The sequence below is a fragment of the Melospiza melodia genome, chromosome 1 (assembly GCF_035770615.1).
Source record: "Melospiza melodia melodia isolate bMelMel2 chromosome 1, bMelMel2.pri, whole genome shotgun sequence".
NCBI lineage: Eukaryota > Metazoa > Chordata > Aves > Passeriformes > Passerellidae > Melospiza > Melospiza melodia.
In genome coordinates this window covers 172,703,088-172,839,338 of record NC_086194.1, presented here as the reverse complement: position 1 = coordinate 172,839,338, position 136,251 = coordinate 172,703,088, and the positions used below count along the sequence as shown (strand labels likewise).

At 50.0% G+C, this 136,251-nt stretch overlaps 20 protein-coding genes and 19 pseudogenes across 20 annotated transcripts; 25 read left to right on the top strand and 14 right to left on the bottom strand.

The window, feature by feature from the left end:
• Positions 1–5,506: 5,506 nt before the first annotated feature.
• LOC134431033 (feather keratin B-4-like) lies at positions 5,507–6,619 on the bottom strand. Its single transcript, XM_063178985.1, has 2 exons — positions 6,495–6,619; positions 5,507–6,315 (listed from the first exon to the last, which is right to left on the bottom strand). Exons 1-2 carry the CDS (start codon positions 6,617–6,619, stop codon positions 5,958–5,960), a joined length of 483 nt encoding a protein of 160 aa, XP_063035055.1. The 3' UTR covers positions 5,507–5,957.
• A 3,696-nt stretch (positions 6,620–10,315) lies between these two features.
• Positions 10,316–12,131, bottom strand: LOC134417356 (feather keratin 2-like). Its single transcript, XM_063154550.1, has 3 exons — positions 12,116–12,131; positions 10,860–10,967; positions 10,316–10,674 (listed from the first exon to the last, which is right to left on the bottom strand). The coding sequence occupies exons 1-3, from the start codon at positions 12,129–12,131 to the stop codon at positions 10,316–10,318; spliced, it is 483 nt and encodes a 160-aa protein (XP_063010620.1).
• Positions 12,132–12,739: 608 nt separating this feature from the next.
• On the top strand, positions 12,740–13,416 carry LOC134431028 (feather keratin B-4-like; annotated as a pseudogene).
• A 2,908-nt stretch (positions 13,417–16,324) lies between these two features.
• Positions 16,325–17,388, bottom strand: LOC134417298 (feather keratin B-4-like; annotated as a pseudogene).
• A 516-nt stretch (positions 17,389–17,904) lies between these two features.
• On the top strand, positions 17,905–19,422 carry LOC134417242 (feather keratin B-4-like; annotated as a pseudogene).
• Positions 19,423–22,325: 2,903 nt separating this feature from the next.
• LOC134431022 (feather beta keratin-like) lies at positions 22,326–22,658 on the bottom strand. Its single transcript, XM_063178957.1, has one exon. It carries the CDS (start codon positions 22,635–22,637, stop codon positions 22,326–22,328), a length of 312 nt encoding a protein of 103 aa, XP_063035027.1. The 5' UTR covers positions 22,638–22,658.
• A 3,027-nt stretch (positions 22,659–25,685) lies between these two features.
• Positions 25,686–26,344, bottom strand: LOC134431018 (feather beta keratin-like). Its single transcript, XM_063178947.1, has 2 exons — positions 26,224–26,344; positions 25,686–26,047 (listed from the first exon to the last, which is right to left on the bottom strand). Exons 1-2 carry the CDS (start codon positions 26,342–26,344, stop codon positions 25,686–25,688), a joined length of 483 nt encoding a protein of 160 aa, XP_063035017.1.
• A 2,186-nt stretch (positions 26,345–28,530) lies between these two features.
• On the top strand, positions 28,531–28,863 carry LOC134431010 (feather beta keratin-like). Its single transcript, XM_063178935.1, has one exon. The coding sequence runs from the start codon at positions 28,552–28,554 to the stop codon at positions 28,861–28,863; it is 312 nt and encodes a 103-aa protein (XP_063035005.1). The 5' UTR covers positions 28,531–28,551.
• Positions 28,864–31,590: 2,727 nt separating this feature from the next.
• LOC134430999 (feather beta keratin-like) lies at positions 31,591–32,223 on the top strand (annotated as a pseudogene).
• A 3,574-nt stretch (positions 32,224–35,797) lies between these two features.
• Positions 35,798–36,436, bottom strand: LOC134430991 (feather beta keratin-like; annotated as a pseudogene).
• Positions 36,437–38,284: 1,848 nt separating this feature from the next.
• LOC134417185 (feather beta keratin-like) lies at positions 38,285–38,956 on the top strand (annotated as a pseudogene).
• Positions 38,957–41,455: 2,499 nt separating this feature from the next.
• Positions 41,456–42,313, bottom strand: LOC134430982 (feather beta keratin-like). Its single transcript, XM_063178902.1, has 2 exons — positions 42,195–42,313; positions 41,456–42,016 (listed from the first exon to the last, which is right to left on the bottom strand). The coding sequence occupies exons 1-2, from the start codon at positions 42,311–42,313 to the stop codon at positions 41,626–41,628; spliced, it is 510 nt and encodes a 169-aa protein (XP_063034972.1). The 3' UTR covers positions 41,456–41,625.
• A 2,465-nt stretch (positions 42,314–44,778) lies between these two features.
• LOC134417135 (beta-keratin-related protein-like) lies at positions 44,779–45,862 on the bottom strand. Its single transcript, XM_063154028.1, is given in 4 exon segments — positions 44,779–45,202; positions 45,395–45,488; positions 45,491–45,549; positions 45,843–45,862. Coding segments are annotated over 4 exon segments (597 nt in total).
• Positions 45,863–48,306: 2,444 nt separating this feature from the next.
• Positions 48,307–49,024, top strand: LOC134430971 (beta-keratin-related protein-like). The gene is given in 3 exon segments (XM_063178890.1): positions 48,307–48,334; positions 48,337–48,435; positions 48,609–49,024. Coding segments are annotated over 3 exon segments (543 nt in total).
• A 3,178-nt stretch (positions 49,025–52,202) lies between these two features.
• Positions 52,203–52,903, bottom strand: LOC134430966 (feather keratin B-4-like; annotated as a pseudogene).
• Positions 52,904–53,121: 218 nt separating this feature from the next.
• Positions 53,122–56,136, top strand: LOC134417081 (uncharacterized). The gene is given in 6 exon segments (XM_063153902.1): positions 53,122–53,130; positions 53,350–53,442; positions 54,298–54,356; positions 55,485–55,554; positions 55,556–55,568; positions 55,760–56,136. Coding segments are annotated over 6 exon segments (621 nt in total).
• A 4,256-nt stretch (positions 56,137–60,392) lies between these two features.
• Positions 60,393–61,066, bottom strand: LOC134430955 (feather beta keratin-like; annotated as a pseudogene).
• A 3,263-nt stretch (positions 61,067–64,329) lies between these two features.
• Positions 64,330–65,315, top strand: LOC134430950 (feather beta keratin-like; annotated as a pseudogene).
• Positions 65,316–68,381: 3,066 nt separating this feature from the next.
• LOC134430941 (feather beta keratin-like) lies at positions 68,382–69,066 on the bottom strand (annotated as a pseudogene).
• A 1,564-nt stretch (positions 69,067–70,630) lies between these two features.
• On the top strand, positions 70,631–71,303 carry LOC134430933 (feather beta keratin-like; annotated as a pseudogene).
• Positions 71,304–74,282: 2,979 nt separating this feature from the next.
• Positions 74,283–74,597, bottom strand: LOC134430915 (feather beta keratin-like). Its single transcript, XM_063178810.1, has one exon. The coding sequence runs from the start codon at positions 74,595–74,597 to the stop codon at positions 74,283–74,285; it is 315 nt and encodes a 104-aa protein (XP_063034880.1).
• Positions 74,598–76,929: 2,332 nt separating this feature from the next.
• On the top strand, positions 76,930–77,603 carry LOC134430909 (feather beta keratin-like). The gene is made up of 2 exons (XM_063178798.1): positions 76,930–77,053; positions 77,245–77,603. Exons 1-2 carry the CDS (start codon positions 76,930–76,932, stop codon positions 77,601–77,603), a joined length of 483 nt encoding a protein of 160 aa, XP_063034868.1.
• Positions 77,604–80,834: 3,231 nt separating this feature from the next.
• LOC134430924 (feather beta keratin-like) lies at positions 80,835–81,408 on the bottom strand. The gene is made up of 2 exons (XM_063178821.1): positions 81,369–81,408; positions 80,835–81,199 (listed from the first exon to the last, which is right to left on the bottom strand). The coding sequence occupies exon 2, from the start codon at positions 81,165–81,167 to the stop codon at positions 80,835–80,837; it is 333 nt and encodes a 110-aa protein (XP_063034891.1). The 5' UTR covers positions 81,168–81,199; positions 81,369–81,408.
• Positions 81,222–85,425, top strand: LOC134417024 (feather beta keratin-like). Its single transcript, XM_063153764.1, has 3 exons — positions 81,222–81,234; positions 84,755–84,854; positions 85,047–85,425. The coding sequence occupies exons 1-3, from the start codon at positions 81,222–81,224 to the stop codon at positions 85,423–85,425; spliced, it is 492 nt and encodes a 163-aa protein (XP_063009834.1).
• A 2,976-nt stretch (positions 85,426–88,401) lies between these two features.
• On the bottom strand, positions 88,402–88,755 carry LOC134430898 (feather beta keratin-like). Its single transcript, XM_063178787.1, has one exon. The coding sequence runs from the start codon at positions 88,732–88,734 to the stop codon at positions 88,402–88,404; it is 333 nt and encodes a 110-aa protein (XP_063034857.1). The 5' UTR covers positions 88,735–88,755.
• A 1,860-nt stretch (positions 88,756–90,615) lies between these two features.
• Positions 90,616–91,448, top strand: LOC134430887 (feather beta keratin-like; annotated as a pseudogene).
• A 2,481-nt stretch (positions 91,449–93,929) lies between these two features.
• Positions 93,930–94,590, top strand: LOC134430878 (feather beta keratin-like; annotated as a pseudogene).
• A 1,888-nt stretch (positions 94,591–96,478) lies between these two features.
• Positions 96,479–97,088, top strand: LOC134430871 (feather beta keratin-like; annotated as a pseudogene).
• Positions 97,089–99,530: 2,442 nt separating this feature from the next.
• On the top strand, positions 99,531–100,181 carry LOC134430864 (feather beta keratin-like; annotated as a pseudogene).
• Positions 100,182–102,798: 2,617 nt separating this feature from the next.
• LOC134416956 (feather beta keratin-like) lies at positions 102,799–103,440 on the top strand. The gene is made up of 2 exons (XM_063153632.1): positions 102,799–102,908; positions 103,095–103,440. Exons 1-2 carry the CDS (start codon positions 102,799–102,801, stop codon positions 103,438–103,440), a joined length of 456 nt encoding a protein of 151 aa, XP_063009702.1.
• Positions 103,441–106,240: 2,800 nt separating this feature from the next.
• Positions 106,241–109,569, top strand: LOC134430855 (feather beta keratin-like). Its single transcript, XM_063178734.1, has 2 exons — positions 106,241–106,503; positions 109,491–109,569. Exons 1-2 carry the CDS (start codon positions 106,241–106,243, stop codon positions 109,567–109,569), a joined length of 342 nt encoding a protein of 113 aa, XP_063034804.1.
• A 2,851-nt stretch (positions 109,570–112,420) lies between these two features.
• LOC134416840 (feather beta keratin-like) lies at positions 112,421–113,105 on the top strand (annotated as a pseudogene).
• Positions 113,106–115,534: 2,429 nt separating this feature from the next.
• Positions 115,535–116,343, top strand: LOC134430846 (feather beta keratin-like). Its single transcript, XM_063178724.1, has 2 exons — positions 115,535–115,655; positions 115,846–116,343. The coding sequence occupies exons 1-2, from the start codon at positions 115,535–115,537 to the stop codon at positions 116,178–116,180; spliced, it is 456 nt and encodes a 151-aa protein (XP_063034794.1). The 3' UTR covers positions 116,181–116,343.
• Positions 116,344–118,781: 2,438 nt separating this feature from the next.
• LOC134430837 (feather beta keratin-like) lies at positions 118,782–119,434 on the top strand. Its single transcript, XM_063178712.1, has 2 exons — positions 118,782–118,902; positions 119,097–119,434. Exons 1-2 carry the CDS (start codon positions 118,782–118,784, stop codon positions 119,432–119,434), a joined length of 459 nt encoding a protein of 152 aa, XP_063034782.1.
• A 2,393-nt stretch (positions 119,435–121,827) lies between these two features.
• LOC134430827 (feather beta keratin-like) lies at positions 121,828–122,380 on the top strand (annotated as a pseudogene).
• Positions 122,381–125,970: 3,590 nt separating this feature from the next.
• Positions 125,971–126,601, top strand: LOC134430816 (feather beta keratin-like). The gene is made up of 2 exons (XM_063178694.1): positions 125,971–126,091; positions 126,267–126,601. Exons 1-2 carry the CDS (start codon positions 125,971–125,973, stop codon positions 126,599–126,601), a joined length of 456 nt encoding a protein of 151 aa, XP_063034764.1.
• Positions 126,602–129,241: 2,640 nt separating this feature from the next.
• LOC134430805 (feather beta keratin-like) lies at positions 129,242–129,791 on the top strand (annotated as a pseudogene).
• A 2,464-nt stretch (positions 129,792–132,255) lies between these two features.
• LOC134416733 (feather beta keratin-like) lies at positions 132,256–132,883 on the top strand. The gene is made up of 2 exons (XM_063153483.1): positions 132,256–132,380; positions 132,526–132,883. Exons 1-2 carry the CDS (start codon positions 132,256–132,258, stop codon positions 132,881–132,883), a joined length of 483 nt encoding a protein of 160 aa, XP_063009553.1.
• Positions 132,884–135,357: 2,474 nt separating this feature from the next.
• On the top strand, positions 135,358–135,987 carry LOC134416628 (feather beta keratin-like; annotated as a pseudogene).
• Positions 135,988–136,251: the final 264 nt, after the last annotated feature.

Here is a 136,251-nt window from a genome sequence, read left to right as displayed (position 1 = left end):
AATAAAATCCAATCCCATTTATTCCACAGCCCAAATCTTGGAGTGCTGATGTTTTAATCCCATTTTTTAACACGCTGCTCCCTCTGTGTTCCCCCTGGCCTGTTGAAATTCCAACATTAGAGAATGAAGCTGGAGAACAGGACTCCTTCAGGATGGAAAGCATTTTTTGGGATGATTTTTTTTCCCCCCATGTCGGTGATTTTGCTTTCCTGGCTCTCCAGGAAATAAATATTTTTATATTTATGAATGAATTCATCTTTTATGAATTTAGAAACTATTCACATACGCCCAAATAGTTTCTAAATTAATAAAAAATGAATTCATTCAAAAATATAAAAATACAAAAAATATATTTTATAGATATAATTTATAATATATTATATAGAAATATATCATATTATAATAATATAATATAATATAATATAATATAATATAATATAATATAATATAATATAATATAATATAATATAATATAATATAATATAATATAATATAATATAATATAATATAATATAATATAATATAATATAATATAATATATATATTATAATACATTATATTATATTATATTATATTATATTATATTATATTATATTATATTATATTATATTATATTATATTATATTATATTATATTATATTATATTATATTATATTATATTATATAACAAAAGGAAATATTATATAATAAATATTAAATATTTATTATATTATATATAATACAAAATTATATTTTACTCGATATATTATATAAAATAAATTATAAATTTTAAAATATTCATTCATAAAAATCTTCATCTCTGTTTTCTTGGCTTCTCCAAAAGGTGTCCTTGTCCTTCTCCTGAATTTAGAAATGACTCACATACACCTAAATAGTTTCTAAATTAATAAAAAATTAATTCATTCATAAATATAAAAATATATTTTATATATATAACATATAATATATTATATTAGAAATAAATATAATATATTGTATTTATTGTATTGTTTATATTATATTATATTATATTATATTATATTATATTAGATTAGATTAGATTAGATTAGATTAGATTAGATATAAATTTATATTTTGTTTTACAAATTATATAAAATAAAATATAAATTTTAAAATATTCATTCATAAAAAAATCTTCATCTCTGTTTGTTTGGCTTCTCCAAAATGTGTCCTTGTCCTTGTCCTTCCCTTTTTCTTGGGAAATTGGGAAATGTTGTTGTTGTCCCACCTGGGAGCCGCAGGAATTCACAAAGTCCTCTTGAGTAACAGCGGATTTTGGGAGTGGAAAATATAATTTCAGTCCTGGAGAAATTAATAATATTGTATTATAAATCCAATTTCAGCCCGCACCTGAGCCCTCTCCTGGTTCCTGAGCAATCCTGCCAGGGAATAACAAAACCCGGGAGGGGAGGAGGGCTCGGAGCCTGGCCTGGTGCGCACGGGCCCAGGGAGGCCCGGGCAGAAACCCCAAAAATTCCCTCTAAAGTTTGGCCCTGCTGAGGTGAACGGGTTGGGCTCCTAAATCCTCATGGAATGGTTTGGGTTGGGAAGGACCCTGAAATCCAGCTGGTTCCGTGCCCTGATTCTCCCAATGCCTTTGTGTGGGCGGCTTTTCTCCAGAGCGGTGAATTCCAAGGCCGCGGGGTTTGCTTTGGGCGGAGCCGTCGCTCCAGAGGCTTTTCCAGGCTGGAGGGACTTGGGCTCCCTTCCCGGGGTCAGGAATAACGGGGTGCTGGCACTGGGGTCCTGCAGGGAAGGGATGGGGCCGATGGATTTGCTTCCTTTGCTTCCCGTGGAAAGTTTGATTTGGCTGAAATCTTTGGGACAGGACGAGGGGAATGGCTTGGAGTGACGGAGGGAATTTGGGATATTGGGAATGAATTCCTCCCTGTGAGGGTGGTGAGGGGCTGGAATGGAATTCCCCGAGAAGCTGTGGCTGTCCCTGGAGCCCTGGATGTGTCCAAGGCCAGTTTGGAGCAACCTGGGATGGTGGAGCGAGGTTGGAAGGAGATGAGCTTGGAGGTCTTTTCCAACCCAAAGCGTTCCATGATTCCATTTCCAATTGTGGCAGCAGCGTTTCTCCGAGGGCTCCTGTTGAGCTCGGCACCTTCTTGAAGGAATTTAATTTAATTCTGATTTATGGGAATTTCAATTAGCAGAGGGAGGAGAATCTAAGGGTCATCTCCTGTTGAGGAATGACGATGCCAAACTTCCTCTTAACCAAAATATTGCCGCTGTTCTTGCCGGAATTATGGAATAATTAACGGAATTATTTTGGTTGGAATAATAATGGAATTATTTTGGTTGGAAAAGACCTCCAAGGTCACAAATCCCAACCGTTAACAGCACAGAGCCGTCCTTTCAGCTGGAAAGGTCAGCGCGGGTTTTCAGGTGATATTTAAGGTGAGCAAACAAACAGAAGAGATTTGGTTGGAAACCCAGGGCAAGGATCCTTTTCCCGATCCTCCAGGATCCCAGGCGGCCCCGAAAGGACGGATCTGTCCCGATGTGGTGCTTTGAGGGATTCCTGGGAGATCTTTAAAATCACTCTGCAGCGGCTCGGATCATCCCTCGTGGTTTCAGGCCGTCCCAAAGGCGTTTTTAGCTGCGTCCCAAAAGTCTGGTGGAGCGAGGGCTCCTGGCCGGCTCCCGATGGATCGGGAATTTCTCTCCGTGCCTGGTGGGTTTTGCACGTGATGAGTCTTGATGAGCTTCGTTAGCTCCGGAGCAGCTAACGAGCAACCAGGATGGCAGGCTTGGAGCAAGTCATGGAATCCTGGAATGATGGAATGATGGAATGATGGAATGATGCTTGGAGCAACCTGGGATGGTAGAAGTTGTCCCTGCCCAGGCAAAAACGTTGGAATTAAAGATCTTGAAGGTCCTTTCCCACCCAAACCCTTCTGGAATTCCCTGACCTCCAGATTGTCCCAAATTTTCCATCAGGGTGGGGACAGGGAGGGCAGGAGGTGACAACGCCCAAAACTGGTGGTCCAAGGACCCTGAGGATTGTGAATTGTGACATGGAATTGGTGCAGAGCTGAGGGGTCTGAGGCACCCAGGACATTTGTTTTGGGAAATTTCAGAATTTGTTCTTTTTATCAACATTTTTGGCAGCATTTTGACTTTGGATCATTGTCCATCCCTCTTTCCCGCAATTTACATTTTTTTGTTTTCTGCCATTTTCCCCCTCTTTTTGTTAAAATTTATTCCTTTCCCTTTCTCCCTCTCTGTTTGTGGGCTCATTGCTCAATCTTAATAATTTCATTAGGTGGAGTTTACTTACCAGGTGTTTTCTATTTTTTTGGCAGCCTTTCTCCCCCAGAAGGCCTTTGCCTGGTGGTTTGGTTTTGGCATTTATTCTGATTTATCCTGGTGGGGCTTTATGGATTTACTTAAAACAGGAGATTTTTGGAGTTTTTTTTAACCTTTATGGGGTTATTTTTCCTTCCCCATCTGCTTGCAAGGGTCTGTTGATGGATTTATCAATTGCAGCTGGTTTTGAGGGTTATTATTATTATTATTATTATTATTATTATTATTATTATTATTATTATTATTATTATTATTATTATTATTATTATTATTATTATTATTATTATTATTATTATTATTATTATTATTATGATGTTGAAAATCAGGGGTCCTGATTCCATAGGACATGGAAAAGATGAGCAGCACTTTCACCTCCACACCAGAGTGTCATGAAATTAATTTTTCTGGTTGATTAAACACTCACTGTGAAAGGCACCAAAAAAAGCTGGATTAATATAAATTACATTTTATTATATTTTGTTGATATAGGGTTTGATGGGAAGGTCCACTCTACTAATTAAATTATATTCTAAAATTTTGGGGTTGGGAAAAACCTCCAAGGTTGTCAACTTAGGTGAGATGTAAAAGGGAATATAGAATTAATTTATAATTATTTATGTGGATAATGAAATAGTGGGATTTTATCAGGGGGTTATCATTGTCTTATCACTGGTTTATTGTTCTTATCAATGAAGTGACTCATTAGGATTGGCCACAATTAGAAGAGGGACTGAGCCATAGGTTGCAGATGGCAAAATTCGATATTTATATTTGTATAAATATATAAATGTATTTAAATTTATTGTAAGGATTATATTTATATTTATATTTATAATTATATTTATATTTATTTATTTTATTTTAGTTTAGTTTTAGTTTTAGTTTTGGTTTGTTTTTTTTTTTTTTTTTTATTGTAAGGAATTGAAATCTTGAAATCAGCTTCCAAAGGGGCATAAAATCGTGGAATTGTTGAGATTGGAAAGGAAAAGCCCTCTGAGAGTGAGTCCTGCTCTTCCCCCAGCCGTGCCAAAGCCACTCCAAACCATGTCCCCGAGTGCCATTCCCACATGGATGTTGGTCCCTCTCAGGGATGGGGAATTCCGGGAAGGAGTTTTTCAATATTTGCTTTCCAAACCAAATATTTCTAATTCTATGGGGAATTGTTTATAAACCAACCCATCCTGGCCTTGAATGCTTCCAGGGATTGAAGTGAGGCCCGGGATGGTTTTTGTGGCCATTCCTTGGCCTTGGCTTTGACGCAGGACACGGGAGATGCCTTGGACAATGAGGGAAGTTTTCCCTGTGTGAAAGGGACCAGAGCTTGTTTGGTTGGTTCCTTACAGGTTATGGAATGGATATTGGACTATAATTCCATTTTATAACCCCAAAAGCCCATTCTTTATTCACATAACTCGTTTTTTTGCACTTTTACAGACTCCAATTGGTTGGTAATTTCTTGCCAATTACTTTACTGGTTAGTAATAAATTGTTATTCTGTATTGATTGGTCACTCAAACGCCCTTTGTGTGCATACAGGAAAAGTTGTTTGTGAGAGATAATTATCATTTTTCTATCTAACATTGTAAAAACAGTTTGTACAGGTGTAAGTTGTTTTCTTCAAGCAGGAATAGATTGTTTTGTTAACAAACTGTTCATACAAGGATTGCTCCCACGTGGGGAATTTCAAAGTGCTAACTTGACAAGGCCAGCCACTGATTGTAGGAGAGCAGGCTTGATTTTATGAGGCCTTTCTTTATAATTTTTTGTATAATTATTTTTTATAATTTTTAAAAATAATTTTTAATATAATTTTTCTACCTTACTGCAACAAATAGGGACATTGAAGTCAGTGCTGAATCCATGGAAGGGAATAACACATTTTTCCCACTTCTTTTTTCTCCTCCTCCTTTCTCCCCTGCCTCCAGAATTCCTTTCTGTTTCTCCTTATGGAGTGGTGTTAGGGAAGGAGGTTGGTCAAAAAGGAAGGAAAAAAAATTAAACCAGGCTGAAATATTGGGCTGAGATATTTCCCTGAATAAGCCTTGGCATCTTGGAGGGTCATTTCTTCTGGGATGAGTGGAAAAAGGGTGAACACCAAACCTGAGGCCTGTTGGAGCTGATGGAAAATTGAAACTTGGATGGAGGCTGTGAGTGGTCGGAAGAAGCTTGGTAGAAGAAAGAAAAAGGAATCATGATGCAAGAAAACTTTATTGAGGCAAAAAAACAACAAGTAAAAAGCAGGAGAAATAAATAAAATGGAGCTGGTCTGAGGTGGAACAGGACAAACATCAGCACAGATCCTTTCATTGCAGCAGGCCTGGCCGGAGCATCAGGGATTTCCTGTCCCACAGTGGCAGCAGCCAGGCAGAGGTGCCCGAGGGTCTCTGGCTTGGGAGAAGGGGTTTGTCCAGAGGGGAATGGACAGAGCAGAAGGGTCCTTGGCGAGCAGGGAGCAGGAGAAGAGCAGGAGACAGATGGGCCACGTTTGGGGACAGCTGGCCTGCTGCCTTGGTTGGTGCCCGCAGAGCAGGAGCTGGAAGTGCTGAGTCCGTTTGAGAATCTGGTCCCAGGGATGTGTCCTCAATGCCTGAGATGAGTTCCATGGAGTGGGTGGTTGGTGTCAGGGGTGGTGCTGAGGGCCCTTAGCAGATGTTGCCATAGCCCCTTCTGCCATAGCAGCCCAGGCCTCCCAGCCCATAGCCAAATCCACGGCCATAGCCAAGGCCGTAGCCAAAGCCACCAAATCCGCCAGAGATGGGCTGTCCCTGCACACTGAGCTCAGTGCCCACGGCAGCCGAGGAGGTGGATCCGACGGCGGTGCTCTGGGGGAAGGAGGTCATGATGGGTCCTGGCAGGGTGACCAGCACAGGAGAAGGCTGGATAACAACTCGGGAATCCTGGCATTGCAGGGCACAGGGCTCGTTGCAGCTGTTGGCCAGCGGGGTGGGTCCGCAGGGTTGGCAGATGTTGTAGCAGGCCATGGGTGTGGTGTGGAGGGTCCTGGAAGAGAGAGAGGGGTGAGGCCGGGTGGGGATGCAGCAGGGTATGGGAGTGTGGAGGCTGCTGTGGGGCTGTGGGGAGGTGTGAGAGGTGCTGGGGCTGGGGCTGAGCGTGCTGGAAGAGAGGGGTGAGAGGTGCAGGAGCAGGAGGGTCAGGGGATTCAGGGTATTGAGACTCACCTGGTTGTCTGCAGGAGCAGGAGGAGAAGGCTTGAGGAGAAGTGTGTGAGGGAGAGAGGCTCTGGGCTGGCTTTTATGCTGATCCTGGATGGGTGGGACAGCCTTGTGCCATGGCCTTGGGGCATTTTTGAGGCAGCAGTTCTTTCGTTACTAGTGATTAATGAGGTGGGGAATGTTTTCCCTCCCACAATTTTGCAGTTCCGTGTCCAGCTCTTGTTGCTGTGTACATTTGACCTTGGCAGGAACATTAATAATTTGGTATTTGGGTGGATGTGATTGTTCAATGTGTTTCAGCGAGGGCTTAATAAGCAACCAGGGCCCCGAAGATCTGCGATGTCATCAGTGAGATCATTTTGTGGCACTTGTGTGCTGTGGTTTGGGGGTGCCTTGTGAAGACTGGGACTCTGTTCTGTGCCGCTGGATGTCCATCTGTCATTGCGTCCATCCAGGAATGCTGAGGGAGCTTTGAGGAGCTCCTGGGCAGGTCACTCTGGAACAGCTTGGCAAGGTCCTGGTGCCTGGAAGTTCCTTGTGATGGATGAAAGAGATTTCCTGGCCTTGTGTCTTGAGTGAGATCGAGAGACAATCTGGAAAACGAGAGCACAGTCAGGCTGAGATGTTCCAATGTTTGCTTCCATTTGTATTTTTCAAATTTACAAGACAGCATTCACTGTCATTTAAAGTGCATTCCTTGACCTGGTTTAGAAATCCAGTAAACAAACAACAAACCTGATCCCTTTTTGCCAGGGCTGTGACCTCGATTCTCTCATTCCTCATTCAAGCCACGAGGTTTCATAACTTTTGTTCTATAAATGTTAACATCGTGTCCCTCTGAGCAAAACCTACTAATTACTAACAGACAACCAGTGTGGTCCTTCCCCTCCCCTCTCCTGGTTCCGGCGTGTCTTTGTCAATTATGTGATTCCACGTCCCTCTCTTGAGGCCATGCCCACCTGACCTTGGTGACAGCTTTTAATTAATTGCAAATTACAGTGACCAAATCCTGCTGCTGATGGTTCTTGCCTGGGCAGGCCGAAGACGTGACCAGGGTTTTGGAGAGCTGTGGTGTCATCATTTAGGTCATCCCGTGGCCCTGGTGTGCTGTGGCTTTGTGGGTGTGTTGTAAAGAGTTGTCCCCAGTTTCTCTCAGCCTTGTCAGGCCGGGCTGAGCTTTGCAGCTGTTCCAAGTATCTGGTGCTGTGTCGGGATCTCTGGTTTATCAGAGTGACCCCAAGAAAAGTTCGAAAGTCTCTTTTCCCAGCTTGGCGCTTGAAGAAGGAGTCAGGGCTCTTCGGTTCTCGGTCTCAAGGTTGTTTATTGTATCTTATTGATAAAAAATTTTCTCCTGCCCTGCCAAGGTCTGCCCAAGAGGGTAGTTCCAGGCACTCTGCCTACCCCTGAGGTGGTGTTATGTCTTTATGTTATGCCTTTATACTAAAAACTCCATATACAATATTTACAATTACTTTCCAATACCTATCACCTATGTTAGACAGTGAGCTCCTACTCTAAACCAATCTCTAAGTGCCAACATCACAGCAGAAGATGGAGGCCAAGAAGAAGAAGAAGGAGAAAGGCTGGACATGCCCAGTTCCCTCCATCCTGCCTCCTGAACCCTCATACCAGAAACCCCAAAATCTACTTTTTCACTCCCTGATAACTTCACTATCATTCTACTGAAACTCTTGTGGATTGCTGGTCTTCATATAAGGTTGGTAATTTGCTCCACAGGTCATAATCAAAACCAAAGGTGTTTTGGGCTCCCTGCCAGGGCTTCTGAGCCCCCTGGCAGGGGTCCTGGCCATCCTGGGCTGCCAGAGGAACGTTCTGGGTTCCCACAGTGATGCCCCTTCCATCACATTCCCTCTTTCTCTGCATTTCCCCAGTCTGGAAACTCTGACATTAAACCTTGTCTTTGATGTTGGTTGTGCTCTTCCATTGCCCCTCTTGATTTCAGAGTTTTGATATCCAGGGCATTTTGGGTCCCAACTTGGGCTGAGGTGTGAGGACACTTCTCTGGTCAGTATCTGGTGGTCAGAATGAGGTTTTGGAGTTTGCCCAGGGTTGTTGGAGGCGAGCTCAGTGGCCTGAGAAGGCTCTGAAGGGCATGGCCCTGAGGCTTGTGGTTAGTGTCCCAAAGTCCAGATGGCAGCAAATCCCCAGGATCCAAAAATTGGATCCTTTTTGGCCAACACTGAAAACCTGAGTGGTCCTGGGCATCTGCTGGAGCTCAGCAAGGACAGGAGCCAAGCCCTGATTCTTGGTGAGGGGAGTCATCCCAAATGGGATAAAAGGTCCGAGTCTCAGTTGGAACAATTGTTTTCTTCTCCAGAAAAGCCTTTGTGGTTGTGGTGGAGGAGAAATGGACCAGGAGATGTCCCTGTAGCATTTTGGGAGCAGGGACCTCAAGTGTCCAGGATCTGGAATGCTGACCAAGCAGGGAGAGGTGACTTTTGCTGTCTGTTTATCACTGATGGGGTCACATGTGAAGGGTTGTGGGCAGTCCTGGCCACCCCAGTGTGAAAATGAAGTCAATTTAGTGAATCAAAACCATTTCAGAGCCAGAAATGCTCTAAAGGAGGATTTTTCCTAGAGGAGAGGCTGAGAGCTGAGACTCCCAGCCATCCGTGTGTGCAAATCTCTGAGGGCAGAGGATGAAGCTGAGGGAGCTCTGCTGTTCTCTGCAGGGCACACGTGGAGGACAAGAGGGAAACGGGAAAAGAGAAAACATGTGTCACAGACATCTTTTATGAAAAATCCTTTCCTGAGGATTTTTCCTCATGAGAAGCTGGGAGGCCTCAGGAACAAAATGTAAACAATGGTTATCTGCTGCTGTAGAATGCAACAGGTGGATCTGTGATTGGTCCATGTTGGATGTTTCTAATTAATGGCCAATCACAGTCAGCTGGCTCAGACAGAAAGTCCGAGACACAAACCTTTGTTATTATTCTTTCTTTTTCTATTCTTAGCCAGCCTTCTGATGAAATCCTTTCTTCTATTCTTTCAGTATAGTTTTAATATAATATATATAATAAAAAAATAAATCAAGCCTTCTGAAACATGGAGTCAGATCCTCATCTCTTCCATCATCCTAAGACCCCTGTGAACACTGTCACAAACATGGAATTCTGTGGGAAAAGCACGGGTTTTTCAGTGCGAGGTTGGTCACGGAGGGGAAGAGGAGGTGGAGACGGCTGGGAAATCAAAACATGAACTGTCCATGGTGCTGGGAAACTCTGCTCCCGCTGGGCCTGCGTGAGCTGCAGGGAATGAAGCGCTTGCACTCCAGAGCTCCTGCCCAAGTGAAAAATTTTATGAGTGTTTGTTCAGAGGGCTTGGGGGTCCTGCTGGGAAGAGAGTTTGTGTGCTGGCAGAAAGAAAGTTTGGCAGAAGAGCATTAATGTGTCAAAGCCTTTGGTATAGAAAGTGTTTAGATTGTAAAATATTTTGAAGGTTCCCCCTTTCCCTGCTTCTTGTGCAGGTCTTGTTTGTTACTGGAGGCGATGGCTCTGTTAAATATTGCTGACGTATTTCCTAGAGAAAAATCTTGTGCCCCTTTTCCTGTCACCAAAGTCCTGCTGAACCCTGGCACTGTGCTGGGTGAGGGTGTGAGACCACTGGGATTCAAAAAGGAAGAGGAGACATCTCAGGTTTTGCTGCAGAAAAACTTTATTGAGGCAAAAGAACAAAGAGACAAGAAAATGAAATGGAAGGGATCCAGAGTGAGCTGCAAGCAGGGCAACCATCAGCCGAGGTGCTTTGCTTGCAGGAGCTGTGGCCAGACCCAGAGCTGGTGGTGTCAGGGGTGGTGCTGAGGGCCCTTAGCAGATGTTGCCATAGCCCCTTCTGCCATAGCAGCCCAGGCCTCCCAGCCCATAGCCAAATCCACGGCCATAGCCAAGGCCGTAGCCAAAGCCACCAAATCCGCCAGAGATGGGCTGTCCCTGCACACTGAGCTCAGTGCCCACGGCAGCCGAGGAGGTGGATCCGACGGCGGTGTTCTGGGGGAAGGAGGTCATGATGGGTCCTGGCAGGGTGACCAGCACGGGAGAAGGCTGGATAACAACTCGGGAATCCTGGCATTGCAGGGCACAGGGCTCGTTGCAGCTGTTGGCCAGCGGGGTGGGTCCGCAGGGACTGCAGCGGTTGTAGCAGGCCATGGGTGTGATGTGGAGGGTGTCTGAAAAAGCAGGAGGTAATGCAGGGTGGGGGTGAGGGTTGCAGGGGGCAGTGATGGAGTGTGGAAGCTGTTGTGGGGCTGTGGGGAGGCATGAAGGCTGCAGAGGCTGGGGCTGAGCGTGCTGGAAGGGAGGGGCCAGGGATGCAGGAGGCAGGAGGGTCAGGGGATTGAGGCTCACCTGGTTCTTGGAAGAAGCAGGAGCAGATGGAGTCTGGAGAAGTGTGTGAGGGAGAGAGGCTCTTGGATGGCTTTTATGCTGGTCCTGGATGGGTGGGACAGCCTTGTCCCATGGCCTTGGGGCAATTTTGAGGCATCAGGTCTTGGCTGGCCCAGCCTGGTGAGTCATGAGGTGGGGAGTGTTTTCCTTCATGCAGTTCTGCAATTCCATGTCCTGCTCTCGAGGCCATGTCTATCTGACCTTGGAGGCAGCTTTTTGTCAGGAGTTGGTATTTGGGAGGATTTGATTGTTCAGTGTTTGTCAAGGAAGGCTGAATAAACAACCACAGCCCTGGAGATTTGCAATGTCATCACTGAGGCCATTTTGTGGTGTAACTCGCGTGCTGTGGTTTGTTTGTGCCTTGTGAAGACTGGGACTCTGTTCTGTGCATCTGGGTTTCCATCAGTCATTGTGTTGCAGCCAGCAATGCTGAGGGAGCTGCTGAGGAACTCCTGGGGACGTCACTCTGCAAAATCTTGGAAGATCCCAATGCCTGGGAGTGTTTCCTGATGGATGATAGAGAGCTCCTGGCCTTGTGTCTTCAGTGGGGTCAAGGGAGAGGATCTGGGAAACGTGAGGCTGTTCAGGCTGGATTTGTCACAGTGTTATGGTCCATTTGGCTTTCCTAATTTCAAACAACAACCTAATCTGTCATTTAAAATGTATTTCTTGACCTCTGTCAGAAATTTAAGAAATGAACAACAAACGGGGCCCATCCCTTTGTTCCCAGGCTGCTCTGTGACATCCATTTATTCCGCATTCAAGCCGTAAGGTTTCACAATTTATATCCTCTGAGTCTTGGTATTATGTTCCTCTTAGCAAATAACCATTAATTACTAACAGATGGTCAACAACCTCCTCTTTCCTTCTCTGCCATCATTTGGGCATTTCTTTGTGGAAATCTTACATTCCGTGTCCTTCTTTTAAGGCTGTGTCCATCTCACCTTGGCAGCAGCCTTTCAGTGAGCCTTTCAGAGATGAAATTTGGGTGTTGTGGGTGCAGAATGAAGGCGTGACCAGAGTTTTGGAGAACTGAGGCCACATTGCAGCTCTGGCTTGCCGTGGTCTGTGGGTGTGCTGTGGGAAGTTCCCCCAGCCTCTCTCAGCCCTGACAAGCTGCTCTGGTCTTTGCTGCTGTTCCAAGTACCTGGTGTTGCCCCTTCCACCCCATTCCCTCTCTCCACGCAATTTCCCCATCTGTCAAACCCTGACTGGAGACATTACCTTTATCATCAGTCATGCTCTGAGGGTGTCTTGCTGTCCCTCTTGTCTGGGAGTTTTACAGGAATGGAAGGATTTGATATTCAGGGGTTTTGTGACCATTACCTGACTGATTGTGGAGGAGCAAGATCAGTCTCTGAACAATGTCTGATTGACAGAAAGAGAGTTTGGAAATTGTACTGGGTTTTTTGGAAGCGACTACTGCACAAACCTCAACAACCCGGGCAAGTCCAGGCGTCCAGTGTGGGGGCCGGAGAAGGATCTGAATGGCAGGCCACAGAAGGTTGAGGTCTGGGATTTCCTTTAAAACGGACAGAAACTGAGAGAGCTGGGAGTTCTTTCAGGCAGGAGGCCAGAATGCAAATGGGACATGTTCCCAACATGCCATGGAATGACCTCGGATGACACCCGAGTTCTCCTCAGCTTTGGCTGAACCTTCTACGTGCCCTGACACGCGCCACCAACAGCCACACACTGGTCTCTAATTGTGGCAGTTCAGAGGAGCCGCCAAGGTCAGATGGACAGAGCCCCAAGGGAAGGACGTGAAACTGCAGAACTCCAGGAAGGAGAACACTCCCCACCTCAGGACTCACCAGGCTGGACCAGGCAAGAGCTGCTGCCTCAAAAATGCCCCAAGGCCATGGGACAAGGCTGTCCCGCCCCTCCAGGACCAGCATAAAAGCCGGCCCAGGGTCTCTCTCCCTCACACACTTCTCCAGACTCCATCTGCTCCTGCTTCTTCCAAGAACCAGGTAAGCCTCAAGCCCCTGACCCTCCTCCTGCTTCTCCCCTGGCCCCTCTCGCAGGAGTGCAGCACACTCTGCCCCAGCAGCCCTCACACCTCCCCACAACAGCCCCACAACAGCCTCCACACTCCATCACTCCTCGGGCATCCCCACACTCCTCTACCCTGCCTCACCCTCCTCTCTCTTCCAGGCACCCTCCACACCACACCCATGGCCTGCAACAGCCTCTGCAGTCCCTGCGGACCCACCCCGCTGGCCAACAGCTGCAACGAGCCCTGTGCCCTGCAATGCCAGGATTCCCGAGTTGTTATCCAGCCTTCTCCTGTGCTGGTCACCCTGCCAGGACCCATCATGACCTCCTTCCCCCAGAACACCGCCGTCGGATCCACCTCCTCGGCTGCCGTGGGCACTGAGCTCAGTGTGCAGGGACAGCCCATCTCTGGCGGATTTGGTGGCTTTGGTGGCCTTGGCTACGGCCTTGGCTATGGCCGTGGATTTGGCTATGGGCTGGGAGGCCTGGGCTGCTATGGCAGAAGGGGCTATGGCAACATCTGCTAAGGGCCCTCAGCACCACCCCTGACACCAACCACCCACTCCCTGGAACACATTTCAGGCATTGAGGACACTTTTCTGTGCCACAGCTCTAAAATCGGCTCAGCAATTTCAATTCCAGTGATGCCTTAAGGTGTCTCCTGCTCTCAGGGCACCAAGCAAGGCAGTAGCCAAGGGGCCAGCCTTGGCTGCCTGCAAATATGGTCCATCTGCATCCTCCTCATCTCCCACTCTCTTCCAGCTCTATCCTGTCTCTTCTTCTGCAAATCCGTTTTCCGAGGCTGGGGACCACTGGGAACCTTCACCATGCGGCTGCTTCTTCTAAGGAGCAGGAAGGCCTTGATGGTCTGGCCAAACCTACTGTAATCCACGGACCTTGGCTGATGGTCGCCCTATTTGTCCCTCAGACCAGCTCCTTTCTACTGGCTGCTCATGACCTCTCTCTCTTCTTTTGCCTCAATAAAATTCTCTTGCCTTGCAAACTGAGACGTCTCCTCGAAATTCTTTCTGCAAAGGAGTGCCAACAACACTTGGCGCAAATCCGTGTCTCCACAAGTCATTTGTGGAGGATGAAAATTGCACCAGCAACTCTCTTGGAATTGGTTCTGCACTTCCACGACCCACTGGGACACACTGACACCCTTTGTGTCCATCACAGAGAAGGATTTCACTTGCTTAATCACAGCGTGGATACACCAATGCAGGTCTATCCTTGATTATGGCACAAGCCCCTCATGGATGCTGAGTTCATTTTGGCTGGGCATCAGTTGCTCCAGACCCTCATCACCTGCCAGCCCCATTTACACATACGCTCAAGCCGCTTCATGTTTTCCTTATTTTCAGGTCCCAGAGTTGAACACACAACTCCAGTCTACCCCAACCAGGGCCGAGGGGCAGAATTCCCCCCCTCACCTTCTGCCCATGACGTGGACATGAGCCCAGGACTCCAGGGAGTTTCTGGTCAGCTCATTCACACGGTGGGGCAGGTCCAGTTCTTCATCCACCAACACCCCAAGGCTTTCTCCTCTGGGCTGCTCTCAATCCACTCATTGTCCAGTCTACAGCCTTGTTTGGAATTGCTCCAAACCACATACAGGACCTTGCACTTGGCCTTGTTCTGCTTCGTGAAACTGACAATATCCTACATTCCCAACCTGTTCCAGTCCCTCTGAATGCCATCCATTCCCTCCAGACAACCAACCCCACTACTCAGCTTGGAGTGCTCCCTGCTTTTCTGATCATCCCCCTAAATTCCAGTATCCTGATTTCTGACAATGATTCAAAATTATAACAATCACAACATGAGTCTGTGTGGGTCACCACTCACCCCTGTTCTCCTCACAGGGACGTGGAGCCATTGACCACAACTCTCTGAGTGAGACCGTCCCGCCCTTTCCTTCTCCACCAAATGGTCCAACATCCACATCTCTCCAGCACAGAGACAAGGATGTTTTCTGGCACAGGAACAAAGGACTTGCACAAGTCCAGGTGCAGGATACTGGCACCTCTTCCCTCATCCACCAATTTTGGGGTGAATACCAAATCAACAAAGCTGCTGACAAGGCCAGATGGGCACGACCTCGAGAGGAGGACATGGAATTGCAGAGCTGTGAGAAGCAAAGCATTCCCAACCTCGTGACTCACCAGGCTGTGCCAGGCAAGAGCAGCTGGCCTCAAAAATGCCCCAATGTCATCGGCAATGGCTGGCCCAAACTTCCAGCCATGGATCATCCTTGAGGCCATGCCCTGGGTATCCCTCACCTGACACTTGTCTTCCTTGTTCCCAGTAACCCAGAGATTTACAGAGCTCTCCGAAATCATCAGAGCAGAGCAGGGGCAGATTCTGCTGCACCTGGCCTGGAGCAATCCCAACCATGCTGGATAAAGGCTGGGTGATGAGGGGATTGAACCCAAGGAGGAGCACTTGGGGTGCTAGTGGATGAGGTATTGGACATGCCTGGCCATGTGAACGCACCGAACAGAAACCCCTCTGTGTCCTGGGCTCATCCCCAGAGCGTGGGCAGCAGGTGAGGGGGGGATTCTGCTCCTCTGCTCCACTCTGGTGAGACTGGAGATGGGAGTTCAGATCTGGGACGTGGAAACGAGGAAGACATGGACGTGCTCAGCCAGAGCTGCAGAATGTCCTGGAAGACAAAGTCAGGAGGGAGCAACTGGTGTCCAGAAAAATTGCACACAGCACCCACGAGGGGCATGTGCCAGAGGCAGGGATAGCCCTGCATTGGTGTGTCCAGGTTTGAGTTTCAAACTAGCTGAAGGGTTCATGTGATAGTACACTGGAAATGCAAATTGTGTCAGTGAGTACTGGAACTGTAGAAATAACACCTAAGAGTGATCTTAGTGCACTTTTTCACCCACCCCAGGGGCCTCTACAAGCCTGGCTTAGGGCTGAGTGAGCCTGGAAGAAGCTTGGGAGAAGAAAGAAGGAGTCATCTGAGGTATTGATGCAAGAAATCTTTATTGAGGTAGCAGAGTGAAAACTCAGGAGCAGCCAGTGGAAGGGAACTGGTCTGAGGTGCAAGCAGGCCGAGCATCAGCCAAGGCCCCTTCCTTTGGCAAGGCCTGGCCAGAGCACCGAGGCCTTCCTGGCCTGCAATGGCAGCAGCCCAGCAGAGGTGCCCGATGGTCTCTGGCTTGGGAGAAGGGGTTTGTCCAGAGGGGAATGGACAGAGCAGAAGGGTCCTTGGCGAGCAGGGAGCAGGAGAAGAGCTGGAGGCAGATGGGCCATGTTTGGGGGCAGCCCAGGCTGTGCCCTTGGCTGCTGCCTTGCTTGGTGCCCTGAGAGCAGGAGATGGAAGTGCTGAGTCCGTTTGAGAATCTTGTCCCAGAGATGTGTCCTCAGTGCCTGAGATGAGTACCAGGGAGTGGAGGGAGTCAGGGGTGGTGCTGAGGGCCCTTAGCAGATGTTGCCATAGCCCCTTCTGCCATAGCAGCCCAGGCCTCCCAGCCCATAGCCAAACCCACGGCCATAGCCAAGGCCATAGCCAAAGCCACCAAAGCCACCAAATCCGCCAGAGATGGGCTGTCCCTGCACACTGAGCTCAGTGCCCACGGCAGCTGAGGAGGTGGATCCAACGGCGGTGCTCTGGGGGAAGGAGGTCATGATGGGTCCTGGCAGGGTGACCAGCACAGGAGAAGGCTGGATAACAACTCGGGAATCCTGGCATTGCAGGGCACAGGGCTCGTTGCAGCTGTTGGCCAGCGGGGTGGGTCCGCAGGGACTGCAGAGGCTGTTGCAGGCCATGGGTGTGGTGTGGAGGGTGCCTGGAAGAGAGGGAGGGGAGGAAGGGGAGGGATGAGAGTTGCAAGGGGCAGTGATGGAGTGTGGAGGCTGTAGTGGGGCTGTGGGGAGGCGTGAGGGCTGCCAAGGCTGGGGCTGAGGGTGCTAGAAGAGAGGACCAAAGGGGGGAGAGGCAGGAGGGTCAGGGGCTCGAGACTCACCTGGTTCTTGGAAGAAGCAGGAGCGGATGGAGTCTGGAGAAGTGTGTGAGGGAGAGAGACCCTGGGCCGGCTTTTATGCTGGTCCTGGATGGGCGGGACAGCCTTGTCCCATGGCCTTGGGGCAATTTTGAGGCAGCAGCTCTTGCCTGGCCCAGCCTGGTGAGTCCTGAGGTGGGGAGTGTTCTCCTTCCTGGAGTTCTGCAGTTTCACGTCCTTCCCTTGGGGCTCTGTCCATCTGACCTTGGCGGCTCCTCTGAACTGCCACAATTAGAGACCAGTGTGTGGCTGTTGGTGCCGCGTGTCAGGGCATGTAGAAGGTTCAGCCAAAGCTGAGGAGAACTCGGGTGTCATCCGTGGTCATTCCATGGCATGTTGGGAACATGTCCCATTTGCATTCTTGCCTCCTGCCTGAAAGAACTCCCGGATCTCTCAGCTTCTGCCTGTTTTAAGGACATGCCAAGCCTCAACCTTCTGTGGTCTGCCATTCAGATCCTTCTCAGGCCCCCACACCTGACCCATGGACTTGCCCTGGATTGTTGAGGATCGTACAATACTCGCCTCCAAAAACCCTGGACAATTTCCAAACTCTCTTTCTGACAATCAGACAATGTCCAGTGAAGTGATCTTGCTCCTCCACACTCAGCCCAAGTAAAGATCTCAAAACCCCTGAATATCAAATCCTTCCATCCCTGTAAAACTTCCAGACAAGAGGGACAGCAAGACACCCTCAGAGCATGACTGATGGTGAAGGTGAAGTCTCCAGTCAGGCTTTGACAGCTGGGGAAATTGCGTGGAGAGAGGGAATGGGGTGGAAGGGGCAGCACCGGGTACTTGGAACAGCAGCAAAGACCAGAGCAGCTTGTCAGGGCTGAGAGAGGTTGGGTGAACTTCCCACAACACACCCACAGACCACGGCAAGCCAGAGCTGCAGGGTAGCCTCAGTTCTCCAAAGCATTGGTCGTGTCTTCATCCTGCACCCACAACACTCCAATTTCATTTCCAAAAGGCTCACTGAAAGGCTGCTGCCAAGGCGAGATGGACACGGCCTCAAGAGAAGGATGTGAAAATGTGAGAATTCCTCAAAGAAATGCCCAAATAATGGCAGAGAAGGAAAGAGGAGGTGGTTGACCATCTGTTAGTAATTAATGGTTATTTGCTAAGAGGAACATAATACCAAGACTCAGAGGATATAAATTGTGAAACCTTATGGCTTGAATGCGGAATAAATGAATTGACGTCACAGAGATGGCTGGGAACAAAGGGATGGGCCCCGTTTGTTGTTTATTTCTTAAATTTCTGACCGAGGTAAAAAAAAAAATTGAAATGACAGATTAGTTTGTTGCTTAAATTTAGGAAATCCAACTGGACCATAACACTGTGACAAATACAGACAGAATACCTTCACATTTCCCAGCTCCGCTCCCTTGACCCCACTGAAGACACAAGGCCAGGAGCTCACTGTCATCCATCAGGAAACACTCCCAGGCATTGGGATCTTCCAAGATTTTGCAGAGTGACGTCCCCAGGAGTTCGTCAGCAGCTCCTTAAGCATTCCTGGCTGCAACACAATGACTGATGGAAACCCAGATGCACAGAACAGAGTCCCAGTCTTCACAAGGCACCCACAAACCACAGCACACGAGTTACACCACAAAATGGCCTCACTGATGACATTGCAAGTCTCCAGGGTTTTGGTTGTTTATTCAGCCTTCCTTGACAAACACTGAACAATCTAATCTCCCAAATACCAACTCCTGACAGAAAGCTGCCTCCAAGGTCAGATGGACATGGCCTCGAGAGCAGGACATGGATTTGCACAATTGCATGAAGGAAAACACTCCCCACCTCATGACTCACAAGGTTGGGCCAGGCAAGAGCTGCTGCCTCAAAATTGCCCCAAGGCCACGGGACAAGGTTGTCCCGCCCCTCCAAGACCAACATAAAAGCCGGCCCAGAGCCTCTCTCCCTCACACACTTCTCCAGATTCCATCTACTCCTGCTTCTTCCAAGAACCAGGTGAGCCTCAATCCCCTGACCCTCCTGCTCCTGCACACCTGACTCCTCTCTTCCAGCACGCTCAGCACCACCCCCAGCAGCCCTCACACCTCCCCACAGCCCCACAACAGCCTCCATGCTCTATCACTGCCCCTTGCACCCCACATTCCTGCCCTTCCTCACCCCCTTTCTCTTCCAGGCACCCTCCACACCACACCCATGGCCTGCAACAGCCTCTGCAGTCCCTGCGGACCCACCCCGCTGGCCAACAGCTGCAACGAGCCCTGTGCCCTGCAATGCCAGGATTCCCGAGTTGTTATCCAGCCTTCTCCCGTGCTGGTCACCCTGCCAGGACCCATCATGACCTCCTTCCCCCAGAACACCGCCGTCGGATCCACCTCCTCGGCTGCCGTGGGCACCGAGCTCAGTGTGCAGGGACAGCCCATCTCTGGTGGATTTGGTGGTTTTGGCTACGGCCTTGGCTATGGCCGTGGATCTGGCTACGGGCTGGGAGGCCTGGGCTGCTATGGCAGGAGGGGCTATGGCAACATCTGCTAAGGGCCCTCAGCACCACCCCTGACTCCCTCCACTCCATGGAACTCATCTCAGGCATTGAGGACACATCCCTGGGACAAGATTCTCACACGCGCTCAGCACTTCCAGCTCCTGCTCTCAGGGCACCAAGAAAGGCAGCAGCCAAGGGGCAAGCTTGCTCTGCCCCCAAACATGGCCCATCTGCCTCCTGCTCTTCTCCTGCTCCCTGCTCGCCAAAGACCCTTCTGCTCTGTCCATTCCCCTCTGGACAAACCCCTTCTCCCAAGCCAGAGACCATCAGGCACCTCTGCTGGGCTGCTGCCATTGCAGGGCAGGAAGGCCTCGGTGCTCTGGCCAGGCCTTGCCAAAGGAAGGGGCCTTGGCTGATGCTCGGCCTGCTTGCACCTCAGACCAGTTCCCTTCCACTGGCTGCTCCTGAGTTTTCACTCTGCTACCTCAATAAAGATTTCTTGCATCAATACCTCAGATGACTCCTTCTTTCTTCTCCCAAGCTTCTTCCAGGCTCACTCAGCACTAAGCCAGGCTTGTAGAGGCCCCTGGGGTGGGTGAAAAAGTGCACCAAGATCACTCTTAGGTGTTATTTCTGCATTTCCATTACTCACTGACATATTTTGCTCTTCCGTTGCATTATCTCATGAAACTTTCAGCTATTGAAACACAAACCTGGACACACCACTGCAGGTCTATCCCTGCCTCTGGCACATGCCCCTCGTGGGTGCTGTGTGCAATTTTTCTAGACACCAGTTGCTCCAGCCTGTCATTGTCTCCCAGGGCAATCTCCAGCTCTGGCTGAGCACGTCCATGTCTTCCTCATTTCCAGGTCCCAGATCTGATCTCCCATCTCCAGTCTCACCAGAGTGGAGCAGAGGAGCAGAATCCCCCCCTCACCTGCTGCCCACACTCTGGGGATGAGCCCAGGACACAGAGGGGTTTCTGTTTGGTGCGTTCACATGGCCAGGCATGTCCAATACCTCATCCACCATCACCCCAAGTGCTCCTCCTTGGGTTCAATCCCCTCATCACCCAGCCTTTATCCAGCATGGTTGGGATTGCTCCAGGCCAGGTGCAGCAGATTCTGCCCCTGCTCTGCGCTGATGATTTTGGAGAGCTCTGTAAATCTCTGGGTTACTGGGAACAAGGAAGACAAGTGTCAGGTGAGGGATACCCAGGGCATGGCCTCAAGGATGATCCATGGCTGGAAGTTTGGGCCAGCCATTGCCGATGACATTGGGGCATTTTTGAGGCCGGCTGCTCTTGCCGGGCACAGCCTGGTGAGTCATGAGATTGGGAACACTTTGCTTCCCAGACCTCTGCAGTTCCATGGTCCTCCTCTCAAGGCCGTGCCCATCTGGCCTTGTCAGCAGCTTTGATGATTTGGTATTCACTCCAAAATTGGTGGATGAGGGAAGAGGTGCCAGTATCCTGCACCTGGACTTGTGCAAGTCCTTTGTTCCTGTGCCAGACAACATCCTTGTTTCTGTGCTGGAGAGATGTGGATGTTGGTTGGACCATTTGGTGGAGAAGGAAAGGGCGGGACGGTCTCACTCAGAGAGTTGTGGTCAATGGCTCCATGACCCTGTGAGGAGAACAGGGATGAGTGGTGACCCACAGAGATTCATGTTGGGATTGTTATAATTTTGAATCATTGTCAGAAATCAGGGCCCTGGGATTTAGTGGGATGATCAGGAAAAGCAAGGACCACTCCAAACTGAGTAGTGGGTTTGGGTGTCTGGAGGGAATGGATGGCATTCAGAGGGACTGGAACAGGTTGGGAATGTAGGATATTGTCAGTTTCACGAAGCAGAACAAGGCCAAGTGCAAGGTCCTGTATGTGGTTTGGAGCAATTCCAAACAAGGCTGTAGACTGGACAATGAGTGGATTGAGAGCAGCCCAGAGGAGAAAGCCTTGGGGTGTTGGTGGATGAAGAAGTGCCCCTGCCCCACCATGTGAATGAGCTGAACAGAAACTCCCTGGAGTCCTGGGCTCATGTCCACGTCATGGGCAGAAGGTGAGGGGGGGAATTCTGCTCCTCGTCCCTGGTTGGGGTAGACTGGAGTTGTGTGTTCAACTGTGGGACCTGAAAATAAGGAAAACATGAAGCGGCTTGAGCGTATGTGTAAATGGGGCTGGAAGGTGATGAGGGTCTGGAACAACTGATGTCCAGCCAAAATGAACTCAGCACCCATGAGGGGCTTGTGCCATAATCAAGGATAGACCTGCATTGGTGTATCCACGCTGTGATTAAGCAAGTGAAATCCTTCTCTGTGATGGACACAAAGGGTGTCAGTGTGTCCCAGTGGGTTGTGGAAGTGCAGAACCAATTCCAAGAGAGTTGCTGGTGCAATTTTCATCCTCCACAAATGACTTGTGGAGACATGGATTTGCGCCAAGTGTCGTTGGCACTCCTTTGCAGAAAGAATTTCGAGGAGACTTCTCAGGTTGCAAGGCAAGAGAATTTTATTGAGGCAAAAGAATAGTGACAAGTCAGGAGCAGCCAGTAGAAGGGAGGAGATCTGAGGGACAAGTTGGGCGACCATCAGCCAAGTCCTTTTATTTCCACAGGTGTGTCCAGAGCATCAAAACCTTCCGGCTCAGCAGGCAAAGCAGCTGGATGGTGAAGGTTCCCCATGGTGTCCAGCTTGGGAGAAGGGATTTGCAGAAGAGGAGGCAGGATACAGCTGAAAGGAAGTGGGAGATGAGCAGGAGGCAGATTGGCCATGTTTACATGCAGTCCAGGCTGGCCCCTTGGCTGCTGCCTTGCCCTGAGAGCAGGTGATGCCTTAAGGCATCACTGGAAAGAGAATTGCTGAGCCCATTTGAGAGGCTTGGCCTGAGATGCATCCTCAATGCCTGAGATGAGTTCCAGGGAGTGGCTGGTTGGTGTCAGGGGTGGTGCTGAGGGCCCTTAGCAGATGTTGCCATAGCCCCTTCTGCCATAGCAGCCCAGGCCTCCCAGCCCGTAGCCAAGGCCAAAGCCAAATCCCCCAGAGATGGGCTGTCCCTGGGCATTGAGCTCAGTGCCCAGAGCAGCGGAGGAGGTGGATCCGACGGCGGTGTTCTGGGGGAAGGAGGTCATGATGGGTCCTGGCAGGGTGACCATCACAGGGGAAGGGTTGATGATGATGCGGGAATCCTGGCATTGCCGGGCACAGGGCTCGTTGCAGCTGTTGGCCAGCGGGGTGGGTCCGCAGGGTTGGCAGATGTTGTAGCAGGCCATGGGTGTGGTGTGGAGGGTGCCTGGAAGAGAGAGAGGGATGAGGCAGGGCAGGTGTGTGGGAGTTGAGGGGCTTTGGTGCAGGATGGTGAGGGAGTGTGGAGGCTGTAGTGGGGCTGTGGGAAGGCGTGAGGGCTGCTGAGGCTGGGACTGAGCATGTTGGAAGAGAAGGGCCAGGGGTGCAGAAGCAGGAGGGTTAGAGGAATGAGGCTCACCTGGTTGTCTTCGGGAGCAGAAGGATACAGAAGTTTTTGAGGTAGAGAGGCTCTGGGCTGACTTTTATGCAGGTTCTGGATGGGCAGGACAGCTTTGTCCCATGGCCTTGGGGATTTTGGAGGCAGCAGTCCTTGCCTGGCCTTGCCTAGCATGAGGCCATGAGGTGGGGAGTGTTTTCCTTTGTGATGTTCTGCAATTCCATGTCCTGCTTATGAGTCTGTGTCCATCTGATCTAGGCAGCAGTTTTCATGGGTTGGTATTTGGCAGAATTTCACTGTCAGATGTGTGTCAGGGAGGGCTGAATAAACAACCAGAGCCCTGGAGCTTTGCAATGTCATCAGTGAGGTCACTTCTGGCCCTTGGCTGCTGTGGTTTTTGGGTGCCTTGTGAATACTGGTTGTCTGTTCTGTGCCGCTGCATGTCCATCAGTCACTGTGTTCCACCCAGGAATGCTGAGGGAGCTGCTGGTGTCCTGGGGAATGTCACTCTGGAACAGCTTGGAAATATCCCGGTGCCTGAGTTCTCTTCCTGATGGATGACAGAGAGCTCCTGGCCTTGTGTCTTGAATGGGATCACAAGATCAGGTAAATGTGAAGCCGTTGAGGCTGAACATGTTCCATTTTTATGATCCACTTGGATTCCTCAAATTCTAATTCCAACACACTCTTATTTATATGTGAAATGAATTCCTTGACCTCATTCACAAATCCAATAACAAACAACAAACAAGGCCCGATCCCTTTGTTCCTAGGCTGCTCTGTGGTGTCAGTTCCCTCATTCCACATTCAGACCTTCAGGTTTCATAATGATTTATATCCTGTAAATCATAATATTGAATTCCTCTAAAGCAAACCCCAGTAATTGCTACCTGATGGTCAGTGTGCTCTCCTTTCCCTTTCTGTCATGATCTGGGTGTGCCTTTATGGAATTCCACCATTCCACATCCTTCTCTTGAGGCCATGTCCTTCTGACCTTCAGGGCAGCTTTTGAGTGTGAGTGTTTCGTGTGTGAGGGTTGGTGGCATTTGGGAGGGTTTGCTCTCAAGGTGAGTGTCAGGGAGGGCTGAAAAAACAACCAGAACTTGGGAGAGGTGCAGTTGTCATCGGCAAGGTCACCCTGTGGCACGGGCGTGCTGGGCTTTGTGGGTGTGTTGTGAAGAGGAGCCCCATTCCCTCCCAGCCCTGTCTGGCTGCTCTGGGATTGGCAGCTGTGCTGGAAGTGCTGCCCCTTCCCTCACATTCCATCCCTTCCCACCTTGATCCCACGTCGCTAAGCCTGACACTAGGCCTGACCATTGCTGTTCTCTGTGCTCTGTGGGTGTCTTGGTGCTGCTCTTGCCTTTAAGGTTTTGGCATCCAGGGCCTTTGGGGACTTTGCTGGGGCTGAGTGCAAAGGGTGAAGCTTCTGGTGATTGTCGGAAAGAAGATTTGGAGGTGAGCATTGCCTGATCTTTGAAAACCGTGCAAGGCCAGGTTGTGTCAGTGTCCAGCAAGGTAGCCTGAGAACAATCTGAAGAACTGGGCCCAGACTCCTGTCCTGAAATCCAGATAGTACCAAGGCCCAGGAGTTGGATCCTTTTGGCCAGCACTGAAAACCTGAGTGGTCCTGGGCATCTGCTGCAGCTCAGCAAGGGCATCTGCCCAGGGCTGTTTCTTGGCAGGAATGAGGATGTCATCCCAGGTAGGAAGAAATATTTGGGTATCAGCTGGAACAATGGCTTTCTTTTCCAAAAAGCCTTGGGGAGTTGTGGGTGAGAAGAAGTGGAGCTGGAGTTGTCCCTGTTCCCTTGTGGGTAGAGGGAACCCAAGGTTCCAGGAATGCTATGGAAAAGTGTCGGGATGAGGCAGCGAGAGGTGACTGTTGGTGTTTGCTCCGCACTGGTGAGGTCCCATGGGAGGTGTTGGGGGCAGTTCTGGGCTCACCAGTGAGATGAGCTCAGGGCCACCCAGATCCAAATGGGCCTGAAAGATGATTCCTAGATAAGGAACGGAGAGAGCCAGGACTGCCAGGAGACAAGGATGGACAGGGGTGTGCCATCATTGTGCGCAAATCCCTGATGGTGTGGGATGAAGGCACAGGAGCCCAGCTGTTCTCAGCACTGCACACGTGAGGGGCAAGAGACCAAGGGTACAAGGGAAAGGTGATGTAATCCCTTTGCCAAAGTATCCAAGAATCTTTAATTGTGTGGATGATCAGAGACTGGAAGAGGTGGTGGAGTCGTGGTCTTGGGAGAGCCAAATCTGACCTGTCCATGGTTCTGGAATGTTCTCCTCTTGGTCTTGCTTGAGCAGGTCAGTTGAAGCATTTGGACTCCAGAGCTCCTGCCCAAGTGGTTGGTGTTTTTTGTCTCATTGCTGGAAGGCTTCAGGGTCATGGCCAGGAAAATAGTTTGTCAAGTGTGTGCTGGCATGGAGAGACTTTTCCATTTTTGTACCGAGGAGAGAATTGATGTGTCCAAGACTTTGGTGTAGCAGTTTACAGGGTGTGTGACGTGTTCTGGAAGCTGAGCCCTCCTGGGATTCCTATCCCTATTAGTTATTTTGATAACTAATTTGTTATCATTTGTTTTGAGATATACGTAAGCAAAAGTGTTGTTGCCTTGATCCACACTCTCCCAGTGGCTTGTTCAGCTCCAGAATGTGGTGGGTGAGAATATAAGACCATTGGAATAAAAAAAATTAGGAGGCATGCAAGGTTTAAACTTTATTGATGCGGAAGAATGAATAGGTAGGAGAGAGAAGTGGAAATAATCTGTTGCGAGGTGAGAGTACTGTGACCATCAGCTGAAGTGCTTTGCTTGCAGGAGCTGTTGCCAGAACCAAGAGCTGGTGGTCCTTAGCAGATGTAGCCGCCCCTTCTGCCATAGCAGCCCAGGCCTCCCAGCCCATAGCCAAATCCACGGCCATAGCCAAGGCCAAAGCCACCAAAGCCACCAAATCCGCCAGAGATGGGCTGTCCCTGCACACTGAGCTCAGTGCCCACGGCAGCCGAGGAGGTGGATCCGACGGCGGTGCTCTGGGGGAAGGAGGTCATGATGGGTCCTGGCAGGGTGACCAGCACAGGGGAAGGGTCGATGATGACGCGGGAATCCTGGCATTGCAGGGCACAGGGCTCGTTGCAGCTGTTGGCCAGCGGGGTGGGTCCGCAGGGACTGCAGAGGCTGTAGCAGGCCATGGGTGTGGTGTGGAGGGTGCCTGGAAGAGAGAGGGTGAGGCAGGGCAGGGGTGTGGGGGGGTGTAAGAAGCATTGATTCTGAGGGTAAGGGAGTGTGGAGGCTGTAGTGGGGCTGTGGGGAGGTGTGAGAGCTGCTGAGGCTGAAGGGAGGGGTGAGAGGTGCAGGAGCAGGAGGGTCAGGGGCTTGAGGCTCACCTGGTTTTCAGCAGGAGCAGGAGGAGAAGGTGTGAGGAGACGGGAGTGAGGGAGAGAGGCTCTGGGCTGGCTTTTATGCTGGTCCTGGAGGGGCGGGACAGCCTTGTCCCATGGCCTTGGGGCATTTTTGAGGCAGCAGCTCTTGGCTGCCCCAGCTCATCATGAGGTCATGAGGTGGGGAATGGTTTCATTCATGTCATTCTGCAATTCCATGTCATGCTCTTGAGGCTTGTTCCATCAGACCTTGGCGGCAGCTTTCATGACTTGGTGTTTGGGCAGATTTGATTTTTCCATGTGTGTCAGGAAAGCGTGAATAAACAACCAGAGCCCATGCAAGGTGCAATTTCATCAGTAATGTAATTTTGTAGTGCTCATGTGCTGTGGTTTGTGGGTGCCCTGTGAAGACTGGGACTCTGTTCTGTGCCACTGGATGTCCATCAGTTGTGTCACACAGGAATGCTGAGGGAGCTGCTGATGTTTTGGGAAGGTCACTCTGCAATAACTTTTAAAGGTCTCAGTGCTTGGGTGAAAGAGATCTCATGGCCTTTTGTTTTGAATGGGATCAACACAGAGGATCTGGAAAACGAGAGTCTGTTCAGACTGAATTTGTTTCAGTGTTCTGGTTTGTTTGGATTTCTTAAATATGTACAACAGCTTACACTATTTTATAAAGTGCATTTCTACACCTCATTCAGAAATCCCGTGTTGAGGAACAAACCTGGTCCAATCAGTTTCCTGGTGCAGCAGGTCTGTGATGTCAATTTCCACATTGTGCATTGAAGCTGTCAGATTTCCTTACTTTGAACCTGTAATATTAATTTTGTGTTTCTGTTAGCAAAAGGCAGTAAATACTTGAGGAGGATCAGCAAGGTCCTCTTCTCTCCTATGTTATGGAGGGGGTGCGTAGTTTTGGAGTTTTGCTATTCCATGTCATCCTCTTGAGACCTTGTCTATTTGACCTTGGAGGAACAATTAAATGCAAATATTAGATGTTAAGGTGGTGTTAATAATGTGAGCCAGGGAGGGCTGAAATCATGACCAGTGCTTTGGAGAGGTGGAGTATCATCAGTTAAGTCACTGCATGTTATTGCGTGCTGTAGTTTTTTGTGGTGCTTTGAAGAGGAGCCCAGACCTTCTAACACCACATGGTCAGGTTGATTTTGGGTTTGCAGGAGCACTGCTTTTGCAGGGCTGCTCCTTCCACCGCATTGTCTCCCTCTTCACCATGTTGCCGTCTCTCCATGCCTTTCTACACAACTGGTATTTCCTGCTGGATATGGGAAAGCAATCCCTGGGGTATAGGGAGGCCTCTCATGCTGCTCAAACTTTCGTGTTTGTTCATCTGTAAAGCTCGTCTCACCAGGGCCCAGCAAGGTCACACTGTGGGGTCACAGTGCTGGGTTCTGGGTCCTTCTTCCTGTTAAGGAAATGTTGAGAAGGATAAGGAGAACAAGACACATGAGGAGAACAATTCCTCATCCATTGATTAATCTATCCTTTTGGCCATGTACAGTTTGCTGCAAAAATCTCCAGCAGTTGCCAGGAAAGGATTAGGAAAAGAAACACAAGCAGGTTGAGGGCTGTGTCCATCCTTTCACCCACCATTTTTGGGGCTCCACAGTGGATCAAGAATCTCAATGTGGCTGTCCAAGAGCAGTGCAGGGAGATCATGACAATGACGTAACTGGAGCACCATTAAAATGAAAAACTGAGAGAGCTGGGAGTTCTTTCAGGCAGGAGACAAGGATGCACATGGGACATATTGTCAATATGCCATGAAATTACTTCAAGTGATGAATTCCCAGTTCTGCGAAGATTTGGCTGCATCTTTTGCATGTCCTGATACACTCTGTCACCAATGAGATAATGGTCACTAATTCTTTCCATGAAGAGTTGCCGACAAGGTCAAATGGAAACTGCCCCAATGGAGGGCATGGAGTTGAAGAGTTGCAGGAAAGAAAACACTCCCCACCTCATGACTCACCAGGCTGGCCCAGGCAAGACTGCTGCTTTCAAAATGCCCCAAGGCCATGGGACAAGGCTGTCCCGCCCCTCCACGACCAGCATATAAGCAGGTCCAGAGCCTCTCTCCCTCACACACGTCCCCTCACATCTTCTCCTCCTGCAACTGCTGACAACCAGGTGAGCCTCAAGCCCCTGACCCTCCTGCTCCTGCACTTCTCACTTCTCTCTTCAGCCTCAGCAGCCCTCACGCCTCCCCACAGCCCCACTACAGCCTCCACACTCCCTTACCCTCAGAATCAATGCTTCTCACACCCCCTCATCCCTGCCTCACCCCCTCTCTCTTCCAGGCACCCTCCACACCACACCCATGGCCTGCAACAGCCTCTGCAGTCCCTGCGGACCCACCCCGCTGGCCAACAGCTGCAACGAGCCCTGTGCCCTGCAATGCCAGGATTCCCGCGTCATCATCAACCCTTCCCCTGTGCTGGTCACCCTGCCAGGACCCATCATGACCTCCTTCCCCCAGAACACCGCCGTCGGATCCACCTCCTCCGCTGCTCTGGGCACTGAGCTCAATGCCCAGGGACAGCCCATCTCTGGCGGATTTGGCTTTGGCCTTGGCTACGGCCTGGGAGGCCTGGGCTGCTATGGCAGAAGGGGCTATGGCAACATCTGCTAAGGGCCCTCAGCACCACCCCTGACACCACCAGCTCTGGGCTCTGGCCACAGCTCCTGAAGACAAAGCACTTCAGCTGATGGCAGCCCCACTCACGCCTCACAACAGATTATTTCCACTTCTTTTCCTTGACTTTTCATTCTTTTGCACCAATAAAGTTTTTCTTCAAACCTGCAACGTCTCCGTATTTTATTGCATTCCAATGGTCTTACATCCTCACCCACCACATTCTAGAGCTCAACAGGCTCTTAAGGGTACCTGGAACATGTCAACAACATCTTCCTAACATGTATAAAATAAATAAAAAAGGAAGTCTGGCAGAGGAAGCATAGGAAGGGACACCTTCCAGAACATGTCAAATGCCCTGCAAACTGCTACACCAAAGTCTTGGACACATCAATTCTCTCTGTGGTAGAGAGATGGAAAAGTCACTCCATGCCAGTGCACACTTGACAAACTCTCTTCCTGGCCATGCCCCAGAAGCCTTTGAGCAAAGAGAGAAACAACATCAATCTCATGGGCAGGAACTCAGGAGTGCAAGTGCTTCAACTGCCCTGCTCAAGCAAGACCAAGAGGAGAACATTCCAGAACCATGGACAGTTCAAATTGGATCTCCAATGATTGAGACTCCATCGCCTCTTCCAATCTTTGATCATCCTCATAATGAAAGATTCTTCTCTTCTTTGTTCATGGAATTCCATCTCATTTCCCTTGTACCCTTGGTCTCTTGCCCCTCACGTGTGCAGTGCTGAGAACAGCTGGGATCCTGTGCCCTCATCCCACACCATCAGGGATTTGCGCACACTGATGGCACACCCCTGTCCATCCTTGTCTCCTGGCAGTCCTGGCTCTCTCCGTTCCTTATCTAGGAATCATCTTTCAGGCCCATTTGGATCTGGGTGGCCCTGAGCTCATCTCACTGGGGAGCCCAGAACTGCCCCCAACACCTCACACGGGATCTCACCAGTGCTGAGCAAACTCCAACAGTCACCTCTCGCTGCCTCACCCCAACATTTTTCCATAGCATTCCTGGAACCTTGGGTTCCCTCTACCCACAAGGGAACAGGGACAACTCCAGCTCCACTTCTTCTCACCCACAACCCCAAAGGCTTTTTGGAAAAGAAAGCCATTGTTCCAGCTGATACGCACACATTCCTTCCGACCTGGGATGACATCCTCATTCCTGCCAAGAAACAGCCCTGGGCAGATGCCCTTGCTGAGCTGCAGCAGATGCCCAGGACCACTCAGGTTTTCAGTGCTGGCCAAAAGGATCCAACTCCTGGGCCTTGATGCTATCTGGATTTTAGGACAGGAATCTGGGCCCAGTTCTTCAGATCGTTCTCAGGCCACTGACACAGCCTGGATGTGTCTGATTGTCGAGGATCAGGCATTTCTCTCCTCCAACAACCCTGAGCAACCTCCAACTTCTCTTTCCGACCATCAAACTGGCTTCACCCCTTTGCACTCAGCCCCAGCAAAGTCCCCAGAAGCCCTGGATGCCAAAACCTTAAAGGCAAGAGCGGCACCAAGACACCCACCGAGCACAGAGAACAGCAAAGGTCAGGCCTAGTGTCAGGCTTAGCTAGGTGGGATCAAGGTGGGAAGGGATGGAATGTGAGGGAAGGGGCAGCACTTCCAGCACAGCTGCCAATCCCAGAGCAGCCAGACAGGGCTGGGAGGGAATGGGGCTCCTCTTCACAACACACCCACAAAGCCCAGCACGCCCGTGCCACAGGGTGACCTTGCCGATGACAACTGCACCTCTCCCAAGTTCTGGTTGTTTATTCAGCCCTCCCTGACACTCACCTTGAGAGCAAACCCTCCCAAATGCCACCAACCCTCACACACGAAACACTCACACTCAAAAGCTGCCCTGAAGGTCAGAAGGACACAGCCTCAAGAGAAGGATGTGGAATGGTGGAATTCCATAAAGGCACACCCAGATCATGACAGAGAGGGAAAGGAGAGCACACTGACCATCAGGTAGCAATTACTGGGGTTTGCTTTAGAGGAACACAATATTATGATTTACAGGATATAAATCATTATGAAACCTGAAGGTCTGAATGTGGAATGAGGGAACTGACACCACAGAGCAGCCTAGGAACAAAGGGATCGGGCCTTGTTTGTTGTTTGTTATTGGATTTGTGAGTGAGGTCAAAAATTCACTTTACACATAAGAGTGTGTTGGAAATAGAATTTGAGGAATCCAAGTGGATCATAAAAATGGAACATGTTCAGCCTCAACGGCTTCACATTTACCTGATCTTGTGATCCCATTCAAGACACAAGGCCAAGAGCTCTCTGTCATCCATCAGAAATTACTCCCATGCACTGGGATCTTTCCAAGCTGTTCCAGAGTGACATTCCCAGAAAAACAGAAGTTTCCTCAGCATTCCTGGGTGCAACTCAATGACTGATGGACATCCAGCGGCACAGAACAGAGTCCCAGTATTCACAAGGCTTCCACAAACCACAATACCCAAGGGCCAAAAGTGACCTCACTGATGACTTTGCAAATCTCCATGGCTGTGGTTGTTTATTCAGTCCTCCCTGACACACATCTGAGAGTGAAATTCTGCCAAATACCAACCCATGAACACTGCCGCCAACATCAGATGGATACAGACTCAAGAACAGGACAGGAATTGCAGAACATCACAAAGGAAAATACTCCCCACCTCATGACATCATGCCAGGTGGGGTGAGGCAAGAGCTGCTGCCTCAAAAATGCCCCAGGGCCATGGGACAAGGCTGTCCCACCCATCCAGGAGCAGCATAAAAGCCGGCCCAGAGCCTCTCTCCCTCACACACTTCTCCTGACACCTTCTCCTACTGCAGACAACAGGGTGAGCCTCAATCCCCTGACACTTCTTCTCCTGCACCCCTGGCCTCTCTCTTCCAGCACATTCAGCCCCAACCTCAGCAGTCCTCACGCCTCCCCACAGCCCCACTACAGCCTCCACACTCCCTCACCCTGCTGCCTGACTGTTCCTCATAGCTCCATGCCTCTACCCTGCCTCTCTTCCAGGCACCCTCCACACAACACCCATGGCCTGCTACAACCGCTGCAGTCCCTGCGGACCCACCCCGCTGGCCAACAGCTGCAACGAGCCCTGTGCCCTGCAATGCCAGGATTCCCGCGTCATCATCAACCCTTCCCCTGTGCTGGTCACCCTGCCAGGACCCATCATGACCTCCTTCCCCCAGAACACCGCCGTCGGATCCACCTCCTCCGCCGCTCTGGGCACTGAGCTCAATGCCCAGGGACAGCCCATCTCTGGCGGATTTGGCTTTGGCCTTGGCTACGGCCTGGGAGGCCTGGGCTGCTATGGCAGAAGGGGCTATGGCTCCATCTGCTAAGGGCCCTCAGCACCACCCCTGACACCAAACATCCACTCAGGCATTGAGGAGTCCTCTCTGTACCAAGGCTCTCAAATGGGCTCAGTGATTCCAGTTCCTGTGATGCCTTAAGGAATCACCTGCCTTCAGGTCACCAAGCAAGCCTGTAGCCAAGGGGCCAGCCTGGGCTACCTGCAAACATGACCCATCTGCCTCCTGGTCTTCTCCTGCTCCCTGCTCTGCATTGTCCCTTCACCTCTGTCCTGTGACTTCTGCTACAATCCACTTCTCCCAAGCCAGAGACCATCGGGCACCTCTGGTGTCCTGCTCCCAATGCAGGGCAGCGGGGCCTTGATGCTGTGGCCAAATGTCCAAGCAAAGCTGCTTTGCTGATGGTCACCCTGGTCACAGCCGAGCCCAGCTCCATTGTACTGGCTACTTCTGAGTTTTTTCTCTTTGTCCTCAATACAGTTTTGTTGCATTATAACCTCACATGGCTCTTTCTTTTTTCTCCCAGAACTCCTCCAGTCTCACTCAGTGCTAAGGCAAGTTTGTGCTGGGAATTGGCATGGATGAAAAAGTGCACCAAGGCCTGTCTTAGGAAATATTGCTCCAGTTTCACTAGCCCCAGCACACTTTGGTCTTCCATTGCACCACACAAATCCCTCACTTGCCTGAGATCAGGCCTGGATGCTCTAGCGCAGGTCTTTGCCTGACACAAACCTCTGACACAAACCCCTCGTAGTCTCTGTTAACTTTTAATTCCAGCGCCTCATCATCTCCAAGGCTCATCTACAGATCTGTTTCAGCAGGTCCTTTTCTTCCTTCTCGTGGCTGGATGGCCCTTCCTGGCAAATCATGAGCTGAGGATTCCTTCCCTTTCCCCACATCCACAGCATCATGTCCTTCTCCTGAGGTCGTGTCAATCTGACCTTGGTGGTAACTTTTAAGTGCAAGTTTTAGAAAACATATTCTGGTATTTATGGCTCATTTCAGGGTGGGCCCAAGATGTAACCAAAGCTTTGGAGAAGTAGGGTGTAAGTTGGTCACCTCATGGTATTTCTGTTGTTTGTGTATGAGTGGGGAGGAGTTGCCCCCACTCTCTGTCAGGCTGATCTGCATTTTGCATTTTTTTGCATTTTGCATATTTCAGGGTGGGCCCAAGATGTAACCAAAGCTTTGGAGAAGTAGGGTGTAAGTTGGTCACCCCATGGTATTTCTGTCGTTTGTGTATGTGTGGGGAGGAGTTGCCCCCACTCTCTGTCAGGCTGATCTGCATTTTACAGTAGGAGGTGTTACGCCTTCAATCACATCCCCTCCCTCCATGCTTTTCTCCCAGCTGGCAATTGCTGACATTGAACCACCTTTTTCCTGTGCTTTGTGTGTATCTTGGTGCCCCTCTTGTTTGTACAGTTTTGATATCCAGGGTCTTTTGGGTCATTCCTTGGGCTAAGGACTGAGGTCACTGTGAGAATTCAGGACATCCCTCTGGCTCTCCTGGATTGCCAGAACCCCTGCCAAGGGGCTCAGAGTCCTGGCACAGAGCCCAAGACACCTGTGATGGATAATGACCCATGGGAAAAGTTACCAACCTGATATGAAGATCTTCAAGCCACAAAAGTCTAAGTAGAATAATAATTAGTTCAGTGAAAAATGGATTTTTTGGAGTTTTTAAAATAAGGGTTCAGGGGACAAGATGGAGGAATCTGGGTGTGTCCAGCCTTTCTTCTTCTTGGCCTCCATCTTCTGCTGTGATGTTGGCAATTTTAGATTAGTTTAGAGTAGAAGCTCACTGTCTAACATAGGTGATAAGTATTGGAAAGTTATGGTAAAAAATGTACACGTAATTTTTCGTATAAAAAGATACCACCACCCCGGACGGTGGCCAGTGCGTCTGTCTGTCCTGCTGAGCAGACCTTGGCAGGCCAGGAGAAAGAATTTTATAGATAAGAAACAATAAACAGCCTTGAGACCAAGAACTGAAGGGTTCTGACTCCTTCTTCAACAGCGGGGCTGGGAAAAGAGACTTTCTAACACATCTCGGGATCACTCTGACTTACAAAAGCCCCGAGAGGTCACTTCTCTGGGCAATGTCTGGTTGTCAGAGAAAGGATTGAATACTTGCCCTGGGTTATTGGAGGGAAGCATTGCATAATCCTTGACAATACCCCAGGCACATCCAGATTGTGTCAATGGTGGCCTGAGAAGGCTCTGAAGGGCTGGGTCCAGAGGCTTGTGGTCAATGTCCCAAATCCAGATGGCAGCAAATCCACGGTGCTGTGGCCCGGGAGTTGGATCTTTTTGGCCAACACTGAAAACCTGAGTGGTCCTGGGCATCTGCTGGAGTTCAGCAGGGGCATCTACCCAGGGCTGTTTGTTGGTAGGAGTCATCCCAGGTAGGAAGTAATGTCTCGGAGTCACTTGGAACAATGGTTTTCTTTTCTTGTGGTTGTGGTTGAGAAGAAATGGATCACAGGGTGTCCCTGGGTGGGAAAAGGAACCCCAAGGTTCAAGGGAAGAAGTGGAAAAGGTGTTGTAATGAGGCAGGGGGAGGTGACTCTTGCTGTCTCCTGAAAGCTGGTGGCATCCCATGTGAGATGTTATGAGCAGTCCTGGGCTCTCCAGTGGGAAAATGAAATACATTAAATGAACCTAAATCATTTCAGGGCCAGCAATCTCTAAAGGGGCAGGGGGAAATTTCCTGGAGCAGAGGCTGAGAGAGCTGAGACTCCCAGGGGACAAGGATTGACAGGATGTGCCATCAGTGTGTGCAAATCCCTGATGGTGGGGGATGAAGATATAGGGGAGCCTGGCTGTTCTCAGCAGTGCACACATGCAGGGCAAGAGAGCAAGGGCACAGGTGAAAAAAAAAATGGAATTCCATGAGCAAAGATGCCAAGAATCTTTCATTATGAGAATGATCAGAGATTGGAAGAGGCGGTGGACTTGCGGTCTTGGGAGATCCGAATCAGACCTGTCCATGGTTGTGGAAATGTTCTCCCGTTGGTCTTGCTTGAGCAGGGCAGTTGTACCACTTGCACTCCAGAGCTCCTGCCCAAGGGGTTGATGTTTTTTTCTCTCTTGGCTGGTAGGCTTCATGGTCATGCCCAGGAAGAGTTTGTCAAGCGTGCATGGGCATGTAGAAACTTTTCCATTCTTGTGCCAAGGAGACAATTGGTGTGTCAAAGACTTTGGTGTAGCAGCTGCAGGACATGTGGCATCTTCTGTAAGATATCCCTTCCTGTGCTTCCTTTGCCTATTAGTTATAACTAATTTGTTATTAATTGTTTTAAGATAGATGTAAGCAGAAGTGTTGTTGCTCTGTTGAACAAATTCCCAGTGGCTTGTCCAGCTCTAGAATGTGGTGGGTGAGGATTTGAGACCATTGTAACACAAAAAAAATAAGGAGGCATGCCAGGTTTAAAGTAGGAAAATTTTATTGATGTGAAAGAATGAAGAATGAAGAGACAGGAAAGAGAAGTGGAAATAATCTGTTGTGAGGTGAGAACACCGTGACCATCAGCCAAGGTGCTTTGCTTGCAGGAGCTGTTGCCAGAGGCCAGAGCTGGTGGTGTCAGGGGTGGTGCTGAGGCCCTTAGCAGATGTTGCCATAGCCCCTCCTGCCATAGCAGCCCAGGCCTCCCAGCCCGTAGCCAAGGCCGTAGCCAAAGCCACCAAAGCCACCAAATCCGCCAGAGATGGGCTGTCCCTGCACACTGAGCTCAGTGCCCACGGCAGCCGAGGAGGTGGATCCGACGGCGGTGTTCTGGGGGAAGGAGGTCATGATGGGTCCTGGCAGGGTGACCAGCACAGGGGAAGGGTTGATGATGACGCGGGAATCCTGGCATTGCAGGGCACAGGGCTCGTTGCAGCTGTTGGCCAGCGGGGTGGGTCCGCAGGGGCTGCAGCGGTTGTAGCAGGCCATGGGTGTGGTGTGGAGGGTGCCTGGAAGAGAGAGGGGTGAGGCAGGGCAGGGGTGTGGGGGTGTGAGGGGTGATGGGGTTTGGCGTCTGTTGTAGGGCTGTGGGGAGGCATGAGGGCTGCTGAGACTGGGGAGTTCTGAAAGAGAGAGGCAAGGGTGGCAGAGGCAAGATGGTCAGGGGCATGAGGCTCACCTGGTTTTCAGCAGGAGGAGAAGGCTTGAGGAGAAGTGTGTGAGGGTGAGAGGCTCTGGGCCGGCTTTTATGCTGGTTCTGAAGGGGCGGGACAACCTTGTCCCATGGCCTTGGGGCATTTTTGTGGCAGCAGCTCTTGGCTGTCCCGGCCTGGTGAGTCATGAGGTGAGGAGTGTTTTCCTTTATGCAATTCTGCAATTCCATGTCCTGCTCTTGAGTGTGTGTCCATCTGACCTTGGCGGCAGCTTTAGGGTTAGTGTTGGTATTTGGGTAAATCTCATTCTTCCATGTGTCTAAGGAGGGCTGAATAAACAAGCAGAGCCCTGGAGATTTGCAATGTCATCAGTGAGGTCATTTTGTGGCATTCGTGTGCTGTGGTTTGTGGGTGCCTTGTGAAGACTGGGACTCTGTTCTGTGCCACTGGATGTCCATCAGTCATTGTGCTGCACCCAGGAGTGCTGAGGGAGCTGCTGATGTCCTGGGAAGGTCACTCTGCAATAACTCGGCAGGATTCCAGTGCAGTTGAGAGCTTCCTAATGAATGAAAGAGAGCTCTTGGCCTTTTGTCTTGAATGGGATCAAGGGAGAGGATCCGGCAAAGCCGAAGCTGTTCAGGCTGAACTTGTTCCATTTGGATTTCTGCAATCCACACAACAGCATACACTGTCATTTAGAGCATATTCCTTGACCTCATTCATGAATCCAATAAACAAACAACAACCCCGTGTTTGCCCAGGCTGGGCTGTGATGTCAATTCTCCTATTCCGCATTCAAGCCACAAGGTTTCATAACTTAAAACCTCCAAGTCTTAATATTTTTTTCCTGTTTGTAACAGCTAATTGTTACTAATGGATGATCAGTGAGGTCTTCCTCCCTCCTATGTCATGGTGCTGGTGTTCCTACGTGGAATTCTGTGATTCCAAGCCATTTTCTTGAGGCCTGACTTTGATAGCAATATTTAAATGCAAGTATTAGAGGTTAAATGCTGGTGTTGATGGCCTTGTCAGGGCAAGGTGAAGACGTGACCAAAGCCGCCTCATCAGTGAGGTTGCCCCAGGGCTCTCATGCTCTGTGGTTTGGGGGTGCATTGTGAAGATGGGCCCCAAACCATCACAGCTCTGTCAGGCTGGTCTGGGCTTTGCAGGAGCGCTGCTTGTGAGGGTCTGTTCCTTTCATCCCATTGTTTCCATCCCCACCATGTTGCCGTCTCTCCAGGTGTTGTATACCAGACCATCCCAGCTGTGGATGGGGAAGCAATCCTGTTGTTTAGGGAGGATCCCATTCTGCCCTAAGTCTTCTTTTAGTCCATCCATAGTGCTTGTCTCATCTGGGCTCAGCAAGGTCACCCTGTGGTGTCACAGTGCTGGGCTCTACCCGACACATGGAAAGGGAAAATGGTGAAGGGTAAGGAGAGCAAGACATGAGGAGAACAATTCCTCAACCATTGATTAATCAACCCTTTGGCCAACTATCTTTTGCTGCAAAAAATTCCACCAGTTCCCAAGACAGGATTAGGAAAATAAATAAAAGCAAATTGAGGGCAGTGTCCATCTTTCCACCCACCACTTCAGGAACTACACAGTAGAACAAGAACTTGGACGTGGTTGACCAAGAGCAACTCAGGGAGACCAAGACAATGATGGACCTGGAGCAGCCTTAAAATGAGATGAAACTAGGGACCTGGAATTTCAGGCAGGAGACAAAATGCAAATGGGAGATGTTGCCAGTAGGCCATGGCAAAACCTAGTTAAATCCCCAGTTCTCCAAAGCTTTTGTTGAGTCCTCTGCATGTCCTGACACTTGCTATCAACAAGATATTGGTTGTTAATTCTCTCAACTAAGAGGTTATGCCAAGGTCAGATGGACACAGCCCCAAGGGAAAGAACACAGAATTGCAGAGTTGCAGGAAAGACACTCCCCAACTCATGACTCACCAGGCAGGGCCAGCCAAGAGCTGCTGCCTCAAAAATGCCCCAAGGCCATGGGACAAGTCTGTCCCGCCCCTCCAGAACCAGCATAAAAGCCAGCCCAGAGCCTCTCTCCCTCACACACTTCTCCTGACACCTTCTCCTGTGCAGACTACAAGGTGAGTCTCAAAACCCCTGACCCTCCTGCTCCTGCACCCCTGGCCCTTCTCTTCCAGCACATTCAGCCCCAGCCTCAGCAGCTCTCACACCTCCCCACAGCCCCACAACAGCCTCCACACTCCCTTACTCTCCTGCATCCCTGCTCCTCACATCCCCAGTTCTCCCCCTGCCTCACCCCTCTCTTCCAGGCACCCTCCACACCACACCCATGGCCTGCAACAGCCTCTGCCGTCCCTGCGGACCCACCCCGCTGGCCAACAGCTGCAACGAGCCCTGTGCCCTGCAATGCCAGGATTCCCGCGTCATCATCGACCCTTCCCCTGTGCTGGTCACCCTGCCAGGACCCATCATGACCTCCTTCCCCCAGAACACCGCCGTCGGATCCACCTCCTCGGCTGCCGTGGGCACTGAGCTCAGTGTGCAGGGACAGCCCATCTCTGGCGGATTTGGTGGCTTTGGTGGCTTTGGTGGCTTTGGCTATGGCCGTGGATTTGGCTATGGCCTGGGAGGCCTGGGCTGCTATGGCAGAAGGGGCTATGGCAACATCTGCTAAGGGCCTCAGCACCAGCCCTGACACCAACCACCCACTCCCTGGAACTCATCTCAGGCATTGAGGACTCCTCTCTGGGTCATGGGCCCTCCTTTCAAAGGGCCTCAGAACTTTCAGCTCCTGCTCTCAGGGCACCAAGCAAGGCAGAAGCCAGGAACGCAGCCCAGGCTGCCTGCAAACATGGCCCATCTGCCTCCCCCTCTTCTCCTCTCCCTGCTCTTTCCTTTCTGCTCTCCCCTTTGGCTCTGTCCAGTCCCCTCTGTTTCAAACACTTTCTTCTAGGTTAGAGACTTCCGGCCCCTCTGGTGAGCTGCTCCCACTGTGGGCAGGAAGTCCTTGATGCTCTGGCCAAATGTGCTGCAAGCAAAGCACCTTGGCTGTTGGTCACCCTGATTGTACCTCAGCCCAATTCCCTTCCACTGGCTCCTCCTGCTTTTTCACTGTTTTGTCTAAATAAAATTTTTCTTGCACCAGAATTTCAGGTGTCTGTTTTCTCTATGGATTCATGATAAACTGGATGTAAAACTCTTTCCCTTGTGCCGTGCCACAGGAGAGCAGGAATCCGGAGTCCAAATGTCTTCTGGAAAAGTTTAGGTTGGCTATTAAGGAATCTTCCTTCATGGAGAGGGTTTTCATTGGTGTCACAGACTGCCCAGGGTAACTGTGGAGTTGCAGAGATTGAATATCCCTGGAGATGTGTCACTTGGGGACACAGGTTAATGGTGGCTTTGGTAGGGAAGAGGGAATGGTTGGCCTTTGTGTTTAAAATTTAGCTCTTCTGCAACAGAAATATTTTTAAGATGGTATCGTTTAGCGGTGGATTTTGTAGCCCAGCTTTAAGAGTTGTACTCAATGTCAAGAGGCTTTTCCATCAGAACTGACTCCATGGGTGTGGGTGGCAGCTGTGCGAGGGAGCAGAGGCCAAAGGGGAGAGGCAGCACAGGAGGGGTGAGCCAGACCTTTGGGGTCTTGAGTTGTGGCAAGTGCTGAGGGGTGAGGCCAGTTCTCTTGGAGGATTTCCCTTGAGGAAATGGTGCTTGGCTGAGCTGTGTGTCTGCCCTGTGCCAGTGACTCAGCCTGGGCATGAGGAGAGAGCTGTGCCTGCTGTTGAACACAACCCTTTTGTGATGTCAAAGTCTTTTGTTATCAAAGTCTCGGGGAAGACTTTGATATGCCTTCCCCTTCCATGCTCCCAGAGCAACTGAGCAAATCCAGGCTGCCCGAGAGGGCAGTGAGTGGCCTGAGAGTGGCTGTGGGGCCAGAGGCTGGAGATCAGTGGCCTAAAATGCAAATCCAAGCAAGTCTCAAGGGAAGTAGGTCCAGAATTTTATCCATGAGGCCAACCCTGTTCATCCTCCTCGAGAAAGGTCTGGCCAGTGGGATTGTTGTCCCCTCAGCAAGCAGGCAGGTGCTGGAGTGGCTGAGGCACCACTTGGTTGTGCCACCGGTCAGAGGGAACTGGAGACTGAGGGTTAAAGGCATCTCCTGAAGTTCAGGAGAGAAAAATGTGAAGTTCTGCATCTGGGCACAAATGGCAATGGGCCCCAGGTCATGCTGGGGGCTGAGAGGCTCAGTAGGAGCTTTTCAGAACAAAGGGACCACAAAATCCGAATCCTTCCTTTTCCTGGAAAAGACATCACCAGAATCCAGGATAGATTTCAGGCAATTCTTGCCCTGAAGTTGGGAGAGGTGGCCTTTCCTCTCTTTAGAGCACTGGCGGGGTGGTGTGGGCAGTTCTGAGCTGTCCAGCGAAAGAAGCACAAGGGCTTAGTGAAACAAGACCAGATCAGAACGACCAAGACACTGAAAGGGCAGGAGAATCATTCCTAGAGGGCAGAGAGAGCTGGGACTCTCAGGAGGCAAGGCAGGTAGGGCAGGGACGGCAGGGAATGAAGTCGAGGGAGCCTAGTGTTTTCAACAATGCACCCAGGAGAAGGAAAGGAGGGAAGGGAAGAAAACAGATGGAATTCCCTGGGGAAAGAAGGCAAGAATTTTTGAGTGTGAGAGTGGTCTCGGAGAGGAAAAGCTGATGGAATCTCTGCTGGGAGAACCAAACTGAGCTGGCCAAGGTCCTGGAAATGCTGTTCTTGCTGGCTTTCATTCAGGAGAGGGAAATGAGGCACCTGTATTCCAGAGTTCATGCCCAAGTGGGTGATGTGGTTCCTCCTGTTTGCTGGGTGGGTGCAAGAGTCCCGATGGGGAAGAGAGTATTTCACGTGTGTGCTGGCACAGAGAGATTGTACAAGAGCCATGAGCAGGAGAGCATGGATGTGTCAAAACATTTGGGGCAGTGGGTCCTAGGCTTGTGTCACGTTCTGGAAGGTTTGTCCTTCTCCCCTCCTTCCAGTGTCTGTCTTGGTTATTGCTGGTGGTGACATCTTACCTAAGAGAGATGTTCTTGTTCTGCTTCTTTTCCATCCATGCCAACGGCCTGTCTGGCATTATATTTGGTGAGGGTATGAAGCCATTGGAATTCAAAAAGATGAGGAGCCATCTCAGGCTTTGATGCAGGAAAACTTTATTGAGGGAAAAAATGAAGACAGGAGAAAGAACTAGAAGGATTATAGTGTGAGATGCAAGTAGGGCAACGATCAGCTGAGGTGATTTGCTTGCAGAAACTGTTGCCAGAGCCCCAGGCACATTGTGGATGTCAGGGGTGGTTCTGAGGTCCCTTAGCAGTTGTAGCCATAGCCCCTGCTGCCATAGCAGCCCAGGCCATAGCCATAGCCCTGCCCATAGCCGAATTCACAGCCATAGCCAAATCCACGGCCATAGCCAAGGCCGTAGCCAAAGCCACCAAATCCGCCAGAGATGGGCTGTCCCTGCACACTGAGCTCAGTGCCCAGAGCAGCCGAGGAGGTGGATCCGACGGCGGTGTTCTGGGGGAAGGAGGTCATGATGGGTCCTGGCAGGGTGACCAGCACAGGGGAAGGGTCGATGATGACGCGGGAATCCTGGCATTGCAGGGCACAGGGCTCGTTGCAGCTGTTGGCCAGCGGGGTGGGTCCGCAGGGACTGCAGCGGTTGTAGCAGGCCATGGGTGTGGTGTGGAGGGTGCCTGGAAGAGAAGAGGGTGAGGCAGGGCAGGGGTGTGGGGATGTGGGGGGTCATGATGCAGGAGGGTGAGGGAGTGCGGAGGCTGTTGTGGAGTGGTGTGAGGACGGCTGAGGCTGGGGCTGAGGGCGCCACCAGAGAGGGGCCAGGGGTGCAGGAGCAGGAGCGTCAGGGGTTTGAGACTCACCTGGTTGTCGGCAGGAGCAGGAGGTGTGAGGAGAAGTGTGTGAGGGAGAGAGGCTCTGGGCTGGCTTTTATGCTGGTCCTGGAGGGGCAGGACAGCCTTGTGCCATGGCCTTGGGGCATTTTGGTGGCATCAGGTCTTGGCTGGCCCAGCCTGGTGAGTCATGAGTTGGGGAGTGTTTTCCTTCATGCCATTCTGCAATTCCATGTCCTGATCTTGATGCTGTGTCCCTCTTACCTTGGTGGTAGCTTTAATAAATTAATATTTGGGAAGATTTGATTGTTCCATGTGTGTCAGGGAGGGGTGAATGCACAACCCAAGACCTAAAGATCCACAATGTCATCAGTGATGTAATTTTGTGGCGTTTTGTGCTGTGGTTTGCGGGTGCCTTGTGAAGTCTGGGACTCTGTTCCATGACACTGGATGTCCATCAGTCATTGTGTTGCACCCAGGAATGCTGAGGGAGCTGCTGATGTCCTGGGGCGGTCACTCTGCAATGGTTTGGCAAGATCCCAATGCCTGCAAGCCTTTCAGGATGGATGAAAGAGAACTCATGGTCTTTTGTCTTGAATGGGATCAAGAGAGTGGACATTTAAACTGAAAGGCTGTTCAGGCTGCTGAACATATTCCAGTATTATGATTCATTTGGATTTCCCTAATTCACAATACAATGTCTTCTGCCATTTAAACTGTATTCCTTGACCTTGTTATGAAATTCACTAAGGAAACAACAAACTGGGCTTGATCCCTTTTTTCCCAGGCCATTTGTGACATCAATTATCTTATTCCGCATTCAGGCCACAAGTTTCATAGCTCATGACCTGTAATTGTTAACATTGTGTTCCTGTAAGCAAATAATTACTAATGAACAGTCAGTGAGCTCCTCTGTCCTTCCCTGACAAGGTGGGTGCGTGTCTTTGTGGAATTGTGCAATTCCATATCCTGCTCCTGAGGCCCTGTCCACCTGTGGCAAGTAACTTTTAATTACAAATACTAAGAGGTCAAATTTTTCTGTTGGTGGTTCATGTCAAGGAGGGCTGAAGACGTGACCCAAGCTTTGGAGAGGTGGGGTGTCATCACTGTGGTCACCCCACTGCCCTTGCGTGTTGTACTTTGTGGGCGCCTCCTGAAAAATTACCCCAAATTTTTCACAGTTCTGATAGACTGAACTGGGATTGGCAGCTCTCCCAGGGAGGAGGTGTTGCACCTTCCATTGCCTTCCATCCCTCCAGTTGGCAGAGGCTGACCTCAGACCTCACCTTTCAATTTGGACATGCTCAGTGGGTGCTTGGGGGACAGTCTAGCCTCAGAGGTTTTGATATTTTTGGTCGTCCCTTGAGCTGAGTGCCAAAGGCTGAGGCCACTTGTGATTGTTGGTAGGAGGATTTGGAGGTTGACCAGGGTTGTCAGAGACAAGCATTGCACGATCCTCAACCGCACAGGCAAGTCCCAGTGGTCTCAGTGCCCAGGGTAGTGGACTAAGAAAAGTATGAAAGTCTGAGGCTTGTGGTCATTGTCCCAAAGTCCAGATGGTAGCAAGTCCCAAGTGCTGAACCCTGGGCCAACACTGAAAACTTGATTAGTTCTGGACATCAGGGCTTCAGCAAGGCGTTGTGCGCAATTCTTTTCTCCCCAGTGTGAAAATGAAGTCAAATTAGTGAATTATTGAATAGTGACCAGTTCAGAACCACTGAGATTCCACAGGGGTTGGTGGATCATTCCAGGATGAGAAACTGGGAGAGCTGGGACTCCCAGGGGATGAGGGGGGACTGGGGGGTGTCATCAAGGTGCACAAATCACTGATGGCAGAGAATGAAGGTGAGGGAACCTGACTGTTCTCAGTAGTGCACACATGCAGGACAAGAGAGCGAGGGCAAAGGGAAAACAGATGGAATTCCCTGTACAAAGAAAGCAAGAATTTCTCATTTTGAGGATGGTCATAGAGCGGAAATGGTGTTGGACTGCTGGCCCTGGGAGATCCAATAGTGAACTGTCCATGGTGCTGGGAATCCTGCTCCTGTTGGTCTTGATGAAACAGGGAAATTGAAGCTCTTGCACTCCAGATTTCCTGCCCAAGTGGAGGATTTTGGGTCTCTTATTGCTGGAAGGGTTCAAGAGTACTGCTGGGGAAGAGAGTTTGCCAGGTGTGTGCTGACACAGAGCGACTTGACCAGAGGTGTAGCCAGGAGAACATGGATGTGTTCAAGGCATTGGTCTATCAAGTGACGGGTTTGTGTCATGATCTGGAAGATGTCCCCTCCTGTGCTTCCTATGCCAGATGTTTTTATTAGTTGTTTTGACGTAGTTGTGAGGGAAGGTGTTATTGCACATAGCTCAAAGGCCTGTTGAGGCATAGAATGTACTTGGTAAGGATGTGGGACCACTGGAATTACAGAAGAACATGAAGCGTATCAGGCTTTGATGCAATAAGTCTTTATTAAGGCACAAGAATGAAGAGATGGGAGAAAGGAGAAGACGGGATCCGGTGTGAGTTGAAAGTAGGACAAACACCAGCTGAGGTGCTTTGCTTGCAGGAGCTGTTGCCAGAGGCCAGAGCTGGTGGTGTCAGGGGTGGTGCCAAGGTCCCTTAGTAGTTGTAGCCATAGCCCCTTCTGCCATAGCAGCCAAGGCCGTAGCCATAGCCCTGCCCATAGCCGAATCCACAGCCATAGCCAAATCCACGGCCATAGCCAAGGCCGTAGCCAAACCCACGGCCATAGCCAAGGCCGTAGCCAAAGCCACCAAAGCCACCAAAGCCCCCAGAGATGGGCTGTCCCTGGGCATCGAGCTCAGTGCCCACGGCAGCGGAGGAGGTGGATCCGACGGCGGTGTTCTGGGGGAAGGAGGTCATGATGGGTCCTGGCAGGGTGACCATCACAGGGGAAGGGTTGATGATGACGCGGGAATCCTGGCATTGCAGGGCACAGGGCTCGTTGCAGCTGTTGGCCAGCGGGGTGGGTCCGCAGGGACTGCAGCGGTCGTAGCAGGCCATGGGTGTGGTGTGGAGGGTCCTGGAAGAGAGGGGGATGAGGCAGGGTCATGGAGATTTGGGGGTTGTGATGGGTGATATGGGAGGGTGAGAGAGTGTGGAGGCTGTTGTGGGGCTGTGGGGAGGCGTGAGGGCTGCTGAGGCTGGGGCTGAGTGTGTTGGAAGAGAGGGCCCAAGGGAGCAGGAGCAGGAGGGTCAGGGTTTTGAGACTCACCTTGCTGTCTGGACTGGCGAAGGAGAAGGTGTCAGGAGAAGTGTGTGAGGGAGTGAGGCTCTGGGCCGGCTTTTATGCAGGTCCTGGAGGGGCAGGACAGCCTTGTTCCATGGCCTTGGGGCAATTTTGAGGCAGCAGCTCTTGCCTGGCCCAGCCTGGTGAGTCATGTGGTGGGGAGTGTTTTCCTTTCTGCAATTCTGTGTTCTTCCCTTGAGGCTGTGTCCATCTGACCTTGGCAGAACATCTTAATTGTGAGCTTTGTTGACCATCACCTAGTTCTTTATGGTGTGTGTTAGGACATGTAAAATACTCAGCCAAATCTTAGGGTAATTGGGGTGTTGTCAGTACGGTCATTCCATGACATATTGGTGACATTCGCAATTTGCATTCTTGTCTCCTGCCTGAAAGAACTCCCAATTTTATCACCTTGTCCTCATTTGGAGGATACCCCTGTCCTGTCATTGTCATGGTGTCCCTGCAGCACTCTCAGTCAACCATGTCCATGTCCTTGTTCCACCAGGGATCCCTACCAGTGTTGGGGACCAGGACAGTCCACTCCCTGAACTTTCCAAAGCTCAGGCACATGGATTCCAAGAGCGGATTAATAAAGGATGCGGAACTGTGCTTCTCATGTGTCCTGTTCTCCTTGTCCTTCAGCATTTTTCCTTTCCACCGTCACAGATGAGATGAGCGCTATGGATCAACCAACTCAAGACTATGGGGTGTGGGAACTCAGCACATGCCTCCGGATGTCCAGAGTTGCCAAAGACCCCGTCAGGGGGCTCAGAGACCCCTAGCATTCTGCCCAAAACACCTGGTGGCTTGATTTTGGTCCTTCCAATGATTGCCAGCTTGGCGTGGAGATGTGAAAGCCACACAGGTTTCAATGGTGTAAAAACAAGGTGTTCACAGTGTGAAAATGTAGGTTTTAAGATTTTGAGAATATAGGGGTTATGGAGACAAGACAGAAGAATCAAGGCGTGTCTATCCTTCTTCTTTCTTCTTTTTGTTCTTCATTTTCTGCTGTGATGTAAGCGCTTGGAGATTAGTTTAGAATAGAAGTGCACTGTCTAACATAGGTGATAAGTATTGGGAATTAAAAGTAAATATGATATACGTAATTTGTAGTATAAAAAGATGACACTGCCTCGAGGGCAGGCAGAGTGCCTGTATCTGCCTTGCTGAGCAGATCTCGGCTGGGCAAAAAGAAAATTTTGTAGATAAGAAGTAATAAACAACCTGAAGACCGAAAAAAGCGAAGAGTCCAGACTCATTCTTCAAAAGCGCGGGCTGCCTCAAAACCATCCCACGCATTTCGAGACAGAGACAGACAGCCTACCCGAGAATGGGGAGCATGGGAGGCCACCCTATATCGCAGGGATTGATTTCCCACCTCCAGCAGGAAACACTGGGAATGTTGGCAACATGGTGGGAATGGAGAGAACATCACGGAAAGGGCAGTTCCTCACAAGCAGAGCTCCTGCAAAGCCAGACAATCCTGACAGAGCTGTGATGACTCGGGGCCCCATGATACAATGACTGGCAGTGTTTAAGGGTCCCCAGGATGAGGAAAGAGATGAGAATTTTGACTCCATGTTTCAGAAGGCTGATTTATTATTTTATGATATATACTACATTAAAAGGAAATTATATATTAGACAACACTAAAGAAAAAGAGAAAGAAGACCTCAGAAAGCTAGAAAGGAATGAATAATAAAATCTTGTGTCTGACCAGAGTCCCGACACAGCCGGACCTGTGATTGGCCATTAATTAAAAACATGTCACATGCTGGGCAAACAATTCTCCAAATCACATTCCAAAGTAGAAAAACATGGAGAAGCTGAAGGTTCCCAGCTTCTCAGGAGAAAAGATCTGAGCAAAAGGATTTTTCAGAAAATATGTCTGTGACAACAATGCACCCAAAAACCAAGACACACCAGTGCCATGGGGTGACCTCACTGATGACACCTCGTCTGTCTAAGGCTTTGGACATGTCTCCAGCCCACCATGACATCAACACCTGCCTTTAACCTCTAAGGCACTTAAAATCTGCCGCCAAGGTCAGGTGGACATGGCTTCAAAAGAAGGACATGGAGCTGCACAATTCCACAAAGGAATGCCCGCACCATGACATAGGAGGGAAGACGACTGTGCTGACCAACCACCAGTAATTACTGGGTTGTGCTAGCAGGAACAGATTATTAAGATTAAAAGGATGTGAGATATGAAAAGTGATGGGATGAATGCGGATTAAAGGCAAGAACATCACAGGCCAGCCTGGGAAAAAAAAGGATTAGGCTGAGTTGTTTAATGGATTTCTTAATGAGGTCAAGGAATATGCTTTAAATGACAGAGTACAATGTCAAGTGAAGATGAGAAGTCCAAATGGACCATGACACCAGAACAAGTTCAACCAGACCAGCCTCTACTTTTCCAGATGTTTTCTCTTGATTCAGTTCAAGACACAAGGCCATGAGATCTCTTTAATCTGTAGGAACACTCATAATTCACGATAATATTTCCATGTTATTGCAGAGTGACCTCCCCAGGACGTCAGCAGCTCCCTCAGCATTCCTGGGAGAAGCACAATGACTGATGGACATCCAGTGGCACAGAAAAGAGTCCCAGTCTTCACAAGCACCAAAAAACCACAAAGCATGAGTGCCACAAAATGACATCACTGATGATATCTCAACTCTGCTGGGCTCTGGTTGTTTATTCAGCCCTTCCTGACACACACGGAAAAATCAAATCCACCCAAATACCATGTCTCACTTCAAAGAGGCCGTCAAGGTCAGAGACTCACAAGGACACAGACTCAAGAACCAATCATGACACTGCTAAATTCTATGAATGAAAATACAACTCATGACTCATCAGGCTGGGCCAGTCAAGAGCGGCAGCCAAAAAAATGCCCCAGGGCCATGGGACAAGGCTGTCCCGCCCCTCCAGAACCAGCATAAAAGCCGGCCCAGAGCCTCTCTCCCTCACACACTTCTCCTGACACCTTCTCCACCTGCTCCTGCTGACAACCAGGTGAGTCTCAAGACTCTGACCCTCCTGCTCCTCCCTCCCTTGGCCTCTCTCTTCCAGCATGCTCAGCCCCAGCCTCAGCAGCCCTCACACCTCCCCACAGCCCCAAAACAGCCTCCAAATTCCCTCACCTTCCTCCAGCATCGCCCCTGCCCTGCCTCACCCCTCCCTCTCTTCCAGGCACCCTCCACACCACACCCATGGCCTGCAACAGCCTCTGCACTCCCTGCGGACCCACCCCGCTGGCCAACAGCTGCAACGAGCCCTGTGCCCTGCAATGCCAGGATTCCCGCGTCATCATCAACCCTTCCCCTGTGCTGGTCACCCTGCCAGGACCCATCATGACCTCCTTCCCCCAGAACACCGCCGTTGGATCCACCTCCTCAGCTGCTCTGGGCACTGAGCTCAATGCCCAGGGACAGCCCATCTCTGGCGGATTTGGTGGCTTTGGTGGCTTTGGCGGCTTTGGTGGCTTTGGCTACGGCCTTGGCTATGGCCGTGGGTTTGGCTATGGGCTGGGCTATGGCTGTGGGTATGGCTACAGCCTGGGAGGCCTGGGCTGCTATGGCAGAAGGGGCTATGGCTACAACTGCTAAGTTCTCTCAGCACCACTCCTGACACCAACCACCCACTCCTTGGAACACACCCCAGGTGTTGCAGATGCCTTGCTGGGCCAAATCTGTCAACTGGCTCAGCACTTCCAGCTTTTGCCCTCAGGGCACCAAGTAGGGCAGCAGCCAAGGGCCCAGCCCAAGCTGCCTGCAAACGTGGCCCATCTGCCTCCTGCTCTTCTCTCACTCCCTCTCAGCCCTGTCCAGCTCCCTCTGCTGCAAATCCCTTCTCCCAAGCCAGAGACCATTGGGAATCTTCACCATCAGATTGCTTCTACTCTGGAGCAGGAAGGCCTCGATGCTCTGACTGAACCACCAGAAATCAAAGGAGTTCAGCTGATGGTCACCCTCCTTGCATCTCAGACCAGCTCCCTTCCTCTTGCCATTCATGATCTCTCACTCTGCTTTTGCCTTAATAAAATTCTTTTGCATTGCAGCATTGTTATGTCTCCTTTTCCTTCATGGGCACACACTGGCACAGTTTGCTGTTCCCTTGGATACCACAAACCCTTCACTTGCATAATCCTATGCCTGGATACACTAAGGCAGATCTATCCCTACCTCTGACACAAGCTTCTCCTGGGCCACGTTTTCACATGGCTACACAGCTGTTGGTCCACTTCCTTGCTATATCTTTAGCTCTGATGCAGATCAACGATACTCTGTAGCCATAATATTTTCTGAAAAAACCTTTCCTTAGGATTTTTTCTCCTCGGAAGCTGGGAGGCCTCAGGAACAAAATGTAAACAATGGCTATCTCCTGCTGTGGAATGCAACAGGTGGATCTGTGATTGGTCTCATAGAGTTGTTTCTAATTAATGGCCAATCACAGTCAGCTGGCTAGGACTCTCTGTTTGAGACACAAGCCTTTGTTATTTATTTCTTCCTTTTGTATTCTTAGCTAGCCTTCTGATGAAATTCTTTCTTCTATTCTTTTAGTATAGTTTTAATATAGTATTTATCATAAAATAATAAATCAAGCCTTCTGAAACATGGAGTCAGATCCTTGTCTCTTCCCTCATCCTTGGACCCCTGTGAACACTGTCACAATACCCCAATGGTAAATTTTACCCTTGAGGCTCCAGAGCTGAGCACAGAACTCCAGTCTCACCAGAGCTGAGCAGAGGGTCAGAATTCTCTCCTCACCTGCTGCCCACACTGTGACAATGAGCCCATGGCATGGGCAGTTTCTCTTTGTCATGTTCACATGGCCAGGGCATGTCCAATTCTTCATCCACCAACATCCCAAGTCCTTCTCCTCAAGGATCTCAGTATGGATCCAATATCCATTACCGAGATTGCTCCAACTCAGACTTAGGATGCTGCACTTCATCCTGTTCACCTTCATGACAATCACACCACCCCAGCCTGTCAAGAGCTCTCTGGATGCCATCCCTTCCCTCCAGACAATCAACCACACTGCTCACTTTGATGTCATTCCCATTCTTGCTGAGGGGACACTCAATCCCCTGCGCCTGACAAAGATGGGAAGTGGTAATGGTCCCAATACGAGCCTCTGTAGGTCACCACTCATCCCTGTTCCCCTCACAGACATGGAGCTGCTGACCACAACTGTGAGTGACACCATCCTGTCCATTTTCCACCCCACAGTTGATGTTCCAGCTGTCAACTCCACATCCCTCCAGGTCAGAGATAAGGATGTTGTTCGCCACAGGAAGAAAGGTTTTGCACAAGTCCATGTACATGATATCAGTTGCTCTTCCGTCATTCACCAGTTCTGGAACTCCATCAAACTTTTCAGGAAGAATTTGCCCTTCATGAAAATGGGAGCAGCAACAGGGGTGGGGTGAGCCAGGCCTTTGGGGCCTGAGATGTGGCAAGAGCCCAGAGCTGAGGCCACTTCACTTGGAGGATTTCCCTTGAGGAAATGGTGCTTGGCTGAGCTCTGTGTCTGCACTGTGCCAGTGACTCAGCCTGGGCATGAGGAGAGAGCTGTGGCTGCTGTTGAACACAACCCTTTTGTGAAGCCTTCAAGACTCCTTCCCATTCTACACTCTGACAGCAGCTGAGCAGGTCCAGGTTCCCTGAGGGCGCAGTGAGTGGCCTGAGAGTGGCTGAGGGGCTGAGGCCAGAGGTGTCTGGTCAGTGGCCAAAAGTGCAAATGGAGATGAATCCCCAGTACTGCAGCCCAGGAGTTGGACTCTGTTCAACATCCTAAACAATGAGCTGGGCAGTGTTGTCCCCTCAGACACGTAGCAATCTCAGAAATGGGTAATAGATAGATAATGAGTTGATTGAGAGAATGCCCAAGGAGGACTTGGGGTGTCGGTGGATGAAGAATTGGACATGCCCTGGCCATGTGCATTCACAGACCAAAACTCCTCCATGTCCTGGGCTCATCATCACAGCATGGGCAGCAGGTGAGGGGAGATTCTGACCCCTCTGCTCTGCTCTTCAGAGGCTGGAGATGTGTGTTCAACTCTGGGAACCTGAGGATACGAAAGATACGGGCCTGCTGAAGCAGAGCTGTAGATGACCCTGGAAGATGATGAGGGTCTGGAGCAACTGGTGCCCAGCTAAAGTGAAAACAAGACTCATACATGGTTTCTATTAGAGACAGGGGTAGACCTGCATTAGTGTATGCAGGCCTGGGATCAAGCAAGGAAAGTCTGGAATGCACCAGAAAGGCAAAGTGTGCCTGTGTGTGCCAGTGAAGGAAAGGAGACATCTGAGGCTGTAATGCAAGAGAACTTTATTGAGCTAAAAGAACAGTGGAAGGTTGTGAGCATCCACTGGGAAAGGGAAGGGCAAGTAGGGGGTGCAAGGAGGGTGACCATCAGCCAAGATCCTTGGCTTTCAGTTTTGGCTAGAGCACCAAGGCCCTCCTACCCCACAGTGGGAGCAGCCCAATGGAGTGCCAGTGCCTGACGGTCTCTGGCTTGGGAGAAGGGTTTGTCTGGAGGGGACTGGACAGAGCTGAAGGGGAGATGTAGAGCAGGGAGTGGGAGAAGAGCAGGTGGCAGATGGGCCATGTTTGCAGGCAGCCCGGGCTGGGCCCTTGGTTGGTGTCTTGCTTGGTGCCCTGAGAGCAGGATCTAGAAGTTCTGAGCCAGCTGACAACCTTTGCCTAGAGATGCATTTCAGTACCTGGGGAGTGTCCCAGGGACTGGTTGGTTGGTGTCAGGGGTGGTGCTGAGGTCCCTTAGCAGTTGTAGCCATAGCCCCTTCTGCCATAGCAGCCCAGGCCTCCCAGGCCATAGCCATACCCACAGCCATAGCCCTGCCCGTAGCCAAATCCACGGCCATAGCCAAGGCCGTAGCCAAAGCCACCAAAGCCACCAAATCCGCCAGAGATGGGCTGTCCCTGCACACTGAGCTCAGTGCCCACGGCAGCCGAGGAGGTGGATCCGACGGCGGTGTTCTGGGGGAAGGAGGTCATGATGGGTCCTGGCAGGGTGACCATCACAGGGGAAGGGTTGATGATGACGCGGGAATCCTGGCATTGCAGGGCACAGGGCTCGTTGCAGCTGTTGGCCAGCGGGGTGGGTCCGCAGGGACTGCAGCGGTTGTAGCAGGCCATGGGTGTGGTGTGGAGGGTGCCTGGAAGAGAGGAGGAGTAAAGCACGGCAGGGGTGTGGGGATGCAAGGGGCAGTGAAGGAGTGTGGAGGCTGCTGTGGGGCTGTGGGGAGGTGTGAGGGCTGTTGAGGATGGGACTGAGTGTGCTGGAAGAGAAGGGCAGAGGTGGAGGAGCAGGAGGGTCAGGGGCTTGAAACTTACCTGGTTTTCAGCAGGGGCAGGAGGAGAAGGCGTCAGGAGGAGTGTGTGAGGGAGAGAGGCTCTGGGCCGGCTTTTATGCTGGTTCTGGAGGTGTGGGACAGCCTTGTCCCATGGCCTTGGGGCATTTTTGAGGCAGCAGCTCTTGGCTGGCCCAGCCTGGTGTGTCATGAGGTGGGGAGTGTTTTCCATTCTGCAATTCTGCAGTGTCATATCCTGCCCTTGAGTCTGTGTCCATTTGACCTTGGAGGCAGCTTTAGAGTAAGAGCTGATCTTTGGGTAGATTTGATTGTTAGATACACGTCTGTGAAGGCTGAATAAACAAGCAGAGAGCAGCAGAGGTGCAATGCCATCAGTGGGCCTTGTGTGTTGTGGTTTGTGGGTGCCTTGTGAAGACTGGGATTCTTTTCTGTGCCACTGAATGTCCATCAGTCATTGTGTTTCTCCCAGGAATGCTGAGGGAGCTGCTGATGTCCTGGGAAGGTCACTCTGCAATAACATGGAAATGTCCCAGTGCCTGAGAGTTCCTCCTGATGGATGAAAGTGTGGTCTTGCTCTTGTGTCTTGAATTGAGATTGAGATTGAGATTGAGATTGAGATTGAGATTGAGATTGAGATTGAGATTGAGATTGAGATTGAGATTGAGATTGAGATTGAGATTGAGAGAGTATCTTGGAAAGTAGAGGCTGTTCAGGCTGCACTTGTTCTCATGTTATTGTCCATTTAGATTTCTAAAATTTACCCACATGCCACTCTATCATTTAAAGTGTATTTCTTGATCTCGTTGAGAATTCCAATAACCAACACCAAATACAGGCCCATCTCTTTTTTCCCAGCCTGGTGTGTGCTATTAATTTGTTTATTCTGTGTTCAGCCAAAGAGTTTCATAACTTATATCCTGTAAATGTAATGTTTTGTTCCTATTAGCAAAAAGGACTAATTACTAATGGACAGTTAGTGAGTTGCTCCTTCCTTCTCTGTCATGGTGCTGGCGTTCCTTTGTGTGATTCTGCCATTCCGCATCCTTCTCTTCAGGCCGTGTCCATCTGACCTTGGTGGCGGCTTTCAAGTGTGAGTATTAGAGGTTAAATGTTGGTCTTGATGGGTTATGTCAGGATGGATTGAAGATGTGACCAAAGCTTTGTGGAGATGCCATGTCATCAGTGAGGTAACCCCACAGCACTGGTGTGCTGTGTTTTGTGCGCGTGTGGTGAAGAGGGACCTCATTTCCTCGTGGAGCTTCTCATAGAATTCACGGAATTCACAGAACTCACAGAATTACTGGGTTGGAAGAGACCTTCAAGATCATCTAGTCCAAGTCATGCTCTAACACCTCAACTAAACCATGGCACCGAGTGCCTCATCCAGTCTTGTTTTAAATACATCCAGGAATGGTGACTCCACCACCTCCCCCGGCAGACCATTCCAGTACTTTATTGCTCTTTCAGTGAAAACTTTTTGCTATTATCTGACCTATATTTTCCTTGATGCAGCTTGAGACTGTGTCCTCTCATTCTGTTAGAACCTGGTGACAGAGACCAACCCTCATCTGGCTACAAACACCCTTCAGGAAGTTGTAGAGTGATAAGGTCACCTCTGAGTCTCCATTTCTCCAGGCTAAACAACCCCAGCTCCCCTTTTTAGGCTGCACTAATCTTTGCAGTTTTTCTGGAGGGGAGCATCTGCACCTTTGATCATGTTCTTTTCCTCCCTATCTTGGCTGCATCTCTCCTGGCTTGTCTACATTCATGGCCTTTGCCATTGGAGATGGGAAAGCAATCCGTATGACTTGGGGAGGTGTCCTGTGCTCCTCACAGTCTGGTGTGGGTTCATCTGTAGCTCTTGTCTCAGCTGGGCCCAGCAAGGTCACAATGTGGGGTCCCATTGTTGGGCTCTGCCTGACACATGGAAAGGAAACCTCGTGGAGGAGGAGGAGAAGAAGCACGAGGGGAACAATTAGTCATCTACTCATTAGTCAACCCTTCAAACCTATATGTCTGCAGTGTAAAGATAAGGATGTTCTGTGGGACTGGTTTAAGGGCCCAATAGAATTCCAGGAACTTGACACTGGTTGCCATTTCCTTGTCAAAAATAGCATTCGACCTTGTGATCCTGCTGGAGCATAAATGGATTGTGAGGTGGCCATGGATCCTCTGATGTAAAAAGCTCCAGCAATTACTGGGAGAGAATTAGGAAATATGTAATAACAAAAGTAATACAAGAAAGGTGAGGAAGATGAGGAAGTCAACTGCCTTGTCGTGCACTACTGATGAGCTGCCGAGTACAACAAGGACATGGATATGGTTGACCAAGAGCAGTGCCAGGAGACCAATGGGACTGGAGTGCCCTTAAAACAAGAAATTGACAGAGCTGAAGGATCTTTCAAACAGGAGCAAAGAAGGCAAATGGGACATGATGTCATTATTCCATGGCGTGTCCTCATCAATGACACATCAGTTGGCCTAAGGGTTGTTTGAATCTTCTACATGTCCTGAAAGGCAGCGGCAACAAGAAAATGGTCACTAATTCTTGAAATTAAAAGCTGCCGACAAGGTCAGATGGACACAGCCTGAGGGTCAGAACATGGAATTGCAGAATTGCAAGAAGGAAAACACTCTACAACTCATGACTCACCAAACTGGGCCAGGCAAGAGCTGCTGCCTCAAAATTGCCCCAAGGCCATGGGACAAGGCTGTCCCGCCCACCCAGGACCAGCATAAAAGCCGGCCCAGACCCTCTCTCCCTCACACACTTCTCCTCAAGCCTTCTACTCCTGTTCCTGCAGACAACCAGGTGAGTCTCAATCCCCTGACCCTCCTGCTCCTGCACCCCTGGCCCCTCTCTTCCAGCATGCTCAGCCCCAGCCTCTGCAACCCTCACACCTCCCCACAGCCCCACAACAACCTGCGTACTCCCTTGTCCTCTTCCATAACTGTCCCTCGCACTCTGACACCTCCACCGTGCCTCATCCCTCTCTCTTTCAGGCACCCTCCACACCACACCCATGGCCTGCTACAACCGCTGCACTCCCTGCGGACCCACCCCGCTGGCCAACAGCTGCAACGAGCCCTGTGCCCTGCAATGCCAGGATTCCCGCGTCATCATTAACCCTTCCCCTGTGCTGGTCACCCTGCCAGGACCCATCATGACCTCCTTCCCCCAGAACACCGCCGTCGGATCCACCTCCTCTGCTGCTCTGGGCACTGAGCTCAGTGTGCAGGGACAGCCCATCTCTGGGGGATTTGGTGGCTTTGGTGGCTTTGGCTATGGCCTTGGCTATGGCCGTGGATTCGGCTATGGGCAGGGCTATGGCTATGGCCTGGGCTGCTATGGCAGAAGGGGCTATGGCTACAACTGCTAAGGGACCTCAGCACCACCCCTGACACCAACCACCCACTCCCTGGAACACACCCCAGGCATTTAGGGTGCCTTTCTGTGCTAAGGCTTTCAAATGTGCTCAGCACACCCAGCTTCTTCTCTCAGGGCACCAAGCAAGGCAGCAGGCCACACGGCCTGCAAACGTGGCCCATCTGCCTCCTGCTCTTCTCCCACTCCCTGTTCTGCATGGACCCTTTGGCTCTGTCCTGTGCCCTCTGGACAAACCCCTTCTCCCAAGCCAGAGACCATTTGGCACCTCCACCATTGTGCTTCTCCCATTGTGAAGCCGGAAGTCCTTGATGCTCTGGCCAAACCTCCGAGCCAAGGGGCCTTGGTTGGTGGTTGCTCTTCTTATACCTCAGCCATGCCTCTTCCACTTACTGCTCAGGGCTTTTACTCTTCTTTATGCCTCAATAAAATTCTTTTGCATTGTACATTGTGAATTGTCCTCTTCCTTCATGGGCACACGCTGCCACACTTTGCTCTTCTCTTGGATCCCACCAACCCTTCACTTCCTTGATCCCAGGCCTGGATACACGAATGCAGGTCTATCCCTGCCTCTGATAGAAGATGTGTATGGATCTTGTTTCCACCTGGGCTGGACACCAGTTGCTCCAGACCCTCATCATCTTCCAGGGTCACCTACAGCTCTGCTTGAGCATGTCCATGTCTTCCGAGTACACATTTCCAGTCTCAGAAGAGCAGAGGGAGAGAATTCCCCTCTCACTGCTGCTCATGGTGTGGGGATGAGCCCAGGACATGGGGAGCTCCTGGTCTGTGAGTGTTCATGGCCAGGGCATGTTCAATTCTTCATGTTCAGTTCCTCCTGATGGATGAAAGTGTGCTCTTGCTCTTGTGTCTTGAATGGAATAGAGAGAGGATCTTGGAAAGTAGAGGCTGTTCAGGCTGCATTTGTTCCCATGTTATTGTCCATTTAGATTTCTAAAATTTACCCAACAAGCCACTCTATCATTTAAAGTGTATTTCTTGATCTCATTGTGAAATCCAATAGCCAACAACAAATGCAGGCCCATCCCTTTTCTCCAAGGTGTGTGTAATGTCAATTCATTTATTCTGCATTCAAGCCAAAGAGTTTCATAACTTATATACTGTAAATGTAATATTGTGCTCGTATTGGCAAAAAGGAGTAATTACCAATGGACAGTTAGTGAGTTGCTCTCTCCTTCTCTGTCCTTCCTTCCTATCCCAGGTCCTTCTCCTCTGGGCTGCTCTCAACTCTCTGCATTATCCAGTCTACAGCCATGTTTGGCATTGCTCCAAACCAAGTGCAACTTGGCCACATTCAGCTTCACGAAACTGACAACATCCCACTGCCCCAACCTGTTCCAGCCCCTCTGGATACCATCCCTCCCCTCCAGACAACCAACTGCACTTCTCAGCTTATTCTGGCCACTGATTTTGCTGAACATCCCACTCAATCCCACCGTCCATGTCCCTGACAAAGATGGGAAATAATACTGCTCCCAATAGGTGTAAGAGCTTAAATGAGAGATGTGGGACTCCGGGTGGCTCTTCAAAATGCAGTTTATTACATCTAAGATGTTACAGCACTCTAAAGTCACGAGTGACAGAGCTTGTGCCTACAGCTGTCAGGTCCAGCTGCAAGCAAGCCTAAAGACCTTTTAGTTTTAGTTACAATGAATTATATACTTTTCTTTGCTGAACATCTTAATACAGTAGAACCAATCTATACCTTAACTTATATCTATAGCCTAACTACTATAATTACTATATTCATGTTTATTCTCTAATCACTTAAAGTTAGTACATTACAATTTAAGCTAAAAGTTTTTTTACAGTTTTCTTGCAGTAAAAATTCTGAGACTTTTTTTCTACTTGCAACATTTGCTAACTTGTTTGCTTGTGCTATCTTTCTGCTTGGTAAAAACATCTTTTTGTTTAAAGTGAGTTTATCCTTTGCTCTAAGTCAAAAAACCCCCTTCTAACACACCCTTTGCCTCCTTAGTTATCCAGTAAAACTAGTTCAACAATTCTTTTCTTCTATATCAAAACTTGCTTCCATCTCTATTCCTTCATCAAACTCTACATTTAAAAATCTTTTTGCTAAGCATACATATCTGTGAGACTTTCTTGTCAAACATTCATCCTTCCCAACAAACAGGAGCTTCTGCCTGTCACCAGTCATCCCCTTTCTCCACACACATGGAGCCACAACAGCTTCACTTAGACTGTCCCCTTTGAGTTAGACCATCCCATCCATTCCTTATCCACCACATGGTCCAACCACAATTCCCCATCTTTCCAGAGTGAATGTGCAGATGCTTTCTAGCACAGGAACAAATGCTGTGCCCAAGTCTAGGAATGTGATATTGTTCCCTCTCCCCTCATCCAACAAGGCTGGAACCAATCCCAGCTCATTAAAAGATGCCACTTTTTAATGGACTACCAATGGACACCTTTAATCTGCCTGTCAAGGTCAGACAGACACATCCCCAATAGCTAGACATGATACAGGAAAGCTGAGGGGAACAAACCACTCCCCACATCACGATTTGACAGAGAAGCTGCCTGAAAAAATGCCCCAATGTCATGGCCAATGGCTGTCCCAAACCTTCAGCCCCAGATCATCTTTGAGGTCATACCCTGGATGTTATCCAACAGTCTTGTCTTCCTTATTCCCAGTAAACCAGAGATAAACACAGTTCTCTAGTGTGAGCAAAGAAGAGGAGAGGGGCAGAATATCCCTTACCTGAAATGCAGCTGATGCCTCAGGTTTCAGTATTTATATTTTTCAGATTCTGTACTGCTTTAGTGTGCACTTTGGAGCTTCATACAAGGGGATGGCAAGCTCTTCACAGAGTAGGGAGACAAAACAATTCCTTCTCTAGCTGGGGACCAAGGACAACTGTTCCAAATCTCAGCCTCAAGAGCATAAACAATGGTGGACTGAAGAGACAAAAACAAGAAGGATGGGATTTCATAAGCTAAAGCTGTAATTGGACAATAAACTCCAAAATGCAAATGGACCAGAACATATAAAATTGTGAGACCCTGTGACCAATCATCTATTTATATTTGTGACTATTTTGGGTTTATCTTGGGTGTAGCCCTGTTTGGGCTCTTGTGCTTCCCAAGGTGTATCCATTAAAGCCTTCTAATAAATACCTACTTTATTTTTTATCTTCTCTGTTCTAGGTCAGCCTTCACAAGGCATCAATCCCAAACATGCAGGATAGAAGATGGGTGATATGGGGGTTGAGAGCAGCCCAAAAGAGGAGGACTGTGGGTGTTGGATGAAGAATTGGATGTGCCCCAGCCATGTGCACTCATTGACCAGAAACTCCTCCTGTGTTCTGGGGTCATCCCCACAGCTTGGGAAGCACAAGAGATTGGGGGAATCTCACCCTCTGCTCTCCTGTAGTAAAATCAGAATTCTGTGTTGAACTCTGAGCCCACAAAGACAAGGAAGACGTGGACCTGCTTGAGTGCATGGAGGCCTGGAAGAGGATGAGAGTCAGCCAGGTTGGTGTCCAGCCAAAGGGACACAGAACCTGGAGGATGATGAGGAGCTTGTGCCAGAGGCAGGGATAGATCTGCATTAGCGTATCCAAGCCTGTGATCCAGTAGATGAAGGTTTGATGGAATGCACTGGAAAAGGGAAGTGTGCCAATGGGTAGAGAATTGGGGAAGTAACACGTGAAGGAGATCTTGGAGCACATTTTCACCCACCCCAGTGGTCTCCACAACCCTGGTACAGCACTGAGAAGGGATTGGAAGCATCTTGGGAGAAAAAAGAAGACGGACTCATTTGAAGTTATGATGCAGGAAAACTTTATTGAGGTAGAAGAGTAAAAACTCAGGAGCAGCCAGAGGAAGGGAGCTGGTCTGCGGTGCAAGCAGAGCAACCATCAGCCGAGCTGCTTTGCTTGCAGGAGGTTGTGCCAAACTTTCTGCCTTACAGAGGGAGCAGCCAGGCAGAGGTGGCCAATGGTCCCTGGCTTTGGAGAAGGGGTGTGCAGCAGAGGAGACAGCACAAAGGGGTGATGCAGAGTAGGGAATGGAGGAAGAGCAGGAGGCAGATGAGCCATGTTTGCAGGGAGCCTGAGCTGGCCATTGGCTTCTGCCTGGTTGGTGCCCTGAGAGCAGGAGCTGGAATTGCTGAGCCCCTTTGAGAGGAGGGCCCAGAGATGCATCTTCAATGCCTGAGATGAGTTCCAGGGAGTGGGTGGTTGGTGTCAGGGGTGATGATGAGGGCCCTTAGCAGATGTTGCCATAGCCCCTTCTGCCATAGCAGCCCAGGCCTCCCAGCCCATAGCCAAATCCACGGCCATAGCCAAAGCCACCAAAGCCACCAAATCCGCCAGAGATGGGCTGTCCCTGCACACTGAGCTCAGTGCCCAGAGCAGCGGAGGAGGTGGATCCAACGGCGGTGTTCTGGGGGAAGGAGGTCATGATGGGTCCTGGCAGGGTGACCAGCACAGGGGAAGGGTCGATGATGACGCGGGAATCCTGGCATTGCAGGGCACAGGGCTCGTTGCAGCTGTTGGCCAGCGGGGTGGGTCCGCAGGGACTGCAGCGGTTGTAGCAGGCCATGGGTGTGGTGTGGAGGGTGCCTGGAAGAGAGAAGGGTGAGGCAGGGCAGGGGTGTGGGGATGCGAGGTGTGGTGACGCAGAACCGTGAGGGAGAGTGTGGAGGCTGTTGTGGGGCTGTGGGGAGGCGTGAGGGCAGCCGAGGCTGGGGCTGAGTGTGCTGGAAGGGAGAGGGGAGAGGTGCAGGAGCAGGAGAGTAGGGGGATTGAGTCTCACCTGGTTGTCAGCAGGAGCAGGAGGAGAAGGTGTGAGGAGAAGTGTGTGAGGGAGAGAGGCTCTGTGCTCGTATTTATGCTGCTCCTGGAGGGGCGGGACAGGCTTGTCCCATGGCCTTGGGGCATTCACCAGCCAATCAGTCTTGCCCAGCCTGGTGAGTCATGAGTTGGGGAGTCTTTTCATTCCCACAACACTTCAGTGTCATATCCAACTCTTGAGGCCATGTCCATCTGACCTTGTCGGCAGCTTTAGGAGATGGCATTTGGGTGGATTTGATTATTAGATGTGGGTCAGGAAGGGCTGAAGAAACAACCAGAGCCCAGCAGAAATGCGATGTCATCAGTGAGGTCATTTTGTGGCACTCGTGTCCTGTGGTTTGTGGGTGCCTTGTGAAGACTGGGACTCTGTTCTGTGCCGCTGGATGTCCATCAGTCATTGTGCTGCACCCAGGAATGCTGAGGGAGCTGCTGATGCCCTGGGAAGGTCACTGAGCAATATCCTGGAAAGGTTCTGGTGCCTGGGAGCTCCTCCTGATTTCTGAAATAGAGTTTGTTCTCTTGTGTCTTCTATGTGAGCAAGAGGGAGAATCTGGAAAATGAGAGGCTGCTTAGGGTGAACGTGTTTCATTGTTATGGTCTATTTGGATTTCTGAAATTTACTCAACCATGTACACTGTCTAAATTAAAGTGTATTCCTTGGCCGCATTAAGAAATCCCCTAAATTAAAACAAACCAGGCTTGATCCCTTTCTTCCCAAACTGATCTGTGACATCAATTCACTTATTCCGCATTCAAGCCACAAGGTGTCATAACTTATAATCATTAGTCCTAATGTTTTGTTCCTCTAAGCAAAACCCAACAATTAGTAATGGACACCCGGCAAGCTCCTCTTTCCTTCTTTGCATGGTTTAGTTGTTCCTCTGTGGAATTGTGCAATTTCATGTTCTGCTCCTGAGGCCATCGCCACCTGACCTTGGTGATACTTTCTAGCTGCGAGAATTAGAGACCATGGTGTTGGTTTTGATGTTGCATGCCAGGACACGTAGAAGATTCAAGCAAAGCTTACAAGCACTGGGGTGTCGTCAGTGAGGTCATTCCATGGAATATTGACAGTGAGTCCTATTTGCATTCTTGCCTCCTGCCTGGCAGATCTCCCAGCTCTCTCAGCTTCTCCTCATCTCAAGGATCCCCAACTCCCATCAGTGTCATGGTGGCCCTCCACTGCTCTTTGTCAACCATGGTTGTGTCCATGTAGCCTCACCTGTGTTGGGGACCAGGATGTTCAACTCCCTCAATATGCTTTATTACTGTTCCTCATCCTGTCCTGGAAACTGCTGAAGATTTTTTTTACAATAAAGAGTAGATGATGACCTCAAGATCCATCTATGCTCCACCAGGAACAGAAGGTCCTTCCCTGATAGAATGCTTTGGGTGCCAAGGGAAGGGCAGCTGGTATCATCCTGAACTTCTGTCAGGGCTTTATCACTGTCCCACATAACATCTTTATCTCTGAACTGCAGACACGTGGGTTTCAAATGAGGTCTAATGAATGGATGAGGAACAGACAGAGAGTGATGATCAGTGGCTCTCTGTACAGGTAGAGGCCAGAGATGAAGCCTCCAGGCCTCTGCCTTGCACAGTCATTTTGGTGATTTTGAATATTTTACCAAGGAAGTGAACAGTGTGATTGAGACCACCCCCAGCACGTTTGCAGGTGCCACAAAGCTGAGTGTTACAGCTGACACAAGAACATGGAGTGATCCCATCAGGAAGGACACTGGGAATGTTGAAAACATAAGAACGTCTTGTGGTTCAACCGCTCCAAGTTCAAGGTCCTGCGCATGGGCTGGGACAGTCCCAGACATGAACACAGCTTTGGAGAGGGAATCCTTGAGAGCACTTCCACCAGAGAATGATCTGAGGGTTCTGGTGGACCAAAATCTTAAAAAAAACCAGCAAAATGAATTTTCAGCTCAGGCCACCAGACATTTCCTGGGCTGCACAGAGAGAAGTGTGGCCAGCAGGAATGGTTGGGGCTTAATTGGAGACGTGAGAATGTCATTATTGTCACCAATAGGTAAGAAAATATGCACAAAAAGAGGGACACCAATAGAGACCAAAATGTTCAAGAGATCACCATGCATCATTGCAGCAAAAGAACTTCTGGAAGAGGGTTTCTAGAAGATTGATAATTTCTGTTTCTTCAGAGATAAAGATATCTGATTTAGGGTGATGAGTTGAGCTTCACAGTGGAAGAAAGACATGGACTTAGTGAGGCAAGAAGAGTTCAGGAACAGCAAGAGATTCGGGGGACCAAAGAATCCTTGTGATTAGAAATGGGAGACACACAAGTTTATTTTTGTGAGAAGGGAAGAATGGACAAAGGAGATGTTGTGAGTGTTCCATGGAATGACCTCAATCATAACACCCCAATTCTTGTAGGCTTTGTTGTCATGTTCTACGTGCCTGATACCAACCAATAATACCATATTCCAATACCAATACTTCGGCCTCTACCCCACAAAATTAAAAACTGCCGCAAAGGTCAAATGGACGCAGCCTGTAGAGAAGGACACAGAATCACAGAATTCCACAAAGACACACCAGCACCATGACAGGAGGAAATAGGATCACAATGACCATCCAGTAGCAATTAGTGTTTGTTCCTAACAGGAACACAACATTACATCTGACAGGATATAAGTTATGAAACCATAGGACTTGAATGTAGAATAAACAAATTCACACCACAGAGCAGCCTGGGCAAAACCTGGTCTAGCATCATTGGTTGCTTGTTTATTTGGTTTCTTAAAGAGGTAAAGAAATACACTTTAAAAGACAGAGTATATTTCCAGGTAAAGTTGAGAAATCCAAATGGACCACAGCATTGGAAAAAATTCAACTTAGGAAGCTTTTAATTTCCAGATCTTTCTCTTGATTGTACACAAAAAAAAACATGCTTGGGGTCCCTTTCATCCATCAAGAAGAGCTCCCAGGCACTGGGACCTTTCCAAGCTCTTGCAGAGTGACCTCCCCAGGACATCAGCAGCTCCCTCAGCATTCCTGAGTGCAACACAATGACTGATGGACATCCAGTGGCAGAGAACAGAGTCCCAGTCTTCACAAGGCATCTGCAAACCACAGGACGTGTGCCACAAAATGACCTCACTGATGACATGGCATTTCTGCTGGGATCTGGTTGTTTATTCAGCCCTCCCTGACTCACATGGAGCAATCAAAATGGCCCAAATACAAATGCAATGAAGTTACTGCCAAGGTCAGATGGAAATGGTTTCAAGACCAGGACATGAAATTGCAAAACTACATGAAGGAAAACACTCCCCAGCTCATGACTCCCCAAGCTGAGCCAGACAAGAGCTACCTGCAAAATGCCCCAAGGCCATGGGACAAGGCTGTCCCGCCCCTTCAGGACCAGCATAAAAGCCAGCCCAGAACCTCTCACACTCACACACTTCTTCTGACACCTTCTCCCCCTGCTGAAAACCAGGTGAGCCTCACTCCCCTGACCCTCCTGCTCTGGCACCCTTGAACCCTCTCTTCCAGCACACTCTGCCCCATCCTTGGCAGCCCTCACGCCTCCCCACAGCCCCACAACAGCCTCCACACTCCCTCACCCTCCTGAATCACTGTCCCTTGCATCCCCACAACCCCTGCCATGCCTCCCCCCCTCACTCTTCCAGGCACCCTCCACACAACACCCATGGCCTGCTACAACCGCTGCAGTCCCTGCGGACCCACCCCGCTGGCCAACAGCTGCAACGAGCCCTGTGCCCTGCAATGCCAGGATTCCCGCGTCATCATCAACCCTTCCCCTGTGCTGGTCACCCTGCCAGGACCCATCATGACCTCCTTCCCCCAGAGCACCGCCGTTGGATCCACCTCCTCGGCTGCCGTGGGCACTGAGCTCAGTGTGCAGGGACAGCCCATCTCTGGGGGCTTTGGTGGCTTTGGTGGCTTTGGCTACGGCCTTGGCTATGGCCGTGGATTTGGCTATGGGCTGGGTGGCCTGGGCTGCTATGGCAGGAGGGGCTATGGCAACATCTGCTAAGGGACCAGCTGGGCTGCCTGCAAACATGGCCCATCTGCCTCCTGTTCTCCCACTCCCTGCTCTTCATTGGTCCTTTGGCTCTGTCCAGTTCCCTCTACTGCAAACCCCTTCTCCCAAGCCAGACATCAGTGGGCTCCTCTGGTGGGCTCCTCCCACTGTGGGGCAGAATGATCTTGGTGCTCTGGGAAAACCTCCTGAGGGCAAAGGACCTTGACTGATGGTCACCCTACTTGCACCTCCGCCTGTTCCTTTCTACTGGATGCTCAAGACCTTTTATTCTTCTACCTCAATAAAGTTTTCCTGCAGCATAACCTCATATGAATCCTCCTTCATTCTTCCCCCAAGATTTTTCCAGTCTCAGCAATATGTCAGGGTTTTAGGGATCATCTGGGTTAGAAATTGTAACAAGAGATCTTTTAGGATTTATTTCCCTGCTTCAACCACCCACTGGCATGCTCTGCTCTTCCACTGCATCCCACAAACCCTTCTGTTTCTAGAAACACAGTCCTGGATACGCTAATGCAGGTCTATCCCTGCTGCTGGCACAAGCTCCTCTGGGTGGTGCTTCCTTTGGGTGGACACCAGTTGCTCCAGCCCCTCATCATCTCCTCAGCCCAGTAAGAGATCTGCTCAAGCAGGTCCATATCTTTCTTATCATGGCTATGCATCCTTGCAGCAAAAGAACTTCCAGAAAAGCGTTTCTAGCAGACTGACACTTCCTGTCTCCACACTGATAAGGATACGGATAAGGATCCCTGATTTGGGGTGATGTGCTGGGCTTTACAGTAGAAGAAAGACACAGACTTAAAGAAACAAGAACAGTGCAGGAACAGCAAGAGCTTGAAGGGACCAAAGAATTCTTGTTGTGATTAGAAATGGGAGACGTGCAAGGATGAGTTCTTGTAGGGGTCCTACAGTTGAACAAAGAACTCCAGTCTCCCCAGAGATGAGTAGAGGCAATGACTCCCCTGCTCATCTGCTGCCCACACTGTGGGGATGAGCACAGGACACAACGGATTTGTGGTCTGTGAGTGCACATGGTCAGGGCATGTCCAGTTTTTCATCCACCAACACCTCAAATTCTTCCCTTTTGGGACTGGTCTCAATCCCAGATCACCCATCCTTTATCCTGCATGTTTGGGACTGCTCCAATCCAGGTGCAGCAGATTCTGCCCCTCTGCTCTGGTGATATTGGGGAACTCTTAATCTATGGGTCACTGGGAACAAGGAAGACAAGATTCTGGTTTAGAGGATCCAGGGCACAGCCTTGAGGATGATCCGTGGCTGGAGGTTTGGGACGGCCTTGGCCGGTTATCCCAGGGCATTTTTTCAGGCAGCAGCTTTTGCCTGGCACAGCCTGGTAAATCATATGGTCGGAGGGTTTTTCTTCCCACAGCTCTGCATTGTCATGTCCTGCTCTTGAGGCCGTGTCCATCTGACCTTGGCGGCAGATTTGATGAGTTGGATTTGGTTCCAGCATTGCTGGATGAGGGAAGAGGGATCAATAACATGTAACTGGACCTGTGCATAGTATTTCCTCCTTTGCTAAAAATCATCCTTGTCTCTAAGCTGGAGAGATGTGGATGTTGGTTGGAACATTGGGTTAAGAAGGAAATGGGTGAGATGGCTGCACTGGAAGAGTTATGAAAGAGTCAATGGCTCCATGTGTGTGTGGAGAACAGGGATGAGTGGTGATCCTCAGAGACTCGTGTTCAACCATTCTCACTTCCCATTGTGTCAGGGACATGGACAGTGCAATTGTGTGTCCCATCAGCAAAAAATGTGAATAACAGCAGGATGAGTGGTATACTTGATTGTCTGGAAGGAGGGGATGGCATCCAGAGCGTTCCAGACAGTCTGGAGATATGGGCTGGTGTGAAGCTCGTGAAGGTCAGCAGGGCCAAGAGGAAGGTCCTGCACCTGGATTGGATTGATCTCAGCAATGGATGTTGGATGGGTAATGAGTTAATTAACAGCACCCCTGAGGAGAAGGACTTACACACTTACACACCCATATATATAAACTAAATTACTCTGAAATTCTAAAAATAACTGCAAACTAATAAAAAATTAAAAACTTTTATTTCAATAATAAAACAAACCAAACAAACCCCACACACTAAAAAACCACCACCATATAATCAAGTACCAACAAAAAAACAACCATACACGTTTTACTAATAATTCTTTATATATTATAAGACTGAATTTAAAAAATAACCATATAATACCTCAAGCAGCAAATAATACAAACCACTAAAAAAAACAAAACAAACCAACTTACTAAACTCAAAAGTATTCAACTAACCCTAAGCTTTACTGAAAAAAAACCCTAAAGGTCTACCACTACAATAATGAATAAATAATAACCAAAACACTATAAAAATAACAAAAAAAACCAAAAAAAAAAACAACAAAAAAACTGAATGATGAAGAATTGGACATGTCCTGGCAATGTGAATGAACTGAGCAAAAATCCCCCATGCCCTGGGGTTATCTCCACAGTGAGGGCAGCACATTCTGTCCCTGTGCTGAACTCTGATGAGACTGCACTTGTGTGTTCCACTCTGAGGACACAAAAAAAGGGAAGACATGGGCCTCCTCTGGAAGATCTGAAAATGGCCTTGGGAGATGATGAGGGTCTGGAGGAACTGGTGTCCAGCCAGAGTGAGCACACCAGCCAGGAGGGCTTTGTGTCAGAGTCACGGATGGACCTGCATTGGGGGATCCAGGTTTGTGTTCAAGCAACTGAAAGGTTGCTGTGGTGCACTGGAAGAACAAAGTGTACTGGTGGGTAGTGGAATTGGGGAAATAATTCCCACAAGAGGTCTTGGAGCATTTTTTCAAGAATCCAAATAGCATCAACAACCTCCAAGTGTTTCGGGAGAAGAAGGAAGAAGGAGTCTTTTGAGGTTATGATGCAGGAAAATTTTATTGAGGTAGAACAGTGAACACTCAGGAGCAGCCAGTGGAAGGGAGCTGGTCTGAGGTGCAAGTAGGGTGACCATCAGTTCAGGCCCCTTGCTTGCAGATGTCTTGGCCAGAGCACCAAAGCCTTCCTGCCCCACAGTGGGAGCAGCCAGGCAGAGGTGCCCAATGGTCTCTGGCTTGGGAGAAGGGGTTTGCAGCAGAGGATCTGGACAGAGCTGAAGGGACAATACAGAGCACAGAGAGGGAGAAGAGGAGGAGGCAGATGAGCCATGTTTGCAGGCAGCCTAGGCTGGACCCTTGGCTACTGCCTTGCTTGGTGTCTTGAGAGCAGGAGCTGGAATTGCTGAGCCCCTTTGAAAGCCTTGACCAGAGATGCATCTTCAATGCCTGAGATGAATTCCAAGGAGTGGGTGGTTGGTGTCAGGGGTGGTGCTGAGGCCCTTAGCAGATGTCGCCATAGCCCCTTCTGCCATAGCAGCCCAGGCCTCCAAGCCCGTAGCCAAACCCACGGCCATAGCCAAGGCCAAATCCACCAAAGCCACCAAATCCACCAAATCCGCCAGAGATGGGCTGTCCCTGCACACTGAGCTCAGTGCCCACGGCAGCCGAGGAGGTGGATCCGACGGCGGTGTTCTGGGGGAAGGAGGTCATGATGGGTCCTGGCAGGGTGACCAGCACAGGGGAAGGGTTGATGATGACGCGGGAATCCTGGCATTGCAGGGCACAGGGCTCGTTGCAGCTGTTGGCCAGCGGGGTGGGTCCGCAGGGACTGCAGCGGTTGTAGCAGGCCATGGGTGTGGTGTGGAGGGTGCCTGGAAGAGAGGGAGGTGAGGCAGGGCAAGGGGGTTGGGGATATGAGGGTTGAAATGTCAGCAGGGTGAGGGAGTGTGGAGGCTGTTGTGTGGCTGTGGGGAGGCGTGAGGGCTGCTGAGGCTGGGGCTTAGCATGCCCAAAGAGAGGGCCCAGGGGTGCAGGAGCAGGAGGGTCAGAAGCTTGAGTCTCACCTGGCTGTCAGCAGGAGCACGAGGAGAAGTCAGTAGAAGTGTGTGAGGGACAGAGGCTCTGTGCTGGTATTTATGCTGGTCCTGGAGGGGCAGGACAGCCTTGTCCCATGGCCTTGGGGCATTTTTGAGGCAATTTTGGGGCATTCTTGGCTGGCCCAGCCTGGTGAGTCATGCGGTGGGACTGTTTTCCTTCCTGATTTTCTGCAATTCTATGTTCTTCCCCTGAGTCAGTGTCCATTTGACCTTGACTGCATATTTCAATTGGGAGAAACAGAGGTCAATGGATTGGAGCTGGTTTGTTTTGAATGTTGAAGAGGCAAACAAAGCCTACAGGAATTTGGGTGTTATTTCATGTCTTCACGTAACCCCCAGCCATTCCTTCTGTTCAAACCTACTTCTCTGCAACCTTGGATATGGTCACTGCTCTGGGCTGAAATTCCAGAAATGGATCATGAGGTGGCCATGTAGCCTTGGCTGTGAAAACTCCAGCAGTTACCAGGAATGAATTAGGAAAAGAAATACAGGCAGGTTACAGGAGTTGAACACCCTATTCGACACCACTGTTGGGGCTCCTCAGTGGAACAAGGCCTCGGACATGGTTGGCCAAGAGACCATGGCACTGATGGGAGTGGAGGATCCTTAAGATGAGAAGCTGAGAGAGCTGGAATTTCTATCAGGCGGGAGGCAAAAATGCAAATGGGACATGTTGTCAATATGCCATAGAATGACCTCAGTGGTGACACCCCAAATCTCCTAAGCTGTGGTTGAATCTTCTACGAGTCGTGACACTCATAGTCAACACCTTGGTCTCTAATTTTTGCAACTTAGCCTACCACCAAGGTCAGATGGAGATGGCCTCAGGAGCAGAACATGAAATTGCACAATTCCACAGAGGAACAACTGCTCTGTGACACAAAAGGAAAGAGGAGCTTACTGGCTGTCCGTTAGTAATTATTGGGGTTTGCTCATAGGAACAACACATTAGGACTTACTAATTATAAGTTATGAAAATTTGTGGCTTGAACGCGGAATAAAGGAATTGATGTCACAGAGCAGCCTGGGAAAAAAGGGATTGGGCCCCGTTTGTTGTTTATTGGATTCCTGAATGAGGTCAAGGAATACACTTTGAATGACAGAGTATATTGTTGTGTAAATTGTATAAATTTCAAAATACAAGTACAATGGAAGAAGTTCAACCCTGGATTGCCTCATGTTTCCCTGATTCTGTTTCTTGATATCATTGAAAACACAGAATAGAGGAGACTTCTTTCCTCTATCATGAAGGGCTCTCAGGCACTGTGACCTTTCCAGGTTATTGCAGAGTGACCTTCTGAGGACATCAGCAGCTCCCTCAGCATTCCTGGGTGCAACACAATGACTGATGGACATCCAGCAGCAAAGAAAAGAGTCCAGTCTTCACAAGGCACCAACAAACTACAGAACACAACTGCCACAAGATGACCTCACTGATGACGTTGCACCTTCCCTGGGTTGTGGCTGTTTATTCACCTTCCCTGGCACACAGGGAACAGTCAAATACTCCCAAATGCCAGTTAGAAGCTGCTGCCAAGGTCAAATGGACACAGCTTCAAGAGCAGGATAAGGAATTGTGGAAATGGATGAAGGAGAACATTCCCTCCCTCATGACTCAGCAGGCTGGGATGGCCAAAAGCTGCCGCCTCAAAAATGCCCCAAGGCCATGGGACAAGGCTGCCCCGCCCCTCCAGGATCAGCATAAAACCCAGCCCAGAGCCTCTCTCCCTCACACACTTCCCATCAAGCCTGCTCCTCTTGCTCCTGCTGACAACCAGGTGAGCCTCACAACCCTGACCCTCCTGCTCCTGCACCCCTGAGCCCTCTCTTACAGCACACTCAGCCCCAGCTTCAGCAGCACTCACGCCTCCCCACAGCCCCACAACAACCTCCACACTTATCCTCCTGCATCACTGCCCTCACGTCCCCCACATCTCAGCTCTGCTTTATCCCTTCTCTTCCAGGCACCCTCCACACCACACCCATGGCCTGCAACAGCCTCTGCCGTCCCTGCGGACCCACCCCACTGGCCAACAGCTGCAACGAGCCCTGTGCCCTGCAATGCCAGGATTCCCGCGTCATCATCAACCCTTCCCCTGTGATGGTCACCCTGCCAGGACCCATCATGACCTCCTTCCCCCAGAACACCGCCGTCGGATCCACCTCCTCCGCTGCTCTGGGCACTGAGCTCAGTGTGCAGGGACAGCCCATCTCTGGCGGATTTGGTGGCTTCGGTGGCTACGGCCTTGGCTATGGCCGTGGATTTGGCTATGGGCTGGGAGGCCTGGGCTGCTATGGCAGAAGGGGCTATGGCAACATCTGCTAAGAGCCCTTGGTACACCACGCTCCCACTGTGGGGCAGGAAGGCATTTATGATCTGGCAAAGCCTCCTCCAAGCAAAGGACCTTGGCTGATGGTCACCCTACTTGCACTTCAGCCTGGCTCTCTTCCATTTGCTGCTTATTGCCTCTCATTCCTCTACCTCAATAAAGTTTTCTTGCATCACATTTTTAGTTGAGTTCTTCTTCTTTCTGATGCCAAAACCCTTCCAGTCTCACTCAGCTTTCTGCCAGGGTTCCAGCATCCATTGGAGTTGGTGAAAAAGTGCTCCAGGTCCTCTTTTATGATTTATTTCCCTATTCTACTATAAGGTGGCACAATTTGCTCTTCCAGTGCATCCCACAAATCCTTCAGTTACTGGATCACAGACCTGGATACACTAATGCAGATCTATCCCTGCCTCTGGCCCAAACCTCTCTGGGTGGTTTGTTCACTTTTGTGGACAGCAGTTGCTTGTGTCCTTCATCTTCCATGCCCTTCCTCAGACCCTATGAAGCACATCCACGTATTCCTTGTCTTTATGGGCTCAGAGTTCAACACAAAATTCTGATTTTAGTGCAGGAGAGCAGAGGGTGAGATTCCCCCACTCTCTTGTGCTGCCCACACTGTGGGATGAGCCCAGGACACAGGAGGAGTTTCTGGTCAGTGGGTGCACATGGCTGGGGCACATCCAATTCTTCATCCAACACCCCAAGTGCTCCTCCCTGGGGCTGCCCTCAATCCTCTCATCACCCCTCCTTTACCCTGCATGTTTGGGATTGCTCCAATCCCGGTGCAGAAGGTTCTGCCCCTCTGCTCTGGTGATATTGGAGAACTCTTCATCTATGGATTACTGGGATCAGGGAAGACAAGACTCTGCCCGAGGAGATCAAGAGTATGGCCTTGAGGATGATCCGTGGGTGAAGGTTTGGGACAGCCTCTGTCTATGACACTGGGATATTTTCCAGGCAGAAGCTGTTGCCTGGTGCAGCCTGCTGTGTCACGAGTTTGGGAATGTTTTGCTTCAAACAGCTCTGAAATTCCACATTCTGCTCTTGAGGCCGTGTCCATCTGACACTGGCGACAGCTTTAGTGGGTTGGTATTGGTTCCACTATGGGTGGATGAAGAGAGGGAGAACCAGGATCCTGTATCTGGACTTGTGCAAAACTTTTGTTCCTGTGCCAGACAACGTCCTTGTATCTAAGCTGGAGTTGATGGCTGGAGCTCTGACTGGATAAGGAATTGGCAGGATGGTCTCACTGAAAAGTTGTGGTCACTCCATGTCCCAGTGTGGAGAACAGGGATGAGTGGTGGCCCACAGGGATTGATAATGGAACCATTGCAACTTCCCATCTTTGTCAGGGACATGGAGAGGGGGTTTGAGTGTCCCCTTGGTTAGATTGGGGAAGACACCAAGGTCAGTGGTGTGGTTTATGCTCTGGAGGGAAGGGATGGCACCCAGAGTGTTCTGAACAAGTTGTGGAGATGGGCTGGTGTGAAGCTCGTGAAGGTCAACAGGGCCAAGAGGAAGGTCCTGCACCTGGATTGGATCAATCTCACTAATGGATGTTGGATGGGTAATGATTAAATTAACAGCATCCCTGAGGAGAAGGACTTACACACACTTACACACTAAAATTCTAAATAAATCCTAAATCACCCTAAAATTCTAAAAATAATTACAAACTAACAAAAAAAAAAAACTTCAATCTCACTAATAAAAAAAAACAGACTAAAAAAACATCACCATATAGGCATCTACCAACAAAAAAACCAAAAATACACACTTTTTACAAGTAATTCTTACCACATTATAAAAATAAATCAAAAATAACAAACAACCATATAAAACCCCACACAACAAATCACAAAAACCACTAAAAAATATCAAGCCAACTTCCTAAACTCAAAACTATTCAACAAACCCTAAACATTACTAAAAAAAAGGCTCTCTACCTCTACACTAATTAATAAACAAAAACCATTACTCTATAAAAATAATTAAAAAATATAAAAAACTTTAATGATGAGGAATTGGAAATGCCCTGGCCACATGAATACGCTGAAAAAAAATCCCCCAAGCCCTGGGGTTATCCCCACAGTGAGGGCAGCACATTCTGCCCCTCTGCTGCACTCTGAGGAGAATGGACTTGTGTGTTCCACTCTTTGTGTTCCACAAAAAAAGGGAAGACATGGACGCACTCAAGCAGATCTGTAAATGGCCTTGGGAGATGATGAGGGTCTGGAGGAACTGGTGTCCAGCCAAAGTGAGCACACCAGCCAGGAGTGCTTTGTGTCAGAATCACAGATGGACCTGCATTGGGGGATCCAGGTTTGTGTTCCAGCAACTGAAGAGTTGCTGTGGTGCACAGGAAGAACAAAGTGTACCAGAAGGGAGTGGAATTGGGGAAATAATTCCTACAAGACATCTTGAAGCATTTTTTCATCAATCCCAGTAGTGTCAACAACATTGGCTTAATCTCAAAGTGTCTCGGGAGAAGAATGAAGAAGGAGTCTTGTGAGGTTATGATGCAGGAAAACTTTATTGAGGTAGAACAGTGAACACTCAGGAGCAGCCAGTGGAAGGGAGCTGGTCTGAGGTGCAAGTAGGGCGACCATCAGCCGAGGCCCCCTTGCTTGCAGATGGTTTGGCCAGAGCACCAAGGCCTTCCTGCCCCACAGTGGGAGCAGCCAGGCAGAGGTGCCCAATGGTCTCTGGCTTGGGAGAAGGGGTTTGCAGCAGAGGAGCTGGACAGAGCCAAAGGGGCGATGCAGAGCACAGAGAGGGAGAAGAGGAGGAGGCAGATGGGCCATGTTTGCAGGCAGCCTAGGCTGGGCTCTTGTTTGCTGCTTTGCTTGGAACCCTGAGAGCAGGAGGTGGAAATGCTGAGCCCCTTTGAAAGCCTTGACCAGAGATGCATCTTCAATACCTGAGATGAATACCAGGGAGTGGGAGGTTGGTGTCAGGGGTGGTGCTGAGTGTCCTTAGCAGATGTTGCCATAGCCCCTTCTGCCATAGCAGCCCAGGCCTCCCAGGCCGTAGCCAAGGCCAAAGCCACCAAATCCGCCAGAGATGGGCTGTCCCTGGGCATTGAGCTCAGTGCCCAGAGCAGCAGAGGAGGTGGATCCGACGGCGGTGCTCTGGGGGAAGGAGGTCATGATGGGTCCTGGCAGGGTGACCAGCACAGGGGAAGGGTCGATGATGACGCGGGAATCCTGGCATTGCAGGGCACAGGGCTCGTTGCAGCTGTTGGCCAGCGGGGTGGGTCCGCAGGGACTGCAGCGGTTGTAGCAGGCCATGGGTGTGGTGTGGAGGGTGCCTGGAAGAGAAGGGATAAAGCAGAGCGGAGATGTGGGGGGTGTGAGGGGCAGTGATGCAGGAGGATAAGTGAGTGTGGAGGCTGTAGTGGGGCTGTGGGGAGGCGTGAGTGCTGCTAAGACTGGGGCTGAGTGTGCTGGAAGAGAGGGCCCAGGGGTGCAGGAGCAGGAGGGTCAGGGGTTTGAGTCTCACCTGGCTGTGGGCAGGAGCAGGAGGAGCAGGCTTGAGGAGAAGTGTGTGAGGGAGAGAGGCTCTGGGCTGGCTTTTATGCAGGTTCTGGACGGGCAGGACAGCCTTGTCCCATGGCCTTGGGGTATTTTTTAGGCAGCAGCTTTTGCCTTGCTCAGCCTGATGAGTCATGACCTGGGGAATGTTTTCCTTCCCGATGTTCTGCAGTGTCATGTCTTCTTCTTCTGTTTGTGTCCATGTGACATTGACAGCTCCTCATAATTTGAGAATTAGAGACCAGTGTGGGTTTTTTTTATGACATCTATCAAGACATGCAGAAGATTCAACCAAAGCTAAGGAGAACTGGGGAGTCATCAGTGAGGTCATGCCATATTGACAACATCTCTCATTTGCATTCTTGCCTCCTGTCTCAAGAATCTCTCAGCTCTTTCTGCTCCTCCTCGTTTTGATTATACCCCAGTATTGTCAATGTCATGGTGGCCCTGCACCGCTCTTGGTCAACAATGTCCATGTCCTTGTTCCACTCTGGAGCCCCAACAGTGGTGGGGGACAGGAGGGTTAACTCCTTCAGCCTTATTGTACTTCTTCTCCTACATTACCTATCCTGGTAACAGCTGGAGATTTTTATTCCAAAGCGTGCATGTCCACCTCATGATCCACTTAAGCTACAGTAGGACTACAAGGACCTTCCCTTCTCGAATGCTTTGGTTGCCAAGGGAAGGGCAACTGACCTTCTGTCAGGGTTTTTACAGAGTCCCACAGGATACCCTTGTCTCTAAACTGCAGATGTGTGGGTTTCAAAGGAGGTCTGATGAATGGATGAGGAACAGAGAGTGATGGTCAATGGCTCTATGTACAGGTGGAGGCCAGTGACGAGGCCTCCAGGCTTGTGCCTTGGACTGGTGATTTTGAATATTTTATCAAGGAGATCAACAGTGAGATTGAGACCACTCAGAATGTTTGCAAGTGCCAGGAAGCTGAGTGTTGCAGTCGGCACAAGAACATGGAAGGATGCCATTAGGAGGTGTCGGAACCCAGGACATTCCTCTGACTGCCCTGGAGGACTCAAGACCCTGGCAGGGGGCTCAGAGACCTTGGCATGGAGTCAGACACCTGTGCCTTCGATTTTAACCCATGGAAACAATTACCAAAGTTGTGTGAGGATTTATGAGCCAAAATATTTTGAGTAGAAAGATAGCTAACTTGTCACAGGGTGAAAAATTAGAATTTTGGGGATTTAGAATGGAGGTTCAAGAAGCAAGATGGAGGAATCTGGGGATGTTGCGTCCTTCGTCTTCTTGCCGTCCATCTTCTGCTGTGAAGGTGACACTTCTGGATTGGTTTAGAGTAGAGACAGGCTAACAAGGGTGATAGGTAGGGGAAAATTATTGTAAATAAAGTATTCGTAGTTCTTAGTCTAAAAAACTAACACTACCCCAAGGGTGGTCAGTGTGCTGCAAACCAGCCTGCCAGACAGACCTCAGCCGGTCTGAAAAATGATGTATTAGATAAGAGAAAATAAACAAGCTTGAAAACCAGAGCCAAGGAATTTCGACTTTTCTTTGGTCACGTGGCAGGGAAAAAGGACGCTAATACCTTGGGAGCCATTTCAGCAACACAAAACCCGAGAAAGAGGGACACTGGGAGTGTTGAGAACATAAGAACTTCTTGTGGCTCAACAACTCCAAGTTCAAGGTCCTGCACATGGTTTGGGACAGTCCCAGACACAAACACAGCTTTGGAGAAAACTCATTGAGAGCAGTTCCACGGAGAAGAATTGCAGGTTCTGGCGGACTAAAATAACACAGCAATGTGAATTTCAGCAAAAAAAAAAACCATATCCTGGGCTGCATAAAAACAGGTGTGGCCACAGGAATGGCTGGGTGTCAGTCAGAGCCAGGAGAAAACACCCAAATTCTTGTCAGCTTTGTTTGCACCTTCTACATACCTGAGTTAAAACAAGCCCAAAATCTTGGGCTCTATTTCTCCCAATTAAAAGCTGCTGCCAAGGTCAGATGGACACAGCCTCAAGGGGAGGGCATGGGATCACAGAACATCAGGAGGGAAAACATGACCCACTTATGACTCATCAGGCTAGGCCAGGCAAGAGCTGCATCCTAAGAAATGCCCCAAGGCCATGGGACAAGGCTGTCCCGCCCCTCCAGGACCAGTATAAAAGCCAGCCCAGAGCCTCTCTCCCTCACACACTTCTCATCAAGCCTTCTCTTTCTCCTGCACCAGCAACCAGGTGAGTCTCATAACCCTGACCCTCTGGCTCCTGCACCCCTGGCCCCTCTTTACCAGCACTCCCAGCCCCAGCCTCAGCAGCCCTCACGCCTCCCCACAACCCCACAGCAGCCTCCATGCTCCCTTGTCCTCCTCCATAACTACCCCTTGCATCCTCATGCCTCTGCCCTGCCTCAACCCTCTCTCTTCCAGGCACCCTCCACACCACACCCATGGCCTGCAACAGCCTCTGCCGTCCCTGCGGACCCACCCCGCTGGCCAACAGCTGCAATGAGCCCTGTGCCCTGCAATGCCAGGATTCCCACGTCATCATCAACCCTTCCCCTGTGCTGGTCACCCTGCCAGGACCCATCATGACCTCCTTCCCCCAGAGCACCGCCGTTGGATCCACCTCCTCGGCTGCCGTGGGCACTGAGCTCAATGCCCAGGGACAGCCAATCTCTGGCGGATTTGGTGGCTTTGGCTATGGCCTTGGCTATGGCCGTGGGTTTGGCTACGGGCTGGGAGGCCTGGGCTGCTATGGCAGGAGGGGCTATGGCAACATCTGCTAAGGGCCCTCAGCACCACCCCTGACACCAACCACCCGCTCCTTGGAACCCATCTCAGGCATTGAAGATGCATCTCTGGGCCAAGACTTTCAAACTGGCTCAGCACTTCCAGTTCCTGCTCTCAGGACACCTAGCAAGGCAGTAGCCAACGGGCCAGCCCAGGCTCCCTGCAAACATGGCCCATCTGCCTCCTCCTCTTCTCCCTCTCTGTGTGCTCCATCGTCCCTTTGGCTCTGTCCAGCTCCTCTGCTGCAAACCCCTTCTCCCAAGCCAGAGACCATTGGCCACCTCTGCCTGGCTGCTCCCACTGTGGGGCAGGAAGGCCTTGGTGCTCTGGCCAAACCATCTGCAAGCAAGGGGCCTCGGTTGATGGTCGCCCTACTTGCACCTCAGACCAGCTCCCTTCCACTGGCTGCTCCTGAGTGTTCACTGTTCTACCTCAATAAAGTTTTCCTGCATCATAACCTCACAGGACTCCTTCTTCATTCTTCTCCCGAGACACTTTGAGATTAAGCCAATGTTGTTGATGCTATTGGGATTGCTGAAAAAGGACTCCAAGAGCTCTTGTAGGAATTATTTTCCCAACTCCACTACCCACCAGTACACTTTGTTCTTCCAGTGCACCACAGCAACCTTTCAGTTGCTGGAACACAAACCTGGATCCCCCAATGCAGGTCCATCCGTGACTCTGACACAAGGCTCTCCTGGCTGGTGTGCTCACTTTGGCTGGACACCAGTTCCTCCAGACCCTCATCAGCTCCCAAGGCCATTTACAGATCAGCTCGAGTGCGTCCATGTCTTCCCTTTTTTTGTGGAACACAAAGAGTGGAGCACACAAGTCCATTCTCCTCAGAGTGCAGCAGAGGGGCAGAATGTGCTGCCCTCACTGTTGGGATAACCCCAGGACATGGAGGATTTTGCTCAGCTCATTCACATGGCCAGAACATGTCCAAATCTTCATCATTCATGTTTTTAAATTTTTTTATGTCTTTTTCATACTGTATTGGGTGATATTTATTAATTTGTGTAGAGGTAGAGTTTTGGGTTATTTTTGTTTTAGTAATGTTTATGGTTGATTGAATAGTTTTGAGTTTAGTAAGTTGGTTTAATTTTTTAGTGGCTTTTGTGAATTGTTTGATATTTTTAGTGGTTTTTGTGAATTGAAACAATTCAATTTTGTGAATTGTTTTGTGAATTGAATTTTGTGAAAAAAAGTGTGGGGTTTTATATGCTTGATTTTTATTTTTGATTTATTTCTATAATGTGGTAAGAATTATTAGTAAAAGGAGTATACTGTGGTTTTTTTGTTGGTAGTTGTTTATATGGTCGTGTTTTTTAGTGTGTGGTTTCTTTTGGTTTTTTTTTTTTTATTGGTGAGATTAAAGTTTTTATTTTTTGGTTAGTTTGTAATTGTTTTTAGAATTTTGGGTGATTTAGTTTATTTATATGGGTGTGTAAGTGTGTAAGTCCTTCTCCTCAGGGATGCTGTTAATTAACTCATTGCCCATTCAGCATCCATTACTAAGATTGATCCAATCCAGGTGCAGGACCTTCCTCTTGGCCCAGTTGACCTTCACAGGCTTAACAACAGCCCGTCTCCCCAGCCTGTCTGGAATGCTCTGGATGCCATCCCTTCTCTCCAGACCATCAACCATTGCTCTCTCGTAACGGTTGTTCACATTTTTGCCAATGGCACACATAATTGCACTCTCCATGTCTCTGACAAAGATGGGAAGTGAGAATGGTTGAACACGAGTCTCTGAGGATCACCACTCATCCCTGTTCTCCACACACACATGGAGCCATTGACTCTTTCATAACTCTTCCAGTGAGACCATCTCACCCATTTCCATCTTAACCAAAACGTCCAACCAAACATCCACATCTGTCCAACTTAGAGACAAGGATGTTTTCTGGCAAAGGAAGAAATACTGTGCACAGGTCCAGGTACATGCTATTGGTCCCTCTTCCCTCATCAAGCAGTGCTGCAACCAAAATCAACTCATCAAATCTGCTGCCAAGGTCAGATGGATACGGCCTCAAGAGCAGGACGTGGCAATGCAGATCTGGGGGAAGAAAAACCCTCCCACCTTTTGCCAAGTTGTGCCAGGCAAATCTGCTGCCTGAAAAAATGCCCTGGGATAACCAGCCAAGGCTGTCCCAAACCTCCACCCATAGATCGTCCTCAAGGCTGTGCCCTGGATCCTCTAAACCAGAATCTTGTCTTTCTTGTTCCCAGTAACCCACAGATTAGGAGTTCCCCAATATCACCAGAGCAGAGGGGCAGAATCTGCTGCACCTGGATTGAAGCAATACCAAACATGCAGGATAAAGGCTGGGTGCTGAGGGGATTGAGATCCGTCCCAAAAGGGAAGGATTTGAGGTATTGGTGGATAAAAAACTGGACATGCCCTGACCATGTGCACTCGCAGAGCAGAAATCCACTGTTTCCTGTTCTCATCCCCACAGTGTGGGCAGCAGATGAGCAGGGGAGTCTTTCTCATCTAGCTCATAGTTTCTACGCATCTCTGGCGAGACTGGAATTGTATGTTCAACTGTAGGACCCCTATGATAAGAAAGGCATGGAACTGCTCAAGTAGATCTCTTGCTGGGCTGAGGAGATGATGAGGGGCTGGAGCAACTGGTGTCCACCCTAAGGGAACACAAAACCCAGAGGGGCTTGTGCCACCAGCAGGGATAGACCTGCATTAGTGTATCCAGGGCTGTGTTTCTAGAAACAGAAGGGTTTGTGGGATGCAGTGGAAGAGCAAAGCATGCCAGTGGGTGGTAGAAGTGGGGAAATAAATTCTAAAAGTGGTCTTGATGCACTTTTAACCCAAAAGGCCTCTACAACCCCTGTTTAGTGATGAATGAGTCTGGAAAAGTCTTGGGAGAAAAAAGAAGGAGGATTCATATGAGGTTATGCTGCAGGAAAACTTTATTGAGGTAGAAGAATAAAAGGCCATGAGCATCCAGTAGTAAAAGGAGTAGGCTGAGGTGAAAGGAGAGTGACCATCATCCAAAGACCTTTGCTCTCAGGAGGTTTTTCCAGAGCACCAAGAACATTCTGCCCCACAGTGGGAGGAGCCCACCAGAGGGGTCCAATGGTTTCTGGCCTGCAAGAAGTGATCTGCAGCAGAGGGAACTGAACAGAGCTGAAGGGGCCATGCAGAGCAGGGAGTGGGAGAACAGGAGGCAGATGGTCCATTTTTGTTGCCAGGCTGGGCTGATCCCTTAGCAGATGTAGCCGCCCCTCCTGCCATAGCAGCCCAGGCCTCCCAGCCCATGGCCAAATCCACGGCCATAGCCAAAGCCACCAAAGCCACCAAATCCGCCAGAGATGGGCTGTCCCTGCACACTGAGCTCAGTGCCCACAGCAGCGGAGGAGGTGGATCCAACGGCGGTGCTCTGGGGGAAGGAGGTCATGATGGGTCCTGGCAGGGTGACCAGCACAGGGGAAGGGTCGATGATGACGCGGGAATCCTGGCATTGCAGGGCACAGGGCTCGTTGCAGCTGTTGGCCAGCGGGGTGGGTCCGCAGGGACTGCAGCGGTTGTAGCAGGCCATGGGTGTGGTGTGGAGGGTGCCTGGAAGAGAGGGGGATGAGGCAGGGCAGGGGCGATGGTGGAGGAAGGTGAGGGAATTTGGAGGGTGTTGTGGAGCTGTGGGGAGGCGTGAGAGCTGGTGAAGCTGGGGCTGAATGTGCTGGAAGAGAGGGGCCAGGGGTGCCAGAGCAGGAGGGTCAGGGGAGTGAGGCTCACCTGGTTTTCAGTAGAAGGAGAAGGCTTGAGGAGAAGTGTGTGAGGGTGAGAGGCCCTGGCTGGCTTTTATACTGGTCCTGACTGGGTGGGACAGCCTTGTCCCATGGCCTGGGGCATTTTTGAGGCAGCAGCTCTTGGCTGGCTCAGTTTGAGGAGTCATGAGCTGGGGAGTGTTTTCCTTTATGTAGTTTTGCAATTCCATGTCCTGGTCTTGACACCATTTCCATCTGACCTTGGCAGTAACTTCATTGCATTTGTATTTGGGCCATTTTGATTGTTCCATGTGAGTCAGGGAGGGCTGAATAAACAACCAGATCCCAGCAGAAATGCCATGTCATCAGTGAGGTCATTTTGTGGCACACGTCCTGTGGTTTGCAGATGCCTTGTGAAGACTGGGACTCTGTTCTCTGCCACTGGATGTCCATCAGTCATTGTGTTGCACTCAGGAATGCTGAGGGAGCTGCTGACGCCCTTGGGAGGTCACTCTGCAAGAGCTTGGAAAGGTCCCAGTGCCTGGGAGCTCTTCTTGATGGATGAAAAGGACCCCATGCAGTTTTTTTTTGTGTACAATCAAGAGAAAGATCTGGAAATTAAAGCCACGATAGGTTGAACTTGTTCCAATGCTGTGGTCTATTTGGATTTCTCAACTTTACCTGGAAATGTACTCTGTCATTTAAAGTGTATTTCTTTACCTCTTTAAGAAACCAAATAAACAAGCAACCAATGATGCTAGACCAGGTTTTGCCCAGGCTGCTCTCTGGTGTGAATTTGTTTATTCTACATTCAAGTCCTATGGTTTCAGAACTTATATCCTGTCAGATGTAATGTTGTGTTCCTGTTAGGGACAAACACTAATTGCTACTGAATGGTCATTGTGATCCTATTTCCTCCTGCCATGGTGCTGGTGTGTCTTTATGGAATTCTGTGATTCTGTGTCCTTCTCTACAGGCTGCGTCCATTTGACCTTTGCGGCAGCTTTTAATTTTGTGGTGTAGAGACCGAAGTATTGATATTGGAATATGGTGTTATTGGTTGGTATCAGGCAGGTAGAATATGACAACAAAGCCTACAAGAATTGGGGTGTTATGATTGAGGTCATTCCATGAAACACTCACAACATCTCCTTTGTCCATTCTTCCCTTCTCACAAAAATAAACCTCACACGTCTCCCATTTCTAATCACAAGGATTCTTTGGTCCCCTGAACCTCTTGCTGTTCCTGCACTCTTCTTGCGTCACTGAGTCCATGTCTTTCTTCCAGTGTGAAGCTCAACTCATCACCCTAAATCAGATATCTTTATCTCTGAAGAAACAGGAATTATCAATCTTCTAGAAACCCTTTTCCAGAAGTTCTTTTGTTGCAAGGATGCATGGCCATCTCTTGAACATTTTGGTCTCTATTGGTGTTCATATTTTGATTGTTATTTGGTCACCTATTTGTGACAATAATGACATTCTGATATTTCCAATTAAGCCCCAACCATTCCTGCTGGCCACACTTCTTTCTATGCAGCCCAGGGAATGGTTGGTGGCCTTGATTGAAAATTCACATTGGTGTTTCCTTTTAATATTTTGGTCCACCAGAACTCTCAGGTCATTGTCTGGTGGAACTGATCTTGAGAATTCCCTCTCCAAAGCTGTGCTCATGTCTGGGACTGTCCCAACCCATGTGCAGGACCTTGAACTTGGAGCTGTTGAACCACAAGAGATTCCTATGTTTTCAACATTCTCAGTGTCCTTCCTGATGGGATCCCTCCATGTTCTTGTGTCAGCTGTAACACTCAGCTTTGTGGCACCTGCAAACACGCTGGAGGTGGTCTCAATCACACTGTTCACTTCCTTGGTAAAATATTCAAAATCACCAAAATGACTCTCCAAGGCAGAGGCCTGGAGGCTTCATCTCTGGCCTCTACCTCTACATAGAGCCACTGATCATCACTCTCTGTCTGTTCCTCATCCATTCATTAGACCTCATTTGAAACCCACGTGTCTGCAGTTCAGAGATAAAGATGTTATGTGGGACAGTGATAAAGCCCTGACAGAAGTTCAGGATGATACCAGTTGCCCTTCCCTTGGCACCCAAAGCATTCTATCAGGGAAGGACCTTCTGTTCCTGGTGGAGCATAGATGGATCTTGAGGTCCTCATCTACTCTTTATTGTAAAAAAAATCTTCAGCAGTTTCCAGGACAGGATTAGGAACAGAAATAAAGCATATTGAGGGAGTTGAACATCCTGGTCCCCAACACAGGTGAGGCTACATGGACACAACCATGGTTGACGAAGAGCAGTGCAGGGCCACCATGACACTGATGGGAGTGGGGGATCCTTGAGATGAGGAGAAGCTGAGAGAGCTGGGAGCTCTGCCAGGCAGGAGGCAAGAATGCAAATGGGACTCACTGTCAATATTCCATGGAATGACCTCACTGACGACACCCCAGTGCTTGTAAGCTTTGCTTGAATCTTCTACGTGTCCTGGCATGCAACATCAACAGCAACACCATGGTCTCTAATTCTCGCAGCTAGAAAGTATTACCAAGGTCAGGTGGAGATGGCCTCAGGAGCAGAACATGAAATTGCACAATTCCACAGAGGAACAACCAAACCATGCAAAGAAGGAAAGAGGAGCTTGCCGGGTGTCCATTACTAATTGTTGGGTTTTGCTTAGAGGAACAAAACATTAGGACTAATGATTATAAGTTATGACACCTAGTGGCTTGAATGCAGAATAAGTGAATTGATGTCACAGATCAGTTTGGGAAAAAAGGGATCAAGCCTGCTTTGTTTTAATTTATAGGATTTCTTAATGCGGCCAAGGAACACACTTTAATTTAGACAGTGTACATGGCTGAGTAAATTTCAGAAATCTAAATAGACCATAACAATCAAACACGTTCACCCTAAGCAGCCTCTCATTTTCCAGATTCTCCCTCTTGCTCACATAGAAGACACAAGAGAACAAACTCTATTTCAGAAATCAGGAGGAGCTCCCAGGCACCAGAACCTTTCCAGGATATTGCTCAGTGACCTTCCCAGGGCATCAGCAGCTCCCTCAGCATTCCTGGGTGCAGCACAATGACTGATGGACATCCAGCGGCACAGAACAGAGTCCCAGTCTTCACAAGGCACCCACAAACCACAGGACACGAGTGCCACAAAATGACCTCACTGATGACATCGCATTTCTGCTGGGCTCTGGTTGTTTATTCAGCCCTTCCTGACCCACATCTAATAATCAAATCCACCCAAATGCCATCTCCTAAAGCTGCCGACAAGGTCAGATGGACATGGCCTCAAGAGTTGGATATGACATTGAAGTGTTGTGGGAACGAAAACACTCCCCACCTCATGACTCACCAGGCTGGGCAAGACCGGTTGGCTGGTGAATGCCCCAAGGCCATGGGACAAGCCTGTCCCGCCCCTCCAGAACCAGCATAAAAGCCAGCCCAGAGCCTCTCTCCCTCACACAATTCTCCTCACACCTTCTCCTCCTGCTCCTGCTGACAACCAGGTGAGACTCAATCCCCCAACTCTCCTGCTCCTGCACCTCTCACCTTTCTCTTCCAGCATGCTCAGCTCCAGCCTCGGCTGCCCTCACACCTCCCCACAGCCCCACAACAGCCTCCACACTCCCATACCCTCCTCAATCACCACTCCTTACACTCGCACATCCTTGTCCTACCTCAGCCCTCTCTCTTCCAGGCACCCTCCACACCACACCCATGGCCTGCAACAGCCTCTGCCGTCCCTGCGGACCCACCCCGCTGGCCAACAGCTGCAACGAGCCCTGTGCCCTGCAATGCCAGGATTCCCGCGTCATCATCAACCCTTCCCCTGTGCTGGTCACCCTGCCAGGACCCATCATGACCTCCTTCCCCCAGAGCACCGCCGTCGGATCCACCTCCTCGGCTGCTCTGGGCACTGAGCTCAGTGTGCAGGGACAGCCCATCTCTGGCGGATTTGGTGGCTTTGGTGGCTTTGGTGGATTTGGCTATGGCTGTGGATTTGGCTATGGGCTGGGCGGCCTGGGCTGCTATGGCAGAAGGGGCTATGGCAACATCTGCTAAGGGCTCTCAGCACCACCCCTGACACAAACACCCTCTCCCTGGAACTCATCTCAGGCATTGAAGATGCATCTCTGGTCAAGGCTCTCAAACATTTTCAGCAATTCCAGCTCCTGCTCTCGGGGTTCCAAGCAAGGCAGTAGCCAAGGGGCCAGCCCAGGCTGCCTGCAAACATGGCCCATCTGCCTCCTCCTCTTCTCCCTCTCTGTGCTCTGCATCGCCCCTTTGGCTCTGTCCAGCTCCTCTGCTGCAAACCCCTTCTCCCAGGCCAGAGACCATTGGCCACCTCTGCCTGGCTGCTCCCACTGTGGGGCAGGAAGGCCTTGGTGCTCTGGCCAAACCATCTGCAAGCAAGGGGCCTCAGCTGATGGTCGCCCTACTTGCACCTCAGACCAGCTCCCTTCCACTGGCTGCTCCTGAGTGTTCACTGTTCTACCTCAATAAAGTTTTCCTGCATCATAACTTCACAAGACTCCTTCTTCTTTCCTCTCCCGAGACACTTTGAGATTAAGCCAATGTTGTTGACACTACTGGGATTGATGAAAAAGTGCTTCACGACCTCTTGTAGGAATTATTTCCCTAATTTCATTACCCACCAGTACACTTTGTTCTTCCAGTGCACCACAGCAACCTTTCAGTTGCTTGAACACACGCCTAGGTCCCCCAATCCAGGTCCATCCGTGATTCTGACACAAAGCCCTCCTGGCTGGTGTGCTCACTTTGGCTGGACACCAGTTCCTCCAGACCCTCATCATCTCCCAAGGCCATTTACAGATCAGCTCGAGTGCGTCCATGTCTTCCCTTTTTTTGTGTCCTCAGAGTGGAGCACACAAATCCATTCTCCTCAGAGTGCAGCAGAGGTGCAGAATGTGCTGCCCTCACCGTGGGGATAACCCCACGACATAGGGGATTTTGCTCAGCTCATTCACAATGCCAGAACATGTCCAATTCATCACCATTGAGGTTTTGAAATTTTTAAGGTATTTTTATACTGTATTGGTTATTATTTATTCATTAGTGTAGAGGTAGAGTTTTGGTTGGCTTTTATTTTTAGTATTGTTTAGGGTTAGTTGAACAGTTTTGAGAGAAGTAAGTTGGTTTGTTTTTTTTTTACTGGTTTTTGTGATTTGTTGTATAGGGTTTTATGTGGTTGCTTTTTATTTTTGATTTATTTTTATAATGTGGTAAGAATTATTAATAAAAAGAGTATATTGTGGTTTTTTTGTTGGTAGTTAGTTATATGGTGGTGTTTTTTTAGTCTGTGGTGGTTTTTTTGGTGTTTTTTTTGTTTGTTTGTTTTTATTAGTGAGCTAAAGTTTTTATTTTTTGGTTAGATGGTAATTTAGATTTTATATGGGTGTGTAAGTGTGTAAGTCCTTCTCCTCAGGGATGCTGTTAAGTAACTCATTGCCCATCCAACATCCATTGCTGAGACTGATCCAATCCAGGTGCAGGACCTTCCTCTTGGCCCTGCTGACCTTCACAAGCTTCACACCAGCCAGTCTACACAGCCTTTCTGGTACCCTCTGGGTGCCATCCATTCCCTCCAGACCATAAACAAGACCACTCACCTGGGAGTCATCCCCAATCCAACCAAGGGACACTCAAACCCACTCTCCATGTCCCTGACAAAGATGGGAAGTTGCAATGGTTCCATTATCAATCCCTGTGGGCCACCACTCATCCCTGTTCTCCACACTGGCACATGGAGTGACCACAACTTTTCAGTGAGACCATCCTGCCAATTCCTTATCCAGTCAGAGCTCCAGCCATCAACTCCAGCTTAGATACAAGGACGTTGTCTGGCACAGGAACAAAAGTTTTGCACAAGTACAGATACAGGATCCCGGTTCTCCCTGTCTTCATCCACCCATAGTGGAACCAATACCAACCCACTAAAGCTGTCGCCAGTGTCAGATGGACACGGCCTCAAGAGCAGAATGTGGAATTTCAGAGCTGTTTGAAGCAAAACATTCCCAACCTCATGACACAGCAGGCTGCACCAGGCAACAGCTTCTGCCTGGAAAATATCCCAGTGTCATAGACAGAGGCTGTCCCAAACCTTCACCCACGGATCATCCTCAAGGCCATACTCTTGATCTCCTCGGGCAGAGTCTTGTCTTCCCTGATCCCAGTAATCCATAGATGAAGAGTTCTCCAATATCACCAGAGCAGAGGGGCAGAACCTTCTGCACGGGGATTGGAGCAATCCCAAACATGCAGGGTAAAGGAGGGGTGATGAGAGGATTGAGAGCAGCCCCAGGGAGGAGCACTTGGGGTGTTGGATGAAGAATTGGGTGTGCCCCAGCCATGTGCACCCACTGACCAGAAACTCCTCCTGTGTCCTGGGCTCATCCCACAGTGTGGGCAGCACAAGAGAGTGGGGGAATCTCACCCTCTGCTCTCCTGTACTAAAATCAGAATTCTGTGTTGAGCACTGAGCTCACAAATACAAGGAAGACGTAGATGTGCTTCACAGGATCTCTAGAAGGGCATGGAAGATGATGAGGGACAGAAGCAACTGCTGTCCAGCAAAAGTGAACACATCACCCAGAGAGGTTTGGGCCAGAGGCAGGGATAGATCTGCATTAGTGTATCCAGGTCTGTGATTCAGTAACTGAAGGATTTGTGGGATGCACGAGAGGAGCAAAGTGTACCAGTTTTTAGAGTAGGGAAATAAATCATAAAAGAGGACCTGGAGGTATTTTCCACCAACGCCAATGGACATTGGAACCCTGGCAGAAAGCTGAGTGAGACTGGAAGGGTCTTGGCATCAGAAAGAAGAACTCAACTTAAAATGTGATGCAGGAAAACTTTATTGAGGTAGAAGAATGAGAGGCAATAAGCAGCAAATGGAAGGGAGCCAGGCTGAAGTGCAGGTAGGGTGACCATCAGCCAAGGTCCTTTGCTTGGAGGAGGCTTTGCCAGATCATAAATGCCTTCCTGCCCCACAGTGGGAGCGTGGTGTACCAAGGGCCCTTAGCAGATGTTGCCATAGCCCCTTCTGCCATAGCAGCCCAGGCCTCCCAGCCCATAGCCAAACCCACGGCCATAGCCAAGGCCAAAGCCACCAAATCCACCAGAGATGGGCTGTCCCTGCACACTGAGCTCAGTGCCCACGGCAGCGGAGGAGGTGGATCCGACGGCGGTGTTCTGGGGGAAGGAGGTCATGATGGGTCCTGGCAGGGTGACCAGCACAGGTGAAGGGTTGATGATGACGCGGGAATCCTGGCATTGCAGGGCACAGGGCTCGTTGCAGCTGTTGGCCAGCGGGGTGGGTCCGCAGGGACTGCAGAGGCTGTTGCAGGCCATGGGTGTGGTGTGGAGGCTGCCTGGAAGAGAGAAGGGTGAGGAAGGGCAGAGGTGTGGGCAATGATGCAGGGGAATGATGGAGTGTGGAGGCTGTTGTGGGTCTGTGGGGAGGCATGGGGGCTGCTGAGGCTGGGGCTGAGTGTGCTGGAAGAGAGGGGCCAGAGGTGCAGGAGCAGGAGGGTCAGGGTTGTGAGGCTCACCTGGTTTTCAGCAGGAGCAAGAGGAGAAGGTGTCAGGAGAAGTGAGTGAGGGAGGAGGCTCTGGGTTGGCTTTTATGCTGATCCTGGATGGGCAGGACAGCCTTGCCCCATGGCCTTGGGGCATTTTTGAGGCGGCAGCTTTTGGCCGTCCCAGTCTGCTGAGTCATGAGGTAGGGAATGTTCTCCTTCATCCATTTCCACAATTCCTTATCCTGCTCTTGAAGCTGTGTCCATTTGACCTTGGCAGCAGCTTCTAACTGGGAGTTGGTATTTGGGAGTATTTGACTGTTCTGTGTGTACCAGGGAAGGTGAATAAACAGCCACAACCCAGGGAAGGCGCAATGTCATCAGTGAGGTCATCTTGTGGCAGTTGTGTTCTGTGGTTTGTGGGTGCCTGGGACTCTTTTCTGTGCTGCTGGATGTCCATCAGTCGTTGTGTTGCACCCAGGAATGCTGAGGGAGCTGCTGATGCCCTGGGAAGGTCACTCTGCAATAACCTGGAAAGGTCACAGTGCCTGAGAGCCCTTCATGATAGAGGTAAGAAGTCTCCTCTATTCTGTGTTTTCAATGATATCAAGAAACAGGATCAGGGAAACAAGAGGCAATCCAGGGTTGAACTTCTTCCATTGTACTTTGAAATTTATACAATTTACACAACAATATACTCTGTCATTCAAAGTGTATTCCTTGACCTCATTCAGGAATCCAATAAACAACAAACGGGGACCAATCCCTTTTTTCCCAGGCTGCTCTGTGACATCAATTCCTTTTTTCCGCATTCAAGCCACAAGTTTTCATAACTTATAATTAGTAAGTCTTAATGTGTTGTTCCTATGAGCAAACCCCAATAATTACTAACGGACAGCCAGTAAGCTCCTCTTTCCTTTTGTGTCACGGAGCAGTTGTTCCTCTGTGGAATTGTGCAATTTCATGTTCTGCTCCTGAGGCCATCTCCATCTGACCTTGGTGGTAGGCTAAGTTGCAAAAATTAGAGACCAATGTGTTGATTGTGAGTGTCACGACTCGTAGAAGATTCAACCACAGCTTAGGAGATTTGGGGTGTCACCACTGAGGTCATTCTATGGCATATTGACAACATGTCCCATTTGCATTTTTGCCTCCCGCCTGAAAGAAATTCCAGCTCTCTCAGCTTCTCATCTTAAGGATCCTCCACTCCCATCAGTGCCATGGTCTCTTGGCCAACCATGTCCGAGGCCTTGTTCCACTGAGGAGCCCCAACAGTGGTGTCGAATAGGGTGTTCAACTCCTGTAACCTGCCTGTATTTCTTTTCCTAATTCTGTCCTGGTAAATGCTGGAGTTTTCACAGCCAAGGCTACATGGCCACCTCATGATCCATTTCTGGAATTTCAGCCCAGAGCAGTGACCATATCCAAGGTTGCAGAGAAGTAGGTTTGAACAGAAGGAATGGCTGGGGGTTACGTGAAGACATGAAATAACACCCAAATTCCTGTAGGCTTTGTTTGCCTCTTCAACATTCAAAACAAACCAGCTCCAATCCATTGACCTCTGTTTCTCCCAACTGAAATATGCAGTCAAGGTCAAATGGACACACACTCAAGGGAAGAGCATAGAGTTGCAGAAAATCAGGAAGGAAAACACTCCCCACCTCATGACTCACCAGGCTGGGCCAGCCAAGAATGCCCCAAAATTGCCTCAAAAATGCCCCAAGGCCATGGGACAAGGCTGTCCTGCCCCTCCAGGACCAGCATAAATACCAGCACAGAGCCTCTGTCCCTCACACACTTCTACTGACTTCTCCTCGTGCTCCTGCTGACAGCCAGGTGAGACTCAAGATTCTGACCCTCCTGCTCCTGCACCCCTGGGCCCTCTCTTCCAGCATGCTCAGCCCCAGCCTCAGCAGCACTCACGCCTCCCCACAGCCCCACAACAGCCTCCAAACTCCCTCACTCTGCTGACACTTCATCCCTCACAGCCCCACATCCCTACCCTGCTTTACTCCTCCTCTCTTCCAGGCACCCTCCACACCACACCCATGGCCTGCTACAACCGCTGCAGTCCCTGCGGACCCACCCCGCTGGCCAACAGCTGCAACGAGCCCTGTGCCCTGCAATGCCAGGATTCCCATGTCATCATCAACCCTTCCCCCGTGCTGGTCACCCTGCCAGGACCCATCATGACCTCCTTCCCCCAGAACACCGCCGTCGGATCCACCTCCTCGGCTGCCGTGGGCACTGAGCTCAATGCCCAGGGACAGCCCATCTCTGGTGGCTTTGGTGGATTTGGTGGCTTTGGCTATGGCCGTGGATTTGGCTATGGGCTGGGAGGCCTGGGCTGCTATGGCAGAAGGGGCGGCTACATCTGCTAAAGGCCCTCAGCACCACCCCTGACACCAACCACCACCTCAGGAGTCTGCAAAAACTGCAAGCCAATCACCTTGGTTGATGGTCACTGTACTTGCATCTTACACTGGATCCCTTCCACTTTGTTCTCCTGCCTGTTCCTTTGCCTCAATAAACTTTTCTGCATCAAAATCCAAGAAGCCTCCTGTTCTTTTTTAATTCAAATGGTCTCACATCCTCACTGAGTACATTCTACAGCTCAGCAGGACACAGGACTACATGGATTAGACCAAAAATACCTTCCCTCACAAGTATGTAAAAATAACCAATAACAGAGTCTGGCATGGGAAGCAGAGGAGCGAACACCTTCCACAATCTGTCACACACATCTCAGATGATACACCAGAGCCTTGGACACATCAATCCTCTCCTGGGTACAGCTCTGGTAAAGCCTTTCCATGCCAGTGAACGCTTGACAAACTCTTACCAGCCGGTCTCTTGAACCGTTGCAGCAAACTGAGGAACTACATCAACCACGCTGTCAGGAAATCTGGAGTGCAAGTGCTTCAACTCCCCTGCTCCAGCAGAGCCAGCAAGAGCAGCCTTTCCAGCACCATGGACAGTTCAGTGATAGGTCTCTCATGACAGACACTCCAACACATTTTACACTCTGTGGCCACCTTCACAATGAAAGATTCTTGTATTCTTTGCCCAAGGTGTTCCATTTTGTTTCACTTGTGCCCTTGCTGTGAGCAAGCCCTGCACATGAGTACTGCTGAGAACAGCCGGGCTCCCTTGTCTTCATCCACCACCACCTGGCTTTTGCACACACTGATAACATCCCCCAATCCATCCTTGTCCACTGTGAGTCCCAGCTGTCTCAGACTATCCTCTCGGAATGATTCTCCAACCCCTTTGAAGTCTTGTTGTCCTGAACTGGTCTGGATTCACAAAATCTACTTCATTTTCACACTGGGGAGCCCAGGACTGCCCACAACACCTCACATGGGACCTCACCAGGGCTGAACAGACAGTTCACTTCTCTCTGCTTGGTCATACACTTTCCCCATCCTAACCTGGACACCTGCATTCCCTTTTCCCACACAGGGACACCTCTTGCTCCATTTTTTCTCAACCACAACCACAAAACAAAGGCTTTTTCATAGAAGAAAAAAATTGTTCCGACCGACACTCAGGCATTCCTTCTTACCTGGGATGACTTCTCCCAGCAAACAGCCCTTGGCAGAACCCCATTCTGCCCTGACTGAACCCCATCAGATGTCCAGCACCTCTCAGGTTTTCTGTGTTGGCCCAATGGATCCAATTCCTGGCCTACAGCACTGGGGACTTGCTGCCATCTGGACTTTGGGACACTCACCACAAGCCTCTGGGTCCAGCCCTTCAGACTTTTCTCAGATGTCCACGCTGGGCACTGATACAACCCGGACTTGCCTGGGTTGTTTTTGAGGATCATGCAATGCTCACCTGCAACAATCCTGGGCAGCCTCCAAATTCCTCCTTCTGACAATCAAAAGTGGCCTCATGCTTTGGCACACAGCCCATGTAAAAATCCAAATGGTCCCAGATATCAAAAGCTTAAAAATAAGAGGAGCACCAAGACACGCACAGAGCACAGTCAAGAGGAAAGGTCAGGTTTAGTGTCAGGCTTAGTCAGATGGGATCAGTTTGGGGAGGGATGAAATGTGAGGGAAGGAGAAACACCTCCAGCACAACTGTGAATTCCAGAGCAGCCTGACAGGGCTGGGAGGGAATGGGGCCCCTCTTAAAAAAACATCCAGAAACCACAGCACATAAATTTAAAAACAGCTGCCAAGGTGAGAAGGAAAAGGAGTCAAGAGCAGGAAATGGAATCATAGAATTCCATAAAGAAATACCCACATCATGACAGAAAATGAAAAATTAGTTTGCTGAGCATCAACAAATTATTGGGTTTTGCTCACAGGAACAAAATAGAAAGACTTACATGTTATACCTCATCCCTTTAATGTGGAATAAATGAAGTCATGTCACAGACAAGCTGGGGAAAAAAGCGATCAGGCCAGCTTTACTGATTCTTTGGGTTTTTTAATTTCTGAATGAGGTCAAGACATAGACTTTAATTGGCTGAGTACATTGGCATGTAAAGTTGAGAATTCTATATGGACCTGAAAAATGGAACAAATTCAGCGTGAACAACCTCTCCTTTTCCAGATGCTGTCACTTCATCTGACTGAAGACACAAGGAGATGGGCTCCCTTTCATTCATCAGAAGCTGCTCCTAGGTATGAGGACCTTTCCAAGTTATTGCAGAGTGACATTCTGAGGACATCAGCAGCTCCCTCAGAATTCCTGGGTGCAACACAATGACTGATGGACACCCAGAGGCAAAGAATAGGGCCCAGTCATCAGAAGGAACCCACAAACCACAGAACATCAGAGCCACAAAATTACCTTACCTGATGACATTGCAGTTCTCTGGGGTTCTGGCTGTTTATTCATTCCTCCCTGACACACATGAAACAATCAAATCCTCCCAAAGACCAGCTCTCCCTTTAAGTGGTCACCAAGGTGAGATGGACACAGCCCCAAGGGAAGGACACAGAATTGCAGAATTGCATAAAGAAAAATGCTCCCCACGTCAGGACTCACCAAGCAAGAACTGCAGCCTACAAAATGCCCCAAGGCCATGGGACAAAGCTGTCCCGCCCATCCAGGACCAGCATAAAAGCCAGCCCACAGTCTCTCTCCCTCACACACTTCTCCTCAAGCCTTCTCCTCCTGCTCCTGCAGACTACCAGGTGAGCCTCAAGCTTTGACCAGCCTCAGCAGCCCTCATGCCTCCCCACAGCCCCACTACAGCCTCCATACTCCATCACCTCCTGCACCCCCACATCCCTGCCCTGCCTCATCCCCCTCTCTTCCAGGCACCCTCCACACCACACCCATGGCCTGCTACAACCGCTGCAGTCCCTGCGGACCCACCCCGCTGGCCAACAGCTGCAACGAGCCCTGTGCCCTGCAATGCCAGGATTCCCGCGTCATCATCGACCCTTCCCCTGTGCTGGTCACCCTGCCAGGACCCATCATGACCTCCTTCCCCCAGAACACCGCCGTCGGATCCACCTCCTCGGCTGCTCTGGGCACTGAGCTCAATGCCCAGGGACAGCCCATCTCTGGCGGATTTGGCTTTGGCCTTGGCTATGGTCGTGGATTTGGCTACGGCCTGGGAGGCCTGGGCTGCTATGGCAGAAGGGGTGGCTACATCTGCTAAGGACTGGTTCACCACCTTGGGGCTCTGGCAACACAAAGCACCTTGCCCGATGGTTGCCCTGCTTGCAACTCACACCAGATGCCTTCCGTCTTTTTCTCCTCTGTCTTCACTCTTTTCCCTCAATAAAGTTATATTGCATCAAAGCCTGAGAAGTTTCCTCTTCTTTTTGATTCCAAATTGTCTCACATCCTCACCCAGCACACTGTGAGGCCTTAATAGGCTGTTGGCATAGGGGAAAAAGGCTGGAGCACCTTTCTTGGGACATACATTCCCACCAGTAATCACAAGAATTGCACAGGAAGCAGGGTTGAAGTGTGATCTTCCAGAATGTGTCACAAGCCCATCACCTGCTACACCAAAGGCTTTGTGACACCAATGCTCTCCTGCTCATGGCTCTGAAAAAGCTACTACGTGCCAGGAGACACTTAACAAACTCTCTTCCCCAGCTGGATCCTCATACCCTCCCTGTAAACAGTCACAAAATCATACATTTTGGGAGGAACACCGGAGAGCAAGAGCTTCATTTCCTACTGCTCGAGTGAGACCAACAAGACCAGGAATTCCAGGACCATGGGCAGTTCCAGTTCTGCATCTCCCAGGACAGACTCCAACACCTTTTCCATTCTGTGACCACCCTCACAATGAAAAATGCTTCTCTTCCTTGCCCATGGAATTACATCTGTTTTCACTTGTGTCGTTGCCCTGTTATCCTTCACATGTGCACTGCTGAGGACGGCTGTGATCCCTCATCTTCATTCCCTACCATCAGGAATTTGCACTCACTAGTGACATGCCTTTCTCCATCCTTGTCTCCGGGAGTCACAGATTTCTGAGTCTCATCTGTGAATGATCTCCCAGTCCCTTTAGAATCTTGTTGGCCACAAACTGGTTTTGTTTCTAAGTTCATGATTATCTTCCACTAGGGAGCCCAGAACTGCCCAAACCACACCACATGGGACCCAGTGAGTGCTCTAAAGAGAGGAGGAACCACCTCTCCCAACTTCATGGCAAGAAGTGTCTGAAATCTATCTTCAACACTGATGATGCCTTTTTAACTAAAGCTTCATTGAGATCTTGTGGTCTCTTTGTTCTCCACCATCACTACAGGGTCCTGCTCAGCAAAGCTGCTTTCCAGATTCTCAGCCTACCGCATGACCCAGGGCCAAGTGCCATTCCTGTCCAGATGCAGAACTTCTCATTTCCCACTCTTGAAATGCAGGAGATTCCATTTACACTCAGTCTCCAGGTCTCTCTGACTGGGGGAACAGCCAAGCGGTGCCTCAGACACCCCATCACCTGCCAGCTCGCTGAAGGAGCAACTCTCCAACTGCCCACGTAGAAAGGAAGACTCCAGGCACTCATACCTGGCACAGATGCAAAGCCCAGACCAGCCTGACTGACCTGGGATAATTTGGAGCCCCTCTTCACAACACACACAAAAACTCAAAACTATGAGTTCCATGGGTTCCTCACTGATGACACTCCAACTCTACATAATATTGCTCACATCTTCAGTCCCCTTTGACATGCACCATCAACACCAGGCTTTGGTTTCAGATACCCACACTTTAAAGGAGGAATGACTACAGTAGAAGGGGCAGTTCCGCATGCACAGCACAGCTGCAAATCCAACACCAGCCAGACAGGGCTGGGAGGGAATGGGGCCCTCTTCATAACACACCCACAAATTAAACCACACAAGTGCCACAAAATGACCTCACTGATGACACCCATAGTTTTCTGAGGCTTTTTTTGCATATTCTGGTTTCTCTGACACACATTTTCCATGCCAATGCTCCCAAATACCAACATTCACTTTAAAGATGCCGCCAAGGTCAGATGGACATGGTCTCCTTAGAGCAAGACATGACACAGCAGAGTTGTGGGGAGGAAAACACTCCTCACATCATGACTTGCCAGTCTGGGCCTGGCAGAACCCGTAACCTGCAAAATGCCCCAAGGCCATGGGACAAGGATGTCCCACCCTTCCAGAACCAGCATAAAAGCCAGTCCAGAGTCTCTCTCTCTCACAAGCTCCTCCTGACTCCTTCTACTCCTGTTCCTCTGACAACCAGGTGAGCCTCAATCCCCTGGCCTGCCTGCTCCTGCACCCCGGCCCCTCTCTTCCAGCACATTCAGCCCCAGCCTCCCCACAGACCCTCCAACAGCCTCCACACTGCTTCACCCCTCGCACCCCCACACCCCTGCCCTGCCTCACCCTTCTCTCTTCCAGGACCCTCCACACCACACCCATGGCCTGCTACAACCGCTGCAGTCCCTGCGGACCCACCCCGCTGGCCAACAGCTGCAACGAGCCCTGTGCCCTGCAATGCCAGGATTCCCGTGTCATCATCGACCCTTCCCCTGTGATGGTCACCCTGCCAGGACCCATCATGACCTCCTTCCCCCAGAACACCGCCGTCGGATCCACCTCCTCGGCTGCCATGGGCACTGAGCTCAATGCCCAGGGTCAGCCCATCTCTGGGGGATTTGGCTTTGGCCTTGGCTACGGCCTGGGAGGCCTGGGCTGCTATGGCAGAAGGGGCGGCTACATCTGCTAAGGGCCCTCAGCACCAACCCTGACACCACCAGCCCTGGGCTTTGGCTACAGCTCCTGCAAGCAAAGCACCTCGGCTGATGGTCTCTCTACTTGCGCTTCACACTGGATCACTTCTGACTCTTTCTCTTGCCTTTTAACTCTTTGGCCTCAATAAAGTTTTCCTGCATCAGATCCTGACATGTCTCATCATCTTTATAAATTCCAGGGGTCTCAGATCCTCACCTCACACAGTGTCAGACAGGGCATTGGGGTGAACGGAAAAAGGGCACAACCTATTTCTTAGTAAATATGTCACCACAATTAAGAACCAAGACTGGCACAGGAAGCACGGGATTTGGAGGACTTTCCAGGACCTGGCACAAGCCCATCACCTGCTACACCAGTGTTTTGACACATTGATGGTCTTCTGAGCACAGCTCTGATAGACTGTCTCCATGCCAGCACACACTTGACAAAGTGTGAGTTCCCAGCAGAACTCTTGAAACCTCTCAGCAGAGTCACAAAATCATCCACTTGGGCAGGAACTCTAGGATGCAAGTGCTTCATTCCCCTCAGCTCAAGAAAGACTAACAAGAGTGGGATTTCAAGAACCATGGACAGTTCAGGTTTGGCTCTCTCAGGACAGCGACTCCACCATGTCTTCCGCTCTTTGTCCACCCTCACATTGAAAAATTTTTCCCTTCTTTGCCCATTGAATTTCATCTGTTTTCACTTGTGTCTTTGCCCATTTTTCCTGCATGGTTTCATTACTGTGGATAAATGGATTCCCTTGACTTCATTCCTGCCATCTGGGATTTTCATACATTGATGACACCCCACTGTCCATCCTTGTCTCCTGGGAGTCCCAGCTCTCCCAACCTCTCTTCTATGACAGACTTTCCAGCCCTTTCAGTATGTTGGTTGTCCTGTATTTTTGTGAATTAAATTTCCCTAATAGGAAACTAAACCTCCACTAGAGAAACTAAAGTTCATTCCCTCTTCTCCACAGCTTGGTGAAAAGGGAAACAAGATTGGTGTTAAAAAATTTCCATTCAGACAATTTCAGACAGCAATAAGGTCGATCCTCTTCCTCTGAAAATTGAACATCCCCAGTTTTTTCAGCTTCTTCTCACCTGCCTTGTTCTCCTTTTCCTTCAGCTGCTTTCCTTTCCATGTGTCAGTCAGAACATGGCACTGTGACCCCACGGGGTGACCTTGCTGGGCCCAGCTGAGACAACTGCTATGGATCAACCAGCACTGGACTTTGGGGAGCTTGAGTGACCTTCATAAATCTCAGGAATTGCTTTCCCATCCCCATGGAGAAAGGCCTGGCATATAGATCGGGCAGGAGAGATGGAGCCAAGGCAGGCAGGAATGAACTGGAAGGAGCAGCCCCTCAGCCCCAGAACGCCTGCAAAGCCCAGACCAGCCTGACATGGCTGGCAGGGAATGGGGCCCCTCTTCACAACACACAAAAAAACCACAGCACAGCAGTATCACAGGGTGACATCAGTGATGCCACCCCACCTCTCCCAAGCTTCCGTAATGTCTTCACCCCACCCTGACATGCACCATCAACAGCAGTTTTTAACCTCTAATAATCACAGTTAAAAGCTGCAGCCAAGGTCAGATGGACACAGACTCAAGAGAAAGACATGGAATAACAGAATTCCAAAAACAAACACCTGCACCATGACAGGGAAAGAAAGATGATGTTGCCGACCAGAGCTAGTAATTATTGGGTTTTGCTCACAGGAACACAGTGTTAAGCCTTAAAGGATACAAGTTATGAAACCATATGACCTTCATGTGGAGTAAGACAACTGATGTCACAGACCTACCTGAGCATCCATTTCTTGTTGTGTGTTTAATGAGTTTCTTAATGAGGTCAAGGAATACAATTTAAATGACAGAGTGCATTATCATGTAGATTTGAGAATTCCAAAAGGGCCATAACACTGGAACAAGTTCAGCCTGAACAGTCTCTCCTTTTCCAGATTTTCTCCCATTGCATTCAAGGCAGAATGCCACAAGCTCTCTTTAATCCTTCAGGCACTCCCAGGCACTGGGACCTTGCCAAGCTATAACACAGGGACCTTCCCAGGACATCAGCAGCTCCCTCAGCATTCCTGGGTGCAACACAATGACTGATGGACATCCAGTGGCACAGAACAGAGTCCCAGTCTTCACAAGGCACTGACAAAGCACAGCACACAAATGCCACAAAATTACTTCACTGAGGACATTGTAGTTCCCCAGGGCTAAGGCTGCTTAATCAGTCCTCCCTTACAAACATTAATAAATAAATACTCCCAAATACCAACTCCTGATTGAAAGCTGCAGCCAATGTCAGATGGTCACTGACTCAAAGAGCTGGACATGGAATTGTAGAGTTGTGGGAATAAAAACACTCCGTACCTCATGACTCAGCAGGATAGGTCAGCCAAGAATTACCGCCTGCCAAATGCCCCAAGGCCATGGGACAAGGCTGTCCCGCCCCTCCAGGATCAGCATAAAAGCCAGCCCAGAGCCTCTCTCCCTCACACACTTCTTCTCAAGCCTTCTCCTCCTGCCGACAACCAGGTGAGTCTCAATCCCCTGACCCTCCTTCTCCTGCACCTCTCACCCCTCTCATCTCTTAAAGTCAGCCCCAGCCGCTGCAGCACTCATGCCTCCCCACAGCCACACAACAGCCTCCACACTCCCTCACTCTCCTGCATCATTGCCCACACCTCTGCCCTGCCTCATCCTCTCTCTTCCAGGCACCCTCCACACCACACCCATGGCCTGCTACAACCGCTGCAGTCCCTGCGGACCCACCCCGCTGGCCAACAGCTGCAACGAGCCCTGTGCCCTGCAATGCCAGGATTCCCATGTCATCATCAACCCTTCCCCTGTGCTGGTCACCCTGCCAGGACCCATCATGACCTCCTTCCCCCAGAACACCGCTGTCGGATCCACCTCCTCGGCTGCCGTGGGCACTGAGTTCAGTGTGCAGGGACAGCCCATCTCTGGGGGATTTGGTGGCTTTGGTGGCTTTGGCTATGGCCGTGGATTTGGCTACGGCCTGGGAGGCCTGGGCTGCTATGGCAGGAGGGGCGGCTACATCTGCTAAGGGCCCTCAGCCCCACCCCTGTCACCACCACCTCCATGCTCTGCCAACAGCTCCTGCAAGGAAAGCACCTCAGCTGATGGTTGCCCTACTTCTACCTCAGGCCCGATCCTTTAAAATACTTTCTTCTGTAGTTTCTTTTGTTTTGTTTTGTTTTGTTTTTTGACTTAGTAAAGATTTCCTGCATCAAAGCAAAGCCTGATGTGTCTCCTCATCTTTACTCATTGTTCTGAATTCCAGTGGTGTCACCTCCTTACCCAACACACTGCCAGGAATAAAGAGACTGTTGGACTGAATGGAAAAAAGTCTCAAACCTTTCTTAGAAAATACACCTCCACCAGTAGTAATCAAGACTGGTATGGGAACCATGGATTGAGGGGAGACACAAACCCATCACCTACCACACCAAAGGCTTTGACACAACAAATCTCTCTTGCTTATGGCTCTTTTCAGGTCTTTCTGGACCAGTACACACTTGACAAACTGTCTTCCCAGTAGGACTCCCTAACCCTCCCCCAAAAAATAGGAACAACATAATCCAATTTGGCAGGGACTTTGGAGTGCAATTGCTTCATTCTCTTCTGCTCGATCGTAGCCAGCAAGAGTCGGATTTACAGGACCTTGGACAGTTCAGAGCTGGCTCTCCCAGAACCGATACTCGACCACCTCTTTTACTCTGGGACAAACCTCGTACTGAAAAGGGTTTTCTGCCTTTCCCAGGGAATTCCATCTGTTTTCACTTGTGCCTTTCCCTCTTGTCCTGCATGTGTGCACTGCTGAGAGCAGCCAGGGTCCTTTGACTTCACCCTCAGCAATTAGGAATTTGTGCACACTGATGACATCCCTATGTCCAGCCTTGTCCTCTGGGAATCCCACCTCTCACATTCTCTCCTCTGGGAAAGATTCTCAAGGCCCTTTAAAATCTTTTGGGCCCTGAACTGGTGTAAATTCACCAAATCTACTTCATTTACATGTGGGAAGCCCAGAACTGCTGAGAACACCTCACATGGGATCTCACCAGTGCTCAGGAGACACCAAGAGTCACTTCCTCCTGTTTCATCACAACACTGTTCCCAATCTGGACCTGAAGACTTGGGGTGCCTTTTCCCCACAATGATACAGGGACACCTCTTGCTCCACTTTTTTTTCACCCAGAAACACAAGGGCGATTTCTCAGAAGAAAACTATTCTTACCTTTGATGCTCATACATTCCTTCCTACCTGGGACGACTCCTCCCAACAAACAGCTCTTGGCAGATGCCCTTGCTGAGCTTCAGCATCAGATTTTCAGGGTTGTCCCAGTGGATCCAACTCCTGGGCTACAGCACTGGGGACTTGCTGCCATCTGGACTTTTGGACACTGACCACAAACCTCCAGGTTCAGCCCCTCAGACCTTTCTCAGGCCACTACTGTGGGCCCTGACACAACCTGGACTTGCCTGGTTGTCAAAGATCATGAAATGTTCACCTGCAACAACCCTGGGTGAGCCTCCCAATTCTTGTTCTGACAACCACAACTGGTCTGAGCCCTTTGCATCCATCCCAAGTTGGGACCTAAATCACCCCGGATAGCAAAAGCTTACAGGCAAGAGGACCACCAAGATATCCACAGAGCAGAGTGAACAGGAAAAGTCAGGTCTAGGGTCAGGCTTAGTCAGGTGGGATCAAGGTGGGGACCAACAAATGTGAGGGAAGAGGCAACACCTTCAGCACATCACAGAGCAGCCTGATGGGGCTGGGAGGGAATGGGGCTCCTCATCACAGCACATCCATAAAACAGAGCACAGGAGTGACATGGGGTCATTTCACTGATGACACCACTCCTCTCCTAAATTTTGGCTGTTTATTGGGCCCAGCCTAACGCCCATCTTCCATGCAAACCCTCTCAAATATCAACTTGCGCTTAAAAGCTGCTGTCAAGGTTAGATGGACAAGGCCTCAAGAGTATGACATGGAATCATAGAATTTAATGAAGAAATGCCTATACCATAACAAAGAAGGAAAGAGGAGTACGCTGACCGTAATTATTGGTTTTTGCTGACAGGAACACAGTATTAAGTAAGACTTAAGGGATAAAAGATATGAAACCTGAGAGCTTGAATGCAGAATAAAAGAATTGGAGTCACAGACCAGCCATGATAAAAAAAGGATTAAACACTCTTGACTGGTGGGTTTCTTTGATTTCTTAATGATGTTAGGATATACACTTAAAATTAAAGAATTTGCTGTCGTGTAATTCTCTGAAACCCAAATGGACCTTGAAAATGAAGCAAATCCATCCTGACGAGGACCTGGTTTTCCAGTTCTGTCTCTTGATCTCATTCAAGACACAAAGGGATGAGTCCAGTCTTCAAAATAAACCACAGCACACAAGTGCCACAAAATGACCTCAATGATGACATCACACCTTTCCTGGGCTCTGGTTGTTTATTCAACCCTCCCTGACAGGTGCTGAACAATCACATCCTCCCAAACACCAACTCTCACTCTAAAGCTGCCGCCAATGTCAGATGGACACAGACTCAAGAGCAGGACATGGAATTGCAGAATGGCATAAAAGAAACCACTCCTCACCTCATGACTCACCAGGCTGGGCCAGCCAAGAGCTGCTGCCTCAAAAATGCCCCAAGGCCATAGGACAAGGCTGTCCCGCCCCTCCAGAACCAGCATAAAAGCTGGCCCAGAGTCTCTCTCCCTCACACACTTCTCCTCAAGCCTTCTCCTCCTGCTCCTGCCCAAAACCAGGTGAGCCTCAATCCCCTAACCCTGCTGGCCCCCCGGCCCTTCTCTTCCAGCACGCTCAGCCCCAGTCTCTGCAGCCCTCACACCTCCCCACAGCCCCACTACAGCCTCCACACTCCAGCACGCTCCTGCATTGCTGCCCCTCTCATGCCCACACCCCTGCCCTGCCTCACCCCTCTCTCTTCCAGGCACCCTCCACACCACACCCATGGCCTGCTACAACCGCTGCAGTCCCTGCGGACCCACCCCGCTGGCCAACAGCTGCAACGAGCCCTGTGCCCTGCAATGCCAGGATTCCCGCGTCATCATCAACCCTTCCCCTGTGCTGGTCACCCTGCCAGGACCCATCATGACCTCCTTCCCCCAGAACACCGCCGTTGGATCCACCTCCTCCGCTGCTCTGGGCACTGAGCTCAATGCCCAGGGACAGCCCATCTCTGGCGGCTTTGGCTTTGGCCTTGGCTACGGCCTGGGAGGCCTGGGCTGCTATGGCAGAAGGGGCTATGGCTCCATCTGCTAAGGGCCCTCAGCCCCACCCCTGTCACCACCAGCTCCATGATTTGCCAACAGCTCCTGCCAGCAAAGCACCTCAGCTGATGGTTGCTCTGCTTGCAGCTCACACCACCTCCTTTCTCACTTCTTTCTCGTGCCTTGTAATTCTTTTCTTCAATAAAGTTTTCCTGGAATATAGCCTCACGTCTCCTCCTCTTTTGTTCTGCCATGGCTCTTCCAACTTCTCATGCTCAAAGTCAAGGGTCAACAACCCATCGGTGTGTGTGGAAAGGGGGCCACAAGACCTCTCCTGGGATGTCTGTCAACAGCAGAACCAGCCACTGGGCTTCCAGAATGCAGCACAGACCCTTCCTTTTCCCAAAACCTTGGACACACTGATGCACTTGTGCCCATATCCCCAGCACAACCTCCCGATGGCAGCACACATTTATCCAACTCTTCTCCACCGGGGCTCTCTGAACATTCCAGCAATGGAATCCAGGAGTGCACAAGGAACACAGGGAAATCCATTAGTTCAAACCAACCTGGTCCCCAGACAAATCAAGCACCCTTTTCTCAGCTGCCCCTCACAGAAATGGCTCTGTCAATTCTTCACCAACATCCTTGTTCTTCTTTGGACATCCTCAAGCACCTGAATGTCTTTCTTGCTCTGAGGGGCCTAAAACAGAACTCAGATTCAGGGAGTGGCCTCACCAGTACCCAATACAGTGGGACAGCCACCACAGTGGTCCTGCTGGTCCCACTACAGGTAATAAAAGCCAGGATGCCACTGGCTTTTGTGGCCACCTGGGAACACATTGGATCATGTTCAGCTATTGTCAACCAGCACCTCCAGATCCTTTTCCCATTGGCAGCTTCCTAGTCACTCCTTCCCAAGTCTGGAGATTTAAGTCTTTACTAAATTCCAAGTAAAAATCATCCACAGCCTTTTCCTCACTTACTAAGGAGGTCACATTGACACCTCAGGTGATGAGGCAGGCCAAGCAGGACCTGATTTTGCTTTAGCCAGGTTGGCTGGGCATGATCACCTGGTGGTCCTGCAGGGGCTATTAAATATTCTCCAGATGATCTGCTCCAGCAGCTTATGCAGGACTGGACTCAGATTGACAGGCCTGGAGTTGCCCAGACCCTTCTTCTGGCCTTTTTTCTAGGGAAGAGTCCCATTTTCAAGCCTACATCAACTGAGACCTCCCCAGCTAGCCAGGAGTGCTGGAAGAAGATAGAAAGGGGCTTGGGAGCACTTTCACCAGCTCCCTCAGACCCCTTAGGTGGATCAGTTCAAGTCTGTCACTGACCATGCTCACTGGATTAGGAGGGATTGAATTTTGCTTCCTGGTACAGAACTTTCTCCCTCAGTAGTATGCTGTGCCCATCCCAGGAAGCAGAATCACAGCAAAGGGAATCATTTGTGCTCAAGGAACCTCTTGGAGGTGACCAAAGACTCATTGTAGAATAGTTTTGCTTGGAAAGGACCTTGAAGATTCTCTTGTCTGAACCCCTGCAGTGGACAAAGGCACCTTCCACTATCCCAGGTTGCTCGAAGCCCTGGCCAAACTTGCCTTGATCATTACCAGGGTTGAGACAGTCACAGCTTCTCTGGGTGACTTGTGCCAGGCCCTCATCACTCAGATAGATAATAATTTCTTCCCAATATCCCATCTGGCAGTGGGAAGACATTTCCCCCTGTCCCATCACTCTCCGTTTGTGTAGGAGACCGTGGAGTTCAACCCAACATCCTCAAGGAAGGACAGCTCAACAAGGCTTCCCATGACTTCTGTCAACTCGAGATTTAGTAACTTGAGGCCATTTCCACTTGACCCATCACTTGCTAAATGGAGGAGAGAACAATAATAGTCTTAACAAAAAAACTCCTTTCAGACAGCTGAAGAAGGGGAAATGATTTCTCCTTTGGCTGCCTTGTCTGCATCTAAAACTCTGCAGTTCCTAAAAGCACTACTCAAAATCTTGTTCTCCAGATCCCTCAGCAGCTGTTCCCGGGATGTATCCCACCACAGAAGAACCATTGTAACACCAGAGTGGCAAAGCCAGAGCAGAACCAAGGAGAGAGGCGAGTCCAAAAGACAGGTCTGATGACCTGGTGGCGACGTGAGGAAGAATGACCATGATGTAAAGGTCAGCTCCTCACTCATGGCACAGCTGCAAAGACCAGACCATCCTGACAGGGCTGTAATGGAATGGGTTCCCTTTGCACAACACACCCACGAACCGAGCCACACAAGAGCAATGGGGTGGGGACTCTGATGACACATTTAAGTTATTGCCATCTATTCTTCATTCTTGGACACACAGCTGAAACAAAATAAAAACTGTCACTTTAAAGTTGCTGCCATGGTCAGATGAACAGGAACTCATGAGAGGGACATGACACTGCGGAGCTGGGGGAAAGAAAACACTCCCCATCTCATGACACACCAGACTGGGTCAGCAAAGAGGTGCTGCCTGCAAAATGCCCCAAGGCCATGGGACAAGGCTGTCCCGCCCGTCCTGAACCAGCATAAAAGCCGTCGCAGAGTCTCTCTCCTTCACACACTTCTCAAGCATTCTGCTCTGGTGTCTACAACCAGGTGAGCCTCAAGCCCCTGACCCTCCTGCTCTTTCCCCATGGCCCTGCTCTTCCAGCAAGCTTAACTCCACCCTCAGTGGCCCTCACACCTCCCCACAGACCCACAACAGCCTCCACACTCTCTTGCCTCCTTTCCTCTGCAGACAAACCACACTGCGGACTCCCCCACCCCTACCCTGCCTCACCCTCCTCTCTCTTTCCAGGCACCCTCCACACCACACCCATGGCCTGCTACAACCGCTGCAGTCCCTGCGGACCCACCCCGCTGGCCAACAGCTGCAACGAGCCCTGTGCCCTGCAATGCCAGGATTCCCGCGTCATCATCAACCCTTCCCCTGTGCTGGTCACCCTGCCAGGACCCATCATGACCTCCTTCCCCCAGAACACCGCCGTCGGATCCACCTCCTCGGCTGCCGTGGGCACTGAGCTCAATGTGCAGGGACAGCCCATCTCTGGCGGATTTGGCTTTGGCCTTGGCTACGGCCTGGGAGGCCTGGGCTGCTATGGCAGAAGGGGCTATGGCTCCATCTGCTAAGGGCCCTCAGCACCACCCCTGTCACCACAAGCTCTGCCCTCTGCCAACAGCTCCTGCAAGCAAAGCACCTCGGCTGGTGTTTGCCCTACCTGCTCTGCCAATCTGCTCCCTTCAATCTCTTTCTCCTTTCTCTTTGATTTTATTCCCTCAATAAAGTTCTGTTGCATCAAACCCTGAGATGCCTCCTTTTGTGTTTGAATCCCAGTGGCCTCACCTCCTTACTCAGCACAGTGCCACGAGTGAACAGGCCATTTGGGGGGATGGAAAAGGGGCAAAACATCTTTCTTAGCAAGGACATCACCACCTGTACCAAGCAAGACTGGAAAGGGATGAAAGGGAGGAGGGGGACGAATTTCCACAACATGAGACAAGCACATCACCCAATAACATCAAAGGCTTTGAAGCACCAATGCTCTCCTGTGCATGGCTTTGTGCATGCTTGCCAGCACACACAAGACAAACTCAGTTCCCAGTAAGATTCTCAAACACTGACCACAAACAGAAAAACAACATCATCCCCTTGGGCAGGAACCCTGGGGAACCCTCCTGCCCAAGCGAGAGCAGCATTTCCAGAACTACGGACAGTTCAGGATTGGACTGCTGAGGACAGAGACTCCACCACCTCTTCCCGTTCCTGACTACCTTATTAATGAGTAGTTCTTTCTTTGCCAAGGAAATTCAATCTCTTTTCATTTCTGCCCTTGCCCTCTTTTCCTGCAGGGCTGCACTGCTGAGATTAGCAGACTCTCTCTAATTCATTCCATGCCTTCAAGAATTTGAACAAAATGACGACACTCCCCTGTCCATCCCTTTCTCCTGGCAGCCCCAGGTATGTCAAATTTCTGTCAAAGAGCCCTCATATTATCTTGATGACCTTGTACTGGTTTTGTTTCAGTAAGTCCATGAGGTTCTTCTGCTGGGGAGCCCAGAAATGCCCACACCAACCCACCTAAATTTTGAGGATGTTGAACAGTGTTGGCTCCATGGATACAACTCTTGAACTACTTCCCTTAACCTGGATCAAATCTTGCCAAGAATGTTATATATGATAAAAATCTAGCAGGCCACTTCACTGACCCTTTACACAACCTGTCCATTCTGGGATAGTCTGGGATGATGCCGTAGGAGACACAGTAAATATCCCAGGTGAAAAATGGAGGTTAATACCAGCCATGCCTCTCATATAATCCCCAGTTAGCTGGTCTTCTCTGTAGCTAACATAGAGGTCACTCATTTTTGATTTTGCCTCCCAAAACTAATCCTAATGTTTTCCTCATTATCTTGTTGTCTGACCTGCTCTTGGCAGTGCTTCAAAGAATTACAAAATTAGTCCCATCCTTGTCTGCTGGAACAAGGTCCCTGGAAAGCCAGTAGCAAAGTCAGAGGGAGTAAATGTACTGCAAGGGGCAGGGGCTGATGCCCAGCACAGCTGCAAAGCCCAAAGCAGCCTGGCAGGGTGAAGAGGGCTCCCCTGCACAACACACCCACAAAATAAACCACACAGGTGCCCCAAAATGACCTCACTGATCACACCCATATTATTCCTAGGTTTTGCTGGATATTTTGGTATCCCTGACACACACCTTCCAAGCAAATCTTCCCAAATATCAATTTTCATTTATAAGCTGCTGCCTAGGTCAAATGGGGGCAGATTCAAGGGCAGGACTTGGAGTTGTACAGCCGCTGGAAGGAAAACACTCCCCAAATGCCCATCACCTGCACAGCTGCAAGAGGCAAAACTGATGTTATGATTTCCATTCAGGTGACTTTAGAGAGTAACAAGGTTACTCTCTTCTTCTGAAAATCCAACATCTCCAGTTGCTTCAACAGCTCCTTATATGCCTTGTTCTCTTTATCTTTCATCAGCTAGGATAAATCAACACAAGACTTTGGGGAGCATGGGAGGCTTCCCTCAACACCTAAATGGGACAGCCTGCTCATTTCCAGTGGATAAATCATGGCATATGGACAGGTTTAGAAAGGTGGAAACATGGTAGAGAGGAAAAGAATATAATGGAAGGGGACAGCCCTCACTCCCAAAAGAGCTGCAAATACCCAGATCAGCCTGATGTGGCTGTGGGGGGAATGCTGCACCTCTTCTCAAGACACCAACAAAGCACAGCACACACACAGTGACCTCACTGATGACACCCCAGTGTCCAAAGCTTTGGTCATGACTTCAGCCTTGCTTGAAAACCACCACCAGCAGCAAATTTTAGTCTCTTAAACCCACACATGAAAGCCTCCGCCATCAAGGACAGATCAACATGGACTCAAGAGTAGGACATGACATTGTAGAGGGTTTGGAAGGAAAACATTCCCCACCTCAAGAGTCACCAAGAGTGGCTAGCTAAAAATTGCAGGCTCCATAATGCCTCAGAGTAAAGGGTAGGGCTGTCCCACCCACTCAGGACCAGCATAAAAGCCAGCCCGGAGCCTCTCTCCCTCACACACTTCTCCTCAAGCCTTCTACTTCTGCTCCTGCAGACTACCAGGTGAGCCTCAAACCCTGATCCTTCTGCTCCTTCATCCCTGACTCGTCTGTTTCAACAGGCTCTGCCCCAGACTCTGCAGCCCTCACACCTCCCCACAGCCACACAACAGCCTCCACAGTCCCTCACTCCACGCCATCACTGCCCCTCAGACCCCCACACCCCTGTCCTGCCTCATCCCCCTCTCTTCCAGGCACCCTCCACACCACACCCATGGCCTGCAACAGCCTCTGCAGTCCCTGTGGACCCACCCCGCTGGCCAACAGCTGCAACGAGCCCTGTGCCCTGCAATGCCAGGATTCCCGCGTCATCATCAACCCTTCCCCTGTGCTGGTCACCCTGCCAGGACCCATCATGACCTCCTTCCCCCAGAACACCGCCGTCGGATCCACCTCCTCTGCTGCTCTGGGCACTGAGCTCAATGCCCAGGGACAGCCCATCTCTGGCGGATTTGGCTTTGGCCTTGGCTACGGCCTGGGAGGCCTGGGCTGCTATGGCAGAAGGGGCTATGGCTCCATCTGCTGAGGGCCCTCAGCACCACCCCTGACACCACCAGCTCTGGCCTCTGCCAACAGCTCCTGCAACTAAAGCACCTTGGCTGGTGGGAGCCAGACTTGCACATCAGACCAGCTCTCCTCAATTTCTTCAACTTCCCTCACCATTCTTTTGCCTCAATAAATTTCTGCTGCATCAAAGCCTTACGTGCCTCCTCTCCTTTTTGAAATCTGCCTCACATGATTACCTATGCGACCCAGGAAATTCCTCTGGCTGCCCTGGAGGACTCAAGACCCTGTCAGGGGTTTCAGAGACCTTGGCACAGAGCCCAAGACCCCTGTGTCTTTGATTTAGCCCTTGGAAAAAACAATTACCAACCCTGTATGAAGAATTGCAAGCCACAAAATTTTAAGTAGAAGAATAGTGAATTTATCATAGAGACGAAAAATAGATTTTTGGGATTTTTAGAATGGGGGTTCAGGAGGCAAGATGGAAGAATCGGGGTGTGTCCAGCCTTTCTCCTTCTTCTTCTTGGCCTCCATTTTCTGCTGTGATGTTGGCACTAGTAGATTGGTTTAGAGTAGAAGCTCACTGTCTAACATGGATGATAGGTATTAGAAAGTAATTGTAAATATTGTACACGTAGTTTTTAGTATAAAAGGATAACACCACCCCGCGGGAGGCAGAGTGCCTTGCACTGTCTTGCTGAGTGGACCTCAGCTGGATAGGAGAAAATATTTTATAGATAAGATACAATAAATAACCTTAAGACGGAGAACTAAAGAGCTCTGACTCCTTTGAGTGCCGGGCTGCTAAAAGAGACTTTTTAATGTTTCTCGGGGTGACTGTGACCAGCTAGAGACCCCAAGACTTACCCAGCACAGCGCCAAGTGCCAGAAATGAATGGGCCATGGGACTAGATGGAACATGGCACAACACATTTGTTAGGAAATATATCCCTACGAGGAACAACAAGACATGAATGAGAAAATTGGTTGATGGAAGACCTTCCAAAACAGGACCCAAAGCCATCACTTTCTACACCAAAGGCTTTGACACATCAATGTTCCCCAGTTCATCACTGACTCTGCTTAAGTCTCTCCAGGCCAGCACACACTTGACAAAGTCTCTTCCAAGTAGGAATCTCAAACCTTTTCACATCCACTTAGGCACAAACTCTGGAGTGTAAGTGCTTCAATTCCCCATCTCAAGCAGAGTCAGCAAGAGGAGGATTCCTAGCAGCATGGACAGTGCAGATTTGGATCACCCAGCAGAGACTCCACCACCTCTTCCCCACTGTGACGACCCTCAGTTTGAAAAATTCTTTCTCTGCCCAAAGAATTCCATCTCATTTCCCTTTTGCCCTTGTGCCGCTGTTCTGGACATGGGCACTGCTGAGAACAGCCAGGATCCCTCACTTCTTTCCATGCCAGTAGAAATTGCACACACTGATAACAACCCCATCCATCCTTGTTTTCTGGGAATCTCAGCTTTCTCAGCCTCTCCTCCATGAAAGATCCTCCAGTCCCTTTAGAAGTATTCTGGCCCTGAACTGGACTTGCTTCACTGATCCTATGGACTTCTTCGAACCATTTTCTGAAACCTATCTTAAACACTGGTGACAACTTTTAAAGTGAGGCTTGATTGAGACTTTCTGGTAACTTTGTTCTCCTCCAGGACCACAGGATCCTACTCTGCAGAGCTCCTGCCCACCCAATCAACCCCCAGCATGACCTGGGGTCCATTGCCATTCCTGTCCAGATGCAGAACTTAACATTTTCCCCTCCTGAACTTCAGGAGATGCCTTTAACCCTCAGTCTCCAGTTTCCTCTGACTGGTGACACAACCAAGTGGTGCATCAGCCACTCCATTCAGCTGCCAACTTGCTGAGGGGGCAACAGCCATCCACTGCCCACATCTTTCTTGTGGAGGTTGGACAGGGTTGGACGCATGGATACAACACTTGATCTCCTTCCCTTGACATTTTACTCCATCTGGACTTTGAGCCACTGATTAACAACCTCTGAGCCAACCCCTCCAACTGAACATCCCCAGTTCCTGCGCCTTCTCCTCGTGTGTCTTGTTCTCCATATCCTTCACTAGTTTTCCTTTCCATGTGTAAGATCCCCGCTCTGTGACCCCACAGTGGGAACTTCCTGGGCCCAGGTAAGATGAGCACTATGGATGAGCCAACACAAAAGTCCAATGAGCATGGGAGGCCTCCTTAAATCACAGAAATCACTTTCTGATCACCCACATGAGAAGCCAGGCATATAGATAGGCTTGGAGAGATGGGGGCAAGGAGAGGAAGGAGTGAATGCAATGGAAGAGTCCAGGTGCACACAGCAAAACAGAGGCAAAGCCCAGACCAGACCGACCAACCTCTGAGAGTTTGGACCCCTCTTCACAACACACACACAAACCCAAAATCAGGACTTCCACAGGTTGATTTCACGCATGACGCCCCAGCTCTTCAAAGAATTACTCATCTCTTCAGTCCCCTTTGACAAATGCCATCAACATCAGCCTCTGGTTCCAAATACTCACACTTTAAAGGAGGAATGACCACAATGGAAGGGGCAGCCCCATCATGCACAGTTGGGCTGCAAAGGCCACACAAGCCTGACAGAAAATGGAGCCCCTCTTCTCAGTACACCCACAAACTAAACCACACAACTGCCACAAAATGACCTCACTGATGACACTCATATTTTTCATAGGGGTTTGATGTATAGTTTGGTTTCTCTGACACACAACTTCCATGCCAATGCTCCCAAATAACAACCCACAATTTAAAGCTGTCACCAAGGTCATATGAACATGGTTTCAAGAGTAGGACATGACACTGTAGAGTTGTGGGAAGGAAACCACATCCCATACCATGACTCACCATGCTGTGACAGGCAAGAGCTGCAGCCCACAAAATGCCCCAGGGTCTGGGGACAACGCTGTCCTGCCCCTCCAGGACCAGCATAAAAGCAGCCCAGTGCCTCTCTCCCTCACGCACTTCTCTTGACACCTTCTGCTCTGGTGCTGACAACCAGGTGAGCCTCAAAGCCCTCATCCTCCTGCTCCTGCACCCCTGGACCCTCTCTGCCAGCCTGCTCAGTTCCAGCCCCAGCAGCCCTTCTACCGCTCCACAGCCCCACTACAGCCTCCACACTCCCTCACTCTTCTGACATTCTGCCCCTTGCACCCACACAGCCCTGTTTTGCCTCATCCTCTCTCTTCCAGGCACCCTCCACACCACACCCATGGCCTGCTACAACCGCTGCAGTCCCTGCGGACCCACCCCGCTGGCCAACAGCTGCAACGAGCCCTGTGCCCTGCAATGCCAGGATTCCCGTGTCATCATCGACCCTTCCCCTGTGCTGGTCACCCTGCCAGGACCCATCATGACCTCCTTCCCCCAGAACACCGCCGTCGGATCCACCTCCTCTGCTGCTCTGGGCACTGAGCTCAGTGTGCAGGGACAGCCCATCTCTGGCGGATTTGGCTTTGGCCTTGGCTACGGCCTGGGAGGCCTGGGCTGCTATGGCAGAAGGGGCTATGGCAACATCTGCTAAGGGCCCTCAGCACCTACCCTGACATGGGAAATTTGGTCTCTGGTGACTGCTCCTGAGGGCAAAGCCCTTCAGCTGATGGTTGTCCTACTTCTAGCTCACATGATTGCTTCCACTTGTTTCTTTTGTCTTTCCAATCTTTTGCCTCAATAAAGTTCTCTTGCAATCAAAGCTGAGACAACTCTGCTTCTTTTTAAATTCCAAAGCCCTCACATCCTCATGCACCATTGGAGTGGATGGAAAAGGGGAAGAAAACCTTTCCTAGCAAATACCGCACCACAAAGAGCCACCAAGACTGTTACGGGAAGCAGGGACTGGAGGGGACGCCTCCTAAAACATGACACAAGCCCACTCCCTGATACACAAAAGCATTTGACCCAACCCTCTCCAGGGCATAAAACTGGAAGTCACTCCATGCTAGCACGCACTTGACAAAATCTCTTCCCAGAAAGACTCTTGAAGCCTCACCACAAAAAAAAAAAAAAAAAAAAAAAAAAAAAAAAAAAAGAAATAACATCATTCACTTGGGCACAAACTCTAGAGTGCAACTGCTTCCACTCCACTGAACAAGCAGAGTCAGCAAGAGACTGATTTCCAGCACAATGGACAGAGCAGTTCTGGATCTCCCAGGACAGACCCCATCCCCTCTTCCACTTTCTGAGCGCTCTCACAATGAAACATTGTTTCCTTCTTTGCCCATAGAATTGCATCCATTTTCATTTGTGCCCTTCCCTCTTCTCCTTCACTGGTGAGAACAGCTGTGCACCCTGGATCTCATTCCCTGCCATCAGATATTTACACACACTCATGACACCCCCGTCCATCCTTGTCTCCTGGGAATCCCAGCTCTCTCAGCTCTCCTCTAGGAAATCTTCCCCAGCCCTTTCAGGATCTTGCTGGTCCTCCACTCGTCTTCTTTCACCATCCCACTGCCCTCGTCATTGTTGAGGATCTTGAGCAGGGTCGGCCTCAATGGATACAACTCTTAACATTCTTCCCTTGAGACTTGACTCCATCTGGACTTCATGCCACTGATCCCCAGCCTCTGGGACCAGCCTCTCAGCCACTCCCACGCCACACACTGCTTTCTGAGGCAACCTGGCCGTATTTAGATTATCTGGGAGTGTAGAATGGGAAGGTGCTTCCAGAGCATCACAAAAGGGTTGTGTCCAACAGCAGCCACAGCTCTCTCCTCATGCCCAGGTTGAGTCTCTGGCACAGGGCAGACACACAGCTCAGCCAAGCACTATTATCTGAAGAAAAATCCTCCAAGAGAACTGGTCTTATCCATCAGCACTAGCCACAACTCAGAACCCCAAAGGCCTGGCTCACACCTCACCTGTATCTACTCCCATCTACCCTCTCCTCCCTTGCACAGCTGCCCCCAAAACCCATGGAATCCATTTCAGCTGGAAAGGCCACTTAACATTCAGTCCAAATGTAAACCAAATCTGTGAATGCTACCAATCTCAGAAATATTTCATGCCTAGAACACATAAATATAAAATGTCATCAAGTGCAACCATTCCGACATCACTTCTAAGGCCACCATGGAACATCCATGATGTCCAAATCTCCATGGCTTCTCAATTCCTCCAGCAAAGGTGACTACACCACTGTCCTGGGCAGTCATGAACAGGTCTTGAAACTTCTTCTTGTGAAGGAATTTTTCATAATGCCAAACTCAACCTCCCCTGGGGCAACTTGACTCCACTCCCTCTTCTCCTATGTTTGGATAAAAGAAAGACAAGACTAATGTCAAATTATTTCTATCCAGATTACTCCAGAGGACACCAAGATCAACCTTTTTCTGAAAATTGAACATCCCCAGTTCCCTCACCTGCTCCTCATTTGTCTTGTTCTTATCCTTCACCATTTTCCCTACTCTTGTGTAAGAGCCCATCTCTGTAACCCCACAATGAGACCTTCCTGGGCTAGGTAAGATGAGAGCTTTGGGGAGCATGGGAGGCATCCCTAAATCACAGGGAGCACTTTGCCATGTCCAAGAAAAAAGGTAAGGCAAGGAGACAGGCCTGCAGACATGGACCAAAGTAGGGAGGGAGAGAACAGGATGAAAGGTCCAGATCTATCACCCTGAGTACACAAGCAAATCCAAGACCATCCTAACAGAGATGGGAAGGAATGCGGCCTGTCTTCACAAGACAGCCAGAAACAACAGCACTCCAGCATTGTTGAGCAACTTCATGGATGACACCTCACTGTCAAAAGCTTTGGTCATGTTTTTAGCCCTCCCTGAAAAACAACATCATCACCAAACTTTTGCCTTTATTACTCACATTTAAGTAGTCGCGCCAAGATGAGATGGACACGGACTCAAGAACTGGACATGGAATTGCAGATATGTGGGAAGGGAAACATTCCTCACCTCAAGACTCACCAGGCTGGGTCAGCAAAGTGCTGCTGCCTGCAAAATGCCCCAAGGCCATGGGACAAGGCTGTCCCGCCCCTCCAGAACCAGCATAAAAGCTGGCCCAGAGCGTCTCTCACTCACACACTTCACCCGAAACCTTCTCCTCCTGCACCTGCAGACTACCAGGTGAGACTCAAACCGTTGACCCTCCTGATCCTGGACCCACAATACCCTCTTTCCAGCACGCTCAGCCCCAGCCTCAGCAGCCCTCACACCTCCCCACAGCCACACAACAGCCTCGGCACTCCATCACCCTCCTGCATCACTGCCCCTCACACCCCCAAACCTGGTCTAACTTTATCCCTTCTCTTCCAGGCACCCTCCACACCACACCCATGGCCTGCAACAGCCTCTGCCGTCCCTGCGGACCCACCCCGCTGGCCAACAGCTGCAACGAGCCCTGTGCCCTGCAATGCCAGGATTCCCGCGTCATCATCAACCCTTCCCCTGTGCTGGTCACCCTGCCAGGACCCATCATGACCTCCTTCCCCCAGAACACCGCCGTCGGATCCACCTCCTCCGCTGCTCTGGGCACTGAGCTCAATGCCCAGGGACAGCCCATCTCTGGCGGATTTGGCTTTGGCCTTGGCTACGGCCTGGGAGGCCTGGGCTGCTATGGCAGAAGGGGCTATGGCTCCATCTGCTAAGGGCCCTCAGCACCACCCCTGACACCACCAGCTCTGCCCTCTGCCAACAGCTCCTGCAATCAAAGCACCTTGGCTGATGGTCTCTCTACTTGCACCTCACACCTGACTCCTCAGCTTCTTTCTAAGCATTCTTTCCCTTCAATAAATTTTTCTTGCATCACAACCTGAGTTGCTTCCTCTTCTTTTTCAATTCCAATGGTCTCACACCCTCAACCTGTGCAATGCCAGCACTCAACCATTATGTTGGATGGAAAGGGAGCAAAGAACATTTCTTAGCAAATATGTCCTCAACCAGTAACAATCAACAGTGACATGGGAAACAGGGGACAGGGAGAGACCTTCCAGAACATGACACAAGGCCATCACCTCATCTACCAAACGCTTGGACAAAGCAATTCTCTCCCGGGTACTGCTCTGTCAAAGTCACTCTAATCCAACATACACTTGAAAAATTCTCTTCCTAGCCACACTCTGAGTCCTCCCAGTGAACAGAATAACAAGAGCATCCACTTGGCCAGAAAATCTGGAGAGCACTTGCTCCAATCCCCCTTGCTGAAATAGGCCCAGGAGGAGCAGGATTTCCAGGATTATGGCCAATTCACTTTTGGACTTCCAAGAAGAGGTCTCTCTTACACTCTGGGACCATCCACACACACTGAAAATATCTTCCCTACTTTGCCTATGGTATTCACTTTATTTTCTGTTCTACACATGACCCCTCTCTAATCATGTGTGCAGTGCTGAGAACAGCTGGGCTCCCACTCACTGGTGACACCCCCTGCCCAGCCTTGTCTCCTCAGAGTCCCAGCTCTCGCAGTCTCTCCAGCCCTTGCAATATCTGCTGGCTCTAAGCCTCTCTTCATTCATTGCCCACTTGTGCTTCTTCTCCTGTGGAGGCCAGAAATTTCCACACCTCTCCTCACAGGATCTCACCGGTAGTCTAAAAAGAGGCAGGGCCAGCTCTCACGATTTCATAGCAACAATTTCAGAAATCTGTCTTGGACACAGTTGATGTCCCACTGAAGTAATTCCCCACTGCAACTTTCTGGTCTCTGTTCTCCACCAGCACCACAGGGTCCTGCTCACAAAAGCCACTTTACAGACTCTCTGTCCAAACCATTATACAGAGTGAAGTGCAATTCCTGCCCAGATGCACAACTTGTCATTTCTTTTGCTTGAACTAGGGGGGATTTTATTAACCCTTAGTCTTGAGGTCCTTCTGACTGATGGAACAGCCAAGTGTGGCCTCAGACACACCAATATCTGCCAGTTTGCTGGAGGGGCAACTCTCCCACTGCTGTCATGAAATGAAAAGTCCAGGCACTCACACCTGGCACAGATGCAAAACCCAGACCAGCCTGATACACTTGGGATAGTTTGGGGCCCCTCTTTACAACACACACAAAAACCCAAATCATGAGTTCTACAGGCTCATCTCACTGATGACATTCCACCTCTGCAAACTTTGGTCACGTCTTCAACCCTTTTGGACACAAACCATCAACAACAGCCTTTGGTTTCAAATACTCACATTTTAAAGGAGGAATGACTGTGATGGAAGGGGCAGCTCCTCATGCACTGCACAGGTGCAAAGGCCAGACCAGCCTGACATGGCTGCAGTGGAATGGGGCCCATATTCACAACACAGACATAAACTAAAGCACAGAAGTGCCATAAAATTACCTCACTGATGACGCCCATATAATTCCTTGGCTTTTTGTTGTCTATTTTGGTTTCTCTGAGACGTCTCCCAAGCAAATCCTCCCAAATACCAACTCTCACTTAAAAGCTGTTACCAAGTTCAGAGGGACACAGCCTCAAGAGCATGGCATGACACTGAAGGATTTTGAGAAGGAAAACATTCCCTACGTCACCACACGCAAGTCTATGCCACACAAAACTGATGTCAAAATTTCCATTCAGGTACCTCCAGAGAGTCACAAAGTCAATCTTCTTTTTCTGAAAACTGAATGTCTGCGATTCCTTCAAGGGCTCCTCAGGCCTTCTTCTTATCTTTCACAAGATTTCCTTTCTATGTTTCACTCAGAGCGCCATAACGGGACCCCACAGTGTGAACTTGCTGGGCCCACTTCAGACGAGAGCTACAGGATGAACAAACACAAGAAGACATTGGACAGGAGGGGCAGTGTCACAGGGATTGGTCTCCCATATCCAGCAGGAAAGGACTGGCATATAGACAGGTTGAGAATGTTGGCAATGGAACAGGGAGGGAGAGAATGGGATGGAAGGGGACACCCATCATCCCCAGAAGAGCTGCAAAGCCCAGATGAGCCTGATGTAGCTGTGGAGGAATGAGGATGCTCTCAACAAGACACCCAAAAACGACAGCACACCAGGGACATTGGGTGACATCACTGTTGACACCCCACTGTCCAAAGATCTGGTCACGTCCACAGCCCTCCATAAAAAACATCTTCATCAACAGACTTTCTTCACTAATACCTGCATTTAAAGCTGACAACAAGGTCAGAGGGACATGGACTCAAAAGAAAAACATGACACAGCAGAACTGTGGGATGGAAAACACTCCCCACCTCAGGACTCATCACTCTGAATCAACCAGGAAATGTGGCCTGCAAAATGCCCCAAGGCCATGGGACAAAGCTGTCCCGCCCCTCCAGGACCAGCATAAAAGCAAGCCCAGAGCCTCTCTCCCTCACACACTTCTCCTCACACCTTCTCCGCCTGCACCTTCAAACTACCAGGTGAGCCTCAAACCCCTAACCCTCCTGCTCCTGCACCCCTGGACCCTCTCTTCCAGCACACTGTGCCTCACTCTCTGCAGCCCTCACGCCTCCCCACAGCCCCAAAACACCTTCCACACTCTCTTGCCCTTCTAACAATTCACACCTCTTGCTCCCCCATGCCCCTCCCCTGCCTCAACCCTCTCTCTTCCAGGCACCCTCCACACCACACCCATGGCCTGCTACAACCGCTGCAGTCCCTGCGGACCCACCCCGCTGGCCAACAGCTGCAACGAGCCCTGTGCCCTGCAATGCCAGGATTCCCGCGTCATCATCAACCCTTCCCCTGTGCTGGTCACCCTGCCAGGACCCATCATGACCTCCTTCCCCCAGAACACCGCCGTCGGATCCACCTCCTCCGCTGCTCTGGGCACTGAGCTCAATGCCCAGGGACAGCCCATCTCTGGCGGATTTGGTGGCTTTGGCCTTGGCTACGGCCTGGGAGGCCTGGGCTGCTATGGCAGAAGGGGCTATGGCTCCATCTGCTAAGGGCCCTCAGCACCACCCCTGACACCACCAGCTCTGGCCTCTGGCAACAGCTCTGGCAACCAAAGCACCTTGGCTCATATTTGCCCTACTTGTACCTCATTCCGGATCTGTTTAAGTTCTCTCCCTTGTCTTTTTAATCTTTTGCCTCAATAAAGTTTTCCTGCATCAAAGCCTCACGCCTCTTCTTTTATGAATTTCACACCTCTCACACCCTCACCCATGGGCTGGATGGCAAAGGGGCACAACACCTTCCTAAACAAGTAGAATCCCAACAGTAACAACCTGAACTGGCACAGGAAGAAGGGTTGAAGGGTCACATTCCAGAACATGACAAAATCACATCGCCTGCCATACAAAAGGTTTTGACACAACAATGCTCTCCTGTTCATTGATCTGGGAAAGACTTTCCGTGCCAGCATTCCCTTGACAAGATCTCCTCCCATCACAACTCTCAAAGCACACAAACAATCACAATAACATCCACTCTCAGAGAAACTCAGGAAGCGCTGCAAGGGCTTCCATTCTCTCTGCTCAAGGAAGGCTACCCAGAGAAGGACTTCCAGAACCATGGACACCTCAGGTTTTCATCTCTCTGGGAAGGGAAACTCCTGGATCTCTTCCGCTCTATGAGCAACCTCACACCAAGAACAACTTGTCTGCTCTGCCCAGGTAATTCTGTCTGTTTTCACTTGTGCCCTTGCCGACTTGTAACAGCCCCATATTGAGGCGTGTCTCCTGGAAGTCCCAGCTCTCTCAGTCCTCACTGACAAATCCTCCAACCCCTTAAATATCTTGGTAGCCCTGAACTGGCCTTGGATCACTAAGTCTGTGGGCCTCCTCCCCTCGGGACCCCAGACCTGCTCACACTGACTCACATCATTTTTGAGGATGTTGAACAGTGTCGGCCTCATGGATACAACTCTCGAGCTACTTCATTTGAAGTTTGACTCCAGCTTGACATTGGATCACAAGGCTCCAGGTCTTGTTGTTTCAATATTATAGAAATAGAGCAGTCCACATCACTGACCCTTCACACCACCTGTACATCCTTGCATGGTCTCGGATGATGCAGTAGGAGACAGTGCCAAAGATATTGCTAAGAGGTGAAGGTAAACACCAGCCATGGCTCCCTCATCATCCACAGTAAGATTTTTTCATTCTGTAAGTAACTTAGAGGTCACTAAGACAGGATTTAAGCAACTCTAACTGCATCTCATCACCTTATACAAGCTGAACGTGGAAATGCTTTGTAGGGATAAAATTGTCCCATTCTTGTCTGCACAAAAAAGCTCCCTGGAAATCCACAGGCAGGGTGGGAGGGAGCAAATGCGCTTGAAGGGGCAGGTCCTAAAGTCTAGCACAGCCACCAAGGCCCAGCACAGCATGACTGGGCTGTAGAGGAATGGGATGCCTCACTTAAATGCAACCACAAACCAAAGCACACTTGTCCCATTGGTTGATCACCTTAATGACATCCCAATTTTCATAGGCATTTGTGGTTCATTCTGTATTTTTTGACACACGCCTTCCAAGTTAATCCTCCCAAACACCAACTCTCACTTTAAAGCTGCTGCCAAGGTCCCATAAACACAGTCACAAGAGCAGGACATGGACTTGTAGAGTTGCAGGAAGGAAAAAAGGCTCCAGCACAGGACTTGTCAGGCTGGGCCCGGTAAAACTGAAGTTATGGTGTGCATTCAGGTACCTTGAGAGAGTAAAAAGGTCAACACTTCTCTTATGAAAATTGAATGTATTTAGGTCTTTCAAGTGCTCCACAGACATCGTCGTCTTATCCTTTTCCAGTTTTCCTTTCTAGGTGTCACTCAGAGCCCAGCAATGGGACCACACAGTATGACCGTATGACCTAGCTGGCTCCAGGTGAGATGAGTGCTACCAATGAATAAAACACAAGATATTACAGGGCTGGACAATAGTCCCCAAACCACAGGGATTGTTTTCCCATATCCAGCAGGAATGGCCTGGCATATAAACAGGTTTACAATGTTGGCAATGAGGAAAGAAGCGAGAGAACGGGATGGAAGGGGCACCCTTCATCTCCCAAAGAGCTGCAAAGCCCAGATGAGTCTGACGTGGCTGTGGGGGAAAGAGAATCTTTTCTACAAGACACTCAAAAACCACAGCAAACCAGGGCCAGGGCATGACTTAATTAGTGACACCCCACTGTCAAATGCTCTGGTCACGTCCACAGCCCTCCACAAAAAACATCACCATCAACAGACTTTCTTCACTAATACCCGCATTTAAAGCTGCCAACAAGGTCAGATGGACGCGGACTCAAAAGTAGAACATAACACAGCAGAGTTGTGGGGTGGAAAACACTCCCCACCTCAGGACTCACCACTCTGAATCAACCAGGAACTGTGGCCTGCAAAATGCCCCACGGCCATGGGACAAGGCTGTCCCGCCCCTCCAGAACCAGCATAAAAGCCAGCCCAGAGCCTCTCGTCCTCACACACTTCTCCTCACACCTTCTCCTCCTGCACCTGCCGACAACAAGGTGAGCCTCAAGCCAGCAAGCCTCCTGCTCCTGCACAATTCTCTCCTTGCTCCCTTGCATCTCTACCCTGCCTCATCCCTCTCTCTCTTCCAGGCACCCTCCACACCACACCCATGGCCTGCTACAACCGCTGCAGTCCCTGCGGACCCACCCCGCTGGCCAACAGCTGCAACGAGCCCTGTGCCCTGCAATGCCAGGATTCCCGCGTCATCATCAACCCTTCCCCTGTGCTGGTCACCCTGCCAGGACCCATCATGACCTCCTTCCCCCAGAACACCGCCGTCGGATCCACCTCCTCCGCTGCTCTGGGCACTGAGCTCAATGCCCAGGGACAGCCCATCTCTGGGGGCTTTGGTGGCTTTGGCCTTGGCTATGGCCTGGGAGGCCTGGGCTGCTATGGCAGAAGGGGCTATGGCTCCATCTGCTAAGGGCCCTCAGCACCACCCCTGACACCTCCAGCTCTGGCCTCTGCCAACAGCTCCTGCAACCAAAGCACCTCAGCTGATGATCTCTCTGCTTCTACTTCACTCCGGATCCCTTCAAGTTCTTTTCTTTGTCTTTTAATTTTTTTGCAGCAATAAATTTTTCTTTCATCAAAGCCTCACATGTCTCCTCCTCTTTTTGAATTTGAAAGTTCTCAAACCCTCACTCTTTGGGTGGAAGGCAAAGGGGCACAACACCTTCCTAAACAAGTAGAACCCTACCTGTAATAACTAAGACTGCCACAGGAAGCAGGGTTTAATGGTGACCTTCCAGATTATGACAAAATCACATCTCCTGCCATACCAAAGGCTTTGACACAAAAACGCTCTCCCGCTCATTGCTCTGGCAAAGTCTCTACATGCCAGAGAAATCTTGAAAATATGTCCTCCCATCAGAAATCTAAAACCACACAAACACTCAGCTCCCAGGCAAACAAAGGAGGTGCTGCAAGGGCTTCCATCCTCTCTGCTGAACAAAGGCTAGGCAGAGAAGGATTTCCAGAACCATGGACACTTCAGGGTCTCATCTCCCTGGAAAAATAAACTCCTGCACTCTTCCACTCTGTGACCAACGTCACACTAAGGAAGGCTTGACTGCTCTGCCCATGGAATTCCATCTCTTTTCACTTGTGCCCTTCCTGACTTGTAAGAACCTCACATCCAGCCTGGTTTCCTGAAAGTCTCAGCTCTCTCAGTCCCTTGTGAGAAATCCTCCACCCATTCAATATCTTGATAGCCCTGTACTGGTCTTGTTTCACTAAGTCTGTGTGCCTCCTCCCCTGGGGAGCTCATAACTGACCCACAACATTTTTGAGGATGTTGAACAGTGTTGGCCTCATGGATCTGACTCTAGAGTTACTTCATTTGAAATTTGACTCCAGCTTGACTTTGGATCACCAGGCTCAAGGTCATCTTGTTAAAATGTTGTATAAATAGAGCAGACCACCTCACTGACCCTTTACACCACCTGTACATCCTTGCATAGACTGGGGTGATGAAGTAGGAGACAGTGCCAAAGACATTGCAAAGAGGTGGAGATAGACACCAGCCATGGCTCCCTCATCACCCGCAGTAAGATTCTTTCTTTCTGTAGATAACACAGAGGTCACTAAGACAATTCAACTCTAACTGCTCTACATCACCCTGTATGTACTGCACTAGGAAATGCTTTGTAGGGATAAAATGGTCCCATCCTTGTCTGCAGGAACAAGGTCCCTGGAAATCCATGGGCAAGGTGGGAGGGAGTAAATGACATGGAAGGGGCAGGACCTAACGCCTGACACAGCCACAAAGTCCCAACCAGCATGGCAGGGCTGTAAAGGAATGGGATCTCTCTCTCAAATGCAGTCACAAACCAAAGCACACCTGTCCCATTGGTTTACCACATTGATGACATCCAATTTTCATAGGATTTCATGGTTTATTTTGGTTTCTCTGACATGCACCTTCCAAGGAAATCGTCTTAAATACCAACTCTCACTTTAAAGTTTCTGCCAAGATCAGATGGACATGCTCAAAAGAGCAGGACAGAATTGTAGAGTTGCAGAAAGTAAAGAAGTCACCAGCTTCTGACTCGCCAGCCTGGACTTGGTAGAACTGATGTCATGGTTTTCATTCGTGTACCTTGAGAGAGTGAAAAGGTCAACACTATTATTCTGGAAATTCAATGTACCCAGGTCCTCCAACTGCTTGCTATCCCAGCCTCATCTCCTGACAGTCCCAGCTACCTCAGTCTTTCCTCTAACAAAGATTCTCCAGCCCTTCATTATCCAGTGGCCTTCAACTGGTCTTCATCCACTACCCCCTTGTACTTCTGCACCTGTGGAGGCCAGAATTGTCCACGTCTCCAAACAGGATTTGACCAGTGCTATCAAGAGAGGAAGGGCCACCTCTCCTGACTTCGTGGCAACAAATTTTGAAATCTGTCTTGAACACAGGTGACATTGATTGAAGTAATGTGCCACTGTACCCTTCTGGTGTCTTTGTTCTTCACCAGAACCACAGGCTCTTGCTCACAATAGACACTTCCAGTACTGTGATCCCACAGCATTCTCCAGGGACAAGGGCAATTCCAATCCAGATGGAGAACTTCTCATTTCCATTTCTTGACCTTTGGGAGACTCCATTAACCCTCACTCTGCTGACCTCTCTGGTGGAACAGCGAAATGGGGACTCAGACACTCCACAATCTGCCAGCTCACTGAGGAGGCAACTCAACTCAACAACTGCCCACATGGAAGAGAAGATTACAGGTGCTCGCACATGGCACAGATACAAAACCCAGACCAGTCGGACTGACCTGGGATAATTTGGGGCCCCTCTTCACAACACACACAAAAACCCAAAACCATGAGTTACATTGGATGACCTCACTGATGACACCCCAACTCTGCAAATCTTGTTCACATCTTCAGTCTCCTTTGACACACACCATCAACAGCAGACTTAGGTCTCAAACACTCTCACTTTAGAGGAGGAATGAACGTGATGGAAGGGGCAGCTCCTCATGCACAGCTCAGTTGCAAAGCCCAAACCAGCCTGAACATGACTGCAGTGGAATGGGGCCCCTCTTCACAACACACCCACAAAAAAACCCATACGGGTACCACAGAATGACCTCACTGATGACACTCATATGATTCCTGGGGTTTTTGTTGTATATTTGGGTTTCTCTGACACACATATTCCAAGCAAATCCTCCCAAATACCAACTCTCACTTAAAAGCAGACACCAAGTTCAGATGGAAACAGCCTCAAGAGCAAGACATGACACTGAAGGATTATGAAAGAAAAACATTCCCCAATTCACAACACGTCAAAATCTATGACACAGAAAACCGATGTTAAAATCTCCTTTCAAGTACCTCTAGAGTGGAATAAGGTCAACCAATTTTTTTTTAAAAATAAACGCCCACAGTTCCTTCAACTGCTCCTCATGTCTTCCTATCATGTTTCACGCATTTTTCTTTCTATGTTTTTCTCAGCACCTAGCAACGGAACTCCACAGTGTGACCTTGCTGAGACCAGTGGAGATGAGCGCTATGGTTGAACCAACACAAGAAGACATTGGACAGCAGGGGCGGCATCAAAGGGATTGCTCTCCCATATCCAGCAGGAGATGACTGACATTTACAAAGGTTTATAATGTTGGCAATGGGACACGGAGGGAGAGAACGAGATCAAAGGGGACTTGCATCATCCCCAGAAGAACGGCAAAGCCCAGATGAGCCTGACATGGCTGTGGAGGAATGAGGAGCCTCGCCACAAGACACACACAAACCAAAGCACCCATAGGACATTGGGTGACTTCACTGTTGACCCCCACTGTCCAAAGCTCTGGTCATGTCCACAGCTCTCCACAAAAAACATCTTCATCAACAGACTTTCTTCAAAAATACCTGCATTTAAAGCTGCTGACAAGGTCCGATGAGCACGGACTCAAAAGTAGCACATGACACAGCAGAATTGTGGGATGGAAAACACTCCCCACCTCAGGACTCACCACTCTGAGACAACCAGGATCTGTGGTCTGCAAAATGCCCCAAGGCCATGGGACAAAGCTGTCCCGCCCCTCCAGAACCAGCATAAAAGCTGGCCCAGAGCTTCTCTCCCTCACACACTTCTCCTCAAGCCTTCTGCTCCTACTCCTGCCAACAACCAGGTGAGCCTCAAGTCCGTGACCCTCCTGCACCTGCACCTCTGGCCCCTCTCTTCCAGCACGGTCAGCACCAGCCTCAGCAGCCCTCAACCCTCCTCACAGCCTGACAACAGCCTCCACACTCCATCACAATTCAAACCCCAACACCCCTGCCCTACCTCACACTCTCTCTTCCAGGCACCCTCCACACCACACCCATGGCCTGCTACAACCGCTGCAGTCCCTGTGGACCCACCCCGCTGGCCAACAGCTGCAACGAGCCCTGTGCCCTGCAATGCCAGGATTCCCACGTCATCATCAACCCTTCCCCTGTGCTGGTCACCCTGCCAGGACCCATCATGACCTCCTTCCCCCAGAACACCGCCGTCGGATCCACCTCCTCCGCTGCTCTGGGCACTGAGCTCAATGCCCAGGGACAGCCCATCTCTGGCGGATTTGGCTTTGGCCTTGGCTACGGCCTGGGAGGCCTGGGCTGCTATGGCAGAAGGGGCTATGGCTCCATCTGCTAAGGGCCCTCAGCACCACCCCTGACACCACCAGCTCTGCCCTCTGCCAACAGCACCTCCTGCAAGTAAAGCACCTCAGCTGATGGTCTTTCTACTTCTATCTCACTCCTGATCCCTTCAGCTTCTTCTTTCCCATCATTCTTTCTCTTCAATAAAGTTTTCTTGCACCACAATGTGAGTTGCTTTCTGCTATTTTTGTATTCCAAAGGTCTGACATCCTCATCCTGTGCAATGCCAGCACTCAACCATTATGTTTGATGGAAAGGGCCCAACGTACCTTTCTTAGCAAACGCATCCCCACCAGGAACAACCAACACTGACATGGGAAACTGGGGAGAAGGGAGACCTTCCAGAACATGACACAAGGCCATCACCTCATCTACCAAAGGCTTTGACACAGTAATAATTATCACCTGGGCACTGCTCTGACAATGTCACTCTAAGCCAGCATACACCTGAAAAATTCTCCTCCCAGTAGCAGTCTTGAGTCCTCCTCATGAACACAGGAATAACATCACACACTTGGGCAGGAACTCCACAGTGCAAATGCTTCCATCCCCCTTGCTTAAGCAGGCCCATCACAGGCAGGATTTCTGGGATTATGGCCAGTTCAGTTTTGGACCTCCAAGAAAAGGGACCAGATTGTCTCTTACACTCTGAGACCATCCGCACACATTGAAAAATACCTACTTTGCATGTCAATGGAATTCCATTGATTTTCACTGGTGCACGTGCCCCCTTTCTCTTTTCTGCTCTGCTGTGAACAGCTGGGTTCCCATACACTAGTGACCCCTCCCTGCCCAGTCCTGTCTCCTCAGAGTCCCAGCTCTCTCAGCCTCTCATCTAGCAAGGATCCACCAGGCCCTTAATTATCTGGTGACCTTCAACTTGTCTTTGTCCACTACCCCCTTGTGCTTCTTCACCTGTCAAGGCCAGAACTGTCCACACTACCTCACACAGGATCTCACCAGTGCTCTAAAAAGAGGAAGCGCCACCTTCTACAATTTCATGGCAGCAAAGCAGCAATTTCAGAAATCTGTCTTGGACACAGGTGATGCCCCACCTAAGTAATTCCCCACTGCAATTTTCTGGTCCGTCTTCTCCAGCAGCACCACAAGGTCTGGCTCACAAAAACCACATTTCAGACTCTCTGTCCACAGCATTATACAGAGACAATTGCAATTCCTGTCCAGATGCACAACTTCTCATTTCTCTTGCTTGAAATTTAGGAGTTTTTATTAACCCTTAGTCTTGAGGTCCTTCTGAATGGTGGAATAGCCAAGAAGTGCCTCAGACAATCCAACACCTGCCAGCTCGCTGAAGGGGCAACTCTCCCACTGTCGAGAAGGAATAGAAGAATCCAGCCACTCAAACGTGGCACAGATGCAAAGCCCAGATCAGCCTGAGTGACCTGCGATAGTTTGGGGCCCCTCTTCACAACACACCCACAAATCCAAACCCCTGAGTTCCATTGGATGACTACACTGATGACAGCCCAGTTCTCAAAACCTTGGCCATGTCTTCAGTACCCTTTGGAATTCGCCATCAACACCAGACTTTGGTTTCAAATGCTCACATTTTAAAGGAGGAATGGCCGTGATGGAAGGGGCAGCTCCTCATGCACAGCTCAGCGGCAAAGCCCAAACCAGCCTGACATAGCTGCGGTGGAATGGGGCTCCTCTTCATAACACACCCACAAATAAAAGCACAGAAGTGCCTTAAAATGACCTCAGATATGACACCCATAGTATTCCTTGGGCATTTCTTGTATATTTTTGTTCCTCTGACACACATCTTCCAAGCAGACCATCCCAAATAGCCATACAAGTACCCCAAAAGCTAACAACAAGGTCAGATGGAAATGGCCTCAAGAGCAGGACATGACACTGAAGGATTGGGAAAAGGAAAACATTCCCCACATGAACACTAAGAAGTCCATGCCAGACAAAAACAATGTAACAATTTCTGTACAAGTACCACTAGAGTAGAATAATGACAACATTTGTCCTTTGAAAAATAAATATCCACCTTTCCTCCAACTGCTCCTCAAGTCTACTTACCTTGTACCACTTTTCCTTTCCAGGTTTGACTCAGAGCCCAGCAATGGGACCCCACAGTGTGAACGTGCGGGGCCCAGTTCAGATGAGCGCTACAGATGAACCAACACAAGACATTAGACAGCAAGGGAAGTGTCACAGGGATTGTTCGCCCATATCCAGCAGGAAAGGCCTGGCATAGAGACAGGTTTAGAATGTCAGCGATGGGGCAGGGAGGGAGAGAATGGGATGGAAGGGGACACGCATTATCCCCAGAAGAACGGCAAAGCCAAGATGAGCTTGACATGGCTGTGAGGGAATGTGCACCCTCCCCACAAGAAACCCACAAACCACAGCGCACCCGGACCAGGGGATGACTTCACTGTTGACACCCCACTGTCCAAAGCTCTGATCACATCTACAGCCCTCTACAAGAAACATTTCATCAACAGACTTTGGTCTGTAATACCTGTATTTAAAGCTGCCGCCAAGGCCAGATGGACATGGACTCAAAAGTAGAACATGACACAGCAGAGTTGTGGGGTGGAAAACACTCCCCACATCAGCACTCACCACTCTGAGACAACCAGGAAATGTGGCCTGCAAAATGCCCCACGGCCATGGGACAAGGTTGTCCCGCCCCTCCAGAACCAGCATAAAAGCCAGCCCAGAGTCTCTCTCCCTCACACACTTCTCCACAAGCCATCTCCTTCTGCTCCTGTCGACAACAAGGTGAGCCTCAAGCCCGCAAACCTCCTGCTCCTGCACACTTCTCTCCTTACTCCCCCACGCCTCTACCCTGCCTCATCCCTCTCTCTCTTCCAGGCACCCTCCACACCACACCCATGGCCTGCTACAGCCTCTGCAGTCCCTGCGGACCCAGCCCGCTGGCCAACAGCTGCAACGAGCCCTGTGCCCTGCAATGCCAGGATTCCCGCGTCATCATCAACCCTTCCCCTGTGATGGTCACCCTGCCAGGACCCATCATGACCTCCTTCCCCCAGAACACCGCCGTCGGATCCACCTCCTCCGCTGCTCTGGGCACTGAGCTCAATGCCCAGGGACAGCCCATCTCTGGCGGATTTGGCTTTGGCCTTGGCTACGGCCTGGGAGGCCTGGGCTGCTATGGCACAAGGGGCTATGGCTCCATCTGCTAAGGGCCCTCAGCTCTGGCCTTTGCCAACAGCTCCTGCAAGCAAAGTGCCTCACCTGATGGTTTCTCTACTGGTACCTCACACCTGAATCCTTCAGCTTCTTCTTTCTCTGCATTCTTTCAATTCAATAAATTTTTCCTGCATCACAACCTGAGTTGTTTCATCTTCTATCTAAATTCCAATGGTCTCACACCCTCACCCTGTGCAATGTCACCACTCATCCATTATGTGGGATTGAAAGAGAGCAAAGAACATTTCTTAGCAAATATGTCCCCACCAGAATATCCTACACTGACATGGACAACAAGGGAGTGTAGTTGACCTTCCAGAACATGACACAAGGCCATCACCTCATCTACCAAAGGCTTGGACAAAACAATTCTCTCTTGGGCACTGCTCTGACAAAATCACTCTAAGCCAGTATACACTTGGAAAATTTTCAGAAGCACTCTTGAGTCTAGTCCGTGAAAAGAGGAATAACATCTTGTATTAGGGCAGGAACTGCTGAGTGAAAATGATTCATCCCCCTTGCCCAATGAGGCCCAACAGGAGCAGGATTTCCAGAATTCTGGCCAGTTCAGTTTTGGAATTCCAAGAAGAAGGATCTCATTGCCTCTTACATCTGGGACCATCCACACACACTGAAAAATTCTTGCTTCCTTTGCCCATGTAATTCCATCTATTTTCACTTGTGCAAGTGCCCTCTTTCCCTCCATGTGTGCAGTGCTGAGAACAGCTGGGCTCCCACACACTGGTGACACATCCCTGCCCAGCCTTGTCTCCTCAGAGTCCCAGCTCTCACAGCCTCTCCTCTAGCAAAGATCCACCTGGCACTTTAAGTATCTGGTGGCCCTCAACAGGTCTTTGTCCACTACCCACTTGTGCTTCTTCCCCTGTTGAGGCCAGAAGTGTCTCTATCACTCCACATCTGATCTGATTCAGTGCTCTAAAGAGGGAAAGGGCTACCCGTCAAGACTTCAGGTTAAAAAATTTCTGAAATCTGTCTTGGACACAAGTGACGCGGATTGAAGTAATTCCCCACTGCGACCTGCGGCTCACTCTGTTCTCTGTCAGCACAACACGGTCCTGCCCACAAAAGCCACTTTTCAGACTCTGAGCCCACAACATTATCCAGGGCCCAGTGCAATTCTTGTCCACATGCAGAACTTCACATTTCTCTTGTTTGAACCTTGGGCAGTTCCCTTAAAACCTTAGTCTCAAGGTCCTTCTTACCAGTGGAACGGCCAAGTGGGGCCTCAGTCACACCAACATCTGAAAGTGCACTGAAGGGAAAACTCTCCAACTGCCCACATGGAATGGAAGAGTCCAGGTGCTCACACCTGGCACAGATGCAAAGCCCAGACGAGACTGACTGATCTAGGATAGTTTGGAGTTCCATGGGATGACCTAACTGATGACACCCCACCTCTCCAAATCTCGGTCATGTCTTCAGTTCCCTTTGACTCACACCATCAACACCAGTCTTTGGTTTCAAATACTCACACTATAAAGGAGGAATGACTGTTATGGCAGGAGTAGATCCTCATGCATAGCACAGTACAAAGGCCACACCAGCCTGACATGGCTGCAGTGGAATGGGGACCCTCTTCACAGCACACCCAAAAATTAAACAACACGAATGCTACAGAATGACCTCACTGATGACACCCATATTTTTCTTAGGCTTCTGTTGTACATTTGGGCTTTTCTGACACACATCTTCCAAACAAATCCTCCCAAATACCAACTCTCACTTTAAAGCTGACACCAAGGTCAGATGGACACTTCCTCAAGAGAAGGACATGACACTGCACAATTGTGTGCAGGAAAACATTCCCCACATGATGACCTGCAAGGCTGTGTCAGAAAAAATTGATATTATGACTTCAATTCAGGTACCTCTAGAGAGTAGCAAGGTCAACCCACTTTTTCTGAAAAGTGAATGTGTATAGCTACATCAGTTACCCCTCAAACAAGTTCTTCCCCTTATCCTTCACCAGCTATGGATGGACCAGCACAAGACCCTGGGTTGTATGGGAAGCATGTCTGAATAAGAGGAATTGCTTCCCATCCTTAGTGGGAAAGTCCTGAACTATAGGGGTGTTTAGAAATTTTGCAATATGGTCGGGAGACAGAAAATGTGATGAAGGGGAGCTGTCACCTGTCACCCCCAGAAGAGCTGCAAAGCCCAAACCAGCCTGATGCGGCTGTGGCAGAATGAGGTCCCTCTTCACCACACACCCACAAAACCACAGGACACCATTGCCACAATGATGACAACCCATCTCTCCAAAGCTTTGGTCACATCTTCAGCCCTCCCAGAGAAACAATGTCAACCACAGCCTTTGGTCTAATACCTTCATTTAAAAGACACTGCCAAGGTCAAGTCCTCAAGAGCAGGATACGACAATGCAGACTTGTGGGGAGCAAAATACTCCCCACCTCAGCACTCACCAGGCATACAAAAATGCCCCGAGGGCATGGGGCAAGGCTGTCCCGCCCCTCCAGAACCAGCATAAAAGCAAGCCCAGAGCCTCTCTCCCTCACACACTCCTCCTCAAGCCTTCTCCTCCTGCTCCTGCCTATAACCAGGTGAGCCTCAATCCCCTGACCCTCCTGCTCCTGCACCCCTGGCCCCTGTCTTCCCACACACCCAGTCCCAGCCGCCCTCATGCTGCCCACAGCTCCACAACAGCTTCCACACTCCATCGCTGCCCCTTGCTCCCCCATGCCCCAGCCCGGCCTCACCCTCCTCTCTTCCAGGCACCCTCCACACCACACCCATGGCCTGCTACAACCGCTGCAGTCCCTGCAGACCCACCCCGCTGGCCAACAGCTGCAACGAGCCCTGTGCCCTGCAATGCCAGGATTCCCGCGTCATCATCAACCCTTCCCCTGTGATGGTCACCCTGCCAGGACCCATCATGACCTCCTTCCCCCAGAACACCGCCGTCGGATCCACCTCCTCGGCTGCCGTGGGCACTGAGCTCAATGTGCAGGGACAGCCCATCTCTGGGGGATTTGGCTTTGGCCTTGGCTACGGCCTGGGAGGCCTGGGCTGCTATGGCAGAAGGGGCTATGGCTACATCTGCTAAGGGCCCTCAGCACCACCCCTGACACCACCAGCTCTACCCTCTGCCAACAGCTCCTGCAATCAAAGCACTTCAGCTGATGGTCTCCCTACTTGCACCTCACTCTGGATCCGTTCAAGCTCTCTCTCCTGTCTTTTAATTATTTTCCCTCAATAAAGTTTTTCTGCATCAAAGTCCCACATGTTTCCTCTTCATTTGCATTTCAAAGCTCTCACACCCTCACCCATGGGGTGGATGGCAAAGGGGCACAACACCTTCCTAAATAAGTAAAACTCCACTTCAAGAACCAAGACTGCTACAGGAAGCAGGGTTGAATGGTGTTTTTCCACACTATGACAAAATCGGATCTCCTGCCATACCAAAGGCTTTGACACAACAATGCTCTCCTGTTCATTGCGCTGGATGAGTCTCTCCATGCCAGCATTCCCTTGACAAGATCTCCTTCCATCAGAACTCTCAAACCACACAAACAACCACAATATCATCCACCCTCAGAGAAACTCAGGAATTGCTGCAAGGGTTTCCATCCTCTCTGCTCAAGGAAGGCTACTAGGAGAAGGATTTCCAGAACCATGGACACTTCAGGTTTTCATCTCCCTGGACAAATAAACTCCTGCACCTCTTCCACTCTGTGACAATCCTCACACCAAGAAAGGCTTGTCTGCTCGGCCCATGGAATTCCATCTGTTTTCTCTTGTGCCATTGCTGACTTTTCCTTCACATGTATGACACTGAGAAGAGATGCAATCCCTTGGCTTCATTCCCTGCCATCCAGGATTTACATACACTGGTAACAACCTCCATCAAGTCTTGTCTCCAGGAAGTCCCAGCTCCTGGAAGTTCTCTGTGAAAAATCCTTTCAGCCGTTTAAATATTCTTTTAGTCCTGAACTGGCCTTGATTCACTAAGTCTGTGGACCTCCTTCCCTGGGGAGCCCAGAACAACTCACATCGACAGAAATCATTTTTGAGGATGTTGATCAGTCTTGGCCTCACGGAAATGACTCTGGAGTTACTTCATTTGAAGTTTGACTTCAGCTTGTCTTTGGATCACAAGGCTCCGGGTCATGCTGTTTCAATATTATAGAAATAGAGCAGTCCACATCACTGACCCTTCACACCACCTGTACAACCTTGTATGGTCTGGGATGATGCAGTAGGAGACAGTGCCAAAGATATTGCTAAGAGGTGAAGGTAAACAGCAGTCATGGCTCCCTCATCACCTACAGTATGATTTTTTCATTCTGTAAGTAACTTAGAGGTCACTAAGAAGGGATTTTGCACACCATAAGCAACTCTAACAGCTTCTCATCACCTTATATGAGCTGAACTTGGAAATGCTTTGTAGGGATAAAATTGTCCCATCCTTGTCTGCACAAAAAAGCTCCCTGGAAATCCACAGGCAGGGTGGGAGGGAGTAAATGCACTTGAAGGGGCAGGTCCTGAAGTCTAGCACATCCACCAAGCCCCACACAGCCTGACAGGGCTGTAGAGGAATGGGATGCCTCACTTAAATGCAACCACAAACCAAAGCACACCTGTCCCATTGGCAGACCACATTAATGACATCCCAATTCTCATAGGCATTTATGGTTTATTCTGGTTTTTTTGACACACGCCTTCCAAGTTAATCCTCCCAAACACCAACTCTCACTTTAAAGCTGCTGCCAAGGTCCCATAAATACAGTCACAAGAGCAGGACATGGAATTGTTGAGGTGCAGGAAGGAAAACAGTCTCCAGCAAATGACTTGTCAGGCTGGGCCAGGTAAAACTGAAGTTATGATATGCATTCAGGTACCTTGAGAGAGTAAAAAGGTGCACACTTCTCTTGTGAAAATGGAATGTATTTAGGTCCTTCAAGTGCTCCACAGACATCATCTACTTATCCTTTCCAGTTTTCCTTTCTGGGTGTCACTCAGAGCCCAGCAATGGGACCCCACAGTATGACCTAGCTGGCTCCAGGTGAGATGAGTGCTACTAATGAATAAAACACAAGATATTACAGGGCTGGACAATAGTCCCCAAACCACAGGGATTGTTTTCCCATATCCAGCAGGAATGGCCTGGCATATAAACAGGCTTACAATGTTGGCAATGAGGAAAGAAGCGAGAGAATGGGATGGAAGGGGCACACTTCAACTCCCGAAGAGCTGCAAAACCCAGATGAGCCTGATGTGGCTGTGGGGGAATGAGAACCCTTTCCACAAGACACTCAAAGACCACAGTAAACCAGGGCCAGGGGATGACTTAATTAGTGACACCCCACTGTCAAAAGCGCTGGTCGAGTCCACAGCCCTCCACAAAAAACATCTTCATCAACAGACTTTCTTCACTAACACCTGCATTTAAAGCTGCCAACAAGGTCAGAGGGACATGGACTCAACAGTAGGACATGACACAGCAGAATTGTGGGATAGAAAACACTCCCCACCTCAGGACTCACCACTCTGAATCAACCAGGAACTGTGGCCTGCAAAATGCCCCACGGCCATGGGACAAGGCTGTCCCGCCCCTCCAGAACCAGCATAAAAGCCAGCCCAGAGCCTCTCTCCCTCACACACTTCTCCTCAAGACTTCTCCTCCTGCAGCTGCAGACTACCAGGTGAGCCCCAATCCCCTGACCCTCCTGCTCCTGCACCCCTGGCCCCACTCTGACACTACATTAGCCCTCAGCCTCTGCAGCCTTCACGACTCCCCAGAACTCCACAGCAGCCTCCACAGTCCTTTACTACCCTTTGCTCCCCCATGTTCCTGCCTCACCCTTCTCTCTTCCAGGCACCCTCCACACCACACCCATGGCCTGCTACAGCCGCTGCAGTCCCTGCGGACCCACCCCACTGGCCAACAGCTGCAACGAGCCCTGTGCCCTGCAATGCCAGGATTCCCGCGTCATCATTAACCCTTCCCCTGTGCTGGTCACCCTGCCAGGACCCATCATGACCTCCTTCCCCCAGAACACCGCCGTCGGATCCACCTCCTCCGCTGCTCTGGGCACTGAGCTCAATGCCCAGGGACAGCCCATCTCTGGGGGATTTGGCTTTGGCCTTGGCTACGGCCTGGGAGGCCTGGGCTGCTATGGCAGAAGGGGCTATGGCTCCATCTGCTAAGGGCCCTCAGCACCACTCCTGACACCACCAGCTCTGCCCTCTGCCAACAGCTCCTGCATCCAAAGCACCTCAGCTGGTGGCGTCTCTACTTGTACCTCACACCTGTTTCCTCAATTTCTTCTTTCTCAGCATTCTTTCACTTCAATAAATTTTTCTTGAATCACAATCTTAGTTGCTTCCTGTTCTTTTTGAATTCCAATGGTCTCACATCCTCACCCTGTGCAATGCCAACACTCAACCATTATGTGGGATGGAAAGGGAGCA

Coding starts and splice junctions, on each gene's coding strand:
- LOC134430898 (XM_063178787.1), bottom strand. CDS start 88,734: ATGGCCTGCAACAGCCTCTGCAGTCCCTGCGGACCCACCCCGCTGGCC.
- LOC134430855 (XM_063178734.1), top strand. CDS start 106,241: ATGGCCTGCTACAACCGCTGCAGTCCCTGCGGACCCACCCCGCTGGCC. Junction 106,504..109,490: donor TTTGGCCTTGGCTACGGCCT/GGGAGGCCTGGG, acceptor GCCCATCTCTGG/CGGATTTGGCTTTGGCCTTG.
- LOC134430837 (XM_063178712.1), top strand. CDS start 118,782: ATGCCCCAAGGCCATGGGACAAAGCTGTCCCGCCCCTCCAGGACCAGC. Junction 118,903..119,096: donor CCGCCTGCACCTTCAAACTA/CCAGGTGAGCCT, acceptor CCCTCTCTCTTC/CAGGCACCCTCCACACCACA.
- LOC134431033 (XM_063178985.1), bottom strand. CDS start 6,619: ATGCCCCAAGGCCATGGCACAAGGCTGTCCCACCCATCCAGGATCAGC. Junction 6,316..6,494: donor CTGCTCCTGCAGACAACCAG/GTGAGTCTCAAT, acceptor TCTCTCTTCCAG/GACCCTCCACACCACACCCA.
- LOC134430909 (XM_063178798.1), top strand. CDS start 76,930: ATGCCCCAAGGCCATGGGACAAGGCTGTCCCGCCCCTCCAGGACCAGT. Junction 77,054..77,244: donor TCTCCTGCACCAGCAACCAG/GTGAGTCTCATA, acceptor TCTCTCTTCCAG/GCACCCTCCACACCACACCC.
- LOC134417356 (XM_063154550.1), bottom strand. Junction 10,675..10,859: donor TCTGCTCCTGCTTCTTCCAA/GAACCAGGTGAG, acceptor CTGCTTTTTCAG/ACACCCTCCACATCACACCC.
- LOC134430816 (XM_063178694.1), top strand. CDS start 125,971: ATGCCCCAAGGCCATGGGACAAAGCTGTCCCGCCCCTCCAGAACCAGC. Junction 126,092..126,266: donor GCTCCTACTCCTGCCAACAA/CCAGGTGAGCCT, acceptor CACTCTCTCTTC/CAGGCACCCTCCACACCACA.
- LOC134431022 (XM_063178957.1), bottom strand. CDS start 22,637: ATGGCCTGCTACAACATCTGCCAACCCTGCGGACCCACCCCGCTGGCC.
- LOC134416956 (XM_063153632.1), top strand. CDS start 102,799: ATGCCCCAAGGCCATAGGACAAGGCTGTCCCGCCCCTCCAGAACCAGC. Junction 102,909..103,094: donor TCAAGCCTTCTCCTCCTGCT/CCTGCCCAAAAC, acceptor CCCTGCCTCACC/CCTCTCTCTTCCAGGCACCC.
- LOC134416733 (XM_063153483.1), top strand. CDS start 132,256: ATGCCCCGAGGGCATGGGGCAAGGCTGTCCCGCCCCTCCAGAACCAGC. Junction 132,381..132,525: donor CTGCTCCTGCCTATAACCAG/GTGAGCCTCAAT, acceptor CCCATGCCCCAG/CCCGGCCTCACCCTCCTCTC.
- LOC134430982 (XM_063178902.1), bottom strand. CDS start 42,313: ATGCCCCAAGGCCATGGCACAAGGCTGTCCTGCCCCTCCAGGACCAGC. Junction 42,017..42,194: donor CTGCTCCTGCCGACAACCAG/GTGAGTCTCAAA, acceptor ACCCTCTTCTCT/TCCAGGCACCCTCCACACCA.
- LOC134431010 (XM_063178935.1), top strand. CDS start 28,552: ATGGCCTGCAACAGCCTCTGCAGTCCCTGCGGACCCACCCCGCTGGCC.
- LOC134430915 (XM_063178810.1), bottom strand. CDS start 74,597: ATGGCCTGCTACAACCGCTGCAGTCCCTGCGGACCCACCCCGCTGGCC.
- LOC134430846 (XM_063178724.1), top strand. CDS start 115,535: ATGCCCCAAGGCCATGGGACAAGGCTGTCCCGCCCCTCCAGAACCAGC. Junction 115,656..115,845: donor CCTCCTGCACCTGCAGACTA/CCAGGTGAGACT, acceptor TCCCTTCTCTTC/CAGGCACCCTCCACACCACA.
- LOC134431018 (XM_063178947.1), bottom strand. CDS start 26,344: ATGCCCCAAGGCCATGGGACAAGGCTGTCCCGCCCCTCCAGGACCAGC. Junction 26,048..26,223: donor CCTCCTGCTCCTGCTGAAAA/CCAGGTGAGCCT, acceptor CCCTCTCTCTTC/CAGGCACCCTCCACACCACA.
- LOC134417024 (XM_063153764.1), top strand. Junction 84,855..85,046: donor TCACACCTTCTCCTCCTGCT/CCTGCTGACAAC, acceptor TCCTACCTCAGC/CCTCTCTCTTCCAGGCACCC.
- LOC134430924 (XM_063178821.1), bottom strand. CDS start 81,167: ATGGCCTGCTACAACCGCTGCAGTCCCTGCGGACCCACCCCGCTGGCC.